General features: G+C 44.9%; 2 protein-coding genes across 2 annotated transcripts; both read right to left on the reverse strand.

Moving 5' to 3' along the window:
• Positions 1-16,948: 16,948 nt before the first annotated feature.
• LOC311103841 (beta-1,4-mannosyl-glycoprotein 4-beta-N-acetylglucosaminyltransferase-like) lies at positions 16,949-58,484 on the reverse strand (the record flags this gene model as incomplete). Its single annotated transcript, XM_084145479.1, has 3 exons — positions 16,949-18,274; positions 18,376-18,610; positions 58,147-58,484. 3 exons carry the CDS (start codon positions 58,482-58,484, stop codon positions 16,949-16,951), a joined length of 1,899 nt encoding a protein of 632 aa, XP_084001605.1.
• A 38,060-nt stretch (positions 58,485-96,544) lies between these two features.
• On the reverse strand, positions 96,545-121,969 carry LOC311103564 (beta-1,4-mannosyl-glycoprotein 4-beta-N-acetylglucosaminyltransferase-like; the record flags this gene model as incomplete). Its single annotated transcript, XM_084145152.1, has 3 exons — positions 96,545-97,861; positions 97,951-98,233; positions 121,914-121,969. The coding sequence occupies 3 exons, from the start codon at positions 121,967-121,969 to the stop codon at positions 96,545-96,547; spliced, it is 1,656 nt and encodes a 551-aa protein (XP_084001278.1).
• Between the last annotated feature and the right edge of the window lie 22,210 nt (positions 121,970-144,179).

Here is a 144,179-nt window from a genome sequence, read left to right on the forward strand (position 1 = left end):
TTGAGATTTTTGGTTCCAACCGCCGTCTCTTTGTGAGACGCGGTGTGGGTGAACGGATGATCTCTGCATGTGTAGTTCCCACCGTAAAGCATGGAGGAGGAGGTGTTATGGTGTGGGGGTGCTTTGCTGGTGACACACTTAACCAGCATGGCTACCACAGCATTCTTCAGCGATACGCCATCCCATCTGGTTTGGGCTTAGTGGAACTTTCATTTGTTTTTCAACAGGACATTGACCCAACACACATCCAGGCTGTGTAAGGGCTATTTTACCAAGAAGGAGAGTGATGGAGTGCTGCATTAGATGACCTGGCCTCCACAATCCCCCAACCTCAACCCAATTGAGATGGTTTGGGTTGAGTCGGACGGTAGAGTGAAGGAAAAGCAGCCAACAAGTGCTCAGCATATGTGGGAACTCCTTCAAGACTGTTGGAAAAGCATTCCAGGTGAAGCTGGTTGAGAGAATGCCAAATCTGTCATAAAGGCAAAGGGTGGCTATTTGAAGAATCTCAAATCTCAAATATATTTTGATTTGTTTAACACTTTTTTGGTTACTACATGATTCCGTATGTGTTATTTCATAGTTTTGATGTCTTCACTATTATTCTACAATGTAGAAAATAGTACAAATAAAGAAAAACCCTTGAATGAGTAGGTGTGTCCAAACGTTTGACTGGTACTGTATATGCTGACAAGGAGGCGGGGAGGGAAAAGCTATTCCTATGACACAAGGAAAGAATTGTCCTCTTAAAGACACAAACCCCTTTATAAACATCTGGCAGTAATGGATTTCACTATTGGTTGTTAGCTTCATTAGGAGTTGTCACATGAACAGACACACAGGTTGAAGTGCTTTGAAACCATTAGTGATTCAAGAAAGCCTGGTTGTCTTCCCAAACTATGCTCTGCCCTAATACTGTCCTTTGTCTCAGATGTTTTTTCTGGACACTAGTCTAGTGTGTATGCTAGTTTTTTAGTGTTCAGTTTCTGAGCTCTTGATCAATTTGGTCTGGTAAAGCTGTTCATAAGATTCTGATATTTTCCAGCTTGATATCAGTTGCACGGTTGTATAAATGAAAAAGACTACAGTAGTTATTACAGTGGGCTTGCGAATTTGAATAAATAAGAATAATATGAGGATAGTTCGATCTCAACAGGGATCCCTTGGTAACAGGATACAGACATTTTATTTACAGTTTGGTGCTGTTTCTATTTGCTGTTCTCTAGTCACAACCTGATGTGGGAGACTAACAGTGCCAGCTGGAATAGGGTACCATTGCACCATTCAAACAGGGTTGACATGGATCAAGTATTCAATAACACAAAGAATTGATTGATTCCAAAAGTCACAAATATAATTTTTTTATGAACAGTTCTCTTGGCAGTATTTCCTTCAATGACAGCAGCTGAGACAAGTCTTGTGAGATTTGACACCTTGCACATCAGGGAATTTAAATTTGTACGGAAATATCAGAGGTTCCTTGTGTGATACTATTTTGCCAGGTACTCTGAAATGTAATGGAGTGAAACCCAGTAAAACTCCAACAGTAACATTGCTTCAGGAAATAGAGCATTTCAAAAGGCTAAAGTCAACACAAATCCAGTTGCCAGGAGTAGCCTTATGCTGAAAAACCCTACATAATACATGGTGCTAAACATCCTTCAATCATTTTTAAAATCACACTGCAATTGCTTGCAAATGTGTGGCATTATTGCAGGTTTATGAATGTCTGTGTGAGAGTCAGAGACGGGCTTTACAGGTATGCAAAAGGGATTTTTTTGTTGTTGTAAAGATTCAAAACAGGATGTCAGAGGTGCAGGTGACTTTCCTCTAGTCAGTCATCCAGACAGAGCTCAACACTCATATCACATGCAGAAGGGAGTCCAGAGATAAAACAAATATAAACTGTTGATCAAAGGGTTGATTACTTGCGAAAATACAGAGAGTGAATGAAGGACTAAGCAAGGATTTTATATTTGGAACTGAATTGCAAATAGAATTCTATATGTGTTTAATGGTGTGACAGACAGTTGCTTTTCAATGGAATGGCAGAGTGCAAGCTATCCAAAACCCTTGTATGTACCTACAGTACTGTGGCCCTCATAAACCAATTCCTAACCATGCAGGTCAATGCTTTTAACAATAGGTGGCATCCTTCAGTCAAGTTCAAACCTCTTCACACAGCACTCTGTTGGATGTTGTTGAATGGGGAATGAGTTGATGGGAAGTTAGCTTTGGGAAGCTGGCCATTCAGGGGATAACTTTTTATTTAGAATTCAGAACTGTTTGGCTGTTCAAGTTACTTGATTGTCTGTCTCCTTATGGTGCTAAATAATGTACAAAAAGGTGCTACATTATATTTTGTTTTGTAATTCAAATAAATGTACATATTCTGCTTGAACATGAATGACATATGACCAATACATATTTTACATTCACTTTGCAAACCTTTGTTAATAAAGATATTGACACATATTTGTCTCAACCTCAAGCTTGATTGTTGCATGCTTGACACATCTGTCAAACAGTGGCAGTCGAGCAAGGAAAGGTACATAAGAGAAGAGGTCAACACCCACTTTACATGTCTTCATAAATCAACAACCTCTATTGTTATAGGACCTATCATCTGTTCTTTTGAGTGCCGAGGGATTACTGTAGCCTTCTGCCAAAGGCAATGAAAATATCCTGGTTGGATGGACCGGTTAGTGCGCTAGAGTGGAGCCGAGTTCAAGCCTCCCAATTCTCTATGTCACAAGAGCACCCTTGACATAACTAGGGCCTCCTTTGGACATGGGAAACACAGCAGTAACATATTTCATGATTGTTTTGATGAAGCATTATGGAGCATTCCTATCCCTCTCTATGGTTGAGCTGACTGAGACATTAGTGGTTTAAATGCAACCTGACCGCACTGGGCAGGCGTTCCCTCTTTGGTCTGGTTTTCTCTGTGTAGTCCCAAGGAGCATACACTTTCCTCTAGCCTTAATATAAGTCTTCCACCACACCACAACACTCACTCAGCCAAGACACACACAATGAGCATTCCACAGTTTTTTCTTGGTTCGATCTGCAGTGGTGGCCAGCTACACCCTGTTCTCAAACTACAGGCCATTCCACTGCTGTTGTAATGGGGACTATAAATTAGCCTAATATGTACAAACTCACTGCTTGGCAATGGCATGCTATGGTATCCATCTGCCACACAGACAGACTACTCTCAAGCAGGACTCCACCTGACTTGATCCTCTGTAGTTTAGTTGATAGAGCATGGTGTTTGCAACACCAGGATAGTGGGTTCGATTCCCGGGACCACATACATGAAATGTATTCATACATGACGGTAGGTGGCCTTGGATAAAAAAAAAAACAGCAACCGAAAAGCTATTGGGGTGATGCAAATGACATTGGGAAACAGGGTAGATCTTGGCCATAGTAATGTAAATAATAATAATAATTTGAGTTTACAGCACCTGGTATTCCCAGGCGGTCTCCCATCCAAGTACTAACCAGGTACGGCCACAAGCGTATTTTCTTTTACCCCATTTGGGGTAAAGCTTGGCCCATCGCTGCAACTCCCCATTGGGCTTGGGAGAGGCGAAGGTTGAGTCATGTGACCTCCGAAACATGACCCGCCTGGCCGCGCTACTTCTTATCACACTGCTCGTTTAACCCGGAAGTAAGCCGCACCAAATGTGTCAGAGGAACACCTTTCGACTGACGTCAGCTTGCAGGTGCCCGGCCCTGCCACAAGGAGTCGCTAGAGCGCAATGAGCCAAGGAAAGCCCCCCGGCCAAACCCTCCCCTACCCCGGACGGCACTGGTCCAATTGTGCACCGTCCTATTGAGCTCTGGTCACGACCGGCTGTGACACAGCCTGGGAACGAACCGCTGCGCCACTCAGGACCCTACTTTACTATTTATAATATTGACAACTTTTACTCCACTACACTCCTAATGAAAATATGTACTTTCCCTGACACCCAAAAGTACATTTACATTTAGCAGACGCTCTTATCCAGAGCGACTTACAGTGAGTGCATACATTATTTTCTTCATACTGGCTCCCCGTGGGAATCGAACCCACAAGCCCAGCGTCGTCCAGGGTAGGGGAGGGAATGGCCGGCAGGGATGTAGCTCAGTTGGTAGAGCATGGCGTTTGCAACGCCAGGGTTGTGGGTTCGATTCCCACAGGGGGCCAGTATGAAAAAATAAATAAATAATGTATGCACTCACTAACTGTAAGTTGCTCTGGATAAGAGCGTCTGCTAAATGACTAAAATGTAAAACTTTTTTTATTTCTGATTGTATTTTCAACTCACCATCATATACTTTTAATGTGGGGCTATGACAGTCAATTGCAAATTAGTCTGACATAATTTCTCTTATCTCACCACTACTAATGAGATGCGTGTGCTTGATGCATGTGTCATCAGAGCTTCTCAAAGTCAGGGGGCGTGGTCGACGGTGTGCACCTCATCTCTCCTATCACATCCAACCTGGATTTATATTTATTTTTAATGCAGACAAGAGCACTGAATCAGCCTACCATGAGTTTTAATGCTCAGAGGGAGATGGCACAGTACTCCCTGAGTCATGAACCAAAACTCCTCCATAGTGACCCATGAATGCGTTGTCTTCAGCATTCGGTCACATGACAGCTCGATCAGCTGTTCGAGTTCACTTACTGGCATGGTGTGAAATAAAACATTGTCATGCTTTGATCCCATATCTCCACATAGTTTTGCGAACAGGCGTTTGCGGTGTAGTTTACAATCGAAGTTACCTGCTGCATATCTCAGAGTTCTGCACTCAGCTCTTTTGCCGCCAGTTGCTCTCGTTGTATCCATAATAGACAAACATTGGCAGTAGAATGGCCTTACTGAGGAGCTCAGTGACTTTCAACCGTCATAGGATGCCACCTTCCCAACAAGTCAGTTCGTCACATTTCTGCCCTGCTAGAGTTGCCCCGGTCAACTGTAAGTGCTGTTATTGTGAAGTGGGACCTTTAGGAGCAACAACGGCTCAGCCGCAAAGTGGTAGGCCACACAAGCTCACAGAATTGGTCCGCCGAGTGCTGAAGCGCGTAGAGAGTAAAAATCGTCTGTCCTCGGCTGCAACACTCACTACCAGTTCCAAACTGCCTCTGGAAGCAATGTCTGCACAATAACTGTTCGTCGGGAGCTTCATGAAATGGGTTTAGATGGCTGAGCAGCTGCACACAAGCCTAAGATCACCAATGGCAATGCCAAGTGTCGGCTGGAATTGTGTAAAGTTCGCCGCCATTGGACTCTGGAGCTGTGGAAACGCGTTCTCTGGAGTGATGAATCACGCATCTGGGTTTGGCGGATGCCAGGAGAAAGCTACCTGCCCCAATGTATTGTGCCAATTGTAAAGTTTGGTGGAGGAGGAATAATGGTTTGGGGCTGTTTGTCATGGTTTGGGCTAGGCCCCTTAGTTCCAGTGAAGGGAAAGGTTAACGCTGTAGAATACAATGACATACAAGACGATTCTGTGTTTACAACTTTGTGGCAACAGTTTGGGGAAGGCCCTTTCCTGTTTCAGAATAGCAATGCCCCTGTGCACAAAGCGAGGTCCATACAGAAATGGTTTGTCGAGATCAGTGTGGAAAAACTTGACTGGTCTGCACAGAACCCTGACCTCAACCCCATCGAACACCTTTGGGATGAATTGTAATGCAGACTGCGAGCCAGGCCTAATCGCCCAACATCAGTGCCGACCTCACTAATACTCTTGTGGCTGAATGGAAGCAAGTCCCTGCAGCAATGTTCCAACATAGTATTTTACTGGGTGACTTTCACTTATACTCGAGTCATCTTCTACTAAGGTATCTTTACTTTTACTGAAGTATGACAATTGAGTACTGACCAGGTGAATTCAGGTGAAAGATATGATCCATTATTGATGTCACTTGTTAAATCCACTTCAATCAGTATAGATGAAGTGGAGGAGACAGGTTAAAGAAGGATTTTTAAGCCTTGAGACAATTGAGACATGGATTGTGAATGTGTGCCATCCAGAGGGTGAATGGGCAAGACAAAAGATGTAAGTCCCTTTGAACGGGGTATGGTAGTAGGTGCAAGGCACACCGCTTTGTGTCAAGAACTGTAACGCTGCTGGGTTTTTCACGCTTATCAGTTTCGCATGTGGATCAAGAATGGTCCACCACCCAAAGGATATCTAACCAACTTGACACAACTGTGGGAAGCATTGGAGTCAACATGGGCCAGCAACCATGTGGAACGCTTCGACACCTTGTAGAGTTAACTCAATATTTGGAAGCTGTTCTTAATGTTTTGTACACTCATTGTATATAGTGAATATGGTGCCATTTGGGACAAAGCATAGGTGAAGTGGACAATAGCCAGTATTGTTCCTGTTCTGTTTTCCCGAGTTAATCATTTCAATAACGCTACACCCACTCTACAGTAGTAAAACCATTTTTCTTTTATGTTGTTTGAACTGAGATTTAGTCATCTAGTTGTTTCCATGACGATTATCAATAGCCGTGTGTTTTATTTCTGTCACTGTCTCCCCATTTCTTTCACATACACTAATAACGGCTAATGTTAGTCAGGGCAGTGGCATGATCCTCATTTGTATTTGTATTTATTATGGATCCCCATGAGCAAGTCAGCAGCTACTCTACCTGGGGTCCAGCAATATAAGACAGTTACAGTTGAAGTTGGAAGTTTACATACACTTAGGTTGGAATCATTAAAACCCATTTTTCAACCACTCCACAAATTTCTTGTTAACAAACTATAGTTTTGGCAAGTCGGTTAGGACATCTACTTTGTGCATCACACAAGTAATTTTTCCAACAATTGTTTACAGACAGATTATTTGACTTATACTTCACTGTATCGCAATTCCAGTGGGTCAGAAGTTGACTGTGCCTTTAAACAGCATGGAAAATTCCAGAAAATGATGTCATGGCTTTAGAAGCTTCTGATAGGCTAATTGACGTAATTTGAGTCAATTGGAAGTCTATCTGTGGATGTATTTCAAGGCCTACCTTCACACTCAGTGCCTCTTTGCTTGACAAAAGACCAGAAGCCAAGACCTCAGAAGAAAAATGGTAGACCTGCACAAGTCTGGTTCATCCTTGGGAGCAATTTCCAAATGCCTGAAGGTACCACGTTCATCTGTACAAACAATGGTACGCAAGTATAAACACCATGGGACCACGTAGCCATCATACCGCTCAGGAAGGAGACGCGTTCTGTCTCCTAGAGATGAACATACTTTGGTGCGAAAAGTGCAAATCAATCCCAGAACAACAGCAAAGGACCTTGTGAAGATGCTGGAAGAAACAGGTACAAAAGTATCGATATCCACAGTAAAACGAGTCCTATATCGACATAACCTGAAAGGCCGCTCAGCAAGGAAGAAGCCACTGCTCCAAAACCGCCATAAAAAAAGCCAGACTACGGTTAACAACTGCACATGGGGACAAAGATCGTACTTTTTGGAGAAATGTCCTCTGGTCTGATGAAACAAAAATAGAACTGTTTGGCCATAATGACCATTGTTATGTTTGGAGGAAAAAGGGGGTAACTTGCAAACCGAAGAACACCATCCCAACCGTGAAGCACGGGGGTGGCAGCATTATGCTGTGGGGGTGCTTTGCTGCAGGAGGGACTGGTGCACTTCACAAAATAGATGGCATCATGAGGAAGGAAAATTATGTGGATATATTGAAGCAACATCTCAAGACATTAGTCAGGAAGTTAAAGCTTGGTCGCAAATGGGTCTTCCAAATGGACAATGACCCCAAGCATACTTCCAAAGTTGTGGCAAAATGGCTTAAGGACAACAAAGTCAAGGTATTGGAGTGGCCATCACAAAGCCCTGACCTCAATCCTATAAAAAATGTGTGGGCAGAACTGAAAAAGCGTGTGCGAGCAAGGAGGCCTACAAACCTGACTCAGTTACACCAGCTCTGTCAGGACGAACGGGCCAAAATTCACTCAACTTATTGTGGGAAGCTTGTGGAAGGCTACCTGAAACGTTTGACCCAAGTTAAACAATTTAAAGGCAATGCTACCAAATACTAATTGAGCGTATATAAACTTCTGACCCACTGGGAATGTGATGAAAGAAATACATTCTTAAAATAAAGTGGTGTTCCTAACTGACCTAAGACAGGGACTTTTTACTAGGATAAAATGTCAGGAATTGTGAAAAACTGAGTTTAAATGTATTTGGCTAAGGTGTATGTAAACTTCCGACTTCAACTGTACATTTTAAATACTACATGACATTTCATAACCCCTTACCCAACACATTCAGTGTGTTCCCTCAGGCCACCAGTCCACCACCACATATCTACAATACAACATCCATGTGTACGTGTGTGTAGAGTGAGTGTCTTATCATGCCTGTGTGCATCTCTTCACGGTCCCCGCTGTTCCATAAGGTGTATTTTTATCAGTTTTCTTAATCTGATTCTACTGCTTGCTTCAGTTTCCTGATGTGGAATAGAGTTCCATGTCGCCATGGCTCTATGTAGTACTGTGCGACTCCCATAGTCTGTTCTTGACTTGGGGATTGTGAAGAGACCTTTGGTGGCATGTCTTGTTTTATTTTATTTAACCAGGTAAGCCAGTTGAGAACAAGTTCTCATTTACAACTGCGACCTGGCCAAGATAAAGCAAAGCAGTGTGATAAAAACAACAACACAGAGTTACATATGGGTTAAACAAAACGTACAGTCAATAACACAATAGAACATCTATATACAGTGTGTGCAAATGTAGTAAATTATGGAGGTAAGGCAATAAAATAAGCCATAGTGCAAAATAATTACAATTTTGTATTAACACTGGAATGATAGATGTGCAGAAGATGATGTGCAAATAGAGATACTGGGGTGCAAATGAGCAAAATAAATAACAATGTAAATAACAATATAGGGATGAGGTAGTTGGGTGTGCTAATTACAGATGGGCTGTGTACAGGTGCAGTGATCGGTAAGCTGCTCTGACAACTGATGCTTAAAGTTAGTGAGGGAGATAAGAGTCTCCATCTTCAGAGATTTGTGCAGTTCGTTCCAGTCATTGGCAGCAGAGAACTGGAAGGAATGGCGGCCAAAGGAGGTGTTGGCTTTGGGGATGACCAGTGAGATATACCTGCTGGAGCGCATACTACGGGTGGGTGTTGCTATGGTGACCAATGAGCTAAGATAAGGCGGGGATTTGCCTAGCAGTGATTTATAGATGACCTGGAGCCAGTGGGTTTGGCGACAAATATGTAGTGAGGGCCAGCCAACGAGAGCGTACAGGTCACAATGGTGGGTATGTCACGATCGTCGTAAGGAATAGACCAAGGCGCAGCGTGATGAACGAACATGGTTAAACTTTATTATCTTTAGTGATAATAGACCACAATAACCAAAACAAGAAACGACTCGTGAAGTCCACGGTAACAATGACCAACACGGAACAAAAACCCACAAACACAAAGGGAAAACAGACAGTTTAAATATGGCTCCCCATCAGAGACAACCAACGACAGCTGACACTCGTTGCCTCTGATTGGGAGTCACTCTAGCCAACATAGAAATAAACACAACAGAATGAACACACCCTGGCTCAACATATAGAGTCCCAGAGCCAGGGTGTGACAGTACCCCCCCCTAAAGGCGTGGACTGCGACCGCGCCTCAACTTGAACAAAACAGGGGAGGGCTGGGTGGGCATACCTCCTCTGGCTCCGGCCTTGCCACCCACCCTCCAATAAACCCCCCATAGCGCCCCTGGTCCAGTCTGGCCCCGCTGGCTGGAGCTGAACTGGACTTAGCAGGAGCGGTTAGCTTCAGCTCCATAGTGGAGCAGTTGACCCGTACCTTACCAGGCACCGGTGACCCAGGCACGGGTTGTGCTGGACTGACGACGCGCACCCCTGGCTTGGTGCGTGGAGGAGGAACGGGCCTTACCAGGCTGACGACGCGCACCCCTGGCCTGGTGCGTGGAGGAGGAACGGGCCTTACCAGGCTGACGACTCGCACCCCTGGCTTGGTGCGTGGAGGAGGAACGGGCCTTACCAGGCTGACGACTCGCACCCCTGGCCTGGTGCGTGGAGGAGGGACGGGCCTTACCAGGCTGACGTCTCGCACCCCTGGCTTAGTGTGAGTGGCAGGAACAGGCCGGGCCGGGCTGGCGACGCGCACCGTAGACTTGGTGCGAGTGGCAGGAACAGGCCGGGCCGGGCTGGCGACGCGCACCGTATACTTGGTGCGAGTGGCAGGAACAGGCCGGGCCGGGCTGGCGACGCGCACCGTAGACTTGGTGCGAGTGGCAGGAACAGGCCGGGCCGGGCTGGCGACGCGCACCGTAGACTTGGTGCGAGTGGCAGGAACAGGCCGGGCCGGGCTGGCGGCGCGCACCGTATACTTGGTGCGAGTGGCAGGAACAGGCCGGGCCGGGCTGGCGACGCGCACCGTAGACTTGGTGTGAGTGGCAGGAACAGGCCGGGCCGGGCTGGCGACGCGCACCGTAGACTTGGTGCGAGTGGCAGGAACAGGCCGGGCCGGGCTGGCGACGCGCACCGTAGACTTGGTGCGTGGAGCAGGGACAGGCCGGGCCGGGCTGGCGACGCACACCGTAGGCTTGGTGCGTGGAGCAGGGACAGGCCGGACTGGGCTGGCGACGCACACCGTAGGCTTGGTGCGTAGAGCAGGGACAGGCCGGACCGGGCTGGTGACGCACACCGTAGGCTTGGTGCGTGGAGCAGGGACAGGCCGAACCGGGCTGGCGACGCACACCGTAGGCTTGGTGCGAGAGGCAGGAACAGGCCGGACCGGGCTGGCGACGCGCACCGTCCATTTGGTGCGAGGGGCCGTAACAGGCCGGACCGTACTGGGGACACACACCACTGGCTCTACCCCGGGATCTGGAACGGGCCGGACCGGACTGGTAACACATCCCAGTACCTCTCGCCGTGCCTCTAAACCTTCCTTCCCTTCCTTTACCAGTGACCCCCGTAACCTGGTGGCCTTTTGAATACGCCCCTTTTCTGCCTCCGTCGTTCATGCCCTGTGCCCCCCCCCTAAAAATTATTTGGGGTTGCCTCTCGACCGTCCGACGACGACCCTGATCACGCCGTTGCTCCTCTCTCCGTCGCCTCTCTACAGTCTCACTCCATGGCCGGCGATCCATCCCGGCCAGGATTTCCTCCCAGGTCCAGGACCCCTGTCCGTCCAAAATCTGCTCCCACGTCCAGGCTGCCTGCTCCTGGACACGCTGCTTGGTCCTTTTATGGTGGGTTCTTCTGTCACGATCGTCGTAAGGAATATATTTTTTAGTCATTTAGCAGACGCTCTTATCCAGAGCGACTTACATGAGCAATTAGGGTTAAGTGCCTTGCTCAAGGGCACATGTGTAGTGTCAGCGTTTGTTGCTGGCATGTCATGCTTAAATTTGCTAATCTTGCCAATGAAAAAATCATTAAAGTAGTTGGCAATATCATTGGGTTTTGTGATGAATGAGCCCTCTGATTCAATGAATGATGGAGCTGAGTTTGCCTTTTTGGCCAAAATTTCATTTAAAGTGCTCCAAAGATTTTTACTATCATTCTTTATGTCATTTATCTTTGTTTCATAGTATAGTTTCTTCTTCTTTTTATTCAGTTTAATCACATGATTTCTCAATTTGCAGTATGTTTGCCAGTCGGTTGTGCAGCCAGACTTATTTGCCATTCCTTTTGCCTTCCCTCTCAACCATAAAATGTTTAAATTCCTAATCAATCAACGGGGATGTAACAGTTTTTTACAGTCATTTTCTTAATGGGTGCATGCTTATAACTAACTGGGATAAGCTATTTCATAAATGTGTCAAGTGCAGCGTCTGGCTGATCCTCATTACACACCACAGACCAACAAATATTATTTACATCAACAACATAGGAATCACTACAAAACTTATTGTATGACCTCTTATACACTATTAGGCCCAGCCTTTGGAACTTTGGTTTTCCTAGATATGGCTACTATATTGTGATCACGACATCCGATCGATTTGGATACTGCTTTAAAGCAAATTTCTGCAGCATTAGTAAAGATGTGATCAATACATGTTGATTATTTAATTCCTGTGCTTTGTAACTACCCTGGTAGGTTGACTGCAGGCACTAGTTACAGTTTGAAGCTTTCTCTTGAGTGGGCAGCCTGAGGAAACCCAGTCAATATTTAAATCACCCAGAAAATATACCTCTCTGTTGATATCCCATACATAATCAAGCATTTCACACATGTTATACAGATACTAACTGTTAGCATTTGGTGATCTATAGCAGCTTCCCACCAAAATGGGCTTTAGGTGAGGCAGATGAACCTGTAGCCATATTACAGTATTTAACATGAAATCCTCTCTAAGCGTTAAAGAAATGTGGTTCTGAATATAAACGACAACACCTCCACCTTTAGCATTTCTGTCTTTTCTGTAGATGTTATAACCATGTATTACTACCACTGTATCATCAAAGATATTATCTAAGTGAGTTTCAGAGATTGTCATAATATGAATGTCATATGTTACTAGCAAATTATTGATTTAATGAACCTTGTTTCTGAAGCTACATATGTTAACGTGGGCTATTTTTAGCACTTTTTTGAGATGCTTGATTGTTTTCATTGCTTTACTGGGAAGCTTAGCAGAAGTAGACATGCTCATGTTATTTATGTTAGTGCAGGATGAGCTGCACACAGCGGACTTCCTACTAGGGCACACCGCCTCAGTGCTAACAGTATAACTGGTTCATAGCCTCAACACTGGGACTGTGAGACTGAAAAACAGGCCTCAGACTGTTAAACAGCCATCACTAGCCGGCTTCCACCAGGTTATGCAACCCTGCACCTTAGAGGCTGCTGCCCTATATTATTCTATAGATCTTGGCGCCGACGAAGATGGCGGCCTCACGACTAGCTCTTAGGAAACTTTCCAGTATTTTGTTTTTTTATTTATAATTTTTTACTATCTTGCACTACTCATCTCATATGTATATACTGTATTCTATTCTATAATATTGTACTGTATCTTAGTCCATGCCGCTCTGTTATTTCTTTTCCACATATGTATATATTCTTAAATCCCATTCCTTACTAGTTTTGTGTGTGTTGGGTATGAGTTGTGAAATTGTTAGATATTACTTGTTAGATATTACTGCACTGTCGGAGCTAGAAGCACAAGCATTTCGCTACACCTGCTATAACATCTGCTAAACACGTGTATGTGACAAATACGATTTGATTTGATTTAATGAAGTTGGAACACAGGAGCTATATCTCATAGTTGCACAAAAATTATTGGACACCATCCAGAAATTATAAATTACAAAAGACCATGCAGATGTTTAAATCCCCCTAAAAAAGCAAAGTCAACAACATCCAATGCTTTCTTTTGTTAATGTAAACATGCTGCGGCATTGAACAACCATGTAGTCTCTATAGTTTGGATGCCATTCTCTAAGATTCTTGAGATTCTGGCATTTAAATGGAGCCGCGGTGGAAGTCCCACTTTTCATCCTGTGGACTCCAGATAGAAAAGTTATCAAAAAGTGGCACCTTTACAATAATTTCTAACAAGACAGATAAAATACACATTCTCATGGACACACACACACACACAAATAAGTCAGAAGAAGTTTAAGGGTTGAGAGCACAAATAGTCAAAACAGTGATTGAGGAACGAGAGGTGTTGAGAAATGAGGTGTATCAGAGTTCAGAGGAGGTCGTTTTAAAGGCCGTGAGAGAATGTGTGCAAACTGCAAGTCAGAGCATCAATCAACAAGCATCAGATTCCCAAGAGAACATCATCAATAACCAATACATTATTATTATCCCCTTATTCCCAAAGTCATTCTCCGAAGCCAAAGCAGCGCTAATGCTAATTATTATCAACAAAAGTGTCCGCATTGACATGTGGTCAGGATCATTGCTTCATAAAATAGAGTAATCATTTCAAATCAAATCAAATCAAATCAAATTGTATTGGTCACATGCGCCGAATACAACAGGTGCAGACATTACAGTGAAATGCTTACTTACAGCCCTTAACCAACAGTGCATTTATTTTAAACAAAAAAGTAAGAATAAAACAACAACAAAAAAGTGTTGAGAAAAAAAAGAGCAGAAGTAAAAAATAAAGTGACAGTAGGGAGGCTATATATACACAATAGAATAAAGTGACAGTAGGGAGGCTATATATACAGGGGGGTACCGTTGCATAGTCAATGTGCGGGGGCACCGGCTAGTTGAGGTAATATGTACATGTGGGTAGAGTTAAAGTGACTATGCATAAATACTTAACAGAGTAGCAGCAGCGTAAAAAGGATGGGGTGGGGGGGCAGTGCAAATAGTCCGGGTAGCCATGATTAGCTGTTCAGGAGTCTTATGGCTTGGGGGTAGAAGCTGTTGAGAAGTCTTTTGGACCTAGACTTGGCACTCCGGTACCGCTTGCCGTGCGGTAGCAGAGAGAACAGTCTATGACTAGGGTGACTGGAGTCTTTGACAATTTTGAGGGCCTTCCTCTGACACCGCCTGGTATAGAGGTCCTGGATGGCAGGGAGCTTTGCCCCAGTGATGTACTGGGCCGTACGCACTACCCTCTGTAGTGCCTTGCGGTCAGAGGCCAAGCAGTTGCCATACCAGGCGGTGATGCAACCAGTCAGGATGCTCTCGATGGTGCAGCTGTAGAATTTTTTGAGGATCTGAGGACCCATGCCAAATCTTTTTAGTCTCCTGAGGGGGAATAGGCTTTGTCGTGCCCTCTTCACGACTGTCTTGGTGTGTTTGGACCATGATAGTTCGTTGGTGATGTGGACACCAAGGAACTTGAAGCTCTCAACCTGTTCCACTACAGCCCCGTCGATGAGAATGGGGGCGTGCTCAGTCCTCTTTTTTTTCCTGTAGTCCACAATCATCTCCTTTGTCTTGGTCACGTTGAGGGAGAGGTTGTTGTCCTGGCACCACACGGCCAGATCTCTGACCTCCTCCCTATAGGCTGTCTCATCGTTGTCGGTGATCAGGCCTACCACTGTTGTGTCGTCGGCAAACTTAATGATGGTGTTGGAGTCGTGCCTGGCCATGCAGTCATGGGTGAACAGAGAGTACAGGAGGGGACTGAGCACGCACCCCTGAGGGGCCCCCGTGTTGAGGATCAGTGTGGCAGATGTGTTGTTACCTACCCTTACCACCTGGGGGCGGCCCGTCAGGAAGTCCAGGATCCAGTTGCAGAGGGAGGTGTTTAGTCCCAGGATCCTTAGCTTAGTGATGAGCTTAGCTTAGTGATGAGCATTTTGTGTGCTGGTACTGTTTATATTTAGGTGCAGGAGCTCCACAATACTTTTGAGCTAATATTCTATCAGAGGAATAGGAGCTCAAGCAGTAGAACATTTTGAGGTGCCGGGATTCAGCTCTGGTGAGCTCCTGCCCAAGCCAAGCACTGTAAATAGAGGCATGTAACTAAAAATATACTAATAATTAGGTAATAAAACTTTTGTCTGTCTTTATGTCGTCCTGTTACTGCTTTTACTGCTAGTAGGTTTGGATTCATGTAGCTACTCAACAAAACAATGTCTACAGTGCAAAACAAGAATGAACTAAGATATTCATCACATCATTCATTTATGTTTGTTTTGTTGACTCACTGGTTTCCATTGAATAGGCCTCTCAGTCTACTCTATTGTCATTCAGGCAGAAACAAATGACTTGCAGCATATCGAAGGCTGATCCAATTGATGGCAGACAGTCTGTGTTGTTTCTTAACTAAGCAATAACATCGCGATAAACTCTCCATTACATTAATCGTTGTCATTGGTATACATCCTATTTACAGGGGTCCCTAGGAGCTGTAGGAATAGTATTCACGTTTTTTTTAAATGGTGAAGAATTGCAATCCATTTTTAAGGACAAAAACAAGGAAACCATTATGTTTGCTTATAAATGTAAAGTTGACTGTCTAGAACAGATTGAATTACCAGACGTGATGTGAATCACTAGACCATAGCAGAAGAAATTGATTTTGTTTCTCAAGAAATGTCTCTCTCAATGAACAATGGATACGGATTACAAAATTGTGTAAAAGCATCGTGACAATTGTTTGGCAGAATCATATGCTTTTTGGCCTCACATTCATACACCGTAAATGATCTGTTTGCAAGAAGGCTATGAGATAGTTGTGTAATCAAAGTAAGCGACGGCTAAGATAAGCCTATAGTGCATTAGTGAGGGATACCTGGATTTGTATTAAACAATATAAAACAGACTTTCCCTTTCCCCCTATATTTCCCTGTGGTGTTCGAACAACCCTTTCAGCACAGTAACACAGTTTTACCACCACCACAGAAAAGTGCACTGATCGTTTTTCAGGTCTCTCTTCATAAAGGTCGCTGGAAACACAACACTGGTGGCACTAGAAGCACATTGTTGATCTGAATGAAGGAAAACTACAGTATCACTGGCCAGATAGATCTACTATACATATATACTGTCTTATTTATACTTATATATGTCTGCCATCCCGTCTACAGTTAGATACTGTACAAAAGTCAACAGTCATCATGTCCCAACTGGAATCCGGTCTTTGAATACTCTGTAGCAGATGAGGCAGATTGTTAAACTATTGTTAAACTATTAATATTGTGATCAAAAAGGGACAGAGTTGGATAGAATTAGTCTAATAAGAACGGTGCAAAACCCTCACAAGATAGACAGCAGTTAAATCACCCTCAGATTTCCTTCTTCATTCCTTCTCTCACCTGCTAGTTACTTCGTCTTTAGACAGGAAGTGGAAGGCCTGCCCTTCAATCAGAGGGGAAGGTGGAGGTTTCATAGATCCAAACATCAGAGAGATGTTGTTCAGGCAACACCCCTTGAAGTTAATATTCCTTCCATTGAAATCAACAATGAGAAAAGAATCCTCACCGGTTTTCTACCAGAATAAGGCATATGGGTTATCAAGTATGTAGCGATACAGCTGAAAGTTCTTTAATAGATATTTGGGTGAGTACATAGGCTCTTTAGGGTTTGTAGGTGGGTACTCCCCCACCGAGCCATCGAACCATCCCCCAGTCCGGATCAAGCCCTTGATGTAGTTCAGGTCTCGTTTTTCCACGTAGTCTCCCCAGCGGGGGAAGTCTCCATTCTGGGCAGAGATTAGCTTTTGGGAGATTCCCTCTGGTCTGAAGCACCAGGAACAGTGCCAGCCTGCGTAGTGGATGGAGCTCCCAATGGACCACTGCACCAGGATGTGTCCACTCTTCCTCTGGTAGTTCTGGAAACCCGGCATGGAGAAGTATTCCCTGCGCCTCAGTGATATCCCGTCTCCATTGTAGACGGCGAAGAGCATGGCGACGGTGCAGGCGGAGAGGACGTCCAGCGTCCCGGGCTGCCTCCAGAAGAAACCATAAAGGGACTTTCTCATATGGATGGACACAGGTTCCGTCCAGCCGTCGTAGAGTTTGAGGAAGAGGATGCCCTCGCGGGCCGGGATCTCGTCTGCGTCGTTGATGAGGAAGACATCATCCGGCCTGGCGCCTTGCACCCTGGACATCCCGTCACGGCTTAGAAACGTTCGCAGGTAGTCGTCAGCAATCCACCCGTTCTGCTGGCCACCTTTAGGGAAGTGATCGAGTAATACATAGAGGATCTTATTGTGCACATAGTCGTAGGTCCCGTTGAGCAGAAGGCGCAGGAAGTGTAGTGGCTTGGAATTTCCGTAGGCCGTGAAGGTTGACTCACACACCAGGAAGAGGTCCACTGTGTCGGCCAACTCGTGAAAGCGGGCGTGGAGGAGGTCAAACTCGTGGTTGATATTAATGGCATTGATGACCCTCCGAGGAACCTTTCTGGGTGTCAGATGCCCCTTAGTGGGCAGGTTGGAGTGTTGCACCATGGTTGGGATGCCACAGTGAGGGCCGTGCCAGCCTGGGCGACACATACACTTCACCAGCCTCTTCCCCCAGGCTGATTTCCCTTGGGCTGACTTGGGTTCCTCTTGGTTTGCTTGCAGGATCTTACGCTGGCCCTCTCTGGCCGCCTGGACCTTTTGTCCTAAGTGGTCTTTGAGAGAAGTAATTTCTGTCCCCTCTCTGAAGCAGTATGCTCCAGACTTGGTGTGCACAAAGAACGGGGTGGGGTCATCGCGAAGATGGAAGCTCTGTTTGTGAAGTTCCCTCCTTGGCCCTTTGGGGTCTGGGAAAGTGACCGTCATTCTGTTTACATTCCCTGAGTCAGGCTGCTCCTTGCCCCATGGGTCCTGAGTGGGAGAACAATAGGAGTAAAATGAAACATATCAATGACAATGTCATATAGACCCAAAACAATGTATATGGAAAGTTGTGTCATCTTCCCTCTCACCTCACCCACCTCTGCATTCCCCTTTTCCTCCCGGTATTCCCCTGGTTCCCACAGGCCAGTGTCGAAGGGTACAGGCCCTTGGAGAGGCCACATCTCTGGGTGAGCATTGTATGAAGGGTTCCCCTTCCCTCTCCAGAGGAAGCTCAGGGCATTGACAGAGTAGCAGTGCAGCTGGGAGAGGACACACAGAGCCAACGTGCAGCAGAAAAATAACTTGTGCCTTCGAATCTTCATCCTGAAAAACAAACAACTCTTTAGCTAAACAGAATTTTACACACTCCTTACTTAACTGTAACTCAGGCATGCACACATATAGGGCTCTGCCTGTACAGAGCACATGCCCCTTTGCCCTTACAGTCTCCAAAGTGCCTTTTTAGGTGATGGTATAATTTTCCCCAAAAATAATTTACTTAAATATTTGTTTTGTCATTGTGTTACGATCGTTTACGAACGAGAAGGACCAAGGCGCAGCGTGATAAGCATACATGTCTATCAAGCGAATAAACACACAACAAAAACAACAAACGAAACGTGAAGTCCAAGGTAGACAAATAACATACCTCACACGGAACAAGATCCCACAACTAACAGGTGCCAAAAGGCTGCCTAAGCATGGTCCCCAATCAGAGACAATGAGCAACAGCTGCCTCTGATTGGGAACCACACAGGCCAACATATATCTACACATTCTAGATCTTAAACATAGAACATCGACATAGCAAACACAACACAGAAAATACACACCCTGACTCAACAAATACAAGTCCTCAGAGTCAGGGCGTGACAGTACCCCCCCCCAAAGGTGCGGAGTCCGACCGCGCCACATAAACATAACAGGGTAGGGGCCGGGTGGGCATTCCGCCTCGGAGGCGGATCCGGCTCCGGGCGTGACCACCACTTACTCTCCACCTCCCTGTTGCGCCCCTGGTCTGGTCTGGACCTCGGCGCGCAGCTTCCCCTCTCCTTCCACCCACAACGTACCAAGCCCTGTCTGGACCCTGGTGTGGGAGACCCCGAACCTGGAGAGGGGCTGACGTCTGGGTCTGGACTGGAACCGCTGACTGGAGCTGGATCAGGCACCGGTGGAGCAGATTGCTCTGGCTCCGGAGTGGAGCCGCTGACCGGAGCTGGACTGAACCACGGTGGAGCGGATTGCTCTGGCTCCGGAGTGGAGCAGCTGACCGGTGCCGGACCAGGCACCGGTGGAACAGGCATGGGCCGTACCGGACTGGACACACGCACCACTGGCTTGGTGCGGGGAGCAGGAACGGGTGGTGCCGGACTGGACACACGCACTACTGGCTTGGTGCGGGGAGCAGGAACGGGCCGGACCGGGCTGACTACGCGCACCACTGCCTTGTGCGGGGAGCAGGAACGGGCCGTACCGGACTGGCGACGCGCACCACTGGCTTGGTGCGGGGAGCAGGTACAGTCCGGACCGGGCTGGCGATGCGCACCACTGGGTTGGTGCGAGGGGCAGGAACAGGCCGGGCCGGGCTGGCGACGCGCACCACAGTCTTGGTGCGAGGGGCAGGAACAGGCCGGGCCGGGCTGGCGACGCGCACCACTGGTTTGGTGCGAGGGACAGGAACAGGCCAGGCCGGGCTGGCGACGCGCACCACTGGCTTGGTGCGAGGGACAGGAACAGGCCGGACCGGGCTGGCGACGCGCACCACTGGCTTGGTGCGAGGAACAGGAATAGGCCGGACCGGGCTGGCGACGCGCACCACTGACTTGGTGCGAGGGGCAGGAACAGGCCGGGCCGGGCTGGCGACGCGCACCACTGGTTTAGTGTGAGGGACAGGAACGGGCCAGACTGGGCTGGCGACGCACACCACTGGTTTGGTGCGAGGGGCAGGAACAGGCCAGGCCGGGCTGGCGACGAGCACCACTGACTTGGTGCGAGGGACAGGAACAGGCCGGGCCGGGCTGGCGACGCGCTCCACTGGTTTGGTGCGAGGGACAGGAACGGGCCAGACTGGGCTGGCGACGCACACCACTGGTTTGGTGCGAGGGGCAGGAACAGGCCAGGCCGGGCTGGCGACACGCACCACTGGCTTGGTGCGAGGGACAGGAACAGGCCGGACCGGGCTGGCGACGCGCACCACTGGCTTGGTGCGAGGGACAGGAATAGGCCGGACCGGGCTGGCGACGCGCACCACTGACTTGGTGCGAGGGCAGGGAACAGGCCGGGCCCGGCTGGCGACGCGCACCACTGACTTGGTGCGAGGGACAGGAACAGGCCGAGCCGGGCTGGCGACGCGCTCCACTGGTTTGGTGCGAGGGACAGGAACGGGCCAGACTGGGCTGGCGACGCACACCACTGGTTTGGTGCGAGGGGCAGGAACAGGCCAGGCCGGGCTGGCGACACGCACCACTAGCTTGGTGCGAGGGACAGGAACAGGCCGGACCGGGCTGGCGACGCGCACCACTGGCTTAGTGCGAGGGACAGGAATAGGCCGGACCGGGCTGGCGACGCGCACCACTGACTTGGTGCGAGGGACAGGAACGGGCCGGGCCGGGCTGGCGACGCGCACCACTGGTTTGGTGCGAGAGCCAGGAACGGGCCAGACTGGGCTGGCGACGCACACCACTGGTTTGGTGCGAGGGGCAGGAACAGGCCAGGCCGGGCTGGCGACGCACACCACTTCCTTGGTGTGAGGGACAGGAACAGGCCGGACCGGGCTGGCGACGCGCACCACTGCCTTGGTGTGACGGGCAGGAACAGGCCGGGCCGGGCTGGCGACGCGCACCACTGGTTTGGTGCGAGGGACAGGAACGGGCCGGACCGGGCTGGCGACACGCACCACTGGCTTGATGCGAGGAGCAGGAACGGGCCGGACCGTACTGGCAACACACACCACTGGCTTAGTGCAGGGAGCAGGAACGGGTCGGGCCGTACTGGGAACACGCACCACTGGCTTAATGCGGGGAGCAGGAACGGGCCGGACCGTACTGGGAACATTCACCACTGGATTGTGCGGGAAGCAGGAAAAGGTCGGGCCGTACTGGGAACACGCACCACTAGCTTAGTGCGGGGAGCAGGAACGGGCCGGACCATACTGGGAACACACACCACTGGCCTTGTGCGGGAAGCAGGAATGGGTCGGGGCGTACTGGGAACATTCACCACTGGCTTAGTGCGGGGATCAGGAAGGGGCCGGACTGGACTGGCGACACACACCACTTCCTTCTGCTGCCTAACCAGCTCCTCTCGCCGTGCCTCTACACTCTCCTTCTCCCTTATAGCCTCCTGTAGCTCCTCCCTCTGACCAAATAACTCCTGCTCCCTCTGGACCAATAGCCCCCGTAACCTGGTGGCCTCCTCTCCTAACCTGCAGATTCGCCCTGTCACTGCCTCCTGCTGCCTCGTCGTCCACACCGTGTGCCCCCCCAATTTTTTTTATTGGGGTTGCCTCTCGGGTCTCCGTCGTCGGCACTGTTGGCTCCGTTTCTCCTCTCCTACCTGGGCATCCTCATTCATCGCCCTCCGGTAACGGACGGCCTCCTCCTCCGTGATTCTCCCCCAACTGAGGAGGACATCTACTAACGTAACCTCCTGTTTAATTCCCGGCGTTTGCTCCTGAACACGCTGCTTGGTCCTATTTAGGTGGGATCTTCTGTCACGATTGTTTACAAACGAGAAGGACCAAGGTGCAGCGTGATAAGCATACATGTTTATTAAGCGAATAAACACACAACAAAAACAACAAACGAAATGTGAAGTCCAAGGTAGACAAATAACATACCTCACACGGAACAAGATCCCACAACTAACAGGTGCCAAAAGGCTGCCTAAGTATGGTCCCCAATCAGAGACAATGAGCAACAGCTGCCTCTGATTGGGAACCACAAAGGCCAACATAGATCTACACATTCTAGATCTTAAACATAGAACATCGACATAGCAAACACAACACAGAAAATACACACCCTGACTCAACAAATACAAGTCCTCAGTGTCAGGGCGTGACACATTGTTGCTCGCCAACCACCACCCTGTCCGTTGGTTCCCTGTCCGTTGTAGCTAGCTACCTTGCCAGAAGATCCCGATCCTACCGTTAAGCTTGTTTATACTAAGCTGCACTGGGGTCAGAACGCAATCATGGTTACATTAAAACCCTTAAAACCCATAGCGGCCGCCAACGGCCTTTCATTAAATTACTATAGCGGCTGTGAATGGCCTTGTTTTTCTAACAATAATATCTGTGTCAATATCGCAAAATGAACTTGCTAACAACCTGTTGTTGTTCTCGCATGGCTGTTGTCATCAACCAGAAACCGGAAACTGGGTATGCTGTCATTTGACTTTTTTAACTTCATTACTCCAAATGACAGTGCCAAAGCAGACATGACTTTTCAGCGTGAAAGAGACTTTATTTATGTTGGTTGGTTATACGGATGTGATACGGATTTGCACACGTCTTTGCACTTTGAAAAGCGATCATGTCGAGGTGAGTGAAATAAGTAAACAGCAGATATATGTTTGGTGTTGTCAATGTCATGACATCTTGGTTGGTACAGGTGACCACATCAGCAGTAGAGCTCGAATGATTGCATGCTGTCTCATGGAAATAGTTGCAGTGTTTAGCTGTATATAAACTCAGCAAAAAAACGTCCCTTTTTCAGGACCCTGTCTTTCAAAGATAATTTGTAAACATCCAAATAACTTAACATATCTTAATTGTAAAGGGTTTAAACACTGTTTCCCATGCTTGTTCAATTAACCAAAAATGCAATTAATAAACATGCACCTGTGGAACGGTCATTAAGACATTAACAGCTTACAGACGGTAGGCAATTAAGGTCACAGTTATGAAAACGTAGGACACTAGAGAGGCCTTTCTACTGACTCTGAAAAACACCAAAAGAAAGATGCCCAGGGTCCCTGCTCATCTGCGTGAACATGCCTTAGGCATGCTGCAAGGAGGCATGAGGACTGCAGATGTGGCCAGGGCAATAAATTGCAATGTCCGTACTGTGAGACGCCTAAGACAGCGCTACAGGGAGACAGGACGGACAACTGATCGGCCTCGCAGTAGCAGACCACGTGTAACAACACCTGCACAGAATCGGTACATTCGAACATCACACCTGCGGGACAGGTACAGGATGGCAACAACAACTGCCCGAGTTACACCAGGAACGCACAATCCCTCCATCAGTGCTCAGACTGTCCGCAATAGGCTGAGAGAGGCTGGACTGAGGGCTTCTAGGCCTGTTGTAAGGCAGGTCCTCACCAGACATCATCGGCAACAACGTCGCCTATGGGCACAAACCCACCGTCGTTGGACCAGACAGGACTGGCAAAAAGTGCTCTTCACTGACTAGTCGCGGTTTTGTCTCACCAGGGGTGATGGTCGGATTCGCGTTTATCGTCGAAGGAATGAACGTTACACCGAGGCCTGTACTCTGGAGCGGGATCGATTTGGAGATGGAGGGTCCGTCATGGTCTGGGGTGGTGTGTCACAGCATCATCGGACTGAGCTTGTTGTCATTGCAGGCAATCTCAATGCTGTGCGTTACAGGGAAGACATCCTCCTCCCTCATGTGGTACCCTTCCTGCAGGCTCATCTTGACATGACCCTCCAGCATGACAATGCCACCAGCCATACTGCTCGTTCTGTGCGTGATTCCCTGCAAGGCAGGAATGTCAGTGTTCTGCCATGGCCAGCGAAGAGCCTGGATCTCAATCCCATTGAGCACGTCTGGGACCTGCTGGATCGGAGAGTGAGGGCTAGGGCCATTCCCCCCAGAAATGTCCGGGAACTTGCAGGTGCCTTGGTGGAAGAGTGGGGTAACATCTCACAGCAAGAACGGGCAAATCTGGTGCAGTCCATGAGGAGGAGATGCACTGCAGTACTAATGCATGATTGTATGTGCGGGAAGACACAAACAGATGCATTCCCTTGGGGGAAGGGAAACAGGAGTTAACCATATATGTTTAAGTACCATATTTAATTAAGTTGTTTTCACTTGTTAGTCTATGATTATCTGTTGTAACTGAGTACTGATTTTCTTACCTGTTTAATTGTCAGTATCAAAGTTTGACAGTGTTGAATGTTATGGTTAAAGTTTGACGCCAGACTGGATTCGAGGACACACTGATCATTTATCTATGACACTGTGTGATTCTGTATTAGCTGATGTTGTGACTTCCTACAAGCCTCTCGGGCTGGTGTTTATGGAACATTGGGTGAATATTCTGTGTGATTAATGTATAAGGGCTGCTTCGTTACATATTTTCTTTGCTTCTGCTCTGGAGGTGTTCTCCCTGAATTCTTGTAATATACAGGATATTATCAACGACTGCTCTCCTTTTGGTTCATCTGAAAATTCCCATTACACTGTGAGACCACGATTTCTGATTTGGATTTGTCATGGGGATATTTTTGGCTAGCTACATGTGGTTAGCTAGCATATTACATGCATCTGAAGTGTTGGATCATGTGGCTTACGGCGGGTGTATTGATGTCACTTTTACGAGAGCAAAGAGCGACTGGTCAGGAAATGAATATGATCTGTAAACTGATACTGCGGGTCAGTCAGTCTCACATTATATTGTGGACCAGGAGGTAGGGTTCATATCTCCTATATGATCTGTTTTTATGTAAACAATGTAGCTGTGAACTTCCTCTAAGTCTGCATCCCAAATCGCACCTTATTCCCTTTATAGTGCACTACTTTTGACCAGGGCCCATATTAAGTCTGTTCCGTTTTTCCCATGGTACTGTAGTAGTACGTCACTCTGGTAACGTTCCACCATAATTGGCCTGGTTGCATTTCCACGGAACCTTGTGTTGTTGACGGTTTCTGTCAGACAAATACCTAAGAACGTGTCAGAGCAAATTTACTTATTTCCATTGCTCAACACACTGCAGCCTCTGCATTTGTGTCTGTATGGGTTGGGATGTTATCAATGATGATAGTTTTTCTCAGACACAATACGAGCACTGTGAGACTGCGGAAGTAGCCTGTCCCCACCCGTTTTAATGAAGCAGCTCACCGGAGGATCAGGTGTGTGTGTGCGTACATGCAGCATGTACGCAGATCCGCCTGCCCTTACTTACATTTACACAGTTTAGTAAGGGCTCCCATACAGCAGGGCTAAAGGTTTCTTCAGGTCAACTTATCACGCTGCTCCTCCATTCAGTAGTCGCCAAGACCAGTTTTACCAACACTTTTTCTCCATCTGTTTACAAAACATCCAGGTGCAATTGAGTTGAACTTGCATTCACATGCAATAGGTATTTTTCTCTTTGTATGGTCTAATAAAATCCCAGAATGGTTTTAGGTACTGTTAAACCTACCACTACTACAATGTAAACTCTCAGATCATGCTTTCAGGTTTTAGATAAGAGGTGTGTTCCCAGGTAGTGTGACGAGTACTGAGTATACGAAGACGCAGACGCAGGATTTAACAAGGTCAAGGTTTACTCAAACAATGACAAAGATAGTAAACAAAGATAGAGTACATGAAGCAAAGCAATCACACACAAAATCCTACAGAACAGTCCACGGCTAAATAGGGGTGGTGATGAGATGATGAGGTGCAGGTGTGCTGGAGGTGATTAGGGTGCGTTGGCTTTCCATTCCGGTGTTGCCGAGGTGGTGCGCTCAGAACAGTGGCTCAGTAGACCTGCGAATCAGAGCGCCGGAGGGGAGCAACGGGAGGAGATGTGACAGGTAGTAAATGGACAGCTGTAAAGTGTGCACAGTAGATTAAGTGGGTGTTTTTATATTTGTCCTATCTCACTCATGTACAAGTGTGTATTAATTGGAAATGTTTTTTGTTTTGCATATCCCAACTCTCCTTATGACACCCTCGGAGAGTGGGATCGGGGCCAGGGTCAGCCATTATCAACGGCAACCCTGAAGCAATTAGGCTTAAGTGCCTTGCTCAAGGACACATTGACATATATTGTTTTCCTTGTTGGCTTGGGGATTCGAACTAGCAGCCTTTCGGTTACTGGCCCAATGCTCTAACTGCTAGGTTACCTACCACCCTGCTTCATTATAAAGGGTGGGGATAGGATAGTCCCACAGTTCTTACAGTTTTTTCCAACTGCTTACACACAAAATCTTTTTATGTCACATGATTTTTGAAACCTCTCACTCAAAGTGCAAACCTACACACCAAATCTCCAAAACCATAAGCTATTTCTCAGACTTTGACTCAGTTGTCAATTGCATAAAACACTTTTTTCAAAACACTACACACAATTCTCTACCTAAAACACAAAAATCTAACAAGAAGTGACTTGCTTTCCTTTTCCAAACACAACCAATCAAAATGCTACACTTATTCACCAGGTCACACACACACTCCTCACATGTGCAAACACTAATTGCTTAACTGATCACTAACCAATCACTGCTTTACTGTAGTATAGGCCTATAAATTGGTCAAAGGTCAGATTACCTATTTTGAACAATGGATGCCAACAATGGACAGAGAGCAAGAGGAGTAGGAGGGAGAGGTAGGGGACAACAATGAGGACAAATTAAAGACGAAGAGTTGGAAGAGGAGTAGGAGGAAGAGGAAGAGGAGTAGGAAGAAGAAGAGGAAGAAGAAGAGGAAGAAGAAGAGGAAGAGGATGAGGAAGAGGAAGAGGAAGAGGAAGAGGAGGACGAGGGCAAAGAAGAGAAGGAAGGAGAGCCATCTCTGATGAGATTAGGGCAACACTTGTTGATCATGTGATCAACCACGGTTTGACCATGAGAGAGGCTGGACTGAGAGTCCAGCCCAACTTGAGTCGATTTACAGTGGCGTCCATAATTCGAACCTTCAGAAATAAGATCAGGTATGCAACTATCTAATGACTATTTTAGCATTACAGTAATGTACTGTAAAATACGTATGACTGCATAGTATTGCATAAACATTTGTAACTCTAAGCCATCCATTTACTGCACTGCATTGAATGAATGAGGTTGGTTATCATGCTGTACTACATTTTTTTGTACATTGTTTACAGTTCCTATGCTGAACACATACTGTGTTTGAATTCTGTACAGAGTGGAAAGGCAAAGACATCATGGAGGACGAGGACACTTGTTTACAGATGTACAAGAGACTGCAATTATAAATATGGTTTTGGCCAACAATGCAATTAGGATTCGAGATATAAGAGAGCATATCTTGAATAATGACAGCATATTTAACAACATCAATGCTGTAAGCCTGTCGATCATACAACGCATCCTCCAACGGATGAAACAACTTTACAAGGTGCCATTTGAGAGAAACTCTGACAGAGTCAAGAATCTGCGACATTACTTTGTAGAGGTATGTATGCAACACTACTTCCAGTACTTCAGACATACCATATGTACTCATCTGTATATCATTTTGTCTGTTATAGAGAGTATTGGAGATGGATGCCCATGTAATTCGCCATGAATTTATTTATGTGGATGAGGTTGTTTTCAACCTCACCAAAACCAGTCGCCGCGGAAGAAATGTAATAGGACAGAGGGCAATTACCAATGTCCCTGGACAGCGTGGGGGTAATATAACTATGTGTGCTGCCATCACTCAAAACGGGGTCCTCCATCACAATGCCACACTGGGTCCGTACAACACCGGCCATATGCTCACTTTTCTGGATGCAATTTACACAATGCTTGTCCCTGATCCAGATCAGGAGCCTGCTAGATTTGTGGTTATATGGGACAATGTTAGTTTTCACCGGGCTGTTCTGGTCCAAAACTGGTTTGCTACCCATCCACAATTTGTAGTTTTGTACCTACCCCCATATTCACGTTTTCTAAATCCCATAGAGGAATTATTCTCAGCCTGACACTGGAAAGTGTATGATCGCCAACGCTATGCCCGCATGTCGCTTCTCCAGGCAATGGAGGATGCATGTGGGGACATAGAGGTTGCCTCTGTCCAAGGTTGGATACATTTACATTTTAGTCATTTAGCAGACACTCTTATCCAGAGCGACTTACAGTTAGTGCGTGCATACATTCTTTTATTTTTCATACTGGCCCCCCGTGGGAATTGAACCCACAACCTTGGCGTTGCAAACACCATGCTCTACCAACTGAGCTACATCCCTACCGGCCATTCCCTCCCCTACCCTGGACGACGCAGGGCCAATTATGCGCCGCCCCATGGGTCTCCCGGTCACGGCCGGCTACGACAGAGCCTGGATTCGAACCAGGATCTAATCTAGTGGCACAGCTAGCACTGTGATGCAGTGCCTTAGACCACTGCGCCACTCGGGATACGCCATGCTAGGAGATACTTCCCTCGATATTTGGCAAGAGAAAACGTGTCTTGTGATGTGGACGAAGTATTGTGGCCAGACTAGGCCCGGAGAAGAGATGAAGCGTAGCTTAGTACTGGTGACTGCCCCCCCCCCCCCCACCAATTCCTGGACTGCCCCCCTGGGACCCCACACACACAATTGTGTTATTTACTGTATTCTAAATAATATACTTTTGGTTTACATATGTTTATGGTTTTGTTGTATGCTACTGTATACAACAGCAATGTTTGGCCTAATAAATATTTTCTGTTTCTACATTGCATTGGTGTTTACAGTGTACTTGTTAGCCCTCTCAGCAGATGACTTTCACTGTAGAACATTGTATTGAAATGTAGATATAAGCCTATGAAAGACCAAAGAGCTTTAGATATAGAACAACAGTGTTTACATGGTATATCCCAAAATTTACTATTATGAAAGAAGTGTTTGCCATTTGATGCAAATGCTTCATTCTGACATGTGTTTATGGCATTTTGAATGCAGTGTTACATTTTGAAGGAGATGTGAGGCATTTTACATTTTGTGTGTGCAGTTTCGGGAATTGTGTGTAGAGTTAAAAAAAAAGGAGACATCGTTTTGAAAACGTGTGTAAGCAGTTGGAAAAAACTGTAATAAGGCCATTTTACCAATTATAAGTGAACCAGAGAAAATTAATATGGATAGAAACAATACCCCAGGTGAACTGTTGGAGGCCATCAATAATCTACAATACGGGAAATCTCCTGGTAATTATGGATTCCCGGTGGAATTTTAGAGACACTTTCGTCCCAAATTACAGCTCACTATGTTTGGCGACAACCCCCCAAGATAAAGCTCATTTTCTCACACATTTCAAACAAACAGACATAGCTCAAAAACAAAGAACAAATGACAATTACAAGTTAACTTAGTTTAAAAGAGCACAATCTCTTCTTTAATATGACACCACATTCATGTCAATGGGAATAACACTCATTTTGTCTTCCATTGTGGAAAGACACTCACTATAAAAAAATCACTAACACTCAACACAAAAAACCCTAGAGTATTTAAATTGTATTACATTTGACTAAATTACTCACTTAAGATGTACCAAGTGTAATATAAATATATATAAATATTATTTACATATAAATAAAAAAAGTATCCAAAATATGACCAGTGTCACAGAAACCCAACGCACCCTAATCACCTCCAGCACACCTGCACCTCATCATCTCATCACCACCCCTATTTAGCCCTGGACTGTTCTAGATGATGATGTGTGTGATTGTTTAGCTTCGTGTTGTTCACGCTATCTTTGTTATTTCTCTTGCTCATTGTTTAAGTAAACCTTGACCTTTTTAATTCCTGCGTCTGCGTCCTGCCTCTTCATATACTCAGTACTCGTCTACTATTTCAAAATGTAGGTAACCTCTCTCATTAAGATTTAGTACAGACCGGGCCTGATGCAAAATGTTGAAATAGTAGCCTACTTTGACAACAATTCAGCGAATGCAACAAGTATTAGATAAGACAGATAAAGAGAGAAGATAAAGAACACAACAACTGTTCAGAGACAATAAAAGATTTGTAGAACATTCATATTTCACACTGTCACTTTAGTGTTTGCATTTAGCCTACAACATGTCATGGAATTCTGGAAGCACAGCCCCATCCAGCAAAGTAACACAGAACCACCCAAAGGACGTTTCTACACATCTCCCACCCTTTGCCCTGCGTCCACTCAGGATGCACACCACACACCCTCTCTTGTGCCCTTCAAACTTCACCTCAAATTAGTTGCAGCTCAGTCCACACGCCCTGGTGCCACACTCTTGGCTCCCCTCTTCCTGCCACTGTAGTCATATCACAAAATGAATGCACAAGCTGCATTTTGAATGCCTTCAGTGACCAGTGCCTGCGGTTTCTAGGAAGGGGCCTTTGCGGGTTCCCGTACACAATGTACGCATTTATGATGGCAATGTTGAGCATCCCCCAAAACACATACTTCCACCATTTTCTGCCTGTGCGTCCAACATTGTAATAGCTCCTCAGTTGGTCGTGATGGTCAACCCCACCAATTTTCTTGTTGTAATCCATTAGAAGCTCTGGAACAGATAAGTTCCTACCACTTTTAAAAACAACTCCAAAACCCAGTAATGTGACAGATGAAATGTGAAAATTTGACAATGCTCATCAGGGGTTGACATTAAGGGTTGCCCTAATGCCCGGAGCAAGGGGAAGGAAGTTGAACTGAGCAGTCAAGCAAGTTGAGTTTGCTCTGTGGGTGACAGAAAAGAACAGTAGCCTAATCTGATCTTTGTTTCCTCCCTTATATTTAAGTGAAATAAAAATAATTTATGGCATTTCTGCATGTAAACAGATATATTTATATTTTCAAGCAAAGTGATCATAATATTCCAGCAACCATAAAATACTCCTGACTTGCCTGATTGGCAAGTGCATTTATATCCCTGCCTATGAACATGAAAGGTAGATGTTATAACAGAGGAATTGACTGAAAAGTTGCCTCACTTAACCTCAGTATACTAGGTCCCAATATCAACCTCCCCACAACTCTACTTCCCCATGATAATAGCTGTCATCATAGAGTCTATAGAATGAGTGCCAGTCTGTTTGTGCCACAATGCCAACAGATCTGGGACCAGGAAGTCTAAGCTTTACACACCAATAGCAGACTGCCATCCCAAAATGAACTGTACAACCAGTAATTAATAGCAACAAATCTAGAGATGTATCTTATTAATAATTAACACCAACCAGAATAAAATTCATTGAAACGTTCCCAAATACTGTAAAAAGAGAGAGGGAGAAAAAAACAGAGATTGAGAGAGAGAGGGAGAGAAATAGAGACTAAAGGTGATGAAACATACCTTCCTTGCAGGCAAAGTCTAGCCATGCTGGTTTGTTGGCAAGTGGAGCCCAGCTGTTATTTCAGATCGAGAACCATCTACTTCTTTTTTTACATTGTGTGGAAGGTCTCCAACACTTCCTTAGTTACTCTACTTCCCTACTCTGCTATTTGAACTGGTCGGCAAAGCTTCCATACAGCGGCAGGTGGTAGGTGGCATCAATAATGACTTATACCATTCAGGCTATCAAACTGGATTCACAACAGTGCAAAGAGTGAAAGACAAAAAAAGAGAGAGAGAGAAATAGAAAAGGAGGGTGGAGCTCTTGGTGGAGCAGTTACACTTCTTTCCTGTACTCTGGGGACTTCATGTTGTCACGTCTCCTCCCGTTGCTCCCCTCCGGCGCTCTGATTCGCTGGTCTACTGAGCCACCGGTCTGAGCGCACCACCTCGGCAACACCGGAATGGAAACCCAACGCACCATAATCACCTCCAGCGCACCTGCACCTCATCATCTCATCACCACCCCTATTTAGCCCTGGACTGTTCTGTATTGTGTTGTGTGTGATTGTTAATCGTCGTGTCGTTTACGCTCTCTTTGTTATTCTCTTTCTCATTCTTAAGTAAACCTTGACCTTGTTTATTCCTGCGTCTGCGTCCTGCCTCTTCGTATACTCTGTACTCGTCACAGAATCACACACCTCACGAAAATGGATGCAGCAGGAGTTTCCCAGTGCCTCGACCAGCACCAGCACCAGCAGCAGCTTGCCCAGTTGAACGCCACCATGCAGGAAGTGCTCCAAACTCTGCATAATCTGCCCAGTGCTCTGGTTCCACCTCAGGGAGCGGCGAATGCCCCCAATCCACCTGTTCCCGTGCTATCACCCACTTCTGAGGGAACCCTCGCCCTACCGGAGCACGACTACTAAATGTAGCGGCTTCCTGCTACAGGTTTCCCTTTATCTGGCGCGTCAGCCTGGGGCATATCCATCTGACCAAGCCAGGATTTCGCTTCTTAAAGGAAAGGCGCTGGATTGGGCCACGGCAGTCTGGGAAGGAGAGGAGGCAGTGGCGCTTCCCTACTCCACCTTCCTCGCTCGGTTCAGGGCGGTGTTTGATCATCCCACGGAGGGAAAGGACGGGGGTGAGCGTCTCCTCCATCTACAACAGAGAGAGGGGCCCGCGTCCGAGTACGCTCTGAGCTTTCGCACGGTGGCGGCGTCTTCCGGCTGGAAAGAGCGTGCTCTGCACACGTCCTTCAGGAGAGGCTTACGGGAGGACATTAAGACGGAACTCGCATGTCGGGACGACAAGATGGACCTGGATACCCTCATCACCACGTCCATCCGTCTTGACAACATGTTGAGAGAGAGACGGCATTCCCAGCACCTCCCAGAGCCTCGACGCTCACCCCATCTGAGCTATGGAAGCCGTCCTGCCTCCGAGTCCTCACCCATGGAGGTGGGCAGCACCCCCTACACCACCACGGACCACAGATCTCCTGGCAGCTCCCTATCTAGACGGTATGCCTCCCGTAGCCGCTCCGTGAGTGTTACGTCATCTCCTATCACAAAACCATTGTTTTTAGTTCCCATAACGGTGACTGGTTATTCCTTCTCCTCCATTTCTACTGCAATGATAGATTCCGGATCAGCGGGGAACCTTATAGATAGGGAGCTGGTCTCTGAATGGGGGTTGCCCACCGTGCCACTGCCATCTCCACTACACGTCACCTCGCTGGACAATAAACCCCTAGGATCAGGCACCATTACGCACGTCACTCTCCCCAGCGTGTATGTACCCACCAGTGTCCGTGACTGCCTGCTGATCTGGGCTCACACCACCCTTACCGCAGGGCACTCTGGTATTACGCGCACCCTGCATTCTCTAGCCCAAAAATACTGGTGGCCCACCTTGGCTTCTGATGTCTCCCGCTATGTCAACTCCTGTTCCGTATGTGCCCAAACGAAGACACCTCGGAATGCCACCCAGCAGGAAAACGAGTTCCTCTCCCAGTGCCTCAGCGACCTTGGTCACACCTGTCCATAGCCTTTGTCACCGACCTCCCACGTTCTGACGGCTTCACCACAGTCATGGTGGTCGTAGATCGGTTCTCCAAATCATGCCGTTTTTTGCCACTAACTGGTCTTCCTTCTGCTCTCCAGGTCGCTGAGGTCCTTTTCCAACAGGTCTTCCGGCATTATGGACTTCCGGAGGACATCGTCTCGGACCGTGGCCCCCAATTCACCTCCCGAGTGTGGAAGGCTTTCCTGGAGAAGATCGGGGCCACGGCCAGCCTCACTTCCGAGTATAGGCCTCAGTCAAATGGGCAGGTGGAGCGCATGAACCAGGAGCTGGGGAGGTTTCTTCGTTGCCACTGTCAGGACCGGCAGGGTGAGTGGGCGAGATTTCTTGCCTGGGAAGAATATGCCCAGAACTCCCTCGTTCACTCCTCCACGGGGCTCACTCCCTTCCTGGGGTACCAGCCGGCCCTGGCCCCTTGGACACCCAGCCAGACCGATGCGCCCGCTGTCGACGAGTGGTTCCACAGGGCCGGACAGTTCTGGGACGCCGCCCATGTCCATCTCCAGAGGGCCATTCGTCGGCAGAAGGACCAAGCCGACCGCCACCGCAGTGAGGCCCCACTGAGCCACCGGTCTGAGCGCACCACCTCGGCAACACCGGAATGGAAACCCAACGCACCCTAATCACCTCCAGCGCACCTGCACCTCATCTCATCACCACCCCTATTTAGCCCTGGACTGTTCTGTATTGTGTTGTGTGTGATTGTTAATCGTCGTGTCGTTTAGTCTCTCTTTGTTATTCTCTTTCTCATTATTTAGTAAACCTTGACCTTGTTTATTCCTGCGTCTTCGTATACTCAGTACTCGTCACACATGTCAGTCACAAGTAAGTGCACACACATAAACGAACGCACACACACCTACACACCCACCCACACTCACACACAAACTCACACAAAAACACACAGGCGCGCGCACACACAAACACACAGATGCATACATGCAAGCATAGACACACAAGCATGCACAAAAAAAGCACACACGCATGAACCCACACACACACAGGTGGACATTCCAAAACAAATAAACAACAACTTTACATTTCACACCGCATTAATTCTTACCAGTCTGCAGCACAAAGAATGCAGACTGTCTGCATTCACTGTTCACTGTGCTGCATATGATTTGTGAGAATGGGGCGATACGACAACAAGAAAGCAATGGGCTGACAAAGCACCCAGGCTTCATTTTACCATACATGCATGTGGTAATGTTGTGCAACACTAAATAAGGAACAATTAACTTATTAATAACCGACTCTACACTTCCTCTCCACCATCCTCTCCTCTTACCTTCTGCTAGATGTTCTCAGGAGTGCTTGGCAGAGTTACCAGGGCAGAATCAAAGGACCATGGAACCATAGGCCCATCAGACTGCAGGAGCATCTGTAATCTCCTCAATGCCCACTGAGCAAATATGCTAGCTGGGATCTGTTGGGGACAGTGGCGGCTCCTGAAAAAATTCTCAGGAGGGGCAATTTTTCTGATGATTTAGGTGACCTACACACATTTAAAAAAAGATATGTCCAGCAACAACATGAAGACAGGGGCAGCATATAAGTCAATACCAGAAGCATTTATTGACTGATCTGGGGAGATGGATTCCAGTTTCTGTGACAGATTATAAATAATCTCTGATGCCTTTGTTATATTAGCTTTTGGTTGAATGTACTGTCGTAGTAAATATATAATGTTATAGCTTGGTCTGACTAAAATCTTGTGCATGACCCATTTTGTGTTGGGCCTTTGTATTCAATACAATGAACAAGAGTCCTATCTTGTCAGCCTTGTCAGCAGGTGGCTAAGGATAACACCCACGCCATAGGTCTCTCAGTTCTTCCAACTCACGAGTTCTTGCCCTGAGGACACACACACACACACCCACACACACACACACACACATCATCACTGATAAACACACACACACACACACACACACACATCATCACTGATAACAAACACACACACACACACACACACACACACACACTGATAACAAACACACACACACACAAATCCTCTTCTCTTAGGCTGAACATCTGAAAACAGAGAACCCGACTCAGAGCCAATGCAACAGTGACACTAGCCTGGAGGTGACATCGCCCAACTCATCAGGACCAATCAGAAGATCAGAACTACTAGATTCAACCTACTTCATTTTATTGTATAAAATGTCAGCACACAATGTTTAGGGGCTCTTCTGATAAACTCCCTACGAGTTTGACGAACGGGTCCGTGCACGCGATTCCAGATATCTTTACCTCTGAATAAACTGCCTTATATTATACAATTATCCACCTTGTCCAAAAGTCTCTACTTTTTCTCCATTCTCCAGTAAACTTGTTTTATCAACAATAGTAAGGTTCAATGACACAGAAAGCAGTTCAATGTCGGGGTACAGAGTCGCTCTCTTACCAGGATCGCGGTCCGCTCTGACCAGGGTGAAGTTGGCCGGCTCCACCTCTCTGTCCGGGACTCTGTCATCCAGCCAAGTCTCCCAGCTGTATTGGGATTTTGCTGCCAGCAGCGTTTTTATTATTTAGTCCGTTCGTAGCGGGTATGTACACGATCAACAAGATCAGTCCAAAACCGAAGATCAGTCCAAAGCAGAATGTTTGCAGAATGTTTGTAAACTAAGTCTACAAATTAAAAACATAAAATAACGCCACACTGCAGGTCGCAACATAGACGCTGGTAGCCGCCATTGTCTTAGTTACGTTCAACGTTACGTCACGTATGACGAAAGCGCGTAAGTGCATGCACACAGACACCCATAGAGAATGTATTGAAAGCTTTGAAATGTGAAAAAAATTGATTTTACATGACAGGCTATGAGAGACTTCTGGGCGATTTTCAACCTGACTGAAATCGCCCAAAAAACGGGCGGGGCCATTTGAAGCACGACTTTAGCCTGATTTGACATTTAGTGGCTGGCAGATCAGACGTGAACACTGATAACTGCTGTTGCCGTGATATAATTGATTAGAAAAAAAATCCCTTCCTTTTCCCGTTTGGCAGTGCGTCGCCCATATCGCCCTATTGAACAAGCCGTCCATGGTTGGGGATGAACAAGTAACAATTGCCAAAATGTAGATATTCTCTTCAGAGAACAAGCACTCATGGCATGTGTTGCCACTTCCCAGGACAGGTGTTAGCCAACAGGGGGCCCAGGGCAAATTTGAACAACAAGCCCTTCAAAAAATATGCACAAAAGACCATGCTTTACTATCGACCTCCAGTGACAGCTCTTTATTCTTGTAAGGAGATGTGATACAGTATTTAAAAAATGAAGTGATAACCATGTTAGTCTGTAACGGGAATTTCCAGGTGAACAAAAAGAGAGCAGTCGTTGATCATATCAATCAAATTTCAATACAGTTTAATACAAGAATTCAAGGAGACACCTCCATAACAGAAACATAGAAAATGTCTAACGGGCCTCTTGGACACAGGCCCTTTAGTCAGACAGTATCAAATGTTCTCTAAACATCAGCGCGAGAGGCTTGTACGAAGTCAAAACAAAAGACAGTGAATGTGCCAGCTGCTACAGAATCACACAGTGTTCATAATGTCATCAATAGGTATAATAATAATCAGTGTGTCCTTTGGTGAAAATAATAATAATAATAAATAATAAGCCATTTAGCAGACGCTTTTATCCAAAGCGACTTACAGTCATGTGTGCATACATTTTTACGTATGGGTGGTCCCAGGGATCGAACCCACTACCCTGGCGTTACAAGCGCCATGCTTTACCAATTGAGCTACAGAAGACCACATAATCTTACAACATATACCAACACAACAACATATGTAAATCAATGAATATTAAGTATAAAATTCACATAATAAAACTGCATACTCAAGTCTATTCCAGTGCGGGGAAGCCAAGCCAGGAAAAAGAAAACCTATTACAACCTATGTGTTGTCGTGACGTGACTTTCATTATTATTATTATTTTTTGTCATTTAGCAGACGCTCTTATCCAGAGCGACTCACAGTTAGTGCATACATTCTTTTTTTTCATACCCCCTGTGGGAATCGAACCCACAACCCTGGCATTGCAAATGCCATGCTCTATCAACTGAGCTACATCCCTGCCGGCCATTCCCTCCCCTACCCTGGACGACACTGGGCCAATTGCACGCCGCCCCATGGGTCTCCCGGTCGCGGCCGGCTATGACAGAGCCTGGATTAAATTAATTGTTACTAGATTAAATTAATCATGTAACAATTAACTCATTAGGAATTTGATCCACCACGGGAAAAGTTGTTTAATTAGTTACTGTTTCCCAAATTAACTCTAAAGATATCTAGATATCTCTTATCATTTAACAGTCATTTATTAATAATTACGTCATATCAGTCTCATTCTGAAAGTCGTAGACTCTTTAAGTCTGCACGAACCCGGGTCTTACTGATCATTCCGTACCACACAAATTGATTTAATTATTTATTTACTAATTCATTAAAAATGATAACATAAGATACAAACACATACATGTATAGGTTAGGGATTAGAACTTAATACAATGAAAACGGGTTCCTAGCGGACTAACACAATATGACACTTGTTACAACAGATTGCGAGTTAAACAGAGAGCGATAGAGAGAGAAAACCCTTGGCTACACATGGAACTACGCTCACAGTAATCCTAATACCTTGCCCCGAACTGCCGCCCGTTTGGTAAGAAGTAATGCATTGTTGGACCCATGCCTTCGTGGAAAGGGGTCGATTGGGCCTTCTCTTTCGGATGGGCCTTAGACTTAAGGCTCTGATTGTCCACAAGAGGTCACAATGTCCTTCTTCTTAGTTGTCTGTTTACTTTCACTCGTTCTGGAAGTGGTCTTCTGAGGACGGTTAATCAGCCGTGTCGATGATCCCCTGTGGGGTGATGAGAGCAGTGTACTAGACGATGGTTTGAAGAGAGTAACAGGATGGTCCCACTTAAATTCACCTTCTTAGATACAGTACTTAGAACAGTTACTCAGCCGTAACATTGATTGTTAGTGGAGGCAACTTTGTCGTCTTCACCTCGTGTTGATTTTCAGGGTCGGGACCTATATGGACCTCGCTGCAGCTTGAGGTCCGTCTAGTCTCCCTGGTCTGTAGCGTTGAAACCTTTTTTCCATATTCAGCTCGCACTGCGTGTCGGCTAGTCTGCTTTGTTAATTCTTAACTCAATATTTTATGCACTCTGGTAAAGAGGGCGTTTACGTCACGTGGACACTCTTTCTGAGCTCCCGTGGGCGTGGCTAGTTACTGGGGCAAAGTATTCTGAACACTATGATTTCGTTCAAAGAACCAAAATCTACTCCCTATCTTTATAAAAATATTATCTTTCTCCTGGATATTTCCTACACATTATAATGGATGCAAACTTGGATGAAAGCTCCTCAAATGGATGAAAGCTCCTCAAGTTACAAAGTTTTAATGACATCACAAAATATACATTAATTTTCCAAATTCTCTCTTTCATCACTCCCAACATTCGGATGTTGAAATATACTGTTCCAGTGTCCACCTTTGGTCGTTTAGAGTTTTGGGCGGCAATCTGTCCCTGTAACACAGAGACATTCAGATACAAGCAAACCATGTAGGATTTGGCGCGAGGGGTCATAACCCCCCCCCCCCCCTTGTCAATCCCTCCTTTGTTCTGCGGGAGAGAGAGGAAGATCTGTAGACTGTTGCTTCTCTGTATTCCGATCTTGGGCATCTCACGTGAAACCATCACATGAGAGTCATGACAGTGTTGTGATAATTGCATTGTTTGCTCTATAACTGTAAGGTTCTGTATTCATTTTCTTAGTCAACCTTGTGTTCTTGAACGTAGCCCTGTTTTTCATATTTGTTCATTGATTTCATCTGTTAGTTACTCACCTGGTCTCATCGGCTCCTTATTTAGTTCAGTTCATTCTGTTTGTGCCTTGTGAGGTATTGTTCGTTTTGACTCTACTAAGCCTTTTCCTAGCTCGTTTGTGAGAACCAGTTATAGCCATCAGTCCTAGTTTTGTTCCACCTGCCTGTTTGCCTACCTGTGTATGACCATTGCCTGCCTGTGACCATGATTCCTGCCTTCTGCGAAGGCGTAATAAACACCTGCCGCGCTCTGCACGTGAATCTACACCTTTTTCTCCCTGAGTATTCATTACAATAACCTGTTAGTTCATATGCCTTGACACTGTGAAATACAGGCCTAAGGCCGAGACAATAATTTGACAGTGGCAGAATACATTCAACCACCTTTGTTTCATCACAAAACCGGAGAGCAACATCTGTCCTGTGAAGTCCACAAAACATGTTGCATGTAACAAACAGTTACATGACCTACAGCATGATCAAGCAACTTAATGTTAAAGTTAATGTTTCCGACATTTCTGGACTACTAAACAACCACTGATTTTAGAACCACGGAGAGTTATCTTAAGTCGCAAAGAAAACAGACGCTGCCTTCACTATTCCAGCACAACTTCAACTTCAACATCATCTAATCACCTATGGTTAGTCTAATACAGTGACAACTAAAGATACCAAAAACGATTTAGTCCAATCAACGTAAGCTAAATATGATGTGGCTGTCCATGGTACTGATTTCTGTGTATGTGTGTGTGTGTGTGTGTGTGTGCGTGCAAGTAGAAAAACATGATATTAACTCACTCTACTTGTAGAGAAACGCCAATGCCATCCTCCTCTTTCATGTTGCCTAAACGGTCTATGTTGTCCTAGGCTACCTGGCTAAAATGCTTGCTCGCTAGCCTAACTTCATTTCATGGGCAATGATACGCCAGGCCAGCTAGTTAACATTAGCATACTACATCTAGCTACATGTTGAACTTCCACCCTCTCAGGCCAGGGGCACAATGTATGAATTTGTGGTTGGATCAGAATCGCCGTTATAATCATTGGCCAGTACGGAGAAATATGTTAAAATCCCTATCTCCATGGCTAAGCTAGGAAAGGGACAATTTTTGCTAGCTAGCTAGCTACCGGTGGACAATGACACAACGAGATGCAACAATTTAAGTCGATGACGTTTGGCTTCTTATGTGATGTGATTGGTGTGAAGCCAAATCCAAACTGGGTTACCTTGAGACTTTTTCTGGTGCTCCAGGACTATTCAAAAACTGAGCTCACTCAGTTTAGCTTAACGCTGATTGGCTATTATTTAATAACGCTTGCTGGCTTCCCTTGCATTCAATGCTACGGGCGGCAACAAAGTCATACTCTTTTTGACCAGACATCTACACTGAGAAGCAATGTTCCCTCTAAACTGCGCGCATGCGCAGCTCCCCTGGGACTGCCTCGCATAAGAAATATAAGCAGAAGAAATATAAGCAGAAGAAATATAAGTGTGCGCAGAGAAGCACAAGATTGAATTTCAATCAACTTTCTAGAGTTTTCCCCGTTAGTTAACACTATCAACGTTTCCCTTTACTGTGGGAATTGTGATTGAATCAACACAATATTAGCCACTTTCAATGCAACATACTGAAACAAAACTAACTATACAATAGATTTTGTTGTAGACAGAATGCATCGGGGTATTGCATTAACAGGCACATACTCTACACAGCCCGGTGCGCCATAACCAATCAGCACTGCAGTAGGGCTATTTGCAATAGGCCTATATGCAAATAGACCATTGCATATATGGATCTGTGCCATTCACTTTGAACTGGACTGTTTTTACAGCATCAGTGGTTGTGGGTAGATGCGCTTGTTTTGAGATCAAAGCGAGAGCTACATGTAGCGACGTGTGCACATTTGTTCATATCCTTTGCTAGTTAGTGAGTTATTAGCCCAGTTATAGATAATTTATAGTCAGCAATGGGGGAGTGATTGCTTCCTACCAAAGCACAAAACGTGCATTTCTAGACATATTTGAAAAGCTAGTCAGGTAAAGGGGCAGTGTTGTATTTTGAGACAGACTTGAATAAGCTAAGTAGCCAATAGGCAGAGGGTAGCATAATTTGTCTCTTTCTCTGTAATAATGGTATGGGAATAATGATGCATTTTATTTTGTAAATTGATTTCTTGCATCAAACAACACAACAACATTTTCAGTCACCTCCTTGTCTGAAGGACATGTGGATAAACAGGTTAATGTCAAGAGGATCCAGAAAGATCAGTGTTGAAATTCTTTGTATTTTGGGTGTCATCAGTCAAACATCCCAGAGCAGGCTCAATTTCCCTGACTTCAAAAAGAAAAGGAAAGCCGCACACTCTAGGAGATCAGATGCAATAATTTAATATCTTAATAACCAACGTTTCGACAGACAAGTTGTCTTCATCAGGGTATAATGACAAACACTGCGGGTCACTGGTTTATATAGTGTGAAAGGACACACGCAGGTGTCTGCAATCATGGCCGGGTGTGGCCTAATAGCATTGGCCAATTCACAGATAAAAACAACATACAAAAAACATGGATAGCATATGATCATAGATACTTAGCTACATAGGCCCACAACATTTACAATGAATAGCAAAATCACAAGAATGGCTTCAAATCAAAGTCTACGTTGAGACCGAAGGGAGCAAGGGTCTTTAAATTAAAGATCCAGGCAGCCTCTCGTTTTAACAATAAGTTGTCGAGGTCACCTCCTCTCCTAGGGAGGGTGACATGTTCGATGCCGATATAACGCAGGGAAGAAATCGAGTGGTTCGATTCCAAAAAGTGGGCAGCGACTGGGTATGTCGAGTTTTGGCACCTAATGGTGCTACGATGCTCCGAGATTCGTACTTTTAATTCGCGCTTTGTTTTACCCACATAATTTTTACCACAAGGACAAGTTATAAGATAAATAACTGCCTTAGTGGAGCACGTAATAACACCTTTGATTGGGATCTGTTTCCCTGTTTGGGGGTGTTTGAAGGATCTACATTTGTAAGTGCCATTGCATTGAGCACAGCCGTTGCACTTGTAGTTTCCATCCGGTAGAGGCGCAAATAGACGTTGTGCAGGGATATTTAGGGGTGGTAAATCAGAGTTTACCAATTGATCTCTGAGATTTCTGCCCCGCGAGAATACAACCAAGGGAGACCAGTTAAAAAATGATTTTTGTTGAAATGGATACCACGATTGAAGAGAAACGCACAGCTCTGCAAAGAGCTGTTAATGATGATGGCATATTCAATGAATTGATGAAAACTAACCAAGCGCTCCAGGACAAGTTGTCTATAGAATTAAAGGAGTCTACTTCTTTCCTTTTCTTTTTGAAGCGTTTTACGCCGTCAGCCAGCACCTTGCCTAAATAGGTGTGCGTTTCTTTCACCTTTATCTCAATTTCCCTGACTGCCATAAATGCCATAACTTCAATGTTTTTTACTTAAATAATGGAAAGGAACCAGAAAGATCAGTTTTTAGGCTACTGGAATTCTTAGCAGTTTGATTGTTTAAAATAAAATTACCTGCCTGTAGGGCATCCCCTACTGTCAATCCCTGCTAGGCTAGGTGTAGCCTACAATGTGTCCTCCAATGCAATCTCGTTGATAGATGTAATGTAATGAAATACAGTACATACCTCAAAATAATATACATCCCAACACAGGAAGGATTGTAAGGTCACACACACAGACACAGACAGACAGACAGACAGACAGACACACGCACACATACACACACACACACACTCACACACACATTCACACACACACAGACCATTCACATGCATGACTACATTATGAGGATTCAAATAAAGTCAAATAAATTCTAATTCCTACCATTGCAATTTTGTGTGTGTGGGTTTGCACATGAACTGTAAAACAGAATAGATATTTAGTTGTAGTTTTTTTAACGCTGAATTATGTAATTATTCAGATATCAGACGGAACTTGTGAATTCAGTCTGCTTCAATCTAGTGGAGATAAGGGAATATTTTAGTTGATTTCCCTAATGGGTTTACACCTTCTTATAGCTCAATAGTTCACACCGATAAAATTACATTGTCTGTGTTTTGGACAGCAGGCTACCCACAACATCAATGCGAACACACAACACGAACACTTAGGTTTTGAATATTGAAGTCACAAAGGCAATATCGCCATAGAAATAGAATTCTAGATCTAGTGACAGGAACTGCATTCTTAAATAGGTTTATCAATCACTTTTCTGACATCCGCAGATGTTTCTGTTGTGGATTCATATATTTTAAGTACCTTTTTAAAGGGGGATTTCACCCTGAATCTGGGAATCTGGGATTGTTTTCATCACGTCCGAGGCATTTCTAGGACAGTGAGATGTGTTTCACACATAATTGCCCAGGAGGAAGGCAGGTCAGGCTTCCGCGCTGAATGATACACCCTACATAGTTTCCTTGTTCTTCTTTGGAGTTTTACGGCGGTTGGCATCCAATGTGTTGCATTACCGCCACCAACTGGACTATAATATAAATCCATTATAGTTGTGTATACGAGATTTGACTTTAGAAGATTTAAAGGGTGTGTTGAGTGGTGGTGTCCCACCATTTTCTGTGATTTACATTCCATTTCTGCGGTACAGTTGATGACCATTGCTATGAATGCTAAGAAGCCAACCTTACTGAAGCATATATCACTCGTTGGCCCATCCCTCTGTGCTGGCAAATATCTACTACTCACATGCAACGTTCCGTTCCCCAGCAACATGGGCACCCCTACAGTTGACACACACAACTTTATCCACCGAAACTACACAATCCCCTGCACACTTCCCACATCTTGCAATCTTCGCTCCTACAAACTGCTGAGACATGAGCATAAACGTTGCACCTGAAACAGCGGAGTGGACTCGGCACAAAAGCTCTAACAGGATAACTGATATATCCTAACATGACTTTATCGTCAAAACATAAAAAAGACTGACAGTGACTCCTCTGTTTCACCACCAGGTCTGCGTTGCACCAAACGGCAGGCATCACAAACACTAAGAATCTTCAACTTCAATTGCCACCTCCACACTTGACGCTACACCAGAAATAACTGCTTTCAATGGTGTCCTTGCAAAGCAAGAAACAGATCTTGACCCAAATAACGTGACATGGAGCGCCCGCCCCTTTGGTCAGAAGAAACACAAACAAATATCAACAAGTCCACTACAGGTTACCTTCACTGATTCAACTGCAAAGAACTCCTGGATTACTTCATGGATCAACAGAAAGTGTTTATTTTAATAACAGACAAGATGTCTGCAAAAATCTTTGGGTAAATCACATTATCTGGTGTAACAATCTGTAGCTACAGTTCTTTGTACTTGTGTGTCTCTACACCTGAGACACACTCGGACACCAGTACTGTACTACACCGTTCATGCTATTTTTTTGTATGTTACTTTGACCATATAACATTCTTGTTGAATACCCAGTTCTCTTTTTGAGTTAGCATTAAATAGTATACACACCCCTGTATTTTAGATTTGGACAAATAAACATTATTTGGATGCATCTCAATGTCTAGCATCTGTTTGATGCTAGAGAGCCCTGTACAGCTTATATACAAAAAATATATTCTGTGAATCCATAAAGGCAGACACATTTAGAAGATGTATTTATTTTATGGTGGTTCTACATGGTCTTATGCTGAGCCACACTGGCTGCGTTTACACAGGCAGCCCAATTCTGATATTTTTTCTACTAATTGGTCTTAATCACATCAGGTCTTTTGCAGAACTGATCGGATTGGTCAAAAGATCAGAATTGGGCTGCCTGTGTAATAGTCCATAGTCCTTTATCCAGCTTCGGTACACTGGCAATGGTATTCGGCATTGTGGGCTGGGGAAGCTGAGACTCTTTGTGCTTATGGCCAATGGTCTTGTCCTGTCTGCGGTGAATGGCCAGCTAGATAAGACTCTGCCAAAAGTGTTGTAGGGCTTTCACCAACTGTTTGGTCCTCTTGCAGAAGATTTGCTGGTACTGCATGTGTCATGAACCCTGCATCCTGAGTCGGTTCCTGCCTGTGTTGCCATTTTTCTGCTCGGAATCTCCAGTTTCCTGAGGGTTCGTGAACGCTCCCGGCCTGGTTGCCGGGCGACGTTGCTAGGCGGGAGATCTCCCGATTAACCGCACCTGCATCTCATCAGCGGTCTGCACACCTGGTCCTGATCATCACCCTTCTTAAGCCCTGACCTGACATCCATTCCCTGCCGGATCGTTAGCCATGAACAGTATGTTTGTCAGTGTATCAGCCTTGGAGTTTTCTAGCGTTAGTTTTGTTGTTTTGCACCTTGTTGGCTTGGCGTGTACTTACCTCCGTTTTGTTTCTATCTGCAGTCAATCTCCCGGAACCTTCACCCAACCCCTGCCTGGTTGTCGGCGGCTGCCGAGCCATTCTTGGATCTGCCACTGCACCTCCACCAACTCATCTCCGCCGCCCGCTCTGTCCCCTGGATTATTCTACATCGTTTTTTGAATCTGTTAAATAAATACTCACCTTCGTTTCAACTCACCTTGTCCTGGTCTGCTTCTGGGTTCTGGCTTAGTAAACCGTGACAGAACGATCCGGCCAGAAATGAACCCAGCGGACCTGGACTCTGTTCGCCATGCCATTACCCATCAGGAGAAGATGTTAGGACAACATAGCACGGCACTACAGGAGATAGCATTGTCCGTTCTGAACTTTTCTACCAGTCTGACGAAGATCCAGGCTCAGCTCAGTTTGCCGGTGGAGAATCCACGACCGGTTTCACCCATCTCGCCTGCCGCTTCTGGGACTGTGCCCTTCCGTGAGCCCAAGGTTCCGACGCCAGATAAATATGAGTGGGAGTTGGGAAGATGCCGTTCTTTCCTTATGCAGTGTGGTTTAGTGTTCGATCTACAGCCCCACTCTTATGCCACAGACAAGGCTAGGATAGCCTTTGTCATTGAGTTGCTGCGTGGTCGAGCTCTGGAGTGGGCTTCAGCCGTTTGGGAACGACAGGACACCTGCATGGCTTCATACCAGGAGTTCACGGCCGAGATGAGGAAGCTATTTGACCATCCCGTCCGAGGTATGTACGCAGCTAGGCGCCTGTTTTCGCTTCGCCAAGGAACTCGCAGCGTTGCCGACTTCGTGATCGAGTTCAGGACTTTGGCTGTGGAGAGTGGGTGGAATGAGGAGTCTCTGCAAGCGGCCTTTTACCAGGGGCTGTCGGAGCAGCTCAAGGATGAGTTGATCTCCTATCCGGAGCCTAGTGACCTGGACAGCTTGGTAGCCTTGTCTATTCGGGTGGATAACAGAGTTCGAGAGAGGAGGGAGAAGCAATGGGGCCTGTCCAATCAATCAGCTTCTCAGTTCCCAGTCGGGTCAGGGGGTGGACCAGAATACGTCGATCATTGTCCACCACACAGGATTAGTGGAGAGGTCCTGCCTCCAGATTCTGAACCCATGCAAGTGGGGCGGCACGGGTTAACCAAGGAGGAGCGCCAACATAGACGTAAGACCAACTGCTGCCTCTACTGTGGTAGTTCGGGACATTACATCTCCACTTGTCCCCGGCGGTCGTCAAACTGCTCGGCTCGTTAAAGTTGGGAGGACTTTTAGCGAGCCAGTTTCAACCTCTCAATACCTCTGTCAGACCCCGTTTCCCGGCTATCCTCATGAACAGGAATCAGAGTTTAGCGATTAACGCTTTCGTCGATTCAGGTGCCGATGGAAGCTTTATTGATGCCGAAGTGGTGGAACAGCTGGGGCTTTCCAAGGAGCGATTACCGGAAGCCATTGAAGCTACCACTCTGAACGGCAGTAGTCTGGCACGTATCACGATGAGGACTGAACCGGTTAAGATGCTGTTGTCAGGGAATCATTCTGAGGTGATCTCATTCTTCATTCTGCCTTCTTCCCATGTTCCTCTGGTCCTTGGATACCCCTGGCTGAAAGAACACAATCCCACGTTCGATTGGGTGACTGGCAAGGTAACTAGTTGGAGCCTTCATTGTCATGCTAACTGCCTCAAGACTGCCTGTTCCCATTCTGTTCCCAGTCAGGTGATTGAGGCTAAACCCCCAGATTTGTCCCTGGTTCCCGAGACATATCACGATTTGTGGGAAGTGTTCAGTAAGCAGAGGGCTCTGTCACTCCCTCCCCACCGACCATATGATTGTGCCATAAACCTGTTCCCTGGAGCTGTCTATCCCAAGGGACGGTTATACAGCATCTCCCGACCTGAACGTGAGGATTTGGAGACCTACATCAAGGAGTCCCTAGCTGCTGGTCTCATTCGTCCCTCGTCATCACCTCTGGGGGCAGGTTTCTTCTTTGTGGGTAAGAAGGATGGCTCTCTTCGACCGTGTATTGATTATCGGGGGTTGAATGATATCACGGTCAAGAACAAGTATCCCCTGCCCTTGATGAGCTCTGCCTTCGACTCCTTACAGGGTGCTACTGTGTTCACCAAGCTAGACCTACGCAATGCGTATCACCTGGTCCGGATCAGAGAGGGGGACGAGTGGTTGACGGGTTTCAATACACCGATGGGTCACTTCGAGTATCAGGTGATGCCGTTTGGACTGACCAATGCTCCAGCAGTGTTCCAGAGTATGGTTAATGATGTCCTGAGAGATTTGATCGGTCTCTTTGTGTTTGTTTACCTGGATGACATTCTTATCTTCTCGATGGAACCTTCCAGGCACATCCAGCATGTCAGGCAGGTTCTGCAGCGATTGTTGGAGAATCGCCTGTTCGTGAAGGCCGAGAAGTGCGAATTTCACGCCCACACTACATCCTTCCTCGGGTACATCATCTCCAGGGGAGAGATTAGGATGGACCAGGAGAAGGTTAGGGCGGTTCTGGAATGGGCCCAGCCCGGTACGAGATTGCAGCTCCAGAGGTTTCTGGGGTTTGCAAATTTCTATCGCAGATTCATCCGGGATTACAGCCGTGTGGCCGCTCCTCTAACTGCCCTGACTTCCAGTACCAGGACCTTCAGTTGGAATCCTGAGGCGGACCGAGCGTTCCTGGATTTGAAGAGGCGATTCACCAACTCACCGATTCTCTCTCAACCTGACACGGCCCGTCAGTTCGTCGTGGAAGTGGATGCGTCTGATGTGGGGGTTGGCGCCATCCTGTCCCAGCGATGCTCCACTGACGGGAAACTCCATCCCTGCGCCTACTACTCTCGTCGTCTTTCGTCTGCGGAGAGGAACTACGATGTGGGTAACCGGGAGCTTCTCGTGGTGAAGCTTGCCTTGGAGGAGTGGCGCCACTGGTTGGAGGGGGCGGAGCAACCGTTTATTGTCTGGACCGACCACAAGAATCTTGCTTACGTGCAATCGGCTAGACGTCTCAACTCCCGTCAAGCCAGGTGGGCTTTGTTTTTCGGACGCTTTAATTTTTCCCTGACATTCCGACCTGGGTCTAAGAACGGCAAGGCGGACGCCTTGTCCCGGATGTTCTCCAAGACGGAGGAGAGTGGGGCCAAGACCGAGACGATTCTTCCCCGGAACTGTGTCGTGGGAGCAGTTATGTGGAGGATTGAGGAGGAGGTTATGGCGGCCCTTCGGACGCAGCCCGGTCCCGGTAACGGTCCACCCGGTCGTTTGTTTGTGCCGGAGTCGGTTCGTTCTGCTGTCCTCCAATGGTCCCACGCCAGCAAGATGGCTTGTCACCCTGGCGTGGCTCGGACGATGGCGTTACTTCGCAGACGATTTTGGTGGCCGGCCATGGGAGAAGATACTCGGCGGTTTGTTGCTGCCTGTCCAGTGTGTGCGCAGAATAAGAGTGCCAACCGGCCCAGCTCTGGACTGCTTCACCCCCTCCCTATTCCCCGGCGACCATGGTCGCATCTGGCCCTGGACTTTGTCACTGGGTTGCCCTCTTCTGAGGGGAACACGGTCATTCTGACTATCGTGGACAGATTCAGCAAGTTCGCCCACTTTGTGCCCATTTCCAAGCTTCCCTCGGCCTCTGAGACGTCCGAGATCCTGGTTAGGGAGGTTTTCAGGGTCCACGGGTTGCCCAGTGACATAGGTTCTGACCATGGCCCTCAGTTTACCTCTTCTGTCTGGAAGTCTTTCTGTTTGGCCATTGGAGCTACAGTCAGTCTCACATCTGGTTTTCACCCCCAATCTAATGGTCAGGCGGAGAGAGCCAACCAGAAGATGGAATCCACGCTACGCTGCCTTGTCTCCTCCAACCCCACCTCCTGGGTCTCTCAGTTGCCTTGGGTTGAGTATGCCCACAATACTCTCCCTACATCTGCCACTGGGATGTCTCCCTTCCAGTGCCTGTATGGCTACCAACCTCCCTTGTTTCCTTCTCAGGAGAAGGATCTCTCAGTGCCCTCTGTTCAGGCCCACATTCGTCGTTGCCACCGGACCTGGCATCGGGCCAGAAAGGCCCTCCTTAGAGTTTCTGACCGGTATCAGCTCCAGGCGAATCGGCGCCGGATTCCTGCCCCCACCTATACCATCGGAGATAGGGTCTGGTTGGCCACATGGGATCTTCCTCTGCGGACTGAGTCTAAGAAACTGTCACCGAAGTTCATTGGTCCGTTTGTGGTGGAGAAGGTGATCAATCCTGTTGCGGTTCGACTCAAGTTACCTAGAACGCTCAGAGTCCATCCCACCTTTCATGTCTCCTGCCTCAAGCCTGTTCTCCTCAGTCCTCTGTTACCCCCTCCGCCTCCTCCTCCTCCCCCTCGGAGGATCGGAGGTGGTCCTTTCTACACGGTGCGCCGCATTATGGATTCCAGACGGCGGGTCCGGGGTTTCCAGTATCTCGTGGACTGGGAGGGGTATGGTCCTGAAGAGAGGAGCTGGATTCCTCGGCGCCAGATCCTTGATGCTGAACTCCTTCGTGACTTCTACCGCCTCCATCCTGGCGCTCCGGGTAGTCCGCCCGGTGGCGTTCGTCGGAGGGGGGGTACTGTCATGAACCCTGCATCCTGAGTCGGTTCCTGCCTGTGTTGCCATTTTTCTGCTCGGAATCTCCAGTTTCCTGAGGGTTCGTGAACACCGGGCGACGTTGCTAGGCGGGAGATCTCCCGATTAACCGCACCTGCATCTCATCAGCGGTCTGCACACCTGGTCCTGATCATCACCCTTCTTAAGCCCTGACCTGACATCCATTCCCTGCCGGATCGTTAGCCATGAACAGTATGTTTGTCAGTGTATCAGCCTTGGAGTTTTCTAGCGTTAGTTTTGTTGTTTTGCACCTTGTTGGCGTGCCGTGTACTTACCTCCGTTTTGTTTCTATCTGCAGTCAATCTCCCGGAACCTTCACCCAACCCCTGCCTGGTTGTCGGCGGCTGCCGAGCCATTCTTGGATCTGCCACTGCACCTCCACCAACTCATCTCCGCTGCCCGCTCTGTCCCCTGGATTATTCTACATCGTTTTTTGAATCTGTTAAATAAATACTCACCTTCGTTTCAACTCACCTTGTCCTGGTCTGCTTCTGGGTTCTGGCTTTGTAAACCGTGACAGCATGTCTCCTGGAAAGACATGGTTGTGGTGTTAGGATTTTACGTAGGGCAACACGCCTTTGTTGGTAAAGGTGTCAACTGTATGGGACCGGCTAGCGTATTGTTTAGGGACAATGAGGGGACACTGGGAGCCGCTTTTGAGAGGAAAGATCAGTCAACAAAGTGAATGTGCTGGAGGGCTAAAGAAGGTGTGAAAAGTCTTAGGAGGGCAGTACTTACACAGTAGGAATTCTTGTGTATGGATGATTGAGGAGAAATAGTACCTCTCAATCGCTTTCATACACAACAATACATTTACTGTCTCTAAGCACAACCCTGCACAACCAAAACCCCCTTCCTCATCTCGAAGACCTGTCTGTAAAACTCCCCCAGCCCACTGACAGATAATTCTTATCAATAGCAGCCCTTTTCAGGGGATTTTTGTATACATGTCTTTGTATTGTGTTTTGAGAATCTGCAGAGAGAAGAATGAGGTGGTTGTGTCATTACTGTTGTAGTCTTGATGTTATACCTTTCAGTGTCCCTTGCTGGTTTCTGTCCCACAATCTTGTTGTGCTCCATAAACGCAAGGTGTGTCCGCTCCCTCATGCTCGTGTACCAAAAATGTCGACCACTTTGGGGTATTTTTTAGCAGGGGCACTGTGGAATGACTCCAGCTAACCTGAGTTTTACGAAGAAAAAAAGGTAAAAAAGTGAAGAGGGGTAGACTAAATTGATTACATGGTCTGGAAGGTACTCTGTGGTCCTCAAGCTACCTAACCACCTGTAACCCCATTACACAAACACAAACCATACAAACACTACCCAATTTATGTTTATGCATAACAATACACAATTTAACCACCCCACTAATTGTATTGATCTCTATTAGACTTTCTAGCTTAGCACACCTAACATGGACATTTCAATATTGTCAGCTTGCTGTTAGCTAGCGTCACTAAATTGGAAGCAAGATTGCTAGCCAGCTGAGACTGGCTGAGAACCAACTAACCAACCATAGATGATTTATACACATTCCTCATTGCTACCAACACAAAAAACAATTCTATTTTTAGTAACAATGTGTTTTCCAGACAAAGTTGGAATAGATGGTTACCATATTGAGCTACTCTTATTTGCTAACGTTAGCTAGCTAGCTAACTTACCTAGCTAGTCCAGATAGACTAGCAAGCTAGCTAACGTTAGGTTACGTCTAATCAAGAATCTTTCCGTTTTTTGGTGAAGGAAAAGATGGATGGTATCGCATCACTTCTCAGCTGTCATCAAAATGGATTCCCCATCAGTTCAGCCTGAAAATCCCTCTGATAGTCTTTGGACACCATAAGCATCATTCTTTATAGCCGCAAGCCACTGGCAGCATCGGGGTAAATCTCTGGTAGGTAGAACGATGAAAGATAACTAATTTTCACGCTTGTTTGTAATTAGCACAGCCAGGCACAGAACACCACACAGACATGATGACAAACGTTGTCAAAGAAAAATCCTGCCTACAGAAGTTCTGAGATTGCTTTGTGGTTTTCGTTCAAAGTACACAATGACATTGTAGTATCTAGACAATTTATGACTTTGCTGATGTTTGCAAATGGTGTGTTAGAGGAAGTCTGTTATGTGGAGGACTGGGATTGGTCTGTAGGGGAAACCACCCATATCATGTTACAGATTATAAATACTATGGTTGGGACAAAGGACGGAGAGTAACAACATATTAGAGATTGGGCCAGTTGTTCTCCAGATGTCTGCAGAAGTCTGTAAATTGGCACTGAAATCTTCAATGTAATAAACTATTATAATCGAGGACAGTGTCAGCAGATTCCTTGTCATCACAGCATCTCAGCATCGTTCTCGACACTACAACATCAATAAAGTTCGTGGGCACACCCTATCTATTTTAGTGGGCCGTATCTGCAGTCGCTTTGAATGCCAGACTTTGTGGTTCACTATGAGCAAACAAATACACAGGAAGTCAGAACTTCCCGATTCTACCAGTAAAATTAAAATGTGTTAGTTCTTCCTTGTGTTTTGGATAATTTTGATGTTTATGACAAAAATGTAATTTTATTGATATAGTAATGACTATATGACGTGGTAGAGCCAGGGTGAAATTCCCCTTTAAGGTGCTAAACAATGTCCAAAAAGGTGTTAAAATATGTTGTTTTGTAATTCAAATAAATGTAAATATTCCACTTGAACATGAATTAATATAAAAATGACCAATACATATTGGACATAAACTTTGCAAAGCTTTTAATGTGTGATTCTGAATAGGTTTTTTAATAAACATATTGATACACATGCAGTCAAGAGCGTCATCTTTGTCTCAACATCCTCCTTGCTCTGCTTGATTGATCCACACTTAACACGTCTGTCAAAGAGTTGCAGTCGCGCAAGTAAAGGTACATTAGACTATTACTACACTTGTCATCATCAGTAATCAACCTCCATTGTTATAGGGCCTATCATCTGTTCTTTTGAGTGTTGAGGGATTATTGTAGCCTTCTGCCAGACCATACTGGTTAGAGCGCTAATTTCAAGTGGGCCACCTCCCAATTTTTTACAAATATGTCAGAAGAACACCCTTGAAGTTAACATGGCATCTTTTTGGACATAGAAAACACAGTAACAACATAGTTCTTGATTGTTTTGATGAAACATTATGGTCAAAGCATTCTTATGTCTCTTTATGGTTGAGCTGACTGAGACGTTAGAGGTTTAAATCAGGGGTTCCCAAACTTTTTCACACAGCCCCCCTTCCAGCATTGGGGAACATCCCGACCCCCCGCACGCCACGTCTATTTATATGTGCACAAGCACTTTTCATGACACAAACTGTTCACACCCCTCTTGTGTGTGGAGAGAAAATGTTGAAGGTTTAAGCTTATTTCCTGCAAATCTATACATTTTGTCATGGGGTGCACAGAACATTTTGCAGTTTTAAAGCAAATTTTCTTGCAATTCTATACATTTTGCAATGTCTAATGTGTATTCTTGTGATATTTGAGTGACTAAAACATTGCAACAAAATCTATGGGCTAAAAAACCTATCTAAAAAATCTTAGCTGACATGGGCTAGCTGATCTGGACATTTCTGACAAGTTATAAATAGCTCTCTAAGGTCTGCAATGACTGACATGACAAGAGGAAAAATGAACCACATCGGGAATGTGTATTACTTCAATAAAGAGATGTAGTGGAATGATTGATGAAGGAAGACTCAGGACTTGCATGAGATTCAAAATCAGTCACGTAATGTTAGTTATCGATTTATTTCAACAATTTGTTATCAGAACTAGAACACAGGCGCTGTCCCTCATAGTTGTACAAAAATGATTGGACACCGTCCAGAAATTACAAAATACCATGCAGATGTCTAAATCCCCCTAAAAAAGCAAAGTCAACAACATCCCAAGGCATTTTTTTTTTGCTGTAAACATGCTGCAGCATTGAACAACAGTGTAGTTTATATAGTTCAGATGACATTCTCTAAGTTTCCTGAGATTCTGGCATTTAAATGGAGCCACTATGGAAGTCCCACTTTTCATCATGTGGACTCCAGATAGAGAAGTATCGAAAAGTGGCACAGTTACAATCATTTCAAAGAACAAGATGTATAAAATACACGTTTACACACACACTCACACACAAATAGGGCAGAGGGAGTTTAAGGCTTGAAAGCATGAATAATCAAAACAGTGATTGAGGAATGAGAGGTGTTGAGAAATGAGTGAGCTCCTGCCCAAGCCAAGCACTGTAAATAGAGGCATGTAACTAAAAATATACTAATAATTAGGTAATACAACTTTTGTCTGTCTTTATGTCGTCCTGTTACTGCTTTTACTGCTAGTAGGTTTGGATTCATGTAGCTATTCAACAAAACAATGTCTACAGTGCGAAACAAGAACAAACTAAGATATTCACAACATATGAATTCGGAGGACAGAAATTATTAAATATGAAATCATTAGACCTACAGTTGAAGTCGGAAGTTTACATACACCTTAGCCAAATACATTTCAACTCAGTTTTTCACAATTCCCGACATTTAATCCTAGTAAAAATACCCTATCTTAGGTCAGTTAGGATCACCACTTTATTTTAAGAATGTGAAATGTCAGAATAATTGTAGAGAGAATGATTTATTTCAGATTTTATTTATTTCATCACATTCCCAGTGGGTCAGAAGTTTACATACACTCAATTAGTATTTGGTAGCATTGCCTTTAAATAGTTTAACTTGGGTCAAACGTTTCAGGTAGCCTTCCACAAGCTTCCCACAATAAGTTGGGTGAATTTTGGCCCATTCCTCCTGACAGAGCTGGTGTAACTGAGTCAGGTTTGTAGGCCTCCATGCTCGCACACGCTTTTTCAGTTCTGCCCACAAATGTTCTATAGGATTGAGGTCAGGGCTTTGTGATGGCCACTCCAATACCTTGACTTTGTTGTCCTTAAGCCATTTTGCTACAACTTTGGAAGTATGCTTGGGGTCATTGTCCATTTGGAAGACCCATTTGCGACCAAGCTTTAACTTCCTGACTGATGTCTTGAGATGTTGCTTCAACATTTCCACATAATTTTCCTTCCTCATGATGCCATCTATTTTGTGAAGTGCACCAGTCCCTCCTGCAGCAAAGCACCCCCACAGCATGATGCTGCCACCCCTGTGCTTCACGGTTGGGATGGTGTTCTTCGGCTTGCAAGCCCCCCCTTTTTCCTCCAAACATAACGATGGTCATTATGGCCAAACAGTTCTATTTTTGTTTCATCAGACCATCAGACCATTTCTCCAAAATGTACGATTTTTGTCCCCATGTGCAGTTGCAAACCGTAGTCTGGCTTTTTTATGGCGGTTTTGGAGCAGTGGCTTCTTCCTTGCTGAGCGGCCTTTCAGGTTATCTCATGGGCGGCGCACAATTGGCCCAGCGTCGTCCAGGGTAGGGGAGGGAATGGCCGGCAGGGATGTAGCTCAGTTGATAGAGCATGGCGTTTGCAACGCCAGGGTTGTGGGTTCAATTCCCACGGGGGGCCAGTATAAAAAAAATATGTATTCACTAACTGTAAGTCGCTCTGGATAAGAGCGTCTGCTAAATGACTAAAATGTAAAATGTAAAATGTTATGTCGATATAGGACTCGTTTTACTGTAGATATAGATACTTTTGTACCTGTTTCCTCCAGCATCTTCACAAGGACCTTTGCTGTTGTTCTGGGATTGATTTGCAGTTTTTGCACCAAAGTACGTTAATCTCTAGGAGACAGAACGCGTCTCCTTCCTGAGCGGTATGACGGTTGCGTGGTCCCATGGTGTTTATACTTGCGTACTATTGTTTGTACAGATGAACGTGGTACCTTCAGGTGTTTGGAAATTGCTCCCAAGGATGAACCAGACTTTTTCTTTCGGAGGTCTTGGCTTATTTATTTTGATTTTCCAATGATGTCAAGCAAAGAGGCAATGACTTTGAAGGTAGGCCTTGAAATACATCCACAGGTACACCTCCAATTGACTCAAATGATGTCAATTAGCCTATCAGAAGCTTCTAAAGCCATCACATCATTTTCTGGAATTTTCCAAGCTGTTTTAAGGCACAGTCAACTTAGTGTATGTAAACTTCTGACCCACTGGAATTGTGATACAGTGAATTATAAGTGAAATAATCTGTCTGTAAACAATTGTTGGAAACATTACTTGTGTCATGCACAAAGTAGATGTCCTAACCGACTTGCCAAAACTTTAGTTTGTTAACAAGAAATTTGTGGAGTGGTTAAAAAACAAGTTTTAATGACTCCAACCTAAGTGTATGTAAACGACTTCAACTGTATCACTAAAAGCTTCAGTCATACAAAAGTTATACTTTAATCCGAACTGGTTCAATAGCAAATTAGTCAGATTGTCTCACACAATGTTCAAGAATGGCCTTTTCCCCTTTTTTTCAGATTACAACCTTTCACTTTCAGTTATTTGAAAAGGAAATAATCTCCCAAATATCACTATTGTATATATTATTATTACATGATGTATGATATAATGAAACCATTGCTTATATAAATGTAAAGTTGAGTGTCTAGAACAGATTGAATTACCAGACGTGATGTGAATCCCTAGACCATAGCAGAATAAATGGATTTTGTTTGGGGCGGCAGGTAGCTTAGTGGTTAAGAGCGTTGTGCCAGTAACCGAAAGGTCGCTGGTTCTAATCCCCGAACTGACTAGGTGAAAAATCTGTCGATGTGCCCTTGAGCAAGGCACTTAACCCTAATTGCTCTGGATAAGAGCGTCTGCTAAATGACTAAAATGTAAAATGTAAATGATGTTTCTCGAGAATTTTCTCTCTAAATGAACAATGGATACAGAAATGGCAAAAAGCAATATGACAATTGTTTGGCAGGATCCCATGGTTCTAATTACATATGCTTTTTGGCCTCACATTTATTCACCTGTAAACCATAAACAATCTGTTTACAAGAAGGCTAAGAGGATAGTTGTGTAGTCAAAGTAAGCGATGGCTAAGATAAGCCTATAGTGCATTAGTGAGGGATACCTGGATTTGTATTAAACAATATAAAACAGACTTTCCCCTTCCCCCTATATTTCCCTGTGGTGTTCGAACAACCCTTTCAGCACAGTAACACAGTTTTACCACCACCACAGAAAAGTGCACTGATCTGGTCTCTTTCTTCACAAAGGGCTCTGGAAACACAGCACTGGTGGCACTAGAAGCACATTGTTGATCTGACTGAGGGAAAACTACAGTATCACTGGCCATTGGCCATCATCAGATATATCTACTATACATATATACCTGTCTGCCATCACGTCTACAGTTAGAAAGACAACAGTCATCATGTCCCAACCGGAAACCGGTCCTTGAATGCTCTGGAGCAGAAGAGGCCTTTGTCGTTGAGGATTGTTAACTATCGTTTAATATTGTGATTGAAAAGGAATAGAATCGGATAGAATGAATCTCAGCTGTCCCTCATTACACCCCCTCTCACCAGCTAGCTACTTCGTCTTCAGACAGAAAGTGGACGGCCTGCCCTTCAATCAGAGGCGCAGGTGGAGGTTTCATAGTTTTGGTCCGGCAACACCCCTTGAAGTTAACAATCCTTCCATTGAAATCAACAATGATTTTATACCAGATTCAGGCATATTGGTTCTCAAGTATGTAGCAATACAGCTGAAAGTTCTTTAATAGATATTTGGGTGCGTACATAGGCTCTTTAGGGTCTGTAGGTGGGTACTCCCCCACCGAGTCATCGAACCATCCCCCAGTCCGGATCAAGCCCTTGATGTAGTTCAGGTCTCGTTTTTCCACATAATCGCCCCAGCGGGGGAAGTCTCCATTCTGGGCAGAGATTAGCTTTTGGGAGATTCCCTCTGGTCTGAAGCACCAGGAACAGTGCCAGCCTGCGTAGTGGACGGGGCTCCCAATGGACCACTGCACCAGGATGTGTCCACTCTTCCTCTGGTAGTTCCGGAAACCCGGCATGGAGAAGTATTCCCTGCGCCTCAGTGATATCCCGTCTCCATTGTAGACGGCGAAGAGCATGGCAACAGTGCAGGCGGAGACAATGTCCAGCGTCCTGGCTTGGTGCGAGGAACAGGAATAGGCCGGACCGGGCTGGCGACGCGCACCACTGACTTGGTGCGAGGGGCAGGAACAGGCCGGGCCGGGCTGGCGACGCGCACCACTGGTTTAGTGTGAGGGACAGGAACGGGCCAGACTGGGCTGGCGACGCACACCACTGGTTTGGTGCGAGGGGCAGGAACAGGCCAGGCCGGGCTGGCGACGAGCACCACTGACTTGGTGCGAGGGACAGGAACAGGCCGGGCCGGGCTGGCGACGCGCTCCACTGGTTTGGTGCGAGGGACAGGAACGGGCCAGACTGGGCTGGCGACGCACACCACTGGTTTGGTGCGAGGGGCAGGAACAGGCCAGGCCGGGCTGGCGACACGCACCACTGGCTTGGTGCGAGGGACAGGAACAGGCCGGACCGGGCTGGCGACGCGCACCACTGGCTTGGTGCGAGGGACAGGAATAGGCCGGACCGGGCTGGCGACGCGCACCACTGACTTGGTGCGAGGGCAGGGAACAGGCCGGGCCCGGCTGGCGACGCGCACCACTGACTTGGTGCGAGGGACAGGAACAGGCCGAGCCGGGCTGGCGACGCGCTCCACTGGTTTGGTGCGAGGGACAGGAACGGGCCAGACTGGGCTGGCGACGCACACCACTGGTTTGGTGCGAGGGGCAGGAACAGGCCAGGCCGGGCTGGCGACACGCACCACTAGCTTGGTGCGAGGGACAGGAACAGGCCGGACCGGGCTGGCGACGCGCACCACTGGCTTAGTGCGAGGGACAGGAATAGGCCGGACCGGGCTGGCGACGCGCACCACTGACTTGGTGCGAGGGACAGGAACGGGCCGGGCCGGGCTGGCGACGCGCACCACTGGTTTGGTGCGAGAGCCAGGAACGGGCCAGACTGGGCTGGCGACGCACACCACTGGTTTGGTGCGAGGGGCAGGAACAGGCCAGGCCGGGCTGGCGACGCACACCACTTCCTTGGTGTGAGGGACAGGAACAGGCCGGACCGGGCTGGCGACGCGCACCACTGCCTTGGTGTGACGGGCAGGAACAGGCCGGGCCGGGCTGGCGACGCGCACCACTGGTTTGGTGCGAGGGACAGGAACGGGCCGGACCGGGCTGGCGACACGCACCACTGGCTTGATGCGAGGAGCAGGAACGGGCCGGACCGTACTGGCAACACACACCACTGGCTTAGTGCAGGGAGCAGGAACGGGTCGGGCCGTACTGGGAACACGCACCACTGGCTTAATGCGGGGAGCAGGAACGGGCCGGACCGTACTGGGAACATTCACCACTGGATTGTGCGGGAAGCAGGAAAAGGTCGGGCCGTACTGGGAACACGCACCACTAGCTTAGTGCGGGGAGCAGGAACGGGCCGGACCATACTGGGAACACACACCACTGGCCTTGTGCGGGAAGCAGGAATGGGTCGGGGCGTACTGGGAACATTCACCACTGGCTTAGTGCGGGGATCAGGAAGGGGCCGGACTGGACTGGCGACACACACCACTTCCTTCTGCTGCCTAACCAGCTCCTCTCGCCGTGCCTCTACACTCTCCTTCTCCCTTATAGCCTCCTGTAGCTCCTCCCTCTGACCAAATAACTCCTGCTCCCTCTGGACCAATAGCCCCCGTAACCTGGTGGCCTCCTCTCCTAACCTGCAGATTCGCCCTGTCACTGCCTCCTGCTGCCTCGTCGTCCACACCGTGTGCCCCCCCAATTTTTTTTATTGGGGTTGCCTCTCGGGTCTCCGTCGTCGGCACTGTTGGCTCCGTTTCTCCTCTCCTACCTGGGCATCCTCATTCATCGCCCTCCGGTAACGGACGGCCTCCTCCTCCGTGATTCTCCCCCAACTGAGGAGGACATCTACTAACGTAACCTCCTGTTTAATTCCCGGCGTTTGCTCCTGAACACGCTGCTTGGTCCTATTTAGGTGGGATCTTCTGTCACGATTGTTTACAAACGAGAAGGACCAAGGTGCAGCGTGATAAGCATACATGTTTATTAAGCGAATAAACACACAACAAAAACAACAAACGAAATGTGAAGTCCAAGGTAGACAAATAACATACCTCACACGGAACAAGATCCCACAACTAACAGGTGCCAAAAGGCTGCCTAAGTATGGTCCCCAATCAGAGACAATGAGCAACAGCTGCCTCTGATTGGGAACCACAAAGGCCAACATAGATCTACACATTCTAGATCTTAAACATAGAACATCGACATAGCAAACACAACACAGAAAATACACACCCTGACTCAACAAATACAAGTCCTCAGTGTCAGGGCGTGACACATTGTTGCTCGCCAACCACCACCCTGTCCGTTGGTTCCCTGTCCGTTGTAGCTAGCTACCTTGCCAGAAGATCCCGATCCTACCGTTAAGCTTGTTTATACTAAGCTGCACTGGGGTCAGAACGCAATCATGGTTACATTAAAACCCTTAAAACCCATAGCGGCCGCCAACGGCCTTTCATTAAATTACTATAGCGGCTGTGAATGGCCTTGTTTTTCTAACAATAATATCTGTGTCAATATCGCAAAATGAACTTGCTAACAACCTGTTGTTGTTCTCGCATGGCTGTTGTCATCAACCAGAAACCGGAAACTGGGTATGCTGTCATTTGACTTTTTTAACTTCATTACTCCAAATGACAGTGCCAAAGCAGACATGACTTTTCAGCGTGAAAGAGACTTTATTTATGTTGGTTGGTTATACGGATGTGATACGGATTTGCACACGTCTTTGCACTTTGAAAAGCGATCATGTCGAGGTGAGTGAAATAAGTAAACAGCAGATATATGTTTGGTGTTGTCAATGTCATGACATCTTGGTTGGTACAGGTGACCACATCAGCAGTAGAGCTCGAATGATTGCATGCTGTCTCATGGAAATAGTTGCAGTGTTTAGCTGTATATAAACTCAGCAAAAAAACGTCCCTTTTTCAGGACCCTGTCTTTCAAAGATAATTTGTAAACATCCAAATAACTTAACATATCTTAATTGTAAAGGGTTTAAACACTGTTTCCCATGCTTGTTCAATTAACCAAAAATGCAATTAATAAACATGCACCTGTGGAACGGTCATTAAGACATTAACAGCTTACAGACGGTAGGCAATTAAGGTCACAGTTATGAAAACGTAGGACACTAGAGAGGCCTTTCTACTGACTCTGAAAAACACCAAAAGAAAGATGCCCAGGGTCCCTGCTCATCTGCGTGAACATGCCTTAGGCATGCTGCAAGGAGGCATGAGGACTGCAGATGTGGCCAGGGCAATAAATTGCAATGTCCGTACTGTGAGACGCCTAAGACAGCGCTACAGGGAGACAGGACGGACAACTGATCGGCCTCGCAGTAGCAGACCACGTGTAACAACACCTGCACAGAATCGGTACATTCGAACATCACACCTGCGGGACAGGTACAGGATGGCAACAACAACTGCCCGAGTTACACCAGGAACGCACAATCCCTCCATCAGTGCTCAGACTGTCCGCAATAGGCTGAGAGAGGCTGGACTGAGGGCTTCTAGGCCTGTTGTAAGGCAGGTCCTCACCAGACATCATCGGCAACAACGTCGCCTATGGGCACAAACCCACCGTCGTTGGACCAGACAGGACTGGCAAAAAGTGCTCTTCACTGACTAGTCGCGGTTTTGTCTCACCAGGGGTGATGGTCGGATTCGCGTTTATCGTCGAAGGAATGAACGTTACACCGAGGCCTGTACTCTGGAGCGGGATCGATTTGGAGATGGAGGGTCCGTCATGGTCTGGGGTGGTGTGTCACAGCATCATCGGACTGAGCTTGTTGTCATTGCAGGCAATCTCAATGCTGTGCGTTACAGGGAAGACATCCTCCTCCCTCATGTGGTACCCTTCCTGCAGGCTCATCTTGACATGACCCTCCAGCATGACAATGCCACCAGCCATACTGCTCGTTCTGTGCGTGATTCCCTGCAAGGCAGGAATGTCAGTGTTCTGCCATGGCCAGCGAAGAGCCTGGATCTCAATCCCATTGAGCACGTCTGGGACCTGCTGGATCGGAGAGTGAGGGCTAGGGCCATTCCCCCCAGAAATGTCCGGGAACTTGCAGGTGCCTTGGTGGAAGAGTGGGGTAACATCTCACAGCAAGAACGGGCAAATCTGGTGCAGTCCATGAGGAGGAGATGCACTGCAGTACTAATGCATGATTGTATGTGCGGGAAGACACAAACAGATGCATTCCCTTGGGGGAAGGGAAACAGGAGTTAACCATATATGTTTAAGTACCATATTTAATTAAGTTGTTTTCACTTGTTAGTCTATGATTATCTGTTGTAACTGAGTACTGATTTTCTTACCTGTTTAATTGTCAGTATCAAAGTTTGACAGTGTTGAATGTTATGGTTAAAGTTTGACGCCAGACTGGATTCGAGGACACACTGATCATTTATCTATGACACTGTGTGATTCTGTATTAGCTGATGTTGTGACTTCCTACAAGCCTCTCGGGCTGGTGTTTATGGAACATTGGGTGAATATTCTGTGTGATTAATGTATAAGGGCTGCTTCGTTACATATTTTCTTTGCTTCTGCTCTGGAGGTGTTCTCCCTGAATTCTTGTAATATACAGGATATTATCAACGACTGCTCTCCTTTTGGTTCATCTGAAAATTCCCATTACACTGTGAGACCACGATTTCTGATTTGGATTTGTCATGGGGATATTTTTGGCTAGCTACATGTGGTTAGCTAGCATATTACATGCATCTGAAGTGTTGGATCATGTGGCTTACGGCGGGTGTATTGATGTCACTTTTACGAGAGCAAAGAGCGACTGGTCAGGAAATGAATATGATCTGTAAACTGATACTGCGGGTCAGTCAGTCTCACATTATATTGTGGACCAGGAGGTAGGGTTCATATCTCCTATATGATCTGTTTTTATGTAAACAATGTAGCTGTGAACTTCCTCTAAGTCTGCATCCCAAATCGCACCTTATTCCCTTTATAGTGCACTACTTTTGACCAGGGCCCATATTAAGTCTGTTCCGTTTTTCCCATGGTACTGTAGTAGTACGTCACTCTGGTAACGTTCCACCATAATTGGCCTGGTTGCATTTCCACGGAACCTTGTGTTGTTGACGGTTTCTGTCAGACAAATACCTAAGAACGTGTCAGAGCAAATTTACTTATTTCCATTGCTCAACACACTGCAGCCTCTGCATTTGTGTCTGTATGGGTTGGGATGTTATCAATGATGATAGTTTTTCTCAGACACAATACGAGCACTGTGAGACTGCGGAAGTAGCCTGTCCCCACCCGTTTTAATGAAGCAGCTCACCGGAGGATCAGGTGTGTGTGTGCGTACATGCAGCATGTACGCAGATCCGCCTGCCCTTACTTACATTTACACAGTTTAGTAAGGGCTCCCATACAGCAGGGCTAAAGGTTTCTTCAGGTCAACTTATCACGCTGCTCCTCCATTCAGTAGTCGCCAAGACCAGTTTTACCAACACTTTTTCTCCATCTGTTTACAAAACATCCAGGTGCAATTGAGTTGAACTTGCATTCACATGCAATAGGTATTTTTCTCTTTGTATGGTCTAATAAAATCCCAGAATGGTTTTAGGTACTGTTAAACCTACCACTACTACAATGTAAACTCTCAGATCATGCTTTCAGGTTTTAGATAAGAGGTGTGTTCCCAGGTAGTGTGACGAGTACTGAGTATACGAAGACGCAGACGCAGGATTTAACAAGGTCAAGGTTTACTCAAACAATGACAAAGATAGTAAACAAAGATAGAGTACATGAAGCAAAGCAATCACACACAAAATCCTACAGAACAGTCCACGGCTAAATAGGGGTGGTGATGAGATGATGAGGTGCAGGTGTGCTGGAGGTGATTAGGGTGCGTTGGCTTTCCATTCCGGTGTTGCCGAGGTGGTGCGCTCAGAACAGTGGCTCAGTAGACCTGCGAATCAGAGCGCCGGAGGGGAGCAACGGGAGGAGATGTGACAGGTAGTAAATGGACAGCTGTAAAGTGTGCACAGTAGATTAAGTGGGTGTTTTTATATTTGTCCTATCTCACTCATGTACAAGTGTGTATTAATTGGAAATGTTTTTTGTTTTGCATATCCCAACTCTCCTTATGACACCCTCGGAGAGTGGGATCGGGGCCAGGGTCAGCCATTATCAACGGCAACCCTGAAGCAATTAGGCTTAAGTGCCTTGCTCAAGGACACATTGACATATATTGTTTTCCTTGTTGGCTTGGGGATTCGAACTAGCAGCCTTTCGGTTACTGGCCCAATGCTCTAACTGCTAGGTTACCTACCACCCTGCTTCATTATAAAGGGTGGGGATAGGATAGTCCCACAGTTCTTACAGTTTTTTCCAACTGCTTACACACAAAATCTTTTTATGTCACATGATTTTTGAAACCTCTCACTCAAAGTGCAAACCTACACACCAAATCTCCAAAACCATAAGCTATTTCTCAGACTTTGACTCAGTTGTCAATTGCATAAAACACTTTTTTCAAAACACTACACACAATTCTCTACCTAAAACACAAAAATCTAACAAGAAGTGACTTGCTTTCCTTTTCCAAACACAACCAATCAAAATGCTACACTTATTCACCAGGTCACACACACACTCCTCACATGTGCAAACACTAATTGCTTAACTGATCACTAACCAATCACTGCTTTACTGTAGTATAGGCCTATAAATTGGTCAAAGGTCAGATTACCTATTTTGAACAATGGATGCCAACAATGGACAGAGAGCAAGAGGAGTAGGAGGGAGAGGTAGGGGACAACAATGAGGACAAATTAAAGACGAAGAGTTGGAAGAGGAGTAGGAGGAAGAGGAAGAGGAGTAGGAAGAAGAAGAGGAAGAAGAAGAGGAAGAAGAAGAGGAAGAGGATGAGGAAGAGGAAGAGGAAGAGGAAGAGGAGGACGAGGGCAAAGAAGAGAAGGAAGGAGAGCCATCTCTGATGAGATTAGGGCAACACTTGTTGATCATGTGATCAACCACGGTTTGACCATGAGAGAGGCTGGACTGAGAGTCCAGCCCAACTTGAGTCGATTTACAGTGGCGTCCATAATTCGAACCTTCAGAAATAAGATCAGGTATGCAACTATCTAATGACTATTTTAGCATTACAGTAATGTACTGTAAAATACGTATGACTGCATAGTATTGCATAAACATTTGTAACTCTAAGCCATCCATTTACTGCACTGCATTGAATGAATGAGGTTGGTTATCATGCTGTACTACATTTTTTTGTACATTGTTTACAGTTCCTATGCTGAACACATACTGTGTTTGAATTCTGTACAGAGTGGAAAGGCAAAGACATCATGGAGGACGAGGACACTTGTTTACAGATGTACAAGAGACTGCAATTATAAATATGGTTTTGGCCAACAATGCAATTAGGATTCGAGATATAAGAGAGCATATCTTGAATAATGACAGCATATTTAACAACATCAATGCTGTAAGCCTGTCGATCATACAACGCATCCTCCAACGGATGAAACAACTTTACAAGGTGCCATTTGAGAGAAACTCTGACAGAGTCAAGAATCTGCGACATTACTTTGTAGAGGTATGTATGCAACACTACTTCCAGTACTTCAGACATACCATATGTACTCATCTGTATATCATTTTGTCTGTTATAGAGAGTATTGGAGATGGATGCCCATGTAATTCGCCATGAATTTATTTATGTGGATGAGGTTGTTTTCAACCTCACCAAAACCAGTCGCCGCGGAAGAAATGTAATAGGACAGAGGGCAATTACCAATGTCCCTGGACAGCGTGGGGGTAATATAACTATGTGTGCTGCCATCACTCAAAACGGGGTCCTCCATCACAATGCCACACTGGGTCCGTACAACACCGGCCATATGCTCACTTTTCTGGATGCAATTTACACAATGCTTGTCCCTGATCCAGATCAGGAGCCTGCTAGATTTGTGGTTATATGGGACAATGTTAGTTTTCACCGGGCTGTTCTGGTCCAAAACTGGTTTGCTACCCATCCACAATTTGTAGTTTTGTACCTACCCCCATATTCACGTTTTCTAAATCCCATAGAGGAATTATTCTCAGCCTGACACTGGAAAGTGTATGATCGCCAACGCTATGCCCGCATGTCGCTTCTCCAGGCAATGGAGGATGCATGTGGGGACATAGAGGTTGCCTCTGTCCAAGGTTGGATACATTTACATTTTAGTCATTTAGCAGACACTCTTATCCAGAGCGACTTACAGTTAGTGCGTGCATACATTCTTTTATTTTTCATACTGGCCCCCCGTGGGAATTGAACCCACAACCTTGGCGTTGCAAACACCATGCTCTACCAACTGAGCTACATCCCTACCGGCCATTCCCTCCCCTACCCTGGACGACGCAGGGCCAATTATGCGCCGCCCCATGGGTCTCCCGGTCACGGCCGGCTACGACAGAGCCTGGATTCGAACCAGGATCTAATCTAGTGGCACAGCTAGCACTGTGATGCAGTGCCTTAGACCACTGCGCCACTCGGGATACGCCATGCTAGGAGATACTTCCCTCGATATTTGGCAAGAGAAAACGTGTCTTGTGATGTGGACGAAGTATTGTGGCCAGACTAGGCCCGGAGAAGAGATGAAGCGTAGCTTAGTACTGGTGACTGCCCCCCCCCCCCCCACCAATTCCTGGACTGCCCCCCTGGGACCCCACACACACAATTGTGTTATTTACTGTATTCTAAATAATATACTTTTGGTTTACATATGTTTATGGTTTTGTTGTATGCTACTGTATACAACAGCAATGTTTGGCCTAATAAATATTTTCTGTTTCTACATTGCATTGGTGTTTACAGTGTACTTGTTAGCCCTCTCAGCAGATGACTTTCACTGTAGAACATTGTATTGAAATGTAGATATAAGCCTATGAAAGACCAAAGAGCTTTAGATATAGAACAACAGTGTTTACATGGTATATCCCAAAATTTACTATTATGAAAGAAGTGTTTGCCATTTGATGCAAATGCTTCATTCTGACATGTGTTTATGGCATTTTGAATGCAGTGTTACATTTTGAAGGAGATGTGAGGCATTTTACATTTTGTGTGTGCAGTTTCGGGAATTGTGTGTAGAGTTAAAAAAAAAGGAGACATCGTTTTGAAAACGTGTGTAAGCAGTTGGAAAAAACTGTAATAAGGCCATTTTACCAATTATAAGTGAACCAGAGAAAATTAATATGGATAGAAACAATACCCCAGGTGAACTGTTGGAGGCCATCAATAATCTACAATACGGGAAATCTCCTGGTAATTATGGATTCCCGGTGGAATTTTAGAGACACTTTCGTCCCAAATTACAGCTCACTATGTTTGGCGACAACCCCCCAAGATAAAGCTCATTTTCTCACACATTTCAAACAAACAGACATAGCTCAAAAACAAAGAACAAATGACAATTACAAGTTAACTTAGTTTAAAAGAGCACAATCTCTTCTTTAATATGACACCACATTCATGTCAATGGGAATAACACTCATTTTGTCTTCCATTGTGGAAAGACACTCACTATAAAAAAATCACTAACACTCAACACAAAAAACCCTAGAGTATTTAAATTGTATTACATTTGACTAAATTACTCACTTAAGATGTACCAAGTGTAATATAAATATATATAAATATTATTTACATATAAATAAAAAAAGTATCCAAAATATGACCAGTGTCACAGAAACCCAACGCACCCTAATCACCTCCAGCACACCTGCACCTCATCATCTCATCACCACCCCTATTTAGCCCTGGACTGTTCTAGATGATGATGTGTGTGATTGTTTAGCTTCGTGTTGTTCACGCTATCTTTGTTATTTCTCTTGCTCATTGTTTAAGTAAACCTTGACCTTTTTAATTCCTGCGTCTGCGTCCTGCCTCTTCATATACTCAGTACTCGTCTACTATTTCAAAATGTAGGTAACCTCTCTCATTAAGATTTAGTACAGACCGGGCCTGATGCAAAATGTTGAAATAGTAGCCTACTTTGACAACAATTCAGCGAATGCAACAAGTATTAGATAAGACAGATAAAGAGAGAAGATAAAGAACACAACAACTGTTCAGAGACAATAAAAGATTTGTAGAACATTCATATTTCACACTGTCACTTTAGTGTTTGCATTTAGCCTACAACATGTCATGGAATTCTGGAAGCACAGCCCCATCCAGCAAAGTAACACAGAACCACCCAAAGGACGTTTCTACACATCTCCCACCCTTTGCCCTGCGTCCACTCAGGATGCACACCACACACCCTCTCTTGTGCCCTTCAAACTTCACCTCAAATTAGTTGCAGCTCAGTCCACACGCCCTGGTGCCACACTCTTGGCTCCCCTCTTCCTGCCACTGTAGTCATATCACAAAATGAATGCACAAGCTGCATTTTGAATGCCTTCAGTGACCAGTGCCTGCGGTTTCTAGGAAGGGGCCTTTGCGGGTTCCCGTACACAATGTACGCATTTATGATGGCAATGTTGAGCATCCCCCAAAACACATACTTCCACCATTTTCTGCCTGTGCGTCCAACATTGTAATAGCTCCTCAGTTGGTCGTGATGGTCAACCCCACCAATTTTCTTGTTGTAATCCATTAGAAGCTCTGGAACAGATAAGTTCCTACCACTTTTAAAAACAACTCCAAAACCCAGTAATGTGACAGATGAAATGTGAAAATTTGACAATGCTCATCAGGGGTTGACATTAAGGGTTGCCCTAATGCCCGGAGCAAGGGGAAGGAAGTTGAACTGAGCAGTCAAGCAAGTTGAGTTTGCTCTGTGGGTGACAGAAAAGAACAGTAGCCTAATCTGATCTTTGTTTCCTCCCTTATATTTAAGTGAAATAAAAATAATTTATGGCATTTCTGCATGTAAACAGATATATTTATATTTTCAAGCAAAGTGATCATAATATTCCAGCAACCATAAAATACTCCTGACTTGCCTGATTGGCAAGTGCATTTATATCCCTGCCTATGAACATGAAAGGTAGATGTTATAACAGAGGAATTGACTGAAAAGTTGCCTCACTTAACCTCAGTATACTAGGTCCCAATATCAACCTCCCCACAACTCTACTTCCCCATGATAATAGCTGTCATCATAGAGTCTATAGAATGAGTGCCAGTCTGTTTGTGCCACAATGCCAACAGATCTGGGACCAGGAAGTCTAAGCTTTACACACCAATAGCAGACTGCCATCCCAAAATGAACTGTACAACCAGTAATTAATAGCAACAAATCTAGAGATGTATCTTATTAATAATTAACACCAACCAGAATAAAATTCATTGAAACGTTCCCAAATACTGTAAAAAGAGAGAGGGAGAAAAAAACAGAGATTGAGAGAGAGAGGGAGAGAAATAGAGACTAAAGGTGATGAAACATACCTTCCTTGCAGGCAAAGTCTAGCCATGCTGGTTTGTTGGCAAGTGGAGCCCAGCTGTTATTTCAGATCGAGAACCATCTACTTCTTTTTTTACATTGTGTGGAAGGTCTCCAACACTTCCTTAGTTACTCTACTTCCCTACTCTGCTATTTGAACTGGTCGGCAAAGCTTCCATACAGCGGCAGGTGGTAGGTGGCATCAATAATGACTTATACCATTCAGGCTATCAAACTGGATTCACAACAGTGCAAAGAGTGAAAGACAAAAAAAGAGAGAGAGAGAAATAGAAAAGGAGGGTGGAGCTCTTGGTGGAGCAGTTACACTTCTTTCCTGTACTCTGGGGACTTCATGTTGTCACGTCTCCTCCCGTTGCTCCCCTCCGGCGCTCTGATTCGCTGGTCTACTGAGCCACCGGTCTGAGCGCACCACCTCGGCAACACCGGAATGGAAACCCAACGCACCATAATCACCTCCAGCGCACCTGCACCTCATCATCTCATCACCACCCCTATTTAGCCCTGGACTGTTCTGTATTGTGTTGTGTGTGATTGTTAATCGTCGTGTCGTTTACGCTCTCTTTGTTATTCTCTTTCTCATTCTTAAGTAAACCTTGACCTTGTTTATTCCTGCGTCTGCGTCCTGCCTCTTCGTATACTCTGTACTCGTCACAGAATCACACACCTCACGAAAATGGATGCAGCAGGAGTTTCCCAGTGCCTCGACCAGCACCAGCACCAGCAGCAGCTTGCCCAGTTGAACGCCACCATGCAGGAAGTGCTCCAAACTCTGCATAATCTGCCCAGTGCTCTGGTTCCACCTCAGGGAGCGGCGAATGCCCCCAATCCACCTGTTCCCGTGCTATCACCCACTTCTGAGGGAACCCTCGCCCTACCGGAGCACGACTACTAAATGTAGCGGCTTCCTGCTACAGGTTTCCCTTTATCTGGCGCGTCAGCCTGGGGCATATCCATCTGACCAAGCCAGGATTTCGCTTCTTAAAGGAAAGGCGCTGGATTGGGCCACGGCAGTCTGGGAAGGAGAGGAGGCAGTGGCGCTTCCCTACTCCACCTTCCTCGCTCGGTTCAGGGCGGTGTTTGATCATCCCACGGAGGGAAAGGACGGGGGTGAGCGTCTCCTCCATCTACAACAGAGAGAGGGGCCCGCGTCCGAGTACGCTCTGAGCTTTCGCACGGTGGCGGCGTCTTCCGGCTGGAAAGAGCGTGCTCTGCACACGTCCTTCAGGAGAGGCTTACGGGAGGACATTAAGACGGAACTCGCATGTCGGGACGACAAGATGGACCTGGATACCCTCATCACCACGTCCATCCGTCTTGACAACATGTTGAGAGAGAGACGGCATTCCCAGCACCTCCCAGAGCCTCGACGCTCACCCCATCTGAGCTATGGAAGCCGTCCTGCCTCCGAGTCCTCACCCATGGAGGTGGGCAGCACCCCCTACACCACCACGGACCACAGATCTCCTGGCAGCTCCCTATCTAGACGGTATGCCTCCCGTAGCCGCTCCGTGAGTGTTACGTCATCTCCTATCACAAAACCATTGTTTTTAGTTCCCATAACGGTGACTGGTTATTCCTTCTCCTCCATTTCTACTGCAATGATAGATTCCGGATCAGCGGGGAACCTTATAGATAGGGAGCTGGTCTCTGAATGGGGGTTGCCCACCGTGCCACTGCCATCTCCACTACACGTCACCTCGCTGGACAATAAACCCCTAGGATCAGGCACCATTACGCACGTCACTCTCCCCAGCGTGTATGTACCCACCAGTGTCCGTGACTGCCTGCTGATCTGGGCTCACACCACCCTTACCGCAGGGCACTCTGGTATTACGCGCACCCTGCATTCTCTAGCCCAAAAATACTGGTGGCCCACCTTGGCTTCTGATGTCTCCCGCTATGTCAACTCCTGTTCCGTATGTGCCCAAACGAAGACACCTCGGAATGCCACCCAGCAGGAAAACGAGTTCCTCTCCCAGTGCCTCAGCGACCTTGGTCACACCTGTCCATAGCCTTTGTCACCGACCTCCCACGTTCTGACGGCTTCACCACAGTCATGGTGGTCGTAGATCGGTTCTCCAAATCATGCCGTTTTTTGCCACTAACTGGTCTTCCTTCTGCTCTCCAGGTCGCTGAGGTCCTTTTCCAACAGGTCTTCCGGCATTATGGACTTCCGGAGGACATCGTCTCGGACCGTGGCCCCCAATTCACCTCCCGAGTGTGGAAGGCTTTCCTGGAGAAGATCGGGGCCACGGCCAGCCTCACTTCCGAGTATAGGCCTCAGTCAAATGGGCAGGTGGAGCGCATGAACCAGGAGCTGGGGAGGTTTCTTCGTTGCCACTGTCAGGACCGGCAGGGTGAGTGGGCGAGATTTCTTGCCTGGGAAGAATATGCCCAGAACTCCCTCGTTCACTCCTCCACGGGGCTCACTCCCTTCCTGGGGTACCAGCCGGCCCTGGCCCCTTGGACACCCAGCCAGACCGATGCGCCCGCTGTCGACGAGTGGTTCCACAGGGCCGGACAGTTCTGGGACGCCGCCCATGTCCATCTCCAGAGGGCCATTCGTCGGCAGAAGGACCAAGCCGACCGCCACCGCAGTGAGGCCCCACTGAGCCACCGGTCTGAGCGCACCACCTCGGCAACACCGGAATGGAAACCCAACGCACCCTAATCACCTCCAGCGCACCTGCACCTCATCTCATCACCACCCCTATTTAGCCCTGGACTGTTCTGTATTGTGTTGTGTGTGATTGTTAATCGTCGTGTCGTTTAGTCTCTCTTTGTTATTCTCTTTCTCATTATTTAGTAAACCTTGACCTTGTTTATTCCTGCGTCTTCGTATACTCAGTACTCGTCACACATGTCAGTCACAAGTAAGTGCACACACATAAACGAACGCACACACACCTACACACCCACCCACACTCACACACAAACTCACACAAAAACACACAGGCGCGCGCACACACAAACACACAGATGCATACATGCAAGCATAGACACACAAGCATGCACAAAAAAAGCACACACGCATGAACCCACACACACACAGGTGGACATTCCAAAACAAATAAACAACAACTTTACATTTCACACCGCATTAATTCTTACCAGTCTGCAGCACAAAGAATGCAGACTGTCTGCATTCACTGTTCACTGTGCTGCATATGATTTGTGAGAATGGGGCGATACGACAACAAGAAAGCAATGGGCTGACAAAGCACCCAGGCTTCATTTTACCATACATGCATGTGGTAATGTTGTGCAACACTAAATAAGGAACAATTAACTTATTAATAACCGACTCTACACTTCCTCTCCACCATCCTCTCCTCTTACCTTCTGCTAGATGTTCTCAGGAGTGCTTGGCAGAGTTACCAGGGCAGAATCAAAGGACCATGGAACCATAGGCCCATCAGACTGCAGGAGCATCTGTAATCTCCTCAATGCCCACTGAGCAAATATGCTAGCTGGGATCTGTTGGGGACAGTGGCGGCTCCTGAAAAAATTCTCAGGAGGGGCAATTTTTCTGATGATTTAGGTGACCTACACACATTTAAAAAAAGATATGTCCAGCAACAACATGAAGACAGGGGCAGCATATAAGTCAATACCAGAAGCATTTATTGACTGATCTGGGGAGATGGATTCCAGTTTCTGTGACAGATTATAAATAATCTCTGATGCCTTTGTTATATTAGCTTTTGGTTGAATGTACTGTCGTAGTAAATATATAATGTTATAGCTTGGTCTGACTAAAATCTTGTGCATGACCCATTTTGTGTTGGGCCTTTGTATTCAATACAATGAACAAGAGTCCTATCTTGTCAGCCTTGTCAGCAGGTGGCTAAGGATAACACCCACGCCATAGGTCTCTCAGTTCTTCCAACTCACGAGTTCTTGCCCTGAGGACACACACACACACACCCACACACACACACACACACATCATCACTGATAAACACACACACACACACACACACACACATCATCACTGATAACAAACACACACACACACACACACACACACACACACTGATAACAAACACACACACACACAAATCCTCTTCTCTTAGGCTGAACATCTGAAAACAGAGAACCCGACTCAGAGCCAATGCAACAGTGACACTAGCCTGGAGGTGACATCGCCCAACTCATCAGGACCAATCAGAAGATCAGAACTACTAGATTCAACCTACTTCATTTTATTGTATAAAATGTCAGCACACAATGTTTAGGGGCTCTTCTGATAAACTCCCTACGAGTTTGACGAACGGGTCCGTGCACGCGATTCCAGATATCTTTACCTCTGAATAAACTGCCTTATATTATACAATTATCCACCTTGTCCAAAAGTCTCTACTTTTTCTCCATTCTCCAGTAAACTTGTTTTATCAACAATAGTAAGGTTCAATGACACAGAAAGCAGTTCAATGTCGGGGTACAGAGTCGCTCTCTTACCAGGATCGCGGTCCGCTCTGACCAGGGTGAAGTTGGCCGGCTCCACCTCTCTGTCCGGGACTCTGTCATCCAGCCAAGTCTCCCAGCTGTATTGGGATTTTGCTGCCAGCAGCGTTTTTATTATTTAGTCCGTTCGTAGCGGGTATGTACACGATCAACAAGATCAGTCCAAAACCGAAGATCAGTCCAAAGCAGAATGTTTGCAGAATGTTTGTAAACTAAGTCTACAAATTAAAAACATAAAATAACGCCACACTGCAGGTCGCAACATAGACGCTGGTAGCCGCCATTGTCTTAGTTACGTTCAACGTTACGTCACGTATGACGAAAGCGCGTAAGTGCATGCACACAGACACCCATAGAGAATGTATTGAAAGCTTTGAAATGTGAAAAAAATTGATTTTACATGACAGGCTATGAGAGACTTCTGGGCGATTTTCAACCTGACTGAAATCGCCCAAAAAACGGGCGGGGCCATTTGAAGCACGACTTTAGCCTGATTTGACATTTAGTGGCTGGCAGATCAGACGTGAACACTGATAACTGCTGTTGCCGTGATATAATTGATTAGAAAAAAAATCCCTTCCTTTTCCCGTTTGGCAGTGCGTCGCCCATATCGCCCTATTGAACAAGCCGTCCATGGTTGGGGATGAACAAGTAACAATTGCCAAAATGTAGATATTCTCTTCAGAGAACAAGCACTCATGGCATGTGTTGCCACTTCCCAGGACAGGTGTTAGCCAACAGGGGGCCCAGGGCAAATTTGAACAACAAGCCCTTCAAAAAATATGCACAAAAGACCATGCTTTACTATCGACCTCCAGTGACAGCTCTTTATTCTTGTAAGGAGATGTGATACAGTATTTAAAAAATGAAGTGATAACCATGTTAGTCTGTAACGGGAATTTCCAGGTGAACAAAAAGAGAGCAGTCGTTGATCATATCAATCAAATTTCAATACAGTTTAATACAAGAATTCAAGGAGACACCTCCATAACAGAAACATAGAAAATGTCTAACGGGCCTCTTGGACACAGGCCCTTTAGTCAGACAGTATCAAATGTTCTCTAAACATCAGCGCGAGAGGCTTGTACGAAGTCAAAACAAAAGACAGTGAATGTGCCAGCTGCTACAGAATCACACAGTGTTCATAATGTCATCAATAGGTATAATAATAATCAGTGTGTCCTTTGGTGAAAATAATAATAATAATAAATAATAAGCCATTTAGCAGACGCTTTTATCCAAAGCGACTTACAGTCATGTGTGCATACATTTTTACGTATGGGTGGTCCCAGGGATCGAACCCACTACCCTGGCGTTACAAGCGCCATGCTTTACCAATTGAGCTACAGAAGACCACATAATCTTACAACATATACCAACACAACAACATATGTAAATCAATGAATATTAAGTATAAAATTCACATAATAAAACTGCATACTCAAGTCTATTCCAGTGCGGGGAAGCCAAGCCAGGAAAAAGAAAACCTATTACAACCTATGTGTTGTCGTGACGTGACTTTCATTATTATTATTATTTTTTGTCATTTAGCAGACGCTCTTATCCAGAGCGACTCACAGTTAGTGCATACATTCTTTTTTTTCATACCCCCTGTGGGAATCGAACCCACAACCCTGGCATTGCAAATGCCATGCTCTATCAACTGAGCTACATCCCTGCCGGCCATTCCCTCCCCTACCCTGGACGACACTGGGCCAATTGCACGCCGCCCCATGGGTCTCCCGGTCGCGGCCGGCTATGACAGAGCCTGGATTAAATTAATTGTTACTAGATTAAATTAATCATGTAACAATTAACTCATTAGGAATTTGATCCACCACGGGAAAAGTTGTTTAATTAGTTACTGTTTCCCAAATTAACTCTAAAGATATCTAGATATCTCTTATCATTTAACAGTCATTTATTAATAATTACGTCATATCAGTCTCATTCTGAAAGTCGTAGACTCTTTAAGTCTGCACGAACCCGGGTCTTACTGATCATTCCGTACCACACAAATTGATTTAATTATTTATTTACTAATTCATTAAAAATGATAACATAAGATACAAACACATACATGTATAGGTTAGGGATTAGAACTTAATACAATGAAAACGGGTTCCTAGCGGACTAACACAATATGACACTTGTTACAACAGATTGCGAGTTAAACAGAGAGCGATAGAGAGAGAAAACCCTTGGCTACACATGGAACTACGCTCACAGTAATCCTAATACCTTGCCCCGAACTGCCGCCCGTTTGGTAAGAAGTAATGCATTGTTGGACCCATGCCTTCGTGGAAAGGGGTCGATTGGGCCTTCTCTTTCGGATGGGCCTTAGACTTAAGGCTCTGATTGTCCACAAGAGGTCACAATGTCCTTCTTCTTAGTTGTCTGTTTACTTTCACTCGTTCTGGAAGTGGTCTTCTGAGGACGGTTAATCAGCCGTGTCGATGATCCCCTGTGGGGTGATGAGAGCAGTGTACTAGACGATGGTTTGAAGAGAGTAACAGGATGGTCCCACTTAAATTCACCTTCTTAGATACAGTACTTAGAACAGTTACTCAGCCGTAACATTGATTGTTAGTGGAGGCAACTTTGTCGTCTTCACCTCGTGTTGATTTTCAGGGTCGGGACCTATATGGACCTCGCTGCAGCTTGAGGTCCGTCTAGTCTCCCTGGTCTGTAGCGTTGAAACCTTTTTTCCATATTCAGCTCGCACTGCGTGTCGGCTAGTCTGCTTTGTTAATTCTTAACTCAATATTTTATGCACTCTGGTAAAGAGGGCGTTTACGTCACGTGGACACTCTTTCTGAGCTCCCGTGGGCGTGGCTAGTTACTGGGGCAAAGTATTCTGAACACTATGATTTCGTTCAAAGAACCAAAATCTACTCCCTATCTTTATAAAAATATTATCTTTCTCCTGGATATTTCCTACACATTATAATGGATGCAAACTTGGATGAAAGCTCCTCAAATGGATGAAAGCTCCTCAAGTTACAAAGTTTTAATGACATCACAAAATATACATTAATTTTCCAAATTCTCTCTTTCATCACTCCCAACATTCGGATGTTGAAATATACTGTTCCAGTGTCCACCTTTGGTCGTTTAGAGTTTTGGGCGGCAATCTGTCCCTGTAACACAGAGACATTCAGATACAAGCAAACCATGTAGGATTTGGCGCGAGGGGTCATAACCCCCCCCCCCCCCTTGTCAATCCCTCCTTTGTTCTGCGGGAGAGAGAGGAAGATCTGTAGACTGTTGCTTCTCTGTATTCCGATCTTGGGCATCTCACGTGAAACCATCACATGAGAGTCATGACAGTGTTGTGATAATTGCATTGTTTGCTCTATAACTGTAAGGTTCTGTATTCATTTTCTTAGTCAACCTTGTGTTCTTGAACGTAGCCCTGTTTTTCATATTTGTTCATTGATTTCATCTGTTAGTTACTCACCTGGTCTCATCGGCTCCTTATTTAGTTCAGTTCATTCTGTTTGTGCCTTGTGAGGTATTGTTCGTTTTGACTCTACTAAGCCTTTTCCTAGCTCGTTTGTGAGAACCAGTTATAGCCATCAGTCCTAGTTTTGTTCCACCTGCCTGTTTGCCTACCTGTGTATGACCATTGCCTGCCTGTGACCATGATTCCTGCCTTCTGCGAAGGCGTAATAAACACCTGCCGCGCTCTGCACGTGAATCTACACCTTTTTCTCCCTGAGTATTCATTACAATAACCTGTTAGTTCATATGCCTTGACACTGTGAAATACAGGCCTAAGGCCGAGACAATAATTTGACAGTGGCAGAATACATTCAACCACCTTTGTTTCATCACAAAACCGGAGAGCAACATCTGTCCTGTGAAGTCCACAAAACATGTTGCATGTAACAAACAGTTACATGACCTACAGCATGATCAAGCAACTTAATGTTAAAGTTAATGTTTCCGACATTTCTGGACTACTAAACAACCACTGATTTTAGAACCACGGAGAGTTATCTTAAGTCGCAAAGAAAACAGACGCTGCCTTCACTATTCCAGCACAACTTCAACTTCAACATCATCTAATCACCTATGGTTAGTCTAATACAGTGACAACTAAAGATACCAAAAACGATTTAGTCCAATCAACGTAAGCTAAATATGATGTGGCTGTCCATGGTACTGATTTCTGTGTATGTGTGTGTGTGTGTGTGTGTGTGCGTGCAAGTAGAAAAACATGATATTAACTCACTCTACTTGTAGAGAAACGCCAATGCCATCCTCCTCTTTCATGTTGCCTAAACGGTCTATGTTGTCCTAGGCTACCTGGCTAAAATGCTTGCTCGCTAGCCTAACTTCATTTCATGGGCAATGATACGCCAGGCCAGCTAGTTAACATTAGCATACTACATCTAGCTACATGTTGAACTTCCACCCTCTCAGGCCAGGGGCACAATGTATGAATTTGTGGTTGGATCAGAATCGCCGTTATAATCATTGGCCAGTACGGAGAAATATGTTAAAATCCCTATCTCCATGGCTAAGCTAGGAAAGGGACAATTTTTGCTAGCTAGCTAGCTACCGGTGGACAATGACACAACGAGATGCAACAATTTAAGTCGATGACGTTTGGCTTCTTATGTGATGTGATTGGTGTGAAGCCAAATCCAAACTGGGTTACCTTGAGACTTTTTCTGGTGCTCCAGGACTATTCAAAAACTGAGCTCACTCAGTTTAGCTTAACGCTGATTGGCTATTATTTAATAACGCTTGCTGGCTTCCCTTGCATTCAATGCTACGGGCGGCAACAAAGTCATACTCTTTTTGACCAGACATCTACACTGAGAAGCAATGTTCCCTCTAAACTGCGCGCATGCGCAGCTCCCCTGGGACTGCCTCGCATAAGAAATATAAGCAGAAGAAATATAAGCAGAAGAAATATAAGTGTGCGCAGAGAAGCACAAGATTGAATTTCAATCAACTTTCTAGAGTTTTCCCCGTTAGTTAACACTATCAACGTTTCCCTTTACTGTGGGAATTGTGATTGAATCAACACAATATTAGCCACTTTCAATGCAACATACTGAAACAAAACTAACTATACAATAGATTTTGTTGTAGACAGAATGCATCGGGGTATTGCATTAACAGGCACATACTCTACACAGCCCGGTGCGCCATAACCAATCAGCACTGCAGTAGGGCTATTTGCAATAGGCCTATATGCAAATAGACCATTGCATATATGGATCTGTGCCATTCACTTTGAACTGGACTGTTTTTACAGCATCAGTGGTTGTGGGTAGATGCGCTTGTTTTGAGATCAAAGCGAGAGCTACATGTAGCGACGTGTGCACATTTGTTCATATCCTTTGCTAGTTAGTGAGTTATTAGCCCAGTTATAGATAATTTATAGTCAGCAATGGGGGAGTGATTGCTTCCTACCAAAGCACAAAACGTGCATTTCTAGACATATTTGAAAAGCTAGTCAGGTAAAGGGGCAGTGTTGTATTTTGAGACAGACTTGAATAAGCTAAGTAGCCAATAGGCAGAGGGTAGCATAATTTGTCTCTTTCTCTGTAATAATGGTATGGGAATAATGATGCATTTTATTTTGTAAATTGATTTCTTGCATCAAACAACACAACAACATTTTCAGTCACCTCCTTGTCTGAAGGACATGTGGATAAACAGGTTAATGTCAAGAGGATCCAGAAAGATCAGTGTTGAAATTCTTTGTATTTTGGGTGTCATCAGTCAAACATCCCAGAGCAGGCTCAATTTCCCTGACTTCAAAAAGAAAAGGAAAGCCGCACACTCTAGGAGATCAGATGCAATAATTTAATATCTTAATAACCAACGTTTCGACAGACAAGTTGTCTTCATCAGGGTATAATGACAAACACTGCGGGTCACTGGTTTATATAGTGTGAAAGGACACACGCAGGTGTCTGCAATCATGGCCGGGTGTGGCCTAATAGCATTGGCCAATTCACAGATAAAAACAACATACAAAAAACATGGATAGCATATGATCATAGATACTTAGCTACATAGGCCCACAACATTTACAATGAATAGCAAAATCACAAGAATGGCTTCAAATCAAAGTCTACGTTGAGACCGAAGGGAGCAAGGGTCTTTAAATTAAAGATCCAGGCAGCCTCTCGTTTTAACAATAAGTTGTCGAGGTCACCTCCTCTCCTAGGGAGGGTGACATGTTCGATGCCGATATAACGCAGGGAAGAAATCGAGTGGTTCGATTCCAAAAAGTGGGCAGCGACTGGGTATGTCGAGTTTTGGCACCTAATGGTGCTACGATGCTCCGAGATTCGTACTTTTAATTCGCGCTTTGTTTTACCCACATAATTTTTACCACAAGGACAAGTTATAAGATAAATAACTGCCTTAGTGGAGCACGTAATAACACCTTTGATTGGGATCTGTTTCCCTGTTTGGGGGTGTTTGAAGGATCTACATTTGTAAGTGCCATTGCATTGAGCACAGCCGTTGCACTTGTAGTTTCCATCCGGTAGAGGCGCAAATAGACGTTGTGCAGGGATATTTAGGGGTGGTAAATCAGAGTTTACCAATTGATCTCTGAGATTTCTGCCCCGCGAGAATACAACCAAGGGAGACCAGTTAAAAAATGATTTTTGTTGAAATGGATACCACGATTGAAGAGAAACGCACAGCTCTGCAAAGAGCTGTTAATGATGATGGCATATTCAATGAATTGATGAAAACTAACCAAGCGCTCCAGGACAAGTTGTCTATAGAATTAAAGGAGTCTACTTCTTTCCTTTTCTTTTTGAAGCGTTTTACGCCGTCAGCCAGCACCTTGCCTAAATAGGTGTGCGTTTCTTTCACCTTTATCTCAATTTCCCTGACTGCCATAAATGCCATAACTTCAATGTTTTTTACTTAAATAATGGAAAGGAACCAGAAAGATCAGTTTTTAGGCTACTGGAATTCTTAGCAGTTTGATTGTTTAAAATAAAATTACCTGCCTGTAGGGCATCCCCTACTGTCAATCCCTGCTAGGCTAGGTGTAGCCTACAATGTGTCCTCCAATGCAATCTCGTTGATAGATGTAATGTAATGAAATACAGTACATACCTCAAAATAATATACATCCCAACACAGGAAGGATTGTAAGGTCACACACACAGACACAGACAGACAGACAGACAGACAGACACACGCACACATACACACACACACACACTCACACACACATTCACACACACACAGACCATTCACATGCATGACTACATTATGAGGATTCAAATAAAGTCAAATAAATTCTAATTCCTACCATTGCAATTTTGTGTGTGTGGGTTTGCACATGAACTGTAAAACAGAATAGATATTTAGTTGTAGTTTTTTTAACGCTGAATTATGTAATTATTCAGATATCAGACGGAACTTGTGAATTCAGTCTGCTTCAATCTAGTGGAGATAAGGGAATATTTTAGTTGATTTCCCTAATGGGTTTACACCTTCTTATAGCTCAATAGTTCACACCGATAAAATTACATTGTCTGTGTTTTGGACAGCAGGCTACCCACAACATCAATGCGAACACACAACACGAACACTTAGGTTTTGAATATTGAAGTCACAAAGGCAATATCGCCATAGAAATAGAATTCTAGATCTAGTGACAGGAACTGCATTCTTAAATAGGTTTATCAATCACTTTTCTGACATCCGCAGATGTTTCTGTTGTGGATTCATATATTTTAAGTACCTTTTTAAAGGGGGATTTCACCCTGAATCTGGGAATCTGGGATTGTTTTCATCACGTCCGAGGCATTTCTAGGACAGTGAGATGTGTTTCACACATAATTGCCCAGGAGGAAGGCAGGTCAGGCTTCCGCGCTGAATGATACACCCTACATAGTTTCCTTGTTCTTCTTTGGAGTTTTACGGCGGTTGGCATCCAATGTGTTGCATTACCGCCACCAACTGGACTATAATATAAATCCATTATAGTTGTGTATACGAGATTTGACTTTAGAAGATTTAAAGGGTGTGTTGAGTGGTGGTGTCCCACCATTTTCTGTGATTTACATTCCATTTCTGCGGTACAGTTGATGACCATTGCTATGAATGCTAAGAAGCCAACCTTACTGAAGCATATATCACTCGTTGGCCCATCCCTCTGTGCTGGCAAATATCTACTACTCACATGCAACGTTCCGTTCCCCAGCAACATGGGCACCCCTACAGTTGACACACACAACTTTATCCACCGAAACTACACAATCCCCTGCACACTTCCCACATCTTGCAATCTTCGCTCCTACAAACTGCTGAGACATGAGCATAAACGTTGCACCTGAAACAGCGGAGTGGACTCGGCACAAAAGCTCTAACAGGATAACTGATATATCCTAACATGACTTTATCGTCAAAACATAAAAAAGACTGACAGTGACTCCTCTGTTTCACCACCAGGTCTGCGTTGCACCAAACGGCAGGCATCACAAACACTAAGAATCTTCAACTTCAATTGCCACCTCCACACTTGACGCTACACCAGAAATAACTGCTTTCAATGGTGTCCTTGCAAAGCAAGAAACAGATCTTGACCCAAATAACGTGACATGGAGCGCCCGCCCCTTTGGTCAGAAGAAACACAAACAAATATCAACAAGTCCACTACAGGTTACCTTCACTGATTCAACTGCAAAGAACTCCTGGATTACTTCATGGATCAACAGAAAGTGTTTATTTTAATAACAGACAAGATGTCTGCAAAAATCTTTGGGTAAATCACATTATCTGGTGTAACAATCTGTAGCTACAGTTCTTTGTACTTGTGTGTCTCTACACCTGAGACACACTCGGACACCAGTACTGTACTACACCGTTCATGCTATTTTTTTGTATGTTACTTTGACCATATAACATTCTTGTTGAATACCCAGTTCTCTTTTTGAGTTAGCATTAAATAGTATACACACCCCTGTATTTTAGATTTGGACAAATAAACATTATTTGGATGCATCTCAATGTCTAGCATCTGTTTGATGCTAGAGAGCCCTGTACAGCTTATATACAAAAAATATATTCTGTGAATCCATAAAGGCAGACACATTTAGAAGATGTATTTATTTTATGGTGGTTCTACATGGTCTTATGCTGAGCCACACTGGCTGCGTTTACACAGGCAGCCCAATTCTGATATTTTTTCTACTAATTGGTCTTAATCACATCAGGTCTTTTGCAGAACTGATCGGATTGGTCAAAAGATCAGAATTGGGCTGCCTGTGTAATAGTCCATAGTCCTTTATCCAGCTTCGGTACACTGGCAATGGTATTCGGCATTGTGGGCTGGGGAAGCTGAGACTCTTTGTGCTTATGGCCAATGGTCTTGTCCTGTCTGCGGTGAATGGCCAGCTAGATAAGACTCTGCCAAAAGTGTTGTAGGGCTTTCACCAACTGTTTGGTCCTCTTGCAGAAGATTTGCTGGTACTGCATGTGTCATGAACCCTGCATCCTGAGTCGGTTCCTGCCTGTGTTGCCATTTTTCTGCTCGGAATCTCCAGTTTCCTGAGGGTTCGTGAACGCTCCCGGCCTGGTTGCCGGGCGACGTTGCTAGGCGGGAGATCTCCCGATTAACCGCACCTGCATCTCATCAGCGGTCTGCACACCTGGTCCTGATCATCACCCTTCTTAAGCCCTGACCTGACATCCATTCCCTGCCGGATCGTTAGCCATGAACAGTATGTTTGTCAGTGTATCAGCCTTGGAGTTTTCTAGCGTTAGTTTTGTTGTTTTGCACCTTGTTGGCTTGGCGTGTACTTACCTCCGTTTTGTTTCTATCTGCAGTCAATCTCCCGGAACCTTCACCCAACCCCTGCCTGGTTGTCGGCGGCTGCCGAGCCATTCTTGGATCTGCCACTGCACCTCCACCAACTCATCTCCGCCGCCCGCTCTGTCCCCTGGATTATTCTACATCGTTTTTTGAATCTGTTAAATAAATACTCACCTTCGTTTCAACTCACCTTGTCCTGGTCTGCTTCTGGGTTCTGGCTTAGTAAACCGTGACAGAACGATCCGGCCAGAAATGAACCCAGCGGACCTGGACTCTGTTCGCCATGCCATTACCCATCAGGAGAAGATGTTAGGACAACATAGCACGGCACTACAGGAGATAGCATTGTCCGTTCTGAACTTTTCTACCAGTCTGACGAAGATCCAGGCTCAGCTCAGTTTGCCGGTGGAGAATCCACGACCGGTTTCACCCATCTCGCCTGCCGCTTCTGGGACTGTGCCCTTCCGTGAGCCCAAGGTTCCGACGCCAGATAAATATGAGTGGGAGTTGGGAAGATGCCGTTCTTTCCTTATGCAGTGTGGTTTAGTGTTCGATCTACAGCCCCACTCTTATGCCACAGACAAGGCTAGGATAGCCTTTGTCATTGAGTTGCTGCGTGGTCGAGCTCTGGAGTGGGCTTCAGCCGTTTGGGAACGACAGGACACCTGCATGGCTTCATACCAGGAGTTCACGGCCGAGATGAGGAAGCTATTTGACCATCCCGTCCGAGGTATGTACGCAGCTAGGCGCCTGTTTTCGCTTCGCCAAGGAACTCGCAGCGTTGCCGACTTCGTGATCGAGTTCAGGACTTTGGCTGTGGAGAGTGGGTGGAATGAGGAGTCTCTGCAAGCGGCCTTTTACCAGGGGCTGTCGGAGCAGCTCAAGGATGAGTTGATCTCCTATCCGGAGCCTAGTGACCTGGACAGCTTGGTAGCCTTGTCTATTCGGGTGGATAACAGAGTTCGAGAGAGGAGGGAGAAGCAATGGGGCCTGTCCAATCAATCAGCTTCTCAGTTCCCAGTCGGGTCAGGGGGTGGACCAGAATACGTCGATCATTGTCCACCACACAGGATTAGTGGAGAGGTCCTGCCTCCAGATTCTGAACCCATGCAAGTGGGGCGGCACGGGTTAACCAAGGAGGAGCGCCAACATAGACGTAAGACCAACTGCTGCCTCTACTGTGGTAGTTCGGGACATTACATCTCCACTTGTCCCCGGCGGTCGTCAAACTGCTCGGCTCGTTAAAGTTGGGAGGACTTTTAGCGAGCCAGTTTCAACCTCTCAATACCTCTGTCAGACCCCGTTTCCCGGCTATCCTCATGAACAGGAATCAGAGTTTAGCGATTAACGCTTTCGTCGATTCAGGTGCCGATGGAAGCTTTATTGATGCCGAAGTGGTGGAACAGCTGGGGCTTTCCAAGGAGCGATTACCGGAAGCCATTGAAGCTACCACTCTGAACGGCAGTAGTCTGGCACGTATCACGATGAGGACTGAACCGGTTAAGATGCTGTTGTCAGGGAATCATTCTGAGGTGATCTCATTCTTCATTCTGCCTTCTTCCCATGTTCCTCTGGTCCTTGGATACCCCTGGCTGAAAGAACACAATCCCACGTTCGATTGGGTGACTGGCAAGGTAACTAGTTGGAGCCTTCATTGTCATGCTAACTGCCTCAAGACTGCCTGTTCCCATTCTGTTCCCAGTCAGGTGATTGAGGCTAAACCCCCAGATTTGTCCCTGGTTCCCGAGACATATCACGATTTGTGGGAAGTGTTCAGTAAGCAGAGGGCTCTGTCACTCCCTCCCCACCGACCATATGATTGTGCCATAAACCTGTTCCCTGGAGCTGTCTATCCCAAGGGACGGTTATACAGCATCTCCCGACCTGAACGTGAGGATTTGGAGACCTACATCAAGGAGTCCCTAGCTGCTGGTCTCATTCGTCCCTCGTCATCACCTCTGGGGGCAGGTTTCTTCTTTGTGGGTAAGAAGGATGGCTCTCTTCGACCGTGTATTGATTATCGGGGGTTGAATGATATCACGGTCAAGAACAAGTATCCCCTGCCCTTGATGAGCTCTGCCTTCGACTCCTTACAGGGTGCTACTGTGTTCACCAAGCTAGACCTACGCAATGCGTATCACCTGGTCCGGATCAGAGAGGGGGACGAGTGGTTGACGGGTTTCAATACACCGATGGGTCACTTCGAGTATCAGGTGATGCCGTTTGGACTGACCAATGCTCCAGCAGTGTTCCAGAGTATGGTTAATGATGTCCTGAGAGATTTGATCGGTCTCTTTGTGTTTGTTTACCTGGATGACATTCTTATCTTCTCGATGGAACCTTCCAGGCACATCCAGCATGTCAGGCAGGTTCTGCAGCGATTGTTGGAGAATCGCCTGTTCGTGAAGGCCGAGAAGTGCGAATTTCACGCCCACACTACATCCTTCCTCGGGTACATCATCTCCAGGGGAGAGATTAGGATGGACCAGGAGAAGGTTAGGGCGGTTCTGGAATGGGCCCAGCCCGGTACGAGATTGCAGCTCCAGAGGTTTCTGGGGTTTGCAAATTTCTATCGCAGATTCATCCGGGATTACAGCCGTGTGGCCGCTCCTCTAACTGCCCTGACTTCCAGTACCAGGACCTTCAGTTGGAATCCTGAGGCGGACCGAGCGTTCCTGGATTTGAAGAGGCGATTCACCAACTCACCGATTCTCTCTCAACCTGACACGGCCCGTCAGTTCGTCGTGGAAGTGGATGCGTCTGATGTGGGGGTTGGCGCCATCCTGTCCCAGCGATGCTCCACTGACGGGAAACTCCATCCCTGCGCCTACTACTCTCGTCGTCTTTCGTCTGCGGAGAGGAACTACGATGTGGGTAACCGGGAGCTTCTCGTGGTGAAGCTTGCCTTGGAGGAGTGGCGCCACTGGTTGGAGGGGGCGGAGCAACCGTTTATTGTCTGGACCGACCACAAGAATCTTGCTTACGTGCAATCGGCTAGACGTCTCAACTCCCGTCAAGCCAGGTGGGCTTTGTTTTTCGGACGCTTTAATTTTTCCCTGACATTCCGACCTGGGTCTAAGAACGGCAAGGCGGACGCCTTGTCCCGGATGTTCTCCAAGACGGAGGAGAGTGGGGCCAAGACCGAGACGATTCTTCCCCGGAACTGTGTCGTGGGAGCAGTTATGTGGAGGATTGAGGAGGAGGTTATGGCGGCCCTTCGGACGCAGCCCGGTCCCGGTAACGGTCCACCCGGTCGTTTGTTTGTGCCGGAGTCGGTTCGTTCTGCTGTCCTCCAATGGTCCCACGCCAGCAAGATGGCTTGTCACCCTGGCGTGGCTCGGACGATGGCGTTACTTCGCAGACGATTTTGGTGGCCGGCCATGGGAGAAGATACTCGGCGGTTTGTTGCTGCCTGTCCAGTGTGTGCGCAGAATAAGAGTGCCAACCGGCCCAGCTCTGGACTGCTTCACCCCCTCCCTATTCCCCGGCGACCATGGTCGCATCTGGCCCTGGACTTTGTCACTGGGTTGCCCTCTTCTGAGGGGAACACGGTCATTCTGACTATCGTGGACAGATTCAGCAAGTTCGCCCACTTTGTGCCCATTTCCAAGCTTCCCTCGGCCTCTGAGACGTCCGAGATCCTGGTTAGGGAGGTTTTCAGGGTCCACGGGTTGCCCAGTGACATAGGTTCTGACCATGGCCCTCAGTTTACCTCTTCTGTCTGGAAGTCTTTCTGTTTGGCCATTGGAGCTACAGTCAGTCTCACATCTGGTTTTCACCCCCAATCTAATGGTCAGGCGGAGAGAGCCAACCAGAAGATGGAATCCACGCTACGCTGCCTTGTCTCCTCCAACCCCACCTCCTGGGTCTCTCAGTTGCCTTGGGTTGAGTATGCCCACAATACTCTCCCTACATCTGCCACTGGGATGTCTCCCTTCCAGTGCCTGTATGGCTACCAACCTCCCTTGTTTCCTTCTCAGGAGAAGGATCTCTCAGTGCCCTCTGTTCAGGCCCACATTCGTCGTTGCCACCGGACCTGGCATCGGGCCAGAAAGGCCCTCCTTAGAGTTTCTGACCGGTATCAGCTCCAGGCGAATCGGCGCCGGATTCCTGCCCCCACCTATACCATCGGAGATAGGGTCTGGTTGGCCACATGGGATCTTCCTCTGCGGACTGAGTCTAAGAAACTGTCACCGAAGTTCATTGGTCCGTTTGTGGTGGAGAAGGTGATCAATCCTGTTGCGGTTCGACTCAAGTTACCTAGAACGCTCAGAGTCCATCCCACCTTTCATGTCTCCTGCCTCAAGCCTGTTCTCCTCAGTCCTCTGTTACCCCCTCCGCCTCCTCCTCCTCCCCCTCGGAGGATCGGAGGTGGTCCTTTCTACACGGTGCGCCGCATTATGGATTCCAGACGGCGGGTCCGGGGTTTCCAGTATCTCGTGGACTGGGAGGGGTATGGTCCTGAAGAGAGGAGCTGGATTCCTCGGCGCCAGATCCTTGATGCTGAACTCCTTCGTGACTTCTACCGCCTCCATCCTGGCGCTCCGGGTAGTCCGCCCGGTGGCGTTCGTCGGAGGGGGGGTACTGTCATGAACCCTGCATCCTGAGTCGGTTCCTGCCTGTGTTGCCATTTTTCTGCTCGGAATCTCCAGTTTCCTGAGGGTTCGTGAACACCGGGCGACGTTGCTAGGCGGGAGATCTCCCGATTAACCGCACCTGCATCTCATCAGCGGTCTGCACACCTGGTCCTGATCATCACCCTTCTTAAGCCCTGACCTGACATCCATTCCCTGCCGGATCGTTAGCCATGAACAGTATGTTTGTCAGTGTATCAGCCTTGGAGTTTTCTAGCGTTAGTTTTGTTGTTTTGCACCTTGTTGGCGTGCCGTGTACTTACCTCCGTTTTGTTTCTATCTGCAGTCAATCTCCCGGAACCTTCACCCAACCCCTGCCTGGTTGTCGGCGGCTGCCGAGCCATTCTTGGATCTGCCACTGCACCTCCACCAACTCATCTCCGCTGCCCGCTCTGTCCCCTGGATTATTCTACATCGTTTTTTGAATCTGTTAAATAAATACTCACCTTCGTTTCAACTCACCTTGTCCTGGTCTGCTTCTGGGTTCTGGCTTTGTAAACCGTGACAGCATGTCTCCTGGAAAGACATGGTTGTGGTGTTAGGATTTTACGTAGGGCAACACGCCTTTGTTGGTAAAGGTGTCAACTGTATGGGACCGGCTAGCGTATTGTTTAGGGACAATGAGGGGACACTGGGAGCCGCTTTTGAGAGGAAAGATCAGTCAACAAAGTGAATGTGCTGGAGGGCTAAAGAAGGTGTGAAAAGTCTTAGGAGGGCAGTACTTACACAGTAGGAATTCTTGTGTATGGATGATTGAGGAGAAATAGTACCTCTCAATCGCTTTCATACACAACAATACATTTACTGTCTCTAAGCACAACCCTGCACAACCAAAACCCCCTTCCTCATCTCGAAGACCTGTCTGTAAAACTCCCCCAGCCCACTGACAGATAATTCTTATCAATAGCAGCCCTTTTCAGGGGATTTTTGTATACATGTCTTTGTATTGTGTTTTGAGAATCTGCAGAGAGAAGAATGAGGTGGTTGTGTCATTACTGTTGTAGTCTTGATGTTATACCTTTCAGTGTCCCTTGCTGGTTTCTGTCCCACAATCTTGTTGTGCTCCATAAACGCAAGGTGTGTCCGCTCCCTCATGCTCGTGTACCAAAAATGTCGACCACTTTGGGGTATTTTTTAGCAGGGGCACTGTGGAATGACTCCAGCTAACCTGAGTTTTACGAAGAAAAAAAGGTAAAAAAGTGAAGAGGGGTAGACTAAATTGATTACATGGTCTGGAAGGTACTCTGTGGTCCTCAAGCTACCTAACCACCTGTAACCCCATTACACAAACACAAACCATACAAACACTACCCAATTTATGTTTATGCATAACAATACACAATTTAACCACCCCACTAATTGTATTGATCTCTATTAGACTTTCTAGCTTAGCACACCTAACATGGACATTTCAATATTGTCAGCTTGCTGTTAGCTAGCGTCACTAAATTGGAAGCAAGATTGCTAGCCAGCTGAGACTGGCTGAGAACCAACTAACCAACCATAGATGATTTATACACATTCCTCATTGCTACCAACACAAAAAACAATTCTATTTTTAGTAACAATGTGTTTTCCAGACAAAGTTGGAATAGATGGTTACCATATTGAGCTACTCTTATTTGCTAACGTTAGCTAGCTAGCTAACTTACCTAGCTAGTCCAGATAGACTAGCAAGCTAGCTAACGTTAGGTTACGTCTAATCAAGAATCTTTCCGTTTTTTGGTGAAGGAAAAGATGGATGGTATCGCATCACTTCTCAGCTGTCATCAAAATGGATTCCCCATCAGTTCAGCCTGAAAATCCCTCTGATAGTCTTTGGACACCATAAGCATCATTCTTTATAGCCGCAAGCCACTGGCAGCATCGGGGTAAATCTCTGGTAGGTAGAACGATGAAAGATAACTAATTTTCACGCTTGTTTGTAATTAGCACAGCCAGGCACAGAACACCACACAGACATGATGACAAACGTTGTCAAAGAAAAATCCTGCCTACAGAAGTTCTGAGATTGCTTTGTGGTTTTCGTTCAAAGTACACAATGACATTGTAGTATCTAGACAATTTATGACTTTGCTGATGTTTGCAAATGGTGTGTTAGAGGAAGTCTGTTATGTGGAGGACTGGGATTGGTCTGTAGGGGAAACCACCCATATCATGTTACAGATTATAAATACTATGGTTGGGACAAAGGACGGAGAGTAACAACATATTAGAGATTGGGCCAGTTGTTCTCCAGATGTCTGCAGAAGTCTGTAAATTGGCACTGAAATCTTCAATGTAATAAACTATTATAATCGAGGACAGTGTCAGCAGATTCCTTGTCATCACAGCATCTCAGCATCGTTCTCGACACTACAACATCAATAAAGTTCGTGGGCACACCCTATCTATTTTAGTGGGCCGTATCTGCAGTCGCTTTGAATGCCAGACTTTGTGGTTCACTATGAGCAAACAAATACACAGGAAGTCAGAACTTCCCGATTCTACCAGTAAAATTAAAATGTGTTAGTTCTTCCTTGTGTTTTGGATAATTTTGATGTTTATGACAAAAATGTAATTTTATTGATATAGTAATGACTATATGACGTGGTAGAGCCAGGGTGAAATTCCCCTTTAAGGTGCTAAACAATGTCCAAAAAGGTGTTAAAATATGTTGTTTTGTAATTCAAATAAATGTAAATATTCCACTTGAACATGAATTAATATAAAAATGACCAATACATATTGGACATAAACTTTGCAAAGCTTTTAATGTGTGATTCTGAATAGGTTTTTTAATAAACATATTGATACACATGCAGTCAAGAGCGTCATCTTTGTCTCAACATCCTCCTTGCTCTGCTTGATTGATCCACACTTAACACGTCTGTCAAAGAGTTGCAGTCGCGCAAGTAAAGGTACATTAGACTATTACTACACTTGTCATCATCAGTAATCAACCTCCATTGTTATAGGGCCTATCATCTGTTCTTTTGAGTGTTGAGGGATTATTGTAGCCTTCTGCCAGACCATACTGGTTAGAGCGCTAATTTCAAGTGGGCCACCTCCCAATTTTTTACAAATATGTCAGAAGAACACCCTTGAAGTTAACATGGCATCTTTTTGGACATAGAAAACACAGTAACAACATAGTTCTTGATTGTTTTGATGAAACATTATGGTCAAAGCATTCTTATGTCTCTTTATGGTTGAGCTGACTGAGACGTTAGAGGTTTAAATCAGGGGTTCCCAAACTTTTTCACACAGCCCCCCTTCCAGCATTGGGGAACATCCCGACCCCCCGCACGCCACGTCTATTTATATGTGCACAAGCACTTTTCATGACACAAACTGTTCACACCCCTCTTGTGTGTGGAGAGAAAATGTTGAAGGTTTAAGCTTATTTCCTGCAAATCTATACATTTTGTCATGGGGTGCACAGAACATTTTGCAGTTTTAAAGCAAATTTTCTTGCAATTCTATACATTTTGCAATGTCTAATGTGTATTCTTGTGATATTTGAGTGACTAAAACATTGCAACAAAATCTATGGGCTAAAAAACCTATCTAAAAAATCTTAGCTGACATGGGCTAGCTGATCTGGACATTTCTGACAAGTTATAAATAGCTCTCTAAGGTCTGCAATGACTGACATGACAAGAGGAAAAATGAACCACATCGGGAATGTGTATTACTTCAATAAAGAGATGTAGTGGAATGATTGATGAAGGAAGACTCAGGACTTGCATGAGATTCAAAATCAGTCACGTAATGTTAGTTATCGATTTATTTCAACAATTTGTTATCAGAACTAGAACACAGGCGCTGTCCCTCATAGTTGTACAAAAATGATTGGACACCGTCCAGAAATTACAAAATACCATGCAGATGTCTAAATCCCCCTAAAAAAGCAAAGTCAACAACATCCCAAGGCATTTTTTTTTTGCTGTAAACATGCTGCAGCATTGAACAACAGTGTAGTTTATATAGTTCAGATGACATTCTCTAAGTTTCCTGAGATTCTGGCATTTAAATGGAGCCACTATGGAAGTCCCACTTTTCATCATGTGGACTCCAGATAGAGAAGTATCGAAAAGTGGCACAGTTACAATCATTTCAAAGAACAAGATGTATAAAATACACGTTTACACACACACTCACACACAAATAGGGCAGAGGGAGTTTAAGGCTTGAAAGCATGAATAATCAAAACAGTGATTGAGGAATGAGAGGTGTTGAGAAATGAGTGAGCTCCTGCCCAAGCCAAGCACTGTAAATAGAGGCATGTAACTAAAAATATACTAATAATTAGGTAATACAACTTTTGTCTGTCTTTATGTCGTCCTGTTACTGCTTTTACTGCTAGTAGGTTTGGATTCATGTAGCTATTCAACAAAACAATGTCTACAGTGCGAAACAAGAACAAACTAAGATATTCACAACATATGAATTCGGAGGACAGAAATTATTAAATATGAAATCATTAGACCTACAGTTGAAGTCGGAAGTTTACATACACCTTAGCCAAATACATTTCAACTCAGTTTTTCACAATTCCCGACATTTAATCCTAGTAAAAATACCCTATCTTAGGTCAGTTAGGATCACCACTTTATTTTAAGAATGTGAAATGTCAGAATAATTGTAGAGAGAATGATTTATTTCAGATTTTATTTATTTCATCACATTCCCAGTGGGTCAGAAGTTTACATACACTCAATTAGTATTTGGTAGCATTGCCTTTAAATAGTTTAACTTGGGTCAAACGTTTCAGGTAGCCTTCCACAAGCTTCCCACAATAAGTTGGGTGAATTTTGGCCCATTCCTCCTGACAGAGCTGGTGTAACTGAGTCAGGTTTGTAGGCCTCCATGCTCGCACACGCTTTTTCAGTTCTGCCCACAAATGTTCTATAGGATTGAGGTCAGGGCTTTGTGATGGCCACTCCAATACCTTGACTTTGTTGTCCTTAAGCCATTTTGCTACAACTTTGGAAGTATGCTTGGGGTCATTGTCCATTTGGAAGACCCATTTGCGACCAAGCTTTAACTTCCTGACTGATGTCTTGAGATGTTGCTTCAACATTTCCACATAATTTTCCTTCCTCATGATGCCATCTATTTTGTGAAGTGCACCAGTCCCTCCTGCAGCAAAGCACCCCCACAGCATGATGCTGCCACCCCTGTGCTTCACGGTTGGGATGGTGTTCTTCGGCTTGCAAGCCCCCCCTTTTTCCTCCAAACATAACGATGGTCATTATGGCCAAACAGTTCTATTTTTGTTTCATCAGACCATCAGACCATTTCTCCAAAATGTACGATTTTTGTCCCCATGTGCAGTTGCAAACCGTAGTCTGGCTTTTTTATGGCGGTTTTGGAGCAGTGGCTTCTTCCTTGCTGAGCGGCCTTTCAGGTTATCTCATGGGCGGCGCACAATTGGCCCAGCGTCGTCCAGGGTAGGGGAGGGAATGGCCGGCAGGGATGTAGCTCAGTTGATAGAGCATGGCGTTTGCAACGCCAGGGTTGTGGGTTCAATTCCCACGGGGGGCCAGTATAAAAAAAATATGTATTCACTAACTGTAAGTCGCTCTGGATAAGAGCGTCTGCTAAATGACTAAAATGTAAAATGTAAAATGTTATGTCGATATAGGACTCGTTTTACTGTAGATATAGATACTTTTGTACCTGTTTCCTCCAGCATCTTCACAAGGACCTTTGCTGTTGTTCTGGGATTGATTTGCAGTTTTTGCACCAAAGTACGTTAATCTCTAGGAGACAGAACGCGTCTCCTTCCTGAGCGGTATGACGGTTGCGTGGTCCCATGGTGTTTATACTTGCGTACTATTGTTTGTACAGATGAACGTGGTACCTTCAGGTGTTTGGAAATTGCTCCCAAGGATGAACCAGACTTTTTCTTTCGGAGGTCTTGGCTTATTTATTTTGATTTTCCAATGATGTCAAGCAAAGAGGCAATGACTTTGAAGGTAGGCCTTGAAATACATCCACAGGTACACCTCCAATTGACTCAAATGATGTCAATTAGCCTATCAGAAGCTTCTAAAGCCATCACATCATTTTCTGGAATTTTCCAAGCTGTTTTAAGGCACAGTCAACTTAGTGTATGTAAACTTCTGACCCACTGGAATTGTGATACAGTGAATTATAAGTGAAATAATCTGTCTGTAAACAATTGTTGGAAACATTACTTGTGTCATGCACAAAGTAGATGTCCTAACCGACTTGCCAAAACTTTAGTTTGTTAACAAGAAATTTGTGGAGTGGTTAAAAAACAAGTTTTAATGACTCCAACCTAAGTGTATGTAAACGACTTCAACTGTATCACTAAAAGCTTCAGTCATACAAAAGTTATACTTTAATCCGAACTGGTTCAATAGCAAATTAGTCAGATTGTCTCACACAATGTTCAAGAATGGCCTTTTCCCCTTTTTTTCAGATTACAACCTTTCACTTTCAGTTATTTGAAAAGGAAATAATCTCCCAAATATCACTATTGTATATATTATTATTACATGATGTATGATATAATGAAACCATTGCTTATATAAATGTAAAGTTGAGTGTCTAGAACAGATTGAATTACCAGACGTGATGTGAATCCCTAGACCATAGCAGAATAAATGGATTTTGTTTGGGGCGGCAGGTAGCTTAGTGGTTAAGAGCGTTGTGCCAGTAACCGAAAGGTCGCTGGTTCTAATCCCCGAACTGACTAGGTGAAAAATCTGTCGATGTGCCCTTGAGCAAGGCACTTAACCCTAATTGCTCTGGATAAGAGCGTCTGCTAAATGACTAAAATGTAAAATGTAAATGATGTTTCTCGAGAATTTTCTCTCTAAATGAACAATGGATACAGAAATGGCAAAAAGCAATATGACAATTGTTTGGCAGGATCCCATGGTTCTAATTACATATGCTTTTTGGCCTCACATTTATTCACCTGTAAACCATAAACAATCTGTTTACAAGAAGGCTAAGAGGATAGTTGTGTAGTCAAAGTAAGCGATGGCTAAGATAAGCCTATAGTGCATTAGTGAGGGATACCTGGATTTGTATTAAACAATATAAAACAGACTTTCCCCTTCCCCCTATATTTCCCTGTGGTGTTCGAACAACCCTTTCAGCACAGTAACACAGTTTTACCACCACCACAGAAAAGTGCACTGATCTGGTCTCTTTCTTCACAAAGGGCTCTGGAAACACAGCACTGGTGGCACTAGAAGCACATTGTTGATCTGACTGAGGGAAAACTACAGTATCACTGGCCATTGGCCATCATCAGATATATCTACTATACATATATACCTGTCTGCCATCACGTCTACAGTTAGAAAGACAACAGTCATCATGTCCCAACCGGAAACCGGTCCTTGAATGCTCTGGAGCAGAAGAGGCCTTTGTCGTTGAGGATTGTTAACTATCGTTTAATATTGTGATTGAAAAGGAATAGAATCGGATAGAATGAATCTCAGCTGTCCCTCATTACACCCCCTCTCACCAGCTAGCTACTTCGTCTTCAGACAGAAAGTGGACGGCCTGCCCTTCAATCAGAGGCGCAGGTGGAGGTTTCATAGTTTTGGTCCGGCAACACCCCTTGAAGTTAACAATCCTTCCATTGAAATCAACAATGATTTTATACCAGATTCAGGCATATTGGTTCTCAAGTATGTAGCAATACAGCTGAAAGTTCTTTAATAGATATTTGGGTGCGTACATAGGCTCTTTAGGGTCTGTAGGTGGGTACTCCCCCACCGAGTCATCGAACCATCCCCCAGTCCGGATCAAGCCCTTGATGTAGTTCAGGTCTCGTTTTTCCACATAATCGCCCCAGCGGGGGAAGTCTCCATTCTGGGCAGAGATTAGCTTTTGGGAGATTCCCTCTGGTCTGAAGCACCAGGAACAGTGCCAGCCTGCGTAGTGGACGGGGCTCCCAATGGACCACTGCACCAGGATGTGTCCACTCTTCCTCTGGTAGTTCCGGAAACCCGGCATGGAGAAGTATTCCCTGCGCCTCAGTGATATCCCGTCTCCATTGTAGACGGCGAAGAGCATGGCAACAGTGCAGGCGGAGACAATGTCCAGCGTCCCGGGCTGCCTCCAGAAGAAACCATAAAGGGACTTTCTCATATGGATGGACACAGGTTCCGTCCAGCCGTCGTAGAGTTTGAGGAAGAGGATGCCCTCGCGGGCCGGGATCTCGTCTGCGTCATTGATGAGGAAGACATCATCCGGCCTGGCGCCTTGTACCCTGGACATCCCGTCACGGCTTAGAAACGTTCGCAGGTAGTCGTCAGCAATCCACCCGTTCTGCTGGCCACCTTTAGGGAAGTGATCGAGGAAGACGTAGAGGATCTTGTGGTGCACATAGTCGTAGGTCCCGTTAAGCAGGAGGCGCAGGAAGTGCAGCGGCTTGGAATCTCCGTAGGCCGTGAAGTTTGACTCACACACCAGGAAGAGGTCCACGGCATCAGCCAGCTCGTGAAAGCGGGCGTGGAGGAGGTCAAACTCATGGTTGATGTTAATGGCGTTGATGACCCTCCGCGGAACCATCCTGGGCGTCAGACGCTCCTTAGTGGGCAGGTTGGAGTGTTGCACCATGGTGGGGATGCCACAGTGAGGGCCGTGCCAGCCTGGGCGACACATACACTTCACCAGCCCCTTCCCCCTGGCTGTTTTCCCTGGGGCTGACTTGGGTTCCACTTGGTGTGCATGCAGGATCTTACGCTGGCCCTCTCCAGCTGCCTGTACCCTTTGTCCCGAGTCGTCTTTGAGAAAAGTCATTTCCGTCCCCTCTCGGAAGCAATATGCTCCAGACTTGGTGCGCACAAAGAACGGGGTGGGGTCATCGCGAAGATGGAAGCTCCGTTTGTGAAGTTCTCCCCATGGTCCTTTGGGGTCCGGGAGAGTGATCGTTATTCTGTTTACATTCCATGGATTAGGCTGCTCCTTGCCCAACGTGTCCTGAGTGGGAAAACAATGAATCATATCAATGGCAATATCATATAAACCCAAAACAATGTATAATCTGCCCCCTCACCTCACTGCCACACCCTTCTCCTCACCTCCGCGTTCCCTTGGTCCTCCCGGTCTTCCCCTGGTTCCCACAGGCCCGTGTCGGAGGGTCCAGGGAGAGGCCTCCTCTCTGGGTGAAAATTGTATGGAGGGTCCCCATTCCTTCTCCAGAGGAAGCTTAGGGCCTCGAGGTTGACAGAGGAGGCATACAGCTCTCTCAGCATAGGCATGTGGTGGAAGCCCTTGCAGTATTGCAGCAGGGAGAGGACACACAAGGCCAATGCGCCGAAGATAAATAAGTTGTGCCTTCGCATCTTCATCCTGAAAAACAGACATGTACACAACTCTTTAGCTAAATGGAAGTTTACAAACTCCTTACTTAGTTAACAGTTAGGCCCACATAACCATTCCGAATGTTTTGGCATTGTTTGCATGCTCATCAATATATATTTACATAAAGTAAAACAACAACTTGTCTTAAAGAAACAAAAAAGCGTGACCTACAGTATATTAGATTTGAACCCTGTTTACTCATCACCCATTGTTAATGAATGAGACTGGTAAAGAAAAAGAATCAGGAAACCAGAAGAAACTAACCAGGAAACGAGAAGAAACCACCAAGGAAATCAGCAGAAACCAACAGTACACAGACAGCGCTCTACACACTCTACACAATCTGGGCGATGAAGCATTGTGTGTGAGCCAAACAAAAGTACGTAGAACTACATAGAAAATGACTCTCCGCCGCTGCATTTGCGAAACATGTGTAGCATCCTTAACAGTCCAGGAATAGCGTACAAAATCCAAAGGGAGTTCAGTTACCCATTTAATCATATTTGAGGACTCTTCCTGCATTGTTAACCTGGTTGGGTGTTCAATTAAAAGCCCCCACTCACTGAAAGCTTACAAGTGCTTCAACTGCCTTTTTTACTTGTGGTTTTCCTACATTTTACATTTTAGTAATTTAGTAGACGCTCTTATCCAGAAGGAATTAGGGTTAAGTGCCTTGCTCAAGGGCACATCGACAGATTTTTCACCTAGTCGGCTCAGGGATTAGAACCAGCAACCTTTCGGTTTCTGGCACTACGCTCTTAACCACTAAGCTACCTGCCGCCCCTACGTAGACTGCAGGCACTCTGGCTACTTTCACTTTAACCCCCTGTTTTGCATTCTTGGCATGGTTGTTTAGGGTTAAAATTGGGCATAAGCAAAACAGGTGTAGAAAACTGGGTTAATTATTATTTGCTTATATGACTGAAATACCATGAAGTTATTTTTTATCCAACAAGAAATGGTCTATCAGAATGGAGACCTCTCCATTCCATTGTGAATCAAATCACATAACTAAGATACATTTGTCCTCACTGCAGTCTCAGAGAGAAATCTGTACAGTGGACTGCTATGTCTGCAGCTTTGCTGTGAGACTCACTTGTTAATCCAATCACTCCAGCTCTTACTGTTTCCCCCTATTTCCCCTTCTAACCAGAACATTTTAAAGGATGAGTGACAGTTTTGTATGTTATAAATATTTACTAGTAGCCTACAGTATATGTTTTTATTGTCTACATTTCATAACATTACATTGTAGGCTATAACGCAAAGTTGACCAAATGATCTGTTCATTGAAATAAATAATCTCACGTTTCATAGTACTGTTGTTCTATTGTTACACCATGATGCCTTTGGTGTTGGAGTACAATGTTGTCTCATCCACCAGCTAATGCTAGCAGTGCTGCTGGTCACGGACACGTGAGTATGAAGACATCAGGGTCTTCAGGTCGTGGGAAGTACTCTGTCTTTGTAAGAGCTGACATGTAATGGTCTTTGTTGACATGACTCCTGGCACTACTCGTGCATAATCAGAAGTTGGTTGCAAGGTTAGCCATTCTAAGCTGTGTTTGTGAAAAGGACCTTTGACCTTCTGAGATTGAATTGACTACACATAAGATAAACTCTCTCTTTCCACTTGTCTTCGTGGAATAGAAGTAGAACATTGAGATGTGTAGGACTGTATGCTTCCAAAGTAATGTCTTATTCGATTACACTGTACTGATGATGACTTATTGTCATCAAAAATATGAATGTAATGATATATACCGTAACACTTTATTTTAAGGGTCCATAATAAACCATTTAATAGGAATAATATGAGGCATTTACAAACCGCTTGCTCACCATTTATTAATCACTACTCCCACATTTGTACATTTTTGTAAGCTAGTTATTCACACATCTATATATATACTTAAACGTCCTGTGTTGTGTGCTTATTCTTTTACCAGGTACTGCATGAATGTCTACGATTGGCATGCCCATCTTTTTGTGAGAAATTGCACTGGTCACTCAAAACGTTTATAAAGTATTTGTAAAGTAAAAATAGTGCTAACTTTAGATTAGGTAAAATACTAATGATTGGTAAATGGTTTATACATGTGGGAGTAATGATTAATAAATGGTGAAAACACAATTTATAAATACCTTATTACAGACCCTTCAAATAAAGTGTTACAATGTATACTGTACACATCATGTAGATAGACAGTAATGCACATTAGTTTAAAATATCACTCTCTCAAACCCTTCATGGGGAACATGTTTTTACTGTCAAATAAATACAGCAGGCCCAAAATGTATTGCATGTCATCACTTCAGTCACCCAAGTTATTTTATACATCCTGAGATGAAATGTCGCTCTTCGACATGATCTACAACTTGCTAAGATAACCATATAAAATGGTATGACCTGTTTTCATATCTCGTTCCATGTCACTTTTATATGGAGCCCGAAGGTAGCATATTAACAATAATTATTAAATCATCAAAGTTTATTGAAATGTATGATGATATGTTAATGTCTGACAGACAGGTAATATTGTCAAGTCAGGCCCTTTTTGTACAGTTGTTCTCTGATCTGTGCGTACACAATCTACTGTGCACACTTACAGGAACACCTGTCAACTTCCTAGTGTACTTCCTTTGTTTAATACCTGTTTCTATTGTGAAACCTGGAAGCAGGATCTGGGAGTCTACTCAACCTCATAGTGGTGCAACAGTACCTAAAACCAATCTGGGATTTTATTTGACCATATAAAGGAAAAAATAGCTATTACATGTGAATGCAACTACAACTCAATTGCACCTGGATGTTTTGCGGGCGATGGGTCACTTAGTTGGGTTATTTTCTTTGAAAACTGCTGGTTTATTGATGCTGGGTGCTGGTTTATTGATGCTTGGTTATTGAGATATGACCCAGCGGGTCAGTTCAGAAGACAAGAGGTGTTGCTTAGTAGGGCTTTCAGATAGTTTTGGCCACCTGTGAGGACAAATGTCATTCGGGTTAATCTGTTCTGTTGTATTGTTATCACATATTAAGGTTGAACACTAATATTATTGTAGCTTTGATGAGGCTTAGACAAGTGTATGAGTTCCTCAAGAGCCTATGCATATCCCAATATTGTATCTCAATGTTGGGATATGTAAATAATAAAGTTATGAATTTTATATGAGAATATGTTATGTGCAAAAATATTAAAGGAACGTTTTTTATTTGCATTGTACATGAACAAGTGACAAAATCATTATCTAATAGGCCACACCTCCTGAAAATAGCCGATGGTTTACATTAAAAAAGACCCAGCTCCGTGTCAACCCAACTGATGGTTAAAAAAACTAACAACTGCAGGTTAAATTAACCCATGTTTGGGTAATCCAAACAACCCAACATGTTGGGTTATTTACGCAACCCAACTGGCTGGGTCAAAATAACCCAGCGTGTGATCTGTCCAATATTTAACCAGCGCTGGGTTACCAAATAACCCAAATGAAGTTGTTTTTAGCACAGCTTTTTTTAGAGTGTAACCCCATTGCTCTAGGAGCTTACTTAGACTTGTAAAGATAAAGAAAGTCATGCGGAACTGTGTACAATCTTCATTGCAGCACACACCTTAGGGTTGGGCCCCTATGCAGAGGATTAGTTCTGGTAAATATGACTACATATCTTCCTCCTTACTGATCTCCACTGAATGAAATTCTGCTGATGTCACGTTCGTCGGGAACAGAGGACCAAGGCGCAGCGTTGAAGGTGAACATGCTTTTTATTAATGCTACACGAACAAAACAACAAACGATAACGTGACGTCCTCGGTTTAAACACAAACCTAATTGGAACAAGATCCCACACCATACTGTGGGAAACAGGCTGACTAAGTATGGTTCCCAATCAGAGACAACAAGCAACAGCTGATTCACGTTGCCTCTGATTGAGAACCACACTGGCCAACATAGAAACACAATACTAGAACGAACACAAATGAAAACTCACACCCTGGCTCAACATACTAGAGTCCCCAGAGCCAGGGCGTGACAGTACCCCCCCCCCAAAGGCGCGGACTCCGGCCGCGCCAACCAAACACCACAGGGGAGGGACCGGGTGGGCACTCCGCCTTGGCGGCGGATCCGGCTCCGGGCCTGATCCCCACTCCCTCTCCAACCCCCCAAAGTACCCCTGGTCCGGTCTGGCCCCGCTGGCCGGAGCTGGACTGCACACTGGTGGAGCGGATTGCTCTAGCTCCGGCGTGAAGCAGCTGACCGGTGCTGGACCAGGCACCGGTGGAACAGGCACGGGCCATGCCGGACTGACGACGCACACCACTGGCTTGGTGTGGGGAGCAGGAACGGGCCGGACCGGGCTGGCGACGCTCACCATAGGCTTGGTGCGGGGAGCAGGAGCGGGCCGGACCGGGCTGGCGACGCGCACCATTGGCTTGGTGCGGGGAGCAGGAGCGGGCTGGACCGGGCACCATTGGCCTGGTGCGGGGAGCAGGAACAGGCCGGGCCGGGCTGGCAACGCGCACCATAGGCTTGGTGCGGGGAGCAGGAACAGGCCGGGCCGGGCTGGCGACGCACACCATTGGCTTGGTGCGGGGAGCAGGAACAGGCCGGGCCGGGCCGGCGACGCGCACCATAGGCTTGGTGCGGGGAGCAGGAACAGGCCGGGCCGGACTGGCGACGCGCACCATTGGCTTGGTGCGGGGAGCAGGAACAGGCCGGGCCGGGCTGGCGACGCGCACCATTGGCTTGGTGCGGGGAGCAGGAGCGGGCCGGACCGGGCTGACGAAGCGCACCACTGACTTGGTGCGGAGAGCAGGAATGGACCGGACTGGGCTGGCGACGCGCACCACAGGCTCGGTGCAAGGGACAGGAACAGACCGGACCGTACTGGGGACACACACCACAGGCCCTACGCAGGGATCAGGAACGGGCCGGACCGGACTGGCAACACACCCCAGTACCTCTCGCCGTGCCTCTACACCTTCCTTCCCCTTTTGACCAGTGGCCCCCGTAACCTGGCGGCCTCCTCTGCCAACCCGCTGGGCCGCTCTATCGCGGTCTCCTGCTGCCCCGTCGTCCACGGCGTGAGCCCCCCCCTAAAAAATGTCTGGCCTTCTCTCCTACCCGTGGACCAGGTCTCCATATCTCTCGCCAGCCTTTCGCCCTTCTGCTTCCAAGCCAAGCCCCTCTCTTCCTCACACGGCTTGACCCAGTCGAGGAGGCGAAGGAGATCCGCTAGAGATCTCCCTGGCGATGGCTCCTGGACACGCTGCTTGGTCCAGTCTTGGTGGGATCTTCTGTCACATTCGTCGGGAACAGAGGACCAAGGCGCAGCGTTGAAGGTGAACATGCTTTTTATTAATGCTACACGAACAAAACAACAAACGATAACGTGACGTCCTCGGTTTAAACACAAACCTAATTGGAACAAGATCCCACACCATACTGTGGGAAACAGGCTGACTAAGTATGGTTCCCAATCAGAGACAACAAGCAACAGCTGATTCACGTTGCCTCTGATTGAGAACCACACTGGCCAACATAGAAACACAATACTAGAACGAACACAAATGAAAACTCACACCCTGGCTCAACATACTAGAGTCCCCAGAGCCAGGGCGTGACAGCTGATTGGTCCCACATGGAATTTGTGTAGGTGAGCGACTCAACGTTAAGATATTTGAGGGTGCATGTGGTGGCACATCACAGGTTAATTCCTGGGTAGTGTGAATGATTGTTTACAACTGTGCAGAAAGGCAATTGACCACAAAAGTCATCAGTTACACATTAAACATTAGTGTGTGACAAGGAAGTCTCGGCTTTATCCTCTGGAGAGAGAGCCCAGTACCCTTTTGTACAATGAAACCTATTCTCTCCCACTCACCATGCTCAAATGTCACCCTCTTTTTTCTGTTACTCTGTGCACAGTGCATTACAATACCTTCCTTCTCCAATATGGAAGGGTAAACCTCCCCCCTCCTCCCGTCCCCCTTCCCTTACCCACGTACCTGCCAACCTGCTGCTCTGCTCATTCCTTCTGCTCCTCTAGCTTTGGGTTGCACACACACACACACACACACACACACACACACACACACACACACACACACACACACACACACACCTGATCCTCCGGTGTGCTGCTTCATTACAAAGGTTGGGGATAGGCTACCTGGGCAGTCCCACAGTGCTCCTATTGTGTCTGGGAAAGATTATCATCATACATAACATCCCCACCCACACACACCACGAATGCAGAGGCTACAGTGTTGTGCATTGGAAATAAGTAAATTTGCTCTGACAAGGTATTTGTCTAAGAGCAACCATCAACAACACAAGCTCCCATGAAAAGTCAGAATGAAAAACTGGAGAGTGACGGATAAAATGGGAAAAGGGGAACAGACAATGTGCGCTATGGGCCCTGGTCAAAATGTGTACACTATAAAGGGAATAGGGTACTATTTGGGACGCAGCCTTAGAGGAAGGTCACAGCTACATAGGCCTATAGTCGTTTTGGTAATTTATTAAGATCCCCATTAGCTGTTGCTAAAGCAGCAGCTACTCTTCCTGGGGTCCACACAAAACATGAAACATGACATACTACAGAATATCAATAGACAAGAACAGCTCAAGGACAGAACTACATACATTTAAAAATGGCAGACATAGCCTACATATCAATACATACACACAAAATATCTAGGTCAAATAGAGGAGAGGCGTTGTTGTCACGACTTCGGGCGAGGCTGCCTCCCTTCCTTGTTCGGGCAGACTTCAGCGTTCGTCGTCACCGGCTTACTAACCACTGCCGCCCCAATCATCATCACATGTGTCTTGTCTTGTCAATCACACACACCTGGTTCTAATCCCCTCATTAGTCTGTGTATAAGTGTTCCCTCTGCCCCCTTGTCCTTGTGGGTGATTGTTAGTTGTGAGAGTAGTATAGCTCGGTGGAGCTACTCGTACATTTTGTTGCCAGGGTAGATTTTCCCCTGTGCCTATGTATTATTGGATTCTACCATTACAGTGTATTTGCCAGGGATGAGAGTTTCCCCTGTGCCTGTTTTGTTGATCGCTATTTGAGCGCAGATGTGTGTCAACGAAGGAATAAACTCTGTCATCACACGCATCACAGTTGTGCTGTGAGATGTTGCTTTATCTGTTTTTTGAAACCAGGTTTGATGTAAATTTTTGTTCCATGCAATAATGGCTCTTTATAATACAGTACACTTTCTTGAATTTGTTCTGTTCTGGATTTGGGGACTGTGAAAAGACCCCTGGTGGCATGTCTTGTGGGGTAAGTGTGTGTGTCAGAGATGTGTGTAAGCTGACTATGCAAACAATTTAGAATTTTCCACACATTGTTTCTTATAAAAAGAAGAAGTGATGCAGTCAGTCTCTCCTCAACTCTTAGCCAAGAGAGAATGGCATGCATAGTTTTTATATTAGCCCTCTTATTACAATGAAAAGGCACCTGACTACATGACTGGACAATAATCAAGATAAGACTAAACTAGATCCTGTGGTGCCAAAAAAGCAGAGCATCTCTCTATTATGGACAGACCTCTCCCCATCTTTACAACCATTGAATCTATGTTTTGACCATGACAGTTTACAATTTAAGGTAACATCAAGTAATTTATTCTCATCAACTTAGTACATAAAAACAGATCATATATATGAACCCCACTTCCTGGTCCACAATATACTGAGAGAATGACCCACAGTACCCGTTTACGGATCCTCTTTCATAAAACTACAATACAGAGTCATGTTAACTTCTGACTGATCGTTCTTTGCTCTCTTAAAAGTGACATCCGTACACCCGCCATACGCCACATGATCAAACCCTTCAGCAGCATGCAATATGCTAGCTAACCGGAAGTAGCTAGCCAAAGATATCCCCATGACAAATCATAAATCATGGTCTCACAGCCCTTGTTAATGTGAAAATGTGACAGAGTGCCTATCAGGGGTTGACATTAAGGCTTGCCTTTAAAAAAGGAAGTTGAACTGAGCAGTAGGGCCAGTTCAATCACCCACAACTCCACTTCCCTATGAGTACAGCTGTCATCATAGGGAGTTTATAGACTATTATTTGGTAACCCAGCGCTGGGTAAATATTGGACAGAACACTCGCTGGGTCATTTTGACCCAGCCAGTTTGGTTCCGTAAATGTTGGGTTGTTTGGATTACCCAAACATGGGTTAATTTAACCGTCAGTAGTTTCTTTGACCCATCAGCAGTTGGGTTAACCGCAATGGAGTTGGCATGATAGCACAAACAGATCTGACCAGGAAGTCTAGGCTTTAAACACCAATAGCAGACTGTACAACCAGGAACAAAGATGTCTCTGATGTGATTGTATGTTGAAATTCTCTTTCGCAATGGCACCTCAAAGCAGTTGCATACAAGCACATTAAAGTAAAAGTTAATAGAAATAAACCTACAGAGTTGGCTAATTAATAATCTACACCAAACAAACATGTACCTCAAAATAGAATGTGTCCAAACATGACCATAAGATGAGAAAGGGAGAGAAAACTGAACGTGTGAGACAGAGGGAGAGAAACGGCAGGAGAGAAAGAGAGACATATTGTGATGAAACATACCTCCCTTGCAGGTAAAGTCTAGCCATGAGGGTTTGTTGGCAAGAGGAGCCCCACTGTTATTTCCGATTGAGAACTCTCTCTTCTTTTTTCAACATTGCCAATACTTGCGCTACTCTGCTACTCCGCTGTTTGAACTAGTTGGTAGAGCTTCCATACAGCGGCAGGTGGCCTCGACAATGACTGATAGGACAATAACCACCAGGCTACCAAACTGAATTTACAACAGTGAACACAGAGAGCGAGAGCGAGAGCGAGAGACAGACATACAGACAGAGAGAGAGAGAGAGAGAGAGAGAGAGAGAGAGGCTGGCAGGCAGGCAGGCAGGCAGGCAGGCAGGCAGGCAGGCAGGAAGGAAGGAAGGAATTCAATCGGGGTCTGAACTTACCATTGAGCATTAGAATAGTAGAATACACAAAGTGCAAGTTCGAAATTTGGTTGTGCATCAGCAGTTTTCCTCTTCTTTTGTCAGTCCCTGACAGTCACTTAGCCATGTCAGCTAACAATTTTTTGATATGTAAATTAGTCTAGCCAGTTATCTAAACTTGTAGAAATCATGGACGAATACAAACCGGGCACGCAGGGCACGTGCCTAGAGGCCCTGACCTCCAGGGGTCCCCCATTGATTTTGTTTGTCACTCTCACTCAGATATCATTACAGTTTTTGCCTATTGCTTACACATTTTTGCAGAATTTGGCTCATTATGTCAAAACTCAACACACAAGCCAATCAGACATAGCACTTGGAGATTAACAACTCACATATATGCCAAAATGAAACACTGCAATCAAAACTTAACACTCCTTTCTAAAAATGAAATTCTTGCAACAAAACCATACACACAAGCAACATTTGAATTACTCTTTCATATCACCAGCAACACACTGATGGGCTTTATATAAAACACTGCAGTCTTTGTGTTTCTATTTTTATTGTCATTTTATTGTCATTGACTTCTGTAAAACTCAAAAGTAGAATTTCTGCAGTAATCAAACAGTATTTACAAAAAAGTTTTTACAAAAAAAACAAACATTCTTACAGAAATTCTTAACATCAAATTTAGCAACAAAACAAAGGTAAAAAAACTAAACAATTACTGGATAAATTGCTATTGGGGGAAAAAACATATACTTGTTTTGTGTGTGTGTGTGTGTGCGTGTGCGTGTGTGTGGTGGGGGGCGGGGGGGCTTATGGATCACGCCTTCTGTTCGGATCTGGCCACAAGACCTCGTCAACATCACAGGCGATGTCCTCGCGGGCTAGGCATCGGGGAAAATATCGCCTTGTGTGCCGAATCCATCCTTGGATTAATCCCACCTCAATGTCTCCACATGCCTCTTCCATTGCTTGCAGAAGAGTCATGCGGGCATGTGGTTGCAGATCATATACTTTCCACTGCCACGCTGAAAATAATTCCTCGATTGCATTTACAGTAGAAAGGGGCTGTAAGGGGGCAGGTATAAAACTGTGAAATGATTGTGGTTGTTGAACCAATCTCGGACCAGAGCAGCCCGGTGGAAACTAACATTATCCCAGATGACAACAAACCTGGGCTGCTGTGGTCTGTCCTGCACAACTGCATGTAGTGCATCTAGAAATGCAATGATCTGTCCTGTATTGTAGGGACTTAGAGTGGCATGATGATGCAGGACTCCTTGGACACTAATTGCAGCACACAAGGTGATATTTCCCCCACGCTGCCCAGGGACATTTACAACAGCCCTTTGTCCAACTATGTTATGGCCCCGACGCCTGGTTTTGGCCAGATTGAAGCCTGCCTCATCCACGTAGATGAACTCATGCGGCAGTTCGGCGGCATCAAACTCCAGAACTGTCTGTAACAGAGAATATTGAATAGTGTTACTGAAAACACATACAGTAACTACAATGTCTATATTTTCACACAAGTAGGGGCTGGGTTGGGTGATATAGACAAAAACTACAAGCTACAGGCAGGGCAGGTGGCAGCATAAACCCTCATTCCCACATCACAATATATAGTATGTAAAGTAAAGTGACACATACCTGCACATAATCATGGTGCAGATCCTTGACCCTGACACTGTTCCTCTCAAATGGCACCCTGTACAGCTGCTTCATTCTGAAGTTATGTTTCTGTAGGATGCGACTTAGTGTAGAAATGCTGACCCTGTTGATATTGTTGAATTCATTTCCATTTGCAATTATGCGTTGTTGCAACTCACGAAGTCGGATTGCATTATTTTCTCGCACCATTTCAATGATGGCAAGCTCTTGTTGTTGAGTGAAGAGCTGTTCCCTTCCACCTTGAGGAGGTCGTCCAACCATTAGAAAATGCCACCACAAGATGTCATTGGTTAGGTTATTTTTCACATACTGTACTTTCAAACTGTACACAGTACTGCAACATCACAATGGTATTCCTTTACATATACAGTACTTCACAGCACTACCCATTTTTGTATAGTATAGTTAGTACAGTAATACTGTAATATGATACAGAATCATGTGACACATACAGTAGGTACAGTCTGGAGTAGAAACTTGAAGATATACCTGTTCTCCAGTCGGAATGTCCTTATTATCGATGCTACTGTGTAGCGACTGAGGTTAGGGTGGACTCTTTGCCCAGCCTCCCTCATGGACAGGCCATGATTTATGACATGGTCCACCAGAGTAGCCCTGATGTCATCTGATATACGTCTCCGCACTGGTCCTCGTCCTCTTCCACGTCCTCTTCCACATCCGACTCCTCTCTCTCTTTGTCCTCCTCTTACTCTGACTCTCATTGCCTCCATGCTTGCAAAGTTCTAAAAATGGCTTACCTGAGGCCTATTTGTAGTGCTAAGGCTCAGACTGATTGGTGTTCTGTTTTCTGTGCAAGTGTTTTCAGGTGTGTATGTAAGTGCATACAATTGCCAGATGAGTTTTGCATTTTGAACAGAGTGTTTTCCCAATGATAACAGGTGATTTCGTTTTTGAACAAAGTGTCTAATGTAAGAAAACGTGTGTAGTGTTTCGCAATAAGTGTGTTACAGAATTGCAAACAAAGTGCAAAGTTGACATTGTGTTTAAGCTATGGTTACACTGTGTTTAAGGTATGCTACAAGAAGTTTAGGTATTGAGGCTTTGGTCTAAGCATTCGGTTTTAGTGTGTAAGCAATGGGCAAAAACTGTAACATGGCACAAGTCATGGCAGTAGATAGCTACTGTACTGTACTGGTGGCAAAAGGGTGTCAGCAAATATAATTAAAAGCTTAACCTATTCATGTATGACAAAGCTCAGATGCAGTTGTCAAGTCAACACATCCGTCAGTGCTGCTGTGAACTGCATCACAAGAGATGCAATTTCAATATTGTTTGAGTTGCTTTGTGTACCACCAAATTTGCTTGATATGATTTTATTGCAACACTGCTCTCTGCATCCAAGTTGCTTGACATAAGCGTTTCAAAGAGCTCTCAGTCAAAGCGAGCGCATCAACATAAGCTCCCTGCCCATTCAGCCTTTCTTTTCAAACTTCCTGGTACTTAGCCATGAGAGAAAAAGTACTTTTTCAAAAATGTTGAGCATTTCTATCCAAAACAAATATTATGGGTGATATTTTAGTCACTCAAAACCAGTGTTGGAGGTAATGCGTAACGAGTAACTTAATGCGTTAGTTTTTCAATTGAATTAATCAGATACTTAGTTACTTAAAGGAGAAAAACATCATAATAAAATGCAAAATGTGCCTCGGGGATAAACGCCTGTCAACTGCGAAGAACTCAACTTAAAATATCAAGAAGTTCCTTCAGGCAGAGCACAGCTCCACAAGACTGGTGGAGAAAGACCCACGCCAACCGATTGATGTTGATGCTGAGGATGACGGTGCCAAAACAGAAAAAGCTAGATTTCTGTTTGGCTAAACCTGTCACCCGAGATAACTAAATTAACATGTATGCGTCTTTGATGATTGTTTGTAATTCCTTTCATTGTGTCACGTCTCCTCCCGTTGATCCCCTCCGGCGCTCTGATTCGCCGGTCTACTGAGCCACCGGTCTGAGCGCACCACCTCGGCAACACCGGAACGGAAACCCAACGCACCCTAATCACCTCCAGCACACCTGCAACTCATCATCTCATCACCACCCCTATTTAGCCCTGGACTGTTCTGGAGGATGATGTGTGTGATTGTTAATCATCGTGTTGTTTACTCTATCTTTGTTATTTCTCTTGCTCATTGTTTAAGTAAACCTTGACCTTGTTAATTCCTGCGTCTGCGTCCTGCCTCTTCTTTACTCAGTATGCATCACAGAATCACACACCAAACAAAAATAGATGCAGCAGGAGTTTCCCAGTGCCTCGACCAGCACCAGCAGCAGCTTGCCCAGTTGAACGCCGCCATGCAGGAAGTGCTCCAAACTCTGCATAATCTGCCCAGCGCTCCAGTTCCACCTCAGGGAGCGGCGAGTGCCCCCAATCCACCTGTTCCCGTGCTATCACCCACTCCTGCGGGAACCCTCGCCCTGCCGGAGCGCTATGACAGTAAAACTACTAAATGTAGCGGCTTCCTGCTACAGGTTTCACTTTATCTGGCGCGTCAGCCTGGGGCATATCCATCTGACCAAGCCAGGACAGCGCTCGTGATTTCGCTTCTTAAAGGAAAGGCGCTGGATTGGGCCACGGCAGTCTGGGAAGGAGAGGAGGCAGAGGCACTTCCCTACCTCACCTTTCTCGCTAGGTTAAGGGCGGTGTTTGATCATCCTATGGAGGGAAAGGATGGAGTTGAGCGTCTCCTCCATCTACAACAGAGGGAAGGGCCCGCGTCCGAGTACGCTCTAAGCTTTCGCACTGTGGCGGCGTCTTAAGGCTGGAATGAGCGTGCTCTGCGCAAGGCCTTCTGGAGAGGCTTACGGGAGGACATCAAGACAAAACTCGCATGTCGGGATGACGAGATGGACCTTGATACCCTCATCACCACGTCCATCCATCTTTAAGACATGTTGAGAGATAGACGGCATTCCCAACACCTCCCGGAGCCTCGACGCTCACCCCATCTGAGCTATGGAAGCTGCCCTGCTTCCGAGTCCTCACCCATGGAGGTGGGCAGCACCCCCTACACCACCACGGACCACAGATCTCCTGGCGGCTCCCTATCTAGGCGGTATGACTCCCGTCGCTGCTCCGTGAGTGTTACGTCAGCTCCTATCACAAAACCATTGTTTTTAGTTCTCATAACGGTGACAGATTATTTCTACCGCAATGATAGATTCCGGATCAGCGGGGAACCTTATAGATAGGGAGCTGTTCTCTGAATGGGGGTTTCCCACCGTGCCACTGCCATCTCCGCTACATGTCACCTCACTGGACAATAAACCCCTTGGATCAGGCACAATTACGCATGTCACTCTCCCATCACCATCACCATTCCCACACTACCTGAGCACCACGAGGAGCTGTCATTCCACATCGTCACGTCACCCCTTCACCGGATCGTCTTCTTGGGATTGACCTGGCTCAGACTACACAACCCCACCATCAATTGGAGCACCAAGAGGATCACAGCCCGGTCCACCTCATGCCGGAAGACCTGCCTGCCGGTGGTTTGTTGCTCTACGTCAGTGGAGAGTCCGGAGTCCGCCCCCCAGCCCAACAGTCCACGTGAGTATGCAGATCTCTCCAATGTCTTCTCTTCATTAAAGGCTACGTGTCTCCCTCCTCATAGGCCCTGGGACTGCGCCATTGATCTGCGGGAGGGACAATACCCCTCAAAGAGTCGCATTTACCCCCTTTCCATGGCGGAGACTGAGGCCATGGAGAAGTATGTGGCGGAGAACCTGACACAGGGGTTCATCAGACGCTCTACCTCTCATGCCTCCACCAGCTTCTTCTTCGTGGCCAAAAAAGACGCAGGACTGAGACCATGCATTGACTACAGGGGGCTGAACGCAGTCACCACCAAGTACCGGTACCCCCTCCCTCTGGTACCGTCGGACATCGAGCAGCTACGAGGGGCCCGGTACTTTACCAAGTTGGACCTGAGGAGTGCCTACAACTTGATCCAAATCCGGGAAGTAGACAAGTGGAAGATTGCATTCAGCACTACCTCAGGCCACTATGAATACTGCGTCATGCCTTAAGGCCTAACCAACGCACCTTCTGTGTTCCAGTCCTTCGTCAATTACGTGTTCCGGGACATGCTGAGTAGACAGGTGGTGGTGTACATCGATGATATCCTGATCTACTCAGCTACGTTCGAGGAGCACGTCAGGGACGTCTGAGCTGTCCTACTCCGCCTCCGGGAACACAGCCTGTTGGTGAAGGGGGAGAAATGCGAATTCCACCAACAGGCCATTTCCTTGCTGAGGTACTGGATCAGTCCTCAGGGGGTGTTCATCAAAGGAGTGAAGACGGACGCTGTCAGGTCATGGCCAGTTCCCACCACCATCAAGGGCCTACAGAGCTTCCTGGGCTTCTCTAATTTCTACCGGTCCTTCAGCTCCATAGCCGCCCCGCTCACCTCTCTCCTTAAGGGTGGGCCTCAGAAGCTGGCCTGGAATGCTGAGGCTGACGCTGCCTTCAAGAGGCTGAAGGAGAGGTTCACCACAGCGCCAATCCTAAAACACCCAGATCCATCTCGTCCTTTCATCCTGGAGGTGGACGCATCAGAGGAGGGCGTGGGTGCGGTCCTCTCCCAGCGGCACGGTAAGCCCGAGAAAATGTATCCCTGTGCCTTTTTCTCTAAAAAGCTTCCCCCCGCAGAGAGGAACTATGGAGTTGGAGACAGGGAGCTGTTGGCGGTGGTCCTCGCTCTGGAGGAATGGAGACACTGGCTGGAGGGCGCAGTCCATCCATTCCTGATTCTTACTGACCACCGGAATTTGGAGCACATATGGGCAGCGAAACGGATGGACTCTCGTCATGCCAGGTGGGCCCAATTTCTCACTCGCTTCCAATTCATTCTGTCCTACCGCCCAGGATCCCAGAATATGAAGGCCGACGCACTTTCCAGGATAAACCATATCGGAGAAAGGAAGGATCTGGGGGGTCCTATCCTGCCCTCGTCTCTCATTGTTACTCCTGTCGTTTGGGATGTGGACGAAGACATCCGCCTGGCGGCTCAGGAGGACCCAGCGCCTGCGGGGCGCGTGTATGTACCCACCAGTGTCCTTGACCACCTGCTGATCTGGGTTTGAACCACTTAGTCAGAGTTTGAACCACTTTACACGCACAGCTGCAGCCTCGCAATGTTCGGGTCTAGTCTGAGAGGTGATCCTCTTCACCTCATGTAGAGGTTCAACGTTCCAACCATTTTCAGATGTGTAGTGACCACCTCACGTCTTTCTGGTCTGATGTTAATTTGTCTTTCTAGTCTTTATGCACTCTTGGTAAAATGGGGCATTCCATCATGCTGACACGATCTCTGAGCTCACTCGGGGCGTGGCTACTTACTGGTGCAAAGCTTATATGAAAAACAATTATCTCATTAGAAAACTAAAATCACATTCCTATCTTAACAAAAATACTCTCATCAGTTTTCATATCTCTGTAAAGGATGAAAACCTGACACATACAGTGTGTATACTTTCCAAGTTACAATATTGTCTTGATACCATTCTTAATGACATCACAAAATACTAAACAATATGACATGATTATTCTTTAGATCCCCACTGACCATTCGCCACATTCTTATGTTAGAGATATTGTTCCAATATTCACTTTTTAATGTGTTTAGAGTTTCGGCGGGAAGACTGTCTGTTAACAAAGACATTCCTTTGGTTAATACTGGAGAGGGAGACCCTAGATCTCCTCTCCTTTAATTTACGACAGGGTATGAGCTATCAAACAGGCCCAGTCCCCTCCTCCCCTCTTTTATGGGTGAGAGAGGCCTGGTTACTGTCAACCATTGCCAAGCTGATCTACCCATTGGATCCTCATGGGACAGTTATGACCCTTGGCTTTGTGCTTAGGGTCGTTGTCCTGTTGGAAGGTGAACCTTCGCCCCAGTCTGAGGTCCTGAGCAATCTGGAGCAGGTTTTCATGAAGGATCTCTCTGTACTTTGCTCTGTTCATCTTTCCCTCGATCCTGACTAGTCTCCCAGTCCCTACTGCTGAAAAACATCCCCACAGCATGATGCTGCCACCACCATGCTACACCGTAGGGATGGTGCCAGGTTTCCATCGAGATGTGAGCTTGGCATTCAGGCCAAAGTGTTCAATCTTGGTTTCATCAGACCAGAGAATCTTGTTTCTCACGGTCTGAGAGTCCTTTAGGAGCCTTTAGGAGCCTTTTGGCAAACTCCAAGCGGGCTGTCATGTGCCTTTTACTGAGGAGTGGCTTCCGTTTGGCCACTCTACCATAAAGGCCTGATTGGTGGAGTGCTGCAGAGATGATTGTCCTTCTAGAAGGTTCTCCCATCTCCACAGAGGAACTGTAAGAGTGATGCACCAGAGCTCAATTTCGAGTCTCATAGCAAAGGATCAGAATACTTATGTAAATAATGTATTTCTGTTTTTTATTTTTTATACATTTGCAAACATTTCTAAAAACCTGTTGTTGCTTTGTCATTATGGGGTATTGTGTTTAGATTTATGAAGATTTTAATTTTTTCAATCAATTTTAGAATAAGGCTGTAACTTAACAAAATCTGGAAAAAAAGTGAAGGGGTCTGAATACTTTCCGAATGCACTGTAATTTATCTTCAGAATCAACACTAGAAATGTTACACTGAAAAATCAACACTAGATAACATTGGCCAATTTGCTGTGAAGGCATGCAAGCATACACACAAACACGCACGCACACACACATATGCACACACGCACACGCTCAACTTCTCCCTCATGCACATTGAGCTCGGATCCGGCTCCACAAGGAGGCAAAAGGGGGCTTATCCCCCTCAGTTGAAACTTGTGCCCCCTCAGTTTTAGTTTTATGTTCCTATATAAAAATAGCAAAAAAGTTCAAATAATTGTGTGACAGGTTGGCGCAAAGTCTGTATCTCCGCTGTGCTGTGTCAGCACAATGGACAGAACGCACTGTCCATTGGCTATGGAAAGTCACTGGGGCAGTTAGGTATGACTCCTTTGAGTTTCCATAAAAAGCGGGACAAAACAAGCTTCACGTAGTAGTCGTTCACGCAATGTCATCTGAGAATGCGCTGGAGGACTTTTTTAATGTCTGTGACTCACTCTATAAGTTATTTAAAAAACCAACCGTGGCTGCCCTGTACACTGGAGAAAGCTTAAAAAGGATACTGGAACAAAATAGTTTTGACAGCATTGTGAAGTTCCTCTGACATCGAATGCACATTACAACACAGAAGTAAGATTTGAGGCCACAGGGCTGTTGAAGGCGGTGACGGACCCCGAATTTAGGTTTACAGCCACCATGGTGCACTGAATTCTCAGTCTTCTCGATCCTCCAAACAAATTACTCCAGGCAAAAGCAACAGATCTTTACACTAGAGTCAAAGTGGTCCACAGTGCGTTGGAGTGCATCGAGAAGCTGAGGTGTGACAGCAAGTTCAAAGCCATTTGGGCACAGTGCAGTGCCAGTGGCACTGACGCACAACCAGCTCCAAGCAAACGACAAAGTTATGTAAGTACTCCAGAAATACATGGTGGACAGTACAGTAGGCAAACAGGGCAGATGATTAAAGACTGAGTGTAAAAGACTGCTCTTCAGCACGTTGGATGCTGTCATTGGTGAAATGTCAGAACGATTCAGTGAACGCAACAGCCAACTGGTGGAGGCCCAGAGAGCCGACTTTCTATATGTGAAAAAGATTAAACCATTCGCCTTTTGTTTACTGCGTTTGCTTAATGTTAATGTAGCTAGCCTAAATATAGATTGTGTCATGTCTTTATAGATCTGATATTTTGTTTACAAGGCCTACTACTTGATACCGCTGTTTTGTTCTGTTCGCATTCATTCATTCTCATTCGCAGTTGAGTTGGTATTCTAAGCCAAAGTGTTATTCAGTATTTTTGTTTGCATGCATGAATAACTAGGCTACTACTTTCAACATTTAACTTTGCATTATTTTGGTAAGACAGCAGTGTTTACGCCTGCATTCACGTAGGCTGTTTGTAATAGGTGAATTACCCTATCTATCTTATAGCCTATATTCATTACCAAAACTGCCTTATGCTGTCCATTGTGCTGATACAGTATAGCAGAGTTAGGCTAAGAATTTCACACCAACCTGTCACTTCAAAAGCACTCAATGATCTCGGAATCTCGGCATTTGAACTTTATGTTTATTGTGGTATAGCCTGATATTAGCAAAATTCAATATAATTCCAATGCAAGAACCCGAAAAAATTGTGCCCCCTCATTGATTTCAACTGCCTCCTTAGTCACTCTATCCTGGCGCCGGGTCTGATTGTGCTCTGTTGTATTCTAACTGTGGTAGAGAAAGTAGACGGGAACACAGATGGATATGAAAGCACACATTCTGTACATATACATGTATAATAAATGAACGTCCATCAAGCCAAAATCTGGATTAAATAATCTATCCCAAGGGTTATAATCCTATGATAATCATATCAAAACACCAACAATAAAGCATGTAATACTACTGTACTACTGTTCCTTTACTACTACTACTACTTTATAAACCCATTGTGTAGCAAGCACCAAACGATGGCACGAATGTTTGACACCTCTGAGTTACCTGATTGACTTGCCTGTAACAATTGCTGAAATTGAGATATTCTCTTCAGAGCACAAGCACTCATGGCAATGTGTCACCACTTGCCAGGGCAGGTGTTAGCCAATAGGGGGCCCAGGACAAATTTGAACAGTTAAGGGGCCTAGCCCTTCTAAAAATATGTACAACAGACCATGCATTAATATCAACCTTAAATTACTGCAGTCTATGGTTTTCATACAGCAAATAATCCCGACCTTGAGAGTGCCATGTTGAAGCCATAGACATTCACTTCATTACTTGGTCTAATGTGCATCAACTTCATAGATTACTAATGTGTGGGTGGGTTTGCTGAGGACCAAGCCCTTAACCTTTACCCTACCTTACCTACCTTTTATTGGCTGACTGAGCCTTGACCTGCTTAGGCACAGACAAACAGACCAAAAGCACACTGTATAACATTTCTTATAATTTTACAATAAATTACTGGCAGTACAGTAGCCAGTAGGTTACTGTAAATGTACAGTAAAATACTGGCAGCACAGAAGCCAGTAAATTACTGTAGATTTACAGGACCTTTACTGAAACACAAATTTACAACACATTATTGTAACACCTGACTAGAGCAACATGTTGTATTTCTAGAATTCACAGTGCATTACTGGAAGTACAGTGGTTACTCAACTGTTGTAGATTTACAGTGTAGGTAACTTGTGCCAACTATGTGCAGTATTTCTGTTAAAAGCATTTGATATAGGTATTTCAATACCTATTTTGTCATTTGTATTTCACTGGCCTGAAGCACAATTCATGTATTTTGTAACAGTTTTTTTGGAATACATGTATTTTGTGTTTTCTAACACAAGCCCACTTAACTTCAACATTCTCAGTAATGGTAACATTCTTTTTACTTGCTATGATTGTGATATGTTCTTGTTTATAATTTTTATATTTAAATGTTGGTAATTTAGCAGACACTCTTGTCCAGAGTGATCTACAGTCAGTGCATTAAACTAAGGTTGACAAAAAAAAACATATCACAGTCATAGCAAGTAAAACATTTCTGTAACCGTTACTGAGAATGTTTTTGTATTTATGGATACATTGGTCTTCAAAGTAGTTTGTATTTGTGAAAAGATACCTTTTGATATATCTTTGCCCATCTCTGACTAGTGCAAAGTATGATACGGTAATATTCACAGTAACCTACCACTAACTTTCTCTAAGTTACTGTAACATCAGAGCAACAATACAGTACAATACTGTAAAATTAGCCTACTATACTTTAAGAAAGTAAATGCTACTGTTATTGTAATATTGGTATTTTACTGTAATTACATGGGATTCGTGCAAGCAGGTTGTCTGCTAGGTATTTGTATATTACAGCATATTTATGAATATTTGTTTTTTTATATCACTTGCACTTCTAGGCCTACACAAAGGCTTCCAAACTGGCCATGATTACAGGGCAAAACAGACCAAAACGGCTTGGCAAAAAACTTGCTGCCACTTTGATCTGTCCTCTATACACATTAAATGTGTTACAGTTCAGGGTGAGGTCAGGTGAAGGGCAGGTCCACACAAAGACAGAAAGGAGAACAAGAGACCACAAGCTACTGAAGCTATTTGTCAACCTTGGCTGGTTATTTTCTAGGCAGCCAGTGTGGTAACAAGGCACTGTTTCTGTAACACAATCAATGGGCAAGATAGGGTCTATGGAAACTGTATATTGACGCCAATTACACCACTACATACTTGTCATCTACAAAAACCCTTTTCTCAGGAAGAGATATGCAAATAATTCCTTGTTCTTGTAAGGAAACGTGATACAGTATTTAAAAATGAAGTCACTGGTGTTTAAAGTTCAGATGAAGCATGTTCTTGAGCTGGTGGTCAATTTTAAATGAGTGGGAACTCAGTGGACTATGAGATAACCTTTGATGAAAATCATGTAGACAATCGTACACATAATCTTACAACAAATAGGCCTAGCAACATCAGTAAATCAAGGAAAATTATGTGAAAAATGCACATAATAACTGTATGTTCAAGTATATTCCTGGATTGATCATTTCGCCATAAAGTATCATAACGCTAAATGTTATATTTCCAATTTCCCTCTCACATTGACATTCTACGTAGGCCTACCAAACATCTGTGGACAGAGAATAAGCTTCAATTGGTGAAGGAAGGACGATTTCTCTGGTGTGCAGATGTGCTCGGGCCTCATTTATAAACATTGTGTATACACAGAATATGCCCCCAAAAATGCGTACCCAGTTTTCATGCAAAAGTTGCCATTTATAAAAGCTGAATTTGACTTGAGAATGTGCTTATCCTCCAAAAAACGACCATGCGTAGGCTGTGCACAGATTCTAGTGGTTGACGTATTGCATTGCAAGAAGGCAAAAGTTGTGCAGGAAAATATGATGACACTCTTATTCATAACAAAACAAACAGGTAGCTAAATATAACAACAATATGCAATCATTTGCTGTTAGTGAGAAGAGAAAATCGATTTATTTTATCTTTGCGATCTAAAATAATTAGAACTAGGCATCCATTTCCTATTTTTTATTTCATTTCCATGATCATTGCAGAATAAATTCCACACTTTCTGACTGTGATTGTTTCATATTCGCGAAATGCCTATCGGCCTACAACAAGTTAGGATAGGCTATCATTAGTGCCATCTCTCATTTAATTTGACCCACTTCACAATAGTAGGCTAAATACAGTTGAAGTCGTAAGTTAACATACACCTTAGCCAAATAGATTTAAACTCAGTTTTTTCACAATTCCTGACACTTAATCCTAGGAAAGATTCCCTATCTTAGGTCAGTTAGGATCACCACTTTATTTTAAGAATGTGAAATGTCAAAATAATAGTAGAGAGAATGATTTATTTCAGATTGTATTTCTTTCATCACATTCCCAGTGGGTCAGAAGTTTACATACACTCAATTAGTAGTCAGGTTTGCAGGCCTCCTTGCTCGCTTTTTCAGTTCTGCCCACAAATGTTCTATAGGATTGAGGTCAGGGCTTTGTGATGGCCACTCCAATACCTTGACTTTGTTGTCCTTAAGACATTTTGCCACAACTTTGGAAGTATGCTTGGGGTCATTGTCCATTTGGAAGACCCATTTGCGACCAAGCTTTAACTTCCTTGACTGTTGTCTTGAGGTGTTGCTTCAATATATCTACATAATTTTGCTTCCTCATGTTGCCATCTATTTTGTGAAGTGCACCAGTCCCCCCTGCAGCAAAGCACCCCCACAGCATGATGCTGCCACCCCCGTGCTTCACGGTTGGGATGGTGTTCTTCGGCTTGCAAGTTACCCCATTTTTCCTCCAAACATAACGATGATCATTATGGCCAAACAGTTCTATTTTTGTTTCATCAGACCATAGGACTTTTCTCCAAAAAGTTCGATCTTTGTTCCCATGTGCAGTTGCAAACCGTAGTCTGGCTTTTTTGTGGCGGTTTTGGAGCAGTGGCATCTTCCTTGCTGAGTGGCCTTTCAGGTTATGTCGATATAGGACTTGTTTTCCTGTGGATATAGATACTTTTGTACCTGTTTCCTCCAGCATCTTCACAAGGTCCTTTGCTGTTGTTCTGGGATTGATTTGCACTTTTCGCACCAAAATACGTTAATCTCTAGGAGACAGAACACATCTCCTTCCTGAACGGTATGACGGCTGCGTGGTCCCATGGTGTTTATACTTGCGTATTATTGTTTGTACAGATGAACGTGGTACCTTCAGGCATTTGGAAATTGCTCCCAAGGATGAACCAGACTTGTGGAGGTCTACAATTATTTTTCTGAGGTCTTGGCTGATTTCTTTTGATTTTCCCATGATGTCAAGCAAAGAGGCACTGACTGTGAAGGTAGGCCTTGAAATACATCGACAGGTACACCTCCAATTGACTCAAATTATGTCAATTAGCCTATCAGAAGCTTCTAAAGCCATGACATCATTTTCTGGAATTTTCCAAGCTGTTTAAAGGCACAGTATGTAAACTTCTGACCCACTGGAATTGTGATACAGTGAATTATAAGTGAAATAATCTGTCTGTAAACAATTGTTGGAAACATTACTTGTGTCATGCACAAAGTAGATGTCCTAACCGACTTGCCAAAACTATAGTTTGTTAACAAGAAATTTGTGGAGTGGTTGAAAAACAAGTTTTAATGACTCCAACCTAAGTGTATGTAAACTTCCGACTTTAACTGTAGATAAGCTATTTCAAGTATTTTGCTATTTTTTACCCAATCCGAAGCACAGTTTAATGGTAGAACAGACGGTTCACCTTTTCCACTGTCGTTTGTAGGCTACTGCATCTGAATACTGTAATGTCAAATTCTCGAGTAGACAATATTTAATTTATAAACATAATACATACACAGTATCATAACCATTGCAGAATGAATTCCTCACCTTTTCTGGCCATGATGAGTTCCCATTCCCGAAGTAGACATACAACAATTTACCATGCGCAACTTTAATTGTGCTTATTAGATAACCATGCGGTTTATAGGCTAACATAGAGTAGAATTTCTCAGGTGAACGGACAGTTGATATTTTGCATTGAAGTGTGTAGGTTACCACTGTAAGTAGGCCTACTGTAGACTTTTTTTGAGTAGACACCGTTTCAGAATTCACAGGCAGTGCAGCATATTTGGTCCGGGAAAAAGTAAATGTAAAACATTATTGAATTCAAAGGATATGTTTACAGATCCACAACAATTTGCAATTGTTGTTGTCTTTCAGAAACGGTCAGATACCGCAAATGTCACTGCAAAAGAAAACATTCTGTCTACACCTCCAAAAACATTTGATAAAGTTCGCCATTGCTATTTCCTTTAGATAGGCCTACTGTCTTGGCCTAACGCCTCGATCACACCGATAGAGAAAACCAATGGAATGCTGCGTTTGCCTTGCATCATTGCGTTGCAGAGGCAATTGCCGTGCGTTCGGTGTGGTGCATAAATTGTCAAACTGCATGCTAGACGGCTTGACAGAAATGGTAGCAGAAGGTGAATGTTGAACTTTTGTTGCACACATATCCAGATGATGCTGCGTACCATTTTGCGCAAAGGTACTGTTGGTGTGATCGAGGCGTAATTCCAATACTTCCAAACTATACAGCAAATAATGGCATTATTGTCATCATAAAAGGTGAATGATGTGTGTTTGTCAGGCGCAGTAAACGTTCACGTGTGCACAGTTTTACGACAGGTCTGATTTATAATGGGAAACGTGTATGTATGGTTTGCGCCAAGTTTATAGATCTCAATATTTTTGATATTTTGTGTTAAATTTACACCATGGTTATAAAAGTAGGCCCCAGTTGAGGAACCGCCAATGATGCAGTGTGTGAAGATGTCATGCCCTGGCTCTGGGGACTTTTAAATGTTGAGCCAGGGTGTGGATTTTCATTGTTTAGTTTGTCTGTGTTAGTTTTCTAGATCATGTAGATCTATGTTGGCCAGGGTGGTTCCCAATTAGAGGCAGCTGTAGTTCGTTGTCTCTGATTGGGGTCCATACTTAGGCAGCCTGTTGGCACCTGGTTATTTGTGGGATCTTGTTCCGTTAAGGTTTGTGTTTGTAACCTCAGGACTTCACTTATCGTTCGTTTTGTTATTTTGTTCGGGTGTGTGTACTTAATAAAATAATGTACGCTTATCACGCTGCGCCTTGGTCCGCTTCATCAATCAACGATCGTGACAGAAGAGCATCAAACAGTGAAGGGGCAATCAATTGATCACTTTAACCATCAAACAACCGACTGGGGTCTTTTTCTTTTTCATAGCCCAAAGGTGGTTCATTCAATTCTTCCATGTTTTCATGACTTTGTCAATCGACTTGTTCTTAACAAATCTAAATCATTGTTTAGTGTTTCTGTATGAATTTCTGTTTCTGTTTTGTCCATCGGGGTCATTTTGACCCCAGCCAAAAACTGTTGCCAGAGAATTGAATATTCATTTCTCTACCATAAACTGCCTCCAACGTCATTTTAGAGAATTTTGCATTAGGTCCAACCGGCCTCACAACCACAGACCACGTGTAACCACGCCAGCCCTAGGACCCCCACATCCGGCTTCTTCACCTGCGGTATTGTCTGAGGGGGGGGGGACGACATATTCTGATTGGCTGGGCCTGGCTCCCCAGTGGGTGGGCCTATGCCCTTCCAGGCCCACCCATGGCTGCACCCCTGCCCAGTCATGTGAAATCCGTAGATTAGGGCCTAATGAATTTATTTCAATTGACTGATTTCCTAATATGAACTGTAGCTCATTAAAATCTTTGAAATTGTTGCATGTTGCGTTTATATTTTTGTTCAGTATGGGTTTCTCTGGAGACATAATAACAACTTATCCATTACACCAGAGGGTGGAGGGGGGCCTGTATCAGTGATTTTGACCAGATAGACAGATTATCTACTGAGATATAGCTCCCCATGTACTCGCCTATATTGCACTTTTCTATACCACGTATTGTATGACTGTGTACCAAAACCAAAATCACCTTATTTTTTGTGCATCTAAAATCTATCAATGGTATACAACATCTGCCAATGGTATAAATACTTGATAGAAATGCAATACAGAACTCAGGTAGACTCTGAATCTACAGGAAGGCCACAAAGATTGTCAAAGAACTCAGGTAGACTCTGAATCTACAGGAAGGCCACAAAGATTGTCAAAGACTCCAGTCACCCAAGTCATAGACTGTTCTCTCTGCTACCGCATGGCAAGCGGTACCGGTGCGCCAAGTCTAGGTCCAAAAGGCTCCTTAACAGCTTCTACCCCCAAGCCATAAATCTGCTGAACAGTTGATCAAATGGCCACCCAGACTATTTACATTGACACCCCCCCCCCCCACCCACCCACCATTTGTTTTGACACTGCTGCTACTCGTGGTTTATTATCTATGCATAGTCACTTTACCCCTACCTACATGTACAAATTACCTAGACTAACCTGTATCCCCGCACATTGACTCGGTACCGCTACCCCCTGTATATAACCTTGTTATTGTTATTGTATTGTGTTACTTTTTATTGTATTTTTTACTTTAGTTTATTTAGTAAATATTTTCTTAACTCTATTTCTTGAACTACATTGTTGGTTAAGGGCTTGTAAGTAAGCATTTCACGGTAAGGTCTACACCTGTTGTATTCGGCGCATGTGACAAATACAATTTGATTTCATTGAGTGTTGTGTATTATAGTCTCCAAAAAGTAGTTATTCTAAGGCAAATCTAAAAAAGTATTTATTTGAATCCATGTTTCTCTGAAGACATAATGTTAAGTTATAAATATCCTTAGATGGACCTATTGGAGTGATTTTGACGAGATAGACAGATCACCTACAGAGATACAGCACCTTATGTACGTGCCAATGGTTATAACTGGTTATAACTAAGTATGACCGTGTACAAAATCAAAGTTACCTTAGATATATTTTAATTTAATTTAACCCTTATTTAACCAGGAAGGGCTCATTGAGATTTGAAATCTCTTTTACAAGATAGGCAGTACCAATTCATTGCAGTGCCTTGCAAAAGTATTCATCCCCCTTGGCGTTTTTCCTATTTTGTTGCATTACAACCTGTAATTTAAATGGATTTTTATTTGGATTTCATGTAATGGACATACACAAAATAGTCAAAATTGGTGAAGTGAAATGAAAAAAAAAACTTGTTTCAAAAAATTCTAAAACATAACTAACGGAAAAGTGGTGCGTGCATATGTATTCACCCCCTTTTCTATGAAGCCCCTAAATAAGATCTGGTGCAACCAATTACCTTCAGAAGTCACATAATTAGTTAAATAAAGTCCACCTGTGTGCAATCTAAGTGTCAAATGATCTGTCACATATATATATACATCTGTTCTGAAAGGCCCCAGAGTCTGCAACACCACTAAGCAAGGGGTACCACCAAGCAAGCGGCACCATGAAGAACAAGGAGCTCTCCAAACAGGTCAGGGACAAAGTTGTGGAGAAGTACAGATCAGGGTTGGGTTATAAAAAAATATCCGAAACTTTGAACATCCCACTGAGTACCATTAAATCCATAATTCAAAAATGGAAAGAATATGGGACCACAACAAACCTGCCAAGAGATGGCCGCCCACCAAAACTCATGGACCAGGCAAGGAAGGCATTAATCCGAGAGGCAACAAAGAGACCAAAGATAACCCTGAAGGAGCTGCAAAGCTCCACAGTGGAGATTGGAGTATCTGTCCATAGGACTACTTTAAGCCGTACATTCCACAGAGCTGGGCTTTATGGAAGAGTGGCCAGAAAAAAGCCATTGCTTGAAGAAAATAATAAGCAAACACGTTTGGTGTTCGCCAAAAGGCATGTGGGAGGCTCCCCAAACATATGGAAGAAGGTACTCTCGTCAGATGAGACTAAAATTGAGCTTGCCAAGTTTATAGAGACATACCCCAAGAGACTTGCAGCTGAAAATTGCTGCAAAAGGTGGCTCTACAAAGTATTGACTTTGGGGGGGTGAATAGTTATGCACGCTCAAGTTGTATGTTTTTTTGTCTTATTTCTTGTTTGTTTCACATTAAAAAATATTTGGCATCTTCAAAGTGGTAGGCATGTTGTGTGAATGAAATGATAGAAACACCCCCCAAAACCCATTTTAATTCCAGGTTGTAAGGCAACAAAATAGGAAAAATGCCAAGGGGGGTGAATACTTTCGCAAGCCACTGTACAGACAGACAACATGAAAAACTGCAAGTAATCTAGTAAACATCCATAGAAATCACAGGAGTTTAACAAAATCATAAAATAGCAATTTAAAAACATTGACAGGTTAAGGAATCAGCCTCAAAATCCTTCATCAATGATTTAAAAACACCAATTGGTGTTACAGTCAAAACAGCTCGTAAAAGTCTGTCAGTGATATGAATACTTGGTAGGACTGTAATACAGAAACCAGCTACCCTCTGAATGTATTCATAGTGCTGTATTGGTGTGTATTCTCCGATAAATATTTATTATTCGGAAAATGGTAAATAAAGTGCCTTCAGAAAGAATTCAGACCACTTGACTTTTTCCACAGCCTTATTCTAAAATGGATTAAATGAATACAAATCCTCAGCAATCTACACGCAATACCCCATAATGAGAAAGCGAAAAAAGTATTCAGACCGTTTGCTATGAGACTCAGGTGCATCCTGTTTCCATTGATCATCCTTGAGATGTTTCTACAACTTGATTGGAGTCCTCCTTTGGTAAATTCTATTGATTGGACATGATTTGGAAAGACACACACCTGTCTATATAAGGTATCACAGTTGACAGTGCATGTCAGAGCAAAAACCAAGCCATGAGGTCGAAGGAATTGTCCGTAGAGCTCCAAAACAGGATTGTGTCGAGGCACAGATCTGGGGAAGGGTACCAAAACATTTCTGCAGCATTGAAGGTCCCCAGGAACACAGTGGCCTCCATCATTCTTAAATGGAAGAAGTTTGGAACCACCAAGACCCTTCCTAGAGCTGGCTGCTGCCCAAGCTGAGCAATCTGGGGATTGATTTTATTTTATTTTATTAGGATCTCTTTTAGTCCTCATTTGGGCCAATCTTCCAAGAGTCCTTAAACATTAAAATACGATCACATTTTCACATATAACACACTGTTATTAAACATACACTCTAAAAAGTAAAGGTTCCTGGAGGATCCTTTAGGTATTCTTCAAATTGAAACTGTGGGGGAGCCCTATAAGTTCTTCAAATAACTCTTTAAAAGTGTTCTTTAAAGAACCCCTTTTAATGGATCCTCAAAGAACCTTTTGAAGAACATTTTGGGGTTCATTTTTGAACTACGCCCCCCCTCCCCTATTAATATTATTATTAATAATACGCTTAACAATAACAACAATAACACAAGATTTTAGTTGTCAGTGTTTATTATGATTTTAGTGGAAAAGCAGAATAAAAAAATCTAAATATGAGGTAAACTCCCAGCAGAGCCCCAAGTCCAATTAGTTTTATCCTCTGGCGTGTTGATGTGCATGTGTTGATGATCTCTGTATCCATAGCCAGAACGATTTTGCAGTGCATGGTGATCGAACAGGTTTCCTGTTATATTCATCAGAGGTGTAGGGAGGGTGAAGTCTGTGAATCCTAAAAAGAGTAGTTATACAAATGATTAACAAAACATGCACACAACATTATTCATACCTTGGTTTTTGTGGTAAATGTGAATGGAAAAAAATCTGTTTTAATAATGTTTTTCATACACATACCTTGTCCATAATGTAGAGGACTATGGGCTATTCATTGTAGAGGTAAGGGAGGAGGATGGTATATGTGATCTGCATAACATACTAATACCAATTGACATACCTCCTCGTCTGTATACCTGCAGACACAGACACAAAAGTGAGCAGTTCAGTCATCTGCACCCAATACAGCTAGCCTTCAACATATTCTTATAGCCTACAGTACATATTCTTACCTCTTTGTTGATTGATATCCATTGAATTCTGCCCATTTTCTGTTTTAGAAAGATTTGCACAAATATGAAAAAATGGATAGTGTCATCAGAAAACAATATCAATTTAGATAAACCTTACCTTAAATTGAGGAGATCTTTACATTTTTCAGTTAAGTGCCTGCACCTGCTGTCCTTTCAAATTCAAATCCAAATGTTTCAGTTGGGCAGAGGTTCCTGCAAGAACCCTCACCAACTAAGGAGGTTCCTCGATGAACCCCACCTCCTATGGAGTTCTTGGAAGAACCTTTTGGGTGCAATTTCCAGTGCCAAGAACCCTAAGGTTCTTCAAAGAACTTTGAAGATCTTAGAAGAACCCTTGTTGAACCCCTAATTTTTAGAGTGTAGGCTATAATCTCTCAGACACCCAGTGCATCCACAAGGGATCCCAACCTTTGTTAATGAGTCTGAGGCAGCTGAGAAGAAACGAAACAATAAATTGGTGAATTTAGTGGAAACCTGCCCATTTGTAACAAGCATGGTATCAAGCATTCGTTGTTACACTTCTGTCATTACAGACCGTAATTACTACCAGCTACATGTTGTTATTACACTGCAACTATGAGTTGATACAGTTAACTACAATACTTGTTACAGTGTAGTTACACATGTAATTACACTGCAACAAGGACCCTTAAAAGGAAGTGTTACGGTATAGGTTTTCAGTTGTTGTTTTTGTACGCTGACGTGTGTAATTATTCAGATATCAGACAGAACATGTGATATAAATCTAGTCTGCGCGCCACAGGCAAATTTACTTCAAAGCTTTGCCTCCATCTAGTGGAGATAAGGGAATATTTGAGTAGTGAATCATGAGAAACTAAACTGAGAAACGGAACATTTTGTGACTTGAAGGTAGGTGATTGATTTCCCTAATGGGTTCACACTGGCACAATTTCATTGTCCGTGTTATGGACAGCAAGCTACTCACAACATCAATGCGAACGCACGGGACCAACACATGGGTTTTAAACAGTGACGTCACAAAGGCAATTGCCATAGAAATATAATTATAGTTCTAGTGACATTAACTGTATTCTAAAATAGGTTTATCAATCACTTTACTCACATCGGCAGATCTGTAGGTTGTTGTGGATTCGTATATTTTAAGTATATTTTTAAGTGCTTGGATCAACAACTGAAGTAAGAAATTCAAGAGAACTCATGAGTAATAATAATTATGAATTATGAGATTATGATGAATGACGTTCTGTTGTTTTTAGCTTCCAGGTGCGTGTATGATGGATTCAAACCCTAACGTGTTAGGGCTGGAGGACCAGAATAGAACTGTAAGTAGCCCACAATGTTTGATTGTTGTAACAGCAGATGTATGCTTTTGTAATCTGGCTATTTATCAGGTAATTGACAGCACATGATCTCTCTCATCACTTTACTCAAATACAACTGGCAGTTTTCTGACCCTTTGCCCATTAAAGTAAGTGTTGGGTTACTTGACTGGACTGAGAAATGTAACTTATATACCCTGCAAATAGTTTTTTTTTTCTAAAATGGCACCCTATTCACTATATAGAGCACTGCTTTTGACTAGGGCCTGACTACTTTTGAACCCTTGCCTGGACAAAAGCAGTGAATAGGGTGCCATTTGGGATGCAATGTGAGTGATGATACTGTCCATCTCCAGGCTTCCTCCTGTTCCTCTGGCTGTAGGGAGACAAGTCAGGCTGCAGTGACCTCAGGATCCAGAGTCAGTGGAGAGCAGCGTCCTCAGAAACCCAGCAAACAGCGCTCCCAACAGGGCTTCAGTGCACTACAGAAACTGTCTGCTGAGTAAGTTCAGTTACAGTGTATGTCCACTACCAGTCAAAAGTATGGACACACCTACTCATTCAAGGGTTGTTCTTTATTTTTACTATTTTTTACATTGTAGAATAATAGTGAAGACATCAAAACTATAAAATAACACATTTGGAATCATATAGTAACCCAAAAAGTGTTAAACAAATCAAAATGTGGAAGACCCAGAGTTACCTCTGGTGCAGAGGATAAGTTCATTAGAGTTACTAGCCTCAGAAATTGCAGCTCAAATAAATGCTTCACAGAGTTCAAGTCACAGACACAGATCTCAACATCAACTGTTCAGAAGGGACTGTGTGAATCAGGCCTTCACGGTCGAATTGCTGCAAAGAAACCACTACTAAAGGACACCAATAAGAAAAAGAGATCTGCTTGGACCAAGAAACACGAGCAATGGACATTATACCGGTGGAAATTTGTCCTTTGGTCTGGAGTCAAAATGTGAGATATTTGGTTCCAACCGCCGTGTCTTTGTTAGACACGTGTGGGTGAACTGATGATCTCCGCATGTGTAGTTCCCACCGTAAAGCATGGAGGAGGAGGTGTTATGGTGTGAGGGTGCTTTGCTTGTGACACTGTCATATGCTACGCATATGTGGGAACTCCTTCAAGACTGTTGGAAAAGCATTCCAGGTGAAGCTGGTTGAGAGAATGCCAAGAGTGTGCAAAGTTGTCATCAAGGCAAAGGGTGGCTACCTTGTCACAACACAACTGATTGGCTCAAACGTATTAATTAACTTTTAACAAGGCACACCTGTTAATTGAAATAAATTCCAGGTGACTACCTCATGAAGCTGGTTGAGAGAATGCCAAGTGTACAAAGCTGTCATCAAAGCAATGGGTGGCTACTATGAAGAATCTCAAATCTCAAACATATTTTGATTTGTTTAACACTTTTGGTTACTACATGATTCCATATGTGTTATTCCATAGTTTTGATGTCTTCACTATTATTCTACAATGTAGAAAATAGTAATAATAAAGAAAAACCCTTGAATGAGTACATGTGTCCAAACTTTTGACTGGTACTGTATGTCTTAACAGTTGTTGATTTTTAAGTGTCGTTTTCTCTTGTATATAACCACTCCACAAAAGAAGTCCCCTGATTAAAAAAATAGTATTTTAATTCAATTTAATACAATAAGAAGCCTAATGTGAAATGTGTTACAAATGAACAAAGTACAGGAAATCATGTCACCCTACTGTATGTTATAACTACATCATTTCCCTGTTGACAATCTTAGAGAACGGAGGATCGTGAATGAATGTCTACATGGTGTGGTGAGTCTAACCATTATGTAGAGTTTATAGAGGCAATCAGCTGGTGCTACATCTATTTGTGGACGTATAAATTAATGATATGTACCCATTGATCTTGAAGAAGATAAGTTATAAATGCCTCATGAGCTTATTTCGACTGTCGTACACCATCAGAACCCAAGATATAAACTTGTTTTACTCTAATGTTTGTAAACAAAGTAAATGTAAACAAACAGCCTCAAAACATGGTTAAAACTATAGTCTTGATATCATGGATGGTCAGTCCTTGGCATCCTCTATTTATGAATTTGAGAGTGGTTACATTTCTCCAAACCCATCCCTCAGCTTTTTACTGAAACAGGGGCATTCCGTTTTGTTATAGTTTCTACGGCTGATTGCCCCTTTAAGGGATTAGTTATTAGTATAAGATCAGAGATTTCTGTAACTCTCCTTTCAGTCACATTGAAAATGGTTACCCTGTGTCTCATTGCCGACTAAAGCGTTGTCAAATTATGAATTGATTCAACAATACATTTGTTAAAAAGGAACCTCTACTGAAATGTTTTGATTTTCTCCTTTCTTCAAAATTCAGATTAGTTTGGAGGACCTGAGTCACGCCTCAGATGGCATCATCGACTGGGTGTTGACTGTCACCACTGAAGTTCTCCTCCCTGCCATCTCCCTGTGCAAAGCTCTGAGAAGCAGATCCTCCTCTAGCACTAAGCAGGATCCACAGAGAAGGTCCCCATCAGAGGGCTCGCTGCTACAGGCCCCATCAATATCAACATCAACACCTCCACACTCTGGTGCCTCCCCAATGAGACCGAGAATCATCCCCAAAATGTCCAGCTTCCTCACAGGCCAGGGTGATGCTACTGGTCGCCTTCTGGGGGGGCGGCCCCTTGGATCCCTGTTAGGTGGAGAGGTGAGGACGGATGCTGAGTTAGAACACATGGCCAGCAGGGTGGTGGCTGTGGTTCTACAAGGGGTCTGGACTATGACATCAGTAGACACTAGCGACCCTGGGATGAGGGCTCTTCTCTCAGGCATTCTCAAGAACATCCCCATGGTGTTGAATCCTGCTGTAGCTGCAGATAGAGAAAGCTCTGACAGTCAGAGTCCCTTGGAGATAGTTGACATTGGGCAGAGAATCAACCCAGGGTTTTTCCTCTCAGACGAGCACATCAGCCGTATTTGCTCAGACACGGTGACCAGCGCGTACAGCAACACCAGGTTCTCTGTATTGGAGGACAAGTCTCTAGGCTTCACTGATGACAGAACACTGTCTCCTCCATCACCGCTGTGTCAGAAGTCCCAGTGCTGCCTGACCGCTGGGGAAGAGACAGGCAGGTCTCCCTCTCTCTCTGAGCAGCACAGCATCACCTTCCTACAGGGAAGACAGTCATGTTCCTCACACTGCAGACAGACTTCAGGGAAGAGTGCTGCCTCCCTCTCTGGTAGTCCAGACGAGCTCCTCACTCCTGAGGTGAAGCAGAGGATTATCATGGCTGTGGAGGAGATCATCACAGAGGGCGGTGAGGACTTAGCCTCTGGATCCACAGAGCTGTGTGAAGCTGTGTCACCAGGCTCTCGCCGCTTCACTTCCACTACCAGCCTGGCAGCCAGCAACATTTTGTCTGTTGTTCTGCACGGCCTAAAGGACACCATCGGTGCTGTTCAGTCCAAAGAGGTCGCAAGGTCAGAGTTGGAAAAGACTATCAGCCAAAGCCTGGTCAACTCTGTGAAGGTGACCCTGAAGAGTCTGCTGATGCTGGATGCTCAGGTTTCTGTGGTGCAGGGAGACAACTCCACCCTGAAGACCTCAGAGCAGATCCCACATGGAACCATGGAGACCCCAGAGCTGATCCCAGCTGTAACCATGGAGACCTCAGAGCTGATCCCAGACAGAGCCATGGAGCCTCCAGGATGTTCCTCAGACATAGCTGTGGATAAGAACCACATCTCCCTCCAAGGTGATGAGGACATCGCTTATGAGGCCAGCATAACCGCCACCTCTATCTTCTCCTCCATCGTGGATCTGGTGAATCCCATGAAGGACAGAAGGTCCACCTCATCCAGGGGAGGCTCTCAGTATCAGTGCCCCATGCGTGCCTTCCTGGACTCCAAGGACCTAGCAGGGTTCCTTCGCAGCCCTAACCTCCGCCGCTTCTCTGAGCAACTGATCTTGCACGTGGTGCGACTGATCCTGGAGTCCAAAATGGCGAAGACGATGTCAGTAAGAAAGTGTTTCTCAGACATGACAGTCACCAACCTGAGTGGAGGCTTTGACCTGTTCACAAAGTTCTGTACTGAGCTCCTCTACAGCTTTGTGGAGGGGGCGGTCAAGAACCTTCTGGAGACTTTCCTGAGTGTTCCACACAGCCCTCCTGTGGAATCCTTCATGGAGGATTACAGCTGCATGGAAGAGAGGAACTGGGTGGCCTCTCCCACCCTCTCTCGTGCCAGGAGTGCACGCCTGGAGAGTGATGATGACTCCACAATCACACAAGAGTCAGGTGAAGTGGGCGTGGTCAAGCCCAGCTCTAGAAAAACCATCAATGGTCTTCTATCTGACATGTTCATTTTCAGAGTTGGAGAACTTCTCCAAGAGGGTTGTGATGATGATGAGGTTGAACAGACTGCTGCCAGAGTTGAAGAACATCTCCAAGATGCTTGGGATGATGATGAGGTTGAACGTATTTCAAACAACGGTAAGATATCTGTACAAGCATATTTGGTTTAATCAACATAGGTCTGTCCATAAAGTGTCCATACAAAGCTAAGATGATTAGTAAGTCAGATTTGCTGTATTGGAAAAAAAATCAGACATTTACAACATGGTATTTATATGGTGCACAACCATAGCGCTGTCACATTTCTTTAAGATAAGTGAATTAATAGATCATTGATGGTATCAACATGACATAAAGACCCAATTTTCTTTGTGATTTAACTGTTGTGCATCTCCAGATTGCATGATGCCGGACATGATGTCAGAGACTTCGTATAAGTATTCTCTTGAATCTGATGTCACTGGCTGTGAGAAGAAACCCTACTCCCCTTGGATGACAGGGGAACTGGACGAGTGCAGAGCTGAATCAGTGGACTCAGCCAAGACAGAGCACAGAACCTCATCCTTCCGGCAGTCCAATCCCAGCCAGGCTTCCTTCAAGGCAGAAGCCTCATCAGGTGCCTCCTCACTGGCCTCACTGGAGACGATGGTAAACCTCAGCTCTTCTAACAATGCTGCATTAACAGCTGACCGTCAGAACATGGCTGTGATTCAGAGCAGCACAGGGGCAGCAGGTCACAAAGGGTGGCGCTGCATCCCTTGCTGCCAGACTGCTGAGGGGACACCCATTGAGGTAGCAACACTATTATCACTTTATCTCACAGACTATTACACATGAAAATACATTGAAATGACGTATCTTCATTTCAATGAGTTGATTAGAGAAATACATTATAGCAAAACATTCATGTCAAGTCAATGTCATGTTGTGCCTCTGCGGTTAACAGGTGCCTAAAACTCTATCAAAGACAGCGAAGTTTCAGAACAAAAGCCAGAAGAAATCTTCCAAGCCTCGTAAAGGAAATAACTTCAATAATTCAGTGGCACCCCTGCGTGGTAAGTTTTCCTAAAATAACAAATGCTCAGGTTACAGGTTACCTTTTAGTTTTGTGTGGAAATCAGTTAAATCCGTTGTGGGGAATTGTGTAAAGCTGTGTACCATTTAAATACAGATGACAGCTATTACAGGCCTGTCAGAGTACTGATCTCTTGTTGATCTGTAGTTTCAGCTGCGGCAGAGAAACACAAGAAGCCCTCCTTTGGCTCCCGCTTGTCTGCTGCCTTCTCCAGGTTCTTTTGTGGATGCTGTGGTAGCAAGAAGAAGATCAGACTGTAGAGAATCATATCAGCCACAAAGGTTAACACCAGACATATTTCAACGCTGGGTTTGAATAGTAAAACCCACATGAATAAATAAATAAACATAATTGCAATAAGTTCCACCATACCACAGTTTTTCCTTTATCCATCAAGCCAAAATCTGGATTAAATAATCTATCCCAAGGGTTATAATCTTATGATAATCATCGCAAAACACCAACAATAAAGCATGTAATACTACTGTACTACTGTTCCTATACTACTACTACTACTTTATTAACCCATTGTGTAGCAAGCACCAAACGATGGCACGAATGTTTGACACCTCTGAGTTACCTGATTGACTTGCCTGTAACAATTGCTGAAATTGAGATATTCTCTTCAGAGCACAAGCACTCATGGCAATGTGTCACCACTTGCCAGGGCAGGTGTTAGCCAATAGGGGGCCCAGGACAAATTTGAACAGTTAAGGGGCCTAGCCCTTCTAAAAATATGTACAACAGACCATGCATTAATATCAACCTTAAATTACTGCAGTCTATGGTTTTCATACAGCAAATAATCCCGACCATGAGAGTGCCATGTTGAAGCCATAGACATTCACTTCATTACTTGGTTAAGTCTAATGTGCATCAACTTCTTAGATTATTAATGTGGTGTGGGTTTGCTGAGGACCAAGCCCTTAACCTTTACATTTACATTACATTTAAGTCATTTAGCAGACGCTCTTATCCAGAGCGACTTACAGTTAGTGCATACATTATTTTTATACCCCCCGTGGGAATCGAACCCACAACCCTGGCGTTGCAAACGCCATGCTCTACAAACTGAGCTACATCCCCTGCCGGCCATGCCCTCCCCTACCCTAGACGACGTTGGGCCAATTGTGCGCCGCCCCATGGGTCTCCCGGTCGCGGCCGGCTATGACAGAGCCTGGATTCGAACCAGGATCTCTACCCTACCTTACCTAACCTTTTATTGGCTGACTGAGCCGTGACCTGCTTAGGCACAGACAAACAGAGCAAAAGCACACTGTATAACATTTCTTATAATTTTACAATAAATTACTGGCAGTACAGTAGCCAGTAGGTTACTGTAAATGTACAGTAAAATACTGGCAGCACAGAAGCCAGTAAATTACTGTAGATTTACAGGACCTTTACTGAAACACAAATGTACAACACATTATTGTAACACCTGACTAGAGCAACATGTTGTATTTCTTGAATTCACAGTGCATTACTGGAAGTACAGTGGTTACTAAACTGTTGTAGATTTACAGTGTAGGTAACTTGTGCCAACTATGTGCAGTATTTCTGTTAAAAGCATTTGATATAGGTATTTCAAAACCTATTTTGTCATTTGTATTTCACTGGCCTGAAGCACAATTAATGTATTTTGTAACAGTTTTTTTGGAATACATGTATTTTGTGTTTTCTAACACAAGCCCACTTAACTTCAACATTCTCAGTAATGGTAACATTCTTTTTACTTGCTATGATTGTGATATGTTCTTGTTTATAATTGTATATTTAAATGTTGGTAATGTAGCTGACACTCTTGTCCAGAGTGATCTACAGTCAGTGCATTAAACTAAGGTTGACAAAAAAAAACATATCACAGTCATAGCAAGTAAAACATTTCTGTAACCGTTACTGAGAATGTTTTTGTATTTACGGATACATTGGTCTTCAAAGTAGTTTGTATTTGTGAAAAGATACCTTTTGATATATCTTTGCCCATCTCTGACTAGTGCAAAGTATGATACGGTAATATTCACAGTAACCTACCACTAACTTTCTCTAAGTTACTGTAATATCAGAGCAACAATACAGTACAATACTGTAAAATTAGCCTGCTATACTTTAAGAAAGTAAATGCTACTGTTATTGTAATATTGGTATTTTACTGTAATTACATGGGATTGGTGCAAGCAGGTTGGCTGCTAGGTATTTGTATATTACAGCATATTTATGAATATTTGTTTTTTTTTATATCACTTGCACTTCTAGGCCTACACAAAGGCTTCCAAACTGGCCATGATTACAGGGCAAAACAGACCAAAACGGCTTGGCAAAAAACTTGCTGCCACTCTGATCTGTCCTCTATACACATTAAATTGATAGGGAACTACTACCACATTTCAGTTAAATTGGTACAGCACTCTCACTAACGGGTACAACAAATATTGCCACTTACAAGGCACGTCTGAACATATGTTAATGAGCCAGAAACAACAATACCATGCACCCACTAGTGTTCAAATGATTTTTGGCACTCGCCCCAAAACATATACGGTATGGTACTGTATTCTGTGGGGTGGTACTGAATTACAGTAAATTACTGGCATCACAGTAGCCAGTAATTTACTGTAGATTTACAGGAAAGGGTTTTTAGATTCCAGAAATACAGTATGGTACTGTATTCTGTGGGGTGGTACCGAATTACAGTAAATAACGGGCAGCACAGTAGCCAGTAAATTACTTTAGATTTACAAAAAAATGGTTTTAGATTGAAAAAATATGGTGTGGTACTGTATTCTGTGGGGTACAGCATTCTCACTAAGGGGTGCAACAAATATAGCCTCTTACAAAGCCTGCATCAAAATATGTTAATGAGCCAGAGATGATTTCCCCGCCCACAACATGTTCCCGCAATGCACCATAATTCACAGTAATACACTACTTTACTGTAACATTTTATTGTAAATTGGAATGCCAGTGAGCCCACATAATGCTCTTTACAGTACTGTACTGTAATATAGAATTACAGTAGCTAACTGTAAATTTGTTTGCTTTAAATTTACAGCAATTTGTTACAGTGCAGGGTGAGGTCAGGTGAAGGGCAGGTCCACACAAAGACAGAAAGGAGAACAAGAGACCACAAGCTACTGAAGCTATTTGTCAACCTTGGCTGGTTATTTCCTAGGCAGCCAGTGTGGTAACAAGGCACTGTTTCTGTAACACAATCAATGGGCAAGATAGGGTCTATGGAAACTGTATATTGACGCCAATTACACCACTACATACTTGTCATCTACAAAAACCCTTTTCTCAGGAAGAGATATGCAAATAATTCCTTGTTCTTGTAAGGAAACGTGACACAGTATTTAAAAATGAAGTCACAGGTGTTTAAAGTTCAGATGAAGCATGTTCTTGAGCTGGTGGTCAATTTTAATTGAGTGGGAACTCAGTGGACTATGAGATAACCTTTGATGAAAATCATGTAGACAATCGTACACATAATCTTACAACAAATAGGCCTAGCAACATCAGTAAATCAAGGAAAATTATGTGAAAAATGCACATAATAACTGTATGTTCAAGTATATTCCTGGATTGATCATTTCGCCATAAAGTATCATAACCCTAAATGTTATATTTCCAATTTCCCTCTCACATTGACATTCTACGTAGGCCTACCAAACATCTGTGGACAGAGAATAAGCTTCAATTGGTGAAGGAAGGACGATTTCTCTGGTGTGGAGATGTGCTCGGGCCTCATTTATAAACATTGTGTATACACAGAATATGCCCCCAAAAATGCGTGCCCAGTTTTCATGCAAAAGTTGCCATTTATAAAAGCTGAATTTGACTTGAGAATGTGCTTATCCTCCAAAAAATGACCATGCGTAGGCTACGCACAGTTTCTAGTGGTTGACGTATTGCATTGCAAGAAGGCAAAAGTTGTGCAGGAAAATATGATGACACTCTTATTCATAACAAAAAAAAACAGGTAGCTAAATATAACAACAAGATGCAATCATTTGCTGTTAGTGAGAAGAGAAAATCGATTTCTTTTATCTTTGCGTTCTAAAATAATTAAAACTAGGCATCCATTTCCAATTTTTTATTTCATTTCCATGATCATTGCAGAATAAATTCTACCCTTTCTGACTGTGATTGTTTCATATTCGCGAAATGCCTATCGGCCTACAACAAGTTAGGATAGGCTATCATTAGTCCCATCTCTCATTTAATTTGACCCACTTCACAATAGTAGGCTAAATACAGTTGAAGTCGGAAGTTCACATACACCTTAGCCAAATAGATTTAATCTCAGTTTTTTCACAATTCCTGACATTTTATCCTAGGAAAGATTCCCTGTCTTAGGTCAGTTAGGATCACCACTTTATTTTAAGAATGTGAAATGTCAGAATAATAGTAGAGAGTGTCACGTTCGTTGAATGACGGGACAGACCAAGGCGCAGCGTGATATGCGTACATGTTTATTTTCTATTAAACACAACGACAAAACAACAAACTAAACGAAACGTGAAGTCCAAGGTAGACGACACAACATACCTTAACCGGAACAAGATCCCACAACCCACTAGTGCCAATAGGCTGCCTAAGTATGGTCCCCAATCAGAGACAACGAACGACAGCTGCCTCTGATTGGGAACCACACTGGCCAACATAGAACCATACATACTAGATCGACAAACAAAGACCAAACACAACAAGGAATATACACACCCTGACTCAACATATAAGCGTCCCCTGAGTCAGGGCGTGACAGAGAGAATGATTTATTTCAGATTTTATTTCTTTGATCACATTCCCAGTGGGTCAGAAGTTTACATACACTCAATTAGTAGTCAGGTTTGTAGGCCTCCTTGCTCACTTTTTCAGTTCTGCCCACAAAAGTTCTATAGGATTGAGGTCAGGGCTTTGTGATGGCCACTCCAATACCTTGACTTTGTTGTCCTTAAGCCATTTTGCCACAACTATGGAAGTATGCTTGGGGTCATTGTCCATTTGGAAGACCCATTTGCGACCAAGCTTTAACTTCCTTGACTGTTGTCTTGAGGTGTTGCTTCAATATATCTACATAATTGTCCTTCCTCGTGATGCCATCTATTTTGTGAAGTGCACCAGTCCCCCCTGCAGCAAAGCACCCCCACAGCATGATGCTGCCACCCCCGTGCTTCACGGTTGGGATGGTGTTCTTCAGCTTGGAAGTTACCCCATTTTTCCTCCAAACATAACGATGATCATTATGGCCAAACAGTTCTATTTTTGTTTCATCAGAACAGAGGATATTTCTCCAAAAAGTTCAATCTTTGTTCCCATGTGCAGTTGCAAACCGTAGTCTGGCTGTTTTGTGGCGGTTTTTGGAGCAGTGGCATCTTCCTTGCTGAGTGGCCTTTCAGGTTATGTCGATATAGGACTTGTTTTACTGTGGATATAGATACTTTTGTACCTGTTTCCACCAGCATCTTCACAAGGTCCTTTGCTGTTGTTCTGGGATTGATTTGCACTTTTCGCACCAAAATACGTTAATCTCTAGGAGACAGAACACATCTCCTTCCTGAGCGGTATGACGGCTGCGTGGTCCCATGGTGTTTATACTTGCGTAGTATTGTTTGTACAGATGAACGTGGTACTGTCGTATCGGGTGAATGGTGGCAATTATTGCTGATAAACAAAGGAGTCCGCTCATACTGAACTTTGATCATAAGGTTTATTCAGATCACAAGCTTCAGCATAAGTGACAGAGGTCATGACATCCGGAGAGCGACGCCTCAGAATGGCCGCTCTGCCCTCTCCTTCGTTTTTCCCCCAGTATATATAATCTCCCCAAGATGTGGGTGGCTCCCTCTACTGTCCAATCCCCTGTCTACAACACACTTCCTGTCTGTTGTATGTGGCGTTACACTAAAACATTCCCTCTTGATACTAAAATTAACGTCCTCTCTGGTTCCACTTAAAACATTAACAACGTCATAATCTCAATACACGACAGTACCTTCAGGCGTTTGGAAATTGCTCCCAAGGATGAACCAGACTTGTGGAGATCTTCAATTTCTTTTCTGAGGTCTTGGCTGATTTCTTTTGATTTTCCCATGATGTCAAGCAAAGAGGCACTGACTGTGAAGGTAGGCCTTGAAATACATCCACAGGTACACCTCCAATTGACTCAAATTATGTCAATTAGCCTATCAGAAGCTTCTAAAGCCATGACATCATTTTCTGGAATTTTCCAAGCTGTTTAAAGGCACAGTATGTAAACTTCTGACCCACTGGAATTGTGATACAGTGAATTATAAGTGAAATAATCTGTGTGTTAACAATTGTTGGAAACATTACTTGTGTCATGCACAAAGTAGATGTCCTAACCGACTTGCCAAAACTATAGTTTGTTAACAAGAAATTTGTGGAGTGGTTGAAAAACGAGTTTGAATGACTCCAACCACAGTGGGGAAAAAAAAGTATTTAGTAAGCCACCAATTGTGCAAGTTCTCCCACTTAAAAAGATGAGAGAGGCCTGTAATTTTCATCATTGGTACACATCAACTATGACAGACAAATTGAGAAGAAAAAAATCCAGAAAATCACATTGTAGGATTTTTATTGAATTTATTTGCAAATTATGGTGGAAAATAAGTATTTGGTCACCTACAAACAAGCAAGATTTATGGCTCTCACAGACCTGTAACTTCTTCTTTAAGAAGCTCCTCTGTCCTCCACTCGTTACCTGTATTAATGGCACCTGTTTGAACTTGTTATCAGTATAAAAGACACCTGTCCGCAACCTCAAACAGTCACACTCCAAACTCCACTATGGCCAAGACCAAAGAGCTGTCAAAGGACACCAGAAACAAAATTGTAGACCTGCACCAGGCTGGGAAGACTGAATCTGCGATAGGTAAGCAGCTTGGTTTGAAGAAATCAACTGTGGGAGCAATTATTAGGAAATGGAAGACATACAAGACCACTGATAATCTCCCTCGATCTAGGGCTCCACGCAAGATCTCACCCCTTGGGGTCAAAATGATCACAAAAAAAATCGCAGAACCACACGGGGGGACCTAGTGAATGACCTGCAGAGAGCTGGGACCAAAGTAACAAAGCCTACCATCAGTAACACACTACGCCGCCAGGGACTCAAATCCTGCAGTGCCAGACGTGTCCCCCTGCTTAAGCCAGTACATGTTCAGGCCCGTCTGAAGTTTGCTAGAGTGCATTTGGATGATCCAGAAGAGGATTGGGAGAATGTCATATGGTCAGATGAAACCAAATTATAACTTTTTGGTAAAAACTAAACTCGTCGTGTTTGGAGAACAAAGAATGCTGAGTTGCATCCAAAGAACACCATACCTACTGTGAAGCATGGGGGTGGAAACATCATGCTTTGGGGCTGTTTTTCTGCAAAGGGACCAGGACGACTGATCCGTGTAAAGAAAATAATGAATCGGGCCATGTATCGTGAGATTTTGAGTGAAAACCTTGTTCCATCAGCAAGGGCATTGAAGATGAAACGTGGCTGGGTCTTTCAGCATGACAATGATCCCAAACACACCGCCCGGGCAACGAAGGAGTGGCTTCGTAAGAAGCATTTCAAGGTCCTGGAGTGGCCTAGCCAGTCTCCAGATCTCAACCCCATAGAAAATCTTTGGAGGGAGTTGAAAGTCTGTGTTGCCCAGCGACAGCCCCAAAACATCACTGCTCTAGAGGAGATCTGCATGGAGGAATGGGCCAAAATACCAGCAACAGTGTGTGAAAACCTTGTGAAGACTTACAGAAAACGTGTGACCTGTGTCATTGCCAATAAAGGGTATATAACAAAGTATTGAGAAACTTTTGTTATTGACCAAATACTTATTTTCCACCATAATTTGCAAATAAATTCATAAAAAATCCTACAATGTGATTTTCTGGATTTTTTTTCCCTCATTTTGTTTGTCATAGTTGACGTGTACCTATGATGAAAATTACAGGCCTCTCTCATCTTTTTAAGTGGGAGAACTTGCACAATTGGTGGCTGAAAACCCTCTAACCAATTGTACTATCATGTGTGTTTTTCTGCGTTATTTGCAATTTATTTTGTACATAATGTTTCTGCCATTGTCTCTTATAACCAAAAAGAGCTTCTGGATATCAGGACAGCGATTACTCACCTCGTATTGTACGAAGATTTTTTCTTCAACGAGGTGGCCGCAAAGGATATCCTACAGACACCCGACAAGGCCCAAATCCCCGTCATTCGCATGAGGAAGAGACGGAGATATCGTGGACGTAGGTCGGGGTGCCTTGTAAGGATCCGACGGCGAGCGAGTAAACTGCCGCTCCCATCAATCCTATTAGCCAATCTTCAATCATTGGAGAACAAATTGGATGACCTAAGATTACGGTTATCCTACCAACGGGACATTCAAAACTGTAATATCTTATGTTTCACCGAGTCGTGGCTTTACGACGACATGGATAACATACAGCTAGCGGGCTATACGCTACATCGGCAGGATAGAACGGCTGACTCCGGTAAGACAAGGGGTGGCGGTCTGTGTATATTTGTAAACAACAGCTGGTGCACAAAATCAAATACTAAGGAAGTCTCGAGGTTTTGCTTGCCTGAGTTAGAGTATCTTATGATAAGCTGTAGACCACACTATTTACCAAGAGAGTTTTCATCTATATTTTTCATAGCTGTCTATTTACCACCACAAACCAATGCTGGCATTAAGATTGCACTGAATGAGCTGTATAAGGCGATAAGTCAACCGGAAATTGCTCATCCAGATGCAGCGCTCCTAGTGGCCGGGGACTTTAATGCAGGGAAACTTAAATCCGTTCTACCTAATTTCTACCAGCATGTTAAATGTGCAACCAGAGGGAAAAAAACTCTAGACCACCTTTACTCCACACACAGAGACGCATACAAAGCTCTCCCTCGCCCTCCATTTGTCAAATCTGACCATAACTCTATCCTCCTGATTCCTGCTTATAAGCAAAAACTAAAGCAGGAAGCACCAGTGACTCGGTTAATAAAAAAAGTGGTCAGATGACGCAGATGCTAAGCTACAGGACTGTTTTGCTAGCACAGACTGGAACATGTTCCGGGATTCTTCAGATAGCATTGAGGAGTACACCACATCAGTCACTGGCTTCATCAATAAGTGCATTGATGATGTCGTCCCCACAGTGACCGTACGTACATACCCCAACCAGAAGCCATGGATTACAGGAAACATCCGCACTGAGCTAAAGGGTAGAGCTGCCGCTTTCAAGGAGCGGGATTCTAACCCGGACGCTTATAAGAAATCCCGCTATGCCCTCCGACGAACCATCAAACAGGCAAAGAGTCAATACAGGACTAAGATTGAATCGTACTACACTGGCTCTGATGCTCGTCGGATGTGGCAGGGCTTGAAAACTATTACAGACTACAAAGGGAAGCACATCCTAAGGATCCTGGGACTAAACACCTCCCTCTGCA

Source organism: Coregonus lavaretus (genome assembly GCF_964263955.1).
Source record: "Coregonus lavaretus genome assembly, chromosome: 28".
In the NCBI taxonomy this organism is placed as follows: Eukaryota; Metazoa; Chordata; class Actinopteri; order Salmoniformes; family Salmonidae; genus Coregonus; species Coregonus lavaretus.